The sequence below is a fragment of the Chionomys nivalis genome, chromosome 2, assembly GCF_950005125.1.
Source record: "Chionomys nivalis chromosome 2, mChiNiv1.1, whole genome shotgun sequence".
NCBI lineage: Eukaryota > Metazoa > Chordata > Mammalia > Rodentia > Cricetidae > Chionomys > Chionomys nivalis.
Genome location: NC_080087.1, coordinates 54,612,176 through 54,727,652, shown reverse-complemented (window position 1 = coordinate 54,727,652; position 115,477 = coordinate 54,612,176). Strand labels below are relative to the sequence as shown.

General features: G+C 44.0%; 1 protein-coding gene across 2 annotated transcripts; it reads right to left on the bottom strand.

Moving 5' to 3' along the window:
* Positions 1–51,031: 51,031 nt before the first annotated feature.
* On the bottom strand, positions 51,032–93,613 carry Traf3ip2 (TRAF3 interacting protein 2). 2 transcript variants are annotated; one of them, XM_057762657.1, is made up of 9 exons: positions 93,434–93,613; positions 79,985–80,821; positions 69,830–70,016; positions 65,357–65,535; positions 63,321–63,409; positions 59,497–59,565; positions 58,317–58,433; positions 54,073–54,147; positions 51,032–51,524 (listed from the first exon to the last, which is right to left on the bottom strand). In XM_057762657.1, exons 2-9 carry the CDS (start codon positions 80,811–80,813, stop codon positions 51,378–51,380), a joined length of 1,692 nt encoding a protein of 563 aa, XP_057618640.1. In that variant the 5' UTR covers positions 80,814–80,821; positions 93,434–93,613; the 3' UTR covers positions 51,032–51,377. The 2 variants fall into 2 exon arrangements, with proteins under 2 accessions (XP_057618640.1, XP_057618641.1); XM_057762658.1 differs by lacking the exon at positions 79,985–80,821.
* Between the last annotated feature and the right edge of the window lie 21,864 nt (positions 93,614–115,477).

Sequence of the window (115,477 nt, the reverse complement as noted above, 5' to 3'; positions counted from 1 at the left end):
TATATTCAATCAAAATCTAAAATTGATTTCACCTGCTTTTTTTGCAATTTTAATATAACTAATAAGAATTTTTAAGTTACATTTGTGGTTTTTATTTTAACTTGCTATTATATTGATAAGGGAATATCAGTATTGGTCTAGAATAACTTGATAGAATTTTACTTATTTTAATGTCAGTCTGGATTTTGTTTATATAAATATAATTTGGAAAAGGATTAATAACCTACTAATAACAAGATCAGCAACTTTTTGTCTCATTTTAAATATCCTTAAGATGTCTCAAAATGTATAGGCAATGGTTAAAACAAATAGAAAGCATAGAATTTGATTTGGAAAAAAAAAAAAAACCTCTGAGGTCATTAAATTAAAATTTATTACCTGAGAGAATTATTTATCAGAAGGGTATGTTTGAAATAGAATATATAAATGGTGCTTGCATGAGAGTAAGTGAGCTGCCCTTCTCTGAGAACAGCGTGTTAGACTATGGTAATATCCATGAAGCATGGTACAGTGGTGCTCTCACACTCAGAGTCCAAGACAGACTTCTCTGAGGAAGAATCAGAGATCAGCTCAAGGATTTATCAGACTTGCTTTATCTCAGCTTTTATAGCTCCTCTTTCATATTAATGGTGCAAATAAGGCTTTAGGATTAATTGTAGCACAAATAATAAAAACCCAGAGACAGCTATTAGGGTTCAAGCTGAAGATCAGAAAAAGAAAAGCAGTCAAGCCACTAGAGAATTGTTACCTCTACCAAGGCTCAGAGGAACAAAGGGGTGACCCTGTCCTCAGTGTGACTGTAGACTGCAATGCTCTCCACCAAGCCTCAGGCTGCACTGCTTGTCTCCTACTGCCTTATACACTACACTTCTCACCGCCCAATTATACCACTCCCGTCTCCACCTCCCTAGTGCTGGGATTAAAGGCGTGTGAGTCCCTTATTTAAAGGCTTAAAGGCTGGGAGCACTTTTGTGAGTTGTTCCTCTTTTTAGATGTAGTCAATCTCACCCAGGGTGGCCTTGAGTCCTGGGATCAAGGGTGTGTGCCACCACTCCCTGTCCTCTAATGGCTTAGCTCTGCACTCTGATCTTTCTTTCTCTTTCTTTCTTTCTTTCTTTCTTTCTTTCTTTCTTTCTTTCTTTCTTTACTTCTTTCCTTCTTTCTTTCTTTCTTTCTTTGGATTTTTTCGAGACAGGGTTTCTCCGTAGCTTTTGGTTCCTGTCCTGGAACTAGTTCTTGTAGACCAGGCTGGCCTCGAACTCACAGAGATCCGCCTGTCTCTGCCTCCCAAGTGCTGGGATTAAAGGCGTGTGCCACCACCACCCGGCCAGACTTTCTTTATTAAAACACAAATGAAATATCACTATAATTAAGTGTTCATTTAAATACCCAATGGAAGATATATTTGTCTTTCAGATATAAAATAAGTACACTCTATATTATTTCAAAGCGAAGAAATTATGATCTGAAATCCTGCAAGTTTGAAGGTGGTTGATGGCAGCAGAGCAAAATGTGGCATTACAGTCTTCAGTTATATGTGCAGATGAGGGGCAAGGATTGCTGGGGTAACTAAAAGCTACGAAAAAACAAAAGGCTTATTTTTCCTGTTGTTTCTTAAAATATATTCATCTGGAGTGTCTTAACCCAGTGACGGTTTGACTGGAATATGTTCTTGAGCTTTAATTCCCTTCTATGAGAGAATGAAAAGACAAATTTAGGAAAATAATGAAACATGTGAATTATGAAAAGTCTTAATTCAAGAGAAGAATGGGCTGAATATATTTTTAGTGAAAATCTGAATTCCCCCTGTGAGAAACAATAATATTTAAATTGTAATAAGAATACTAGAAAAATCCAAGTAGGGAAAGCAAAACTGATTTATTTTTGGTTCTGCAGAAGCTCAGTGTCAGCCTGGAAAAAGGCAACAATGGCTGGCATGATAAAGAAGTGGTTTTTATATTCCTGACCTGATTTCTCTGTCCCCCAAATCCTTCATTGGCTGAGTTCTTTGGGGAGTAGAATCTTCCAGGTGTTCTAGATTGCTCCTTCCCGAATTCCCAATTCTACTGGTATGGGACACAAAGTCATATCTAATGTATAGCCCAGGCTTGAGACTCCCTTCTCTGGTATGTGGACCTGTCATATAGCAAGCTGCCTGCACCACTCTAGGATGGACTGAGAGCACTGAGACAAGCAGGCTCTAACTGCCAGCGAGGGAAGACCTAGTGCCTCCTGCTTCTCCGCGCTCTCTGATGCTGCTGGGTGCATCTCATACTGAAACAGAACAAATGTTTATCTTGCCCCCCACAATGTTATATTTGTTTATAATAATTCATTTTCTCTGGAACATTCTTAACCCATAGGGAAATTTCAAGAGGAAAAATGTCTCCATTATTAAATGTGCAGTTTTCTAGCCCTTATGATCATAAATTGTGCTTAATTAGAATATTTCTATCATTCATGTTCATTCACTATTTGTCAAACTATGTGGACATAGATAAGTCAAACCTTTCTGGAAATGGCTAAATGGACATTGTCTGGTAGTGGAAACTTGTAGAGAGCCATTAAAAAAACAAACTCAAAACTGAAATTTGAGTCGAGAAAATAAGCAGTTCTGCCTAAGAATTACAATTGCTTTTCTCTGTCCTTAAAAATAAGAAAAATAGCTTTTTTAGACCTTTTATTTTAGAACCAGTGAGTTTGTTTAATTGTGTTTCAGGTATAGTCCCCTAAAGTATACAATGAGTCTTTTGAATCTTTGTCAGTATTTATGGTGATTATTCTTTAACATATTTTCTCTACATAAACAGCAGTTGCTTATTGGAATTGGCCTAATTTCAATTAAATAACCTTTTACAGAGGAGAGAGAGAATATGAATTAATGTGTCTTCCAATAATGGTAAAATTTAGATGTGAATTACTTTTTTCAAATAGAGGTTAAGATTTAGGTCATGCTGTCTGTGTCTTATAAAACACCAAGACTACCTTCCTATTCTCCTGAGTTGTATCAGTACAAGGGCATTAACTGATAATTAGTGTGTCTATATTAGTGTGTCTGTAACTTCTATATAAAACCATAAGGCTTTATGTATTTATGATGTTGATAAATTACAGCATGTATATGACAGTTTCCCCTTATTTATTGGAGAGCACTTTTATTAGAAATACTTGCATGCTATGAAAATGCACACCACTTCAAATTTTCTATGTGAGTTGCCTATTTGAAAGCTTCATGGTTCCAGGCCAGCCTGGTCTACAAAGCAAGTTCCAGGACAGCCAGAGCTGTTACCCAGAGAAACCTTGTCTCGAAAAACCACAAAATAAAAAAAAAGAAAAAGAAAGGAAGGAAGGAAGGAAGGAAGGAAGGAAGGAAGGAAGGAAGAAAGCCTCCTCATGGTATTTATGAAAACATTTTTAGCCGGGCGGTGGTGGTGCACGCCTTTAATCCCAGCAATAAGCTCATCTAGATTTTGGGAGGCAGAGGCAGGTGAATCTCTGTGAGTTCGAGACCGGCCTGGTCTACAAGAGCTAGTTCCAGGACAGGCTCCAAAGCCACAGAGAAACCCTGTCTTGAAAAACCAAAACAAACAAACAAACAAACAAAAACAAAAAAGAAAAAAAAGAAAACATTTTTAATCTTCTAGCCTCTTACAGTAAGCATTTTCCTCCCTCTGACATTAATTCCTCCTTGAGGCTTTCACTTCTGTAGTGGTCTTAGGGTAAATGGAAGTACACACAATAATAAGCTCATCTAGATTTTACTTAGGTAGTGTTGTAATAAGGAAGTAATTCAAAGCAGAAAACATCAGTTCTGCACATGACACTGAGCTACAAAACGGAAAATATTCCATTCACTTAGCTCTGTGTATCTGAGCACATTCACCCACACTATAGGAGAGATGAGATTTGCACTCTCTCTCTGTCTCTTTCTCTCTCTAGTAACATATGAGTAATAAAAAGTGAATAAATGTTGATAATTACTTCTATGTGTAGAAATTTAGAAACAAACTGTGAGAGGACTGTTTCAGTTGTATCTAGGGTTTAAAGGCCAAGCGTGGCAAATCGAATTCATTCATGCTCCTGGTTTTGTAATTCGCCACATCATTCCTTCCTCAAGCACCAATTCTTGCCTCTCTCCTTTCTCATCCCTTACTTCCTATGTCCCTGAGAAAAAGAAATAATCAGAAAAAACTTAGAGACGCCACCTCCCTGCAACACTGCATGAGTGCCCTACCGGTACCGGAAGTGTCTGCCCTTTCCCCTCTAAACTGAAGTGTTTCTAGCCCTGTCACTCTGCAATTCGTGCTTTAGGTCTCATCCCTTCCCTACTTGCTGATTGTGATTTAGCAACTATCTCCTCTCTGCATCATCACTCATTTGAGTGAACTAGAACCCACCTTGTTAGACACAACTATGAGTTCTCTAGGATTCTGTTTTTAAGATTTATTTGTACTTTTGTTTATATGCCTGTGTGTGCACATAACATGCACAGCTTTGGGATTGACCTCACGGGAGCAACAGAGAATGAAGAAACAATTGACTCACTGTGGTAGCTTGAATGTATTTGGGCCCCTAAGCTCATAAGGAGTGGCATTAGGAGGTGTGGCTTTGTTGGAGTAGGTATGGTCTCGTTGAAGGAAGTGTTTCACTGTGGGGGTGGGCTTTGAGGTTTTATACATGCTCAAGCCAAGTCTCAGACCACTTCCTGTTGCTTGCAGGTCAAGACATAAGAACTGTCATCTCCTTCCCTAGTACCATGTTTGCCTGCATGCTGCCTTGCTTCCCACCATGACAATAATGAACTAAATCTCTGAACTGTAAGTGAGCCACCCCAATTAAATGTTTTCCTTTACAAGAGTTGCCATGATCTTAGTGTCTCTTCACAGCAATAGAAACCCCCACTAAGATACTGATAAACAACTGAGTCTCATGGATCATATATGCCCAGAAACTTGATGTGTTTATATGAACAAGGAGCATGTTTCTTGTATACAGCCGACTGAGAAGTCAGGTTAGCTAATTTTGTTGCGGGGGGTGGCCTCTGTAAAGGAGTAGTCTCAAGTTGTATTCATCCTTGAGGAAGAAGTTGTGGTTGATACTTTCTGCACACACTGTCACCATCCATACTTGGACTAGGGGAAGGCCTAGAGCCTGAACCAGGGAAAGAGTTCTGATGCAGTGGGCCTTGAAATGGCCATGCTCATGTCAACAATACACATTCACTCCAGACTTTGTCTGCTCACTACCCTGGCCCCTGTGTATGTTCTTGTCTGGGTGTGTACCCAAAGAGGCCAGAAGAGGACATCAGATGCTCTGGAACTGGAGTTACAAGCATTTGTGAGCCACTTTACATGGGTGCTGGAAACCAAACTCAGGTTCTCTGGAGGATCAGTAAGTTCTCTGTACTGCTAAGTTAGCTATTTAGAGTCAATTTTTGTTTTTAACTGTGTGACTGTAGTGGGGGGGGCAGGGTACTTATGTGCACATGGTTGAAATTTTCTTTGGGCCGCCAACCAGCTCCCACATAAAGACACAGAAACTTATTATTAATTATGAATGGTTTGGCCTTACCCTAAGCTTTGTTTCTAGCTAGGTTTTTTTTTTAACTTAAATTAACCCATTTCTATTCATCTATGTGCTGCCCTGAGACTCGCTTACCTCATCTACATACTATCCACACTGCTTTCCTGCTTCCTTCATGTCTGCCTGGCTGGCTCGCTGGCTCCCCTTTTCTCTCTGCTAGCCAGCCCCCCCCCCACCCCAATCTCTCCTCTGCTTAATTTTTGGCCATTGAGCTTTTTATTAGACCAATCAGATGCCTTAGGCAGGCAAAGTGAAACAACAACAATATCTTTATATAGTTAAACAGATGCAGCATAAACAAAAGCAACACATCCTTACATAATTAAGCAAATACAGCACATCTTTACATAGTTAAACAGTTATTCTGCAACACAGACAAATGTAACACACCTTTACTTCCTTAAACAAATTTTCTGTTCCACAGCAAGTGCAGGTGCCTGAGGAAGACATGCTGGATATTGTGATTGTGAACTGCCCGTTGTGGGTACTAGGAACCAAACTCAGATCTTCTGCAAAGAGTAGTGTGCACTCAACCACTAAGCCATCTCTCCAGCTCCAGTTATCTGGGATTCTTACAGTAGCCGATCTGGTTTCCTTCCAGTGCCCTTCACCTTTGACATATTTTCATCATAACAGTCAGAATGATATTGTTAGTATTTAAGACTGTCATTTCACCTTTCTGCTCAGAACCCTCCAAAGGCCTCACACTTACTGAGTATAAAAGTTCAAGGCCTAACAAAACCTTGCTTGGTCTTCCCTGACCTCTTTCCCTAACATTATATGCTGTGTTCCTTGGTTCTTCCTGCACCAGTCAAACCAGCTTCTTTATTTTTTCTTGAATGCCCAGGTATACTCCTAATATTTGACCAAATTTTCATGTCTTCTTCCTTATGTTCAGTATCCCTCAAATATCACCTAATTAATGAAGTCCTTGCTGCCTGCCACCTTTAATTCCTGAAAGTATAGTTCACTGTAAATGCACTTGCCCAGCATACAGGAAGGAACTGGATTCTATCCCTTGTGGGACTTGGGGGAGAAATTATTTTCCTCTTCTCCCTCCTCTGTTTTCTCTTATTATCATAATCTACATCCTATAAAATACAACACATTTTTACTTATGAATTGTTTGTAGTCTGTCTCATCTGCTCTAAGATCCATGAGCAGTTTGGGATATTCACCCCTTTGTACCTCACTCACAGGTTACTAGTACATTCCTGGAAGGTAGCAAGTAGTCTATAAACACTGTTGAAGAAGAACTCTTTATGAGGGTATGACTAGGAAATGACTTGGGAAAAGAAATGCAAATTGAATTTGTTTTTATCTTTTCTCACCAATTCTGTTTCATAGAATTCATGTGTTCAGCTTCAAATGACCTAACCTAAGCATTCCCTTGTCTAGGAACTATGGATGTCTTCTCCTATATAATTAAAACGAAATGCACAATGAAAGAATTATGTACCTCAGGCCTGGCTAGATGCTTCAGTTGGTAAAGAAAGGCACTGCCACCAAACCCAAGCCTTGGAACTTACATGAAGAAAGAAAAGAACCATCATGTGCACACGTGTTTCTCTGATCACCACATGCTCACGGAATGTGTAGGCCCACACATAAATAAATGGTTTTGTCTGTTTCTTCTTGTTGAGATTATAGTTATAACATTTCTCCCTGCCCTTTCGTACCTGCAAACCTCATATACCCCTCCTTGTTTACTTTCAAATTCATAATCTGTTATTACATGCATATATGTGTGTATATACACACTTCTACTTCTAACTCTAATCTTCTCAGTCCACATAGTGTTACATGTATGTTGTCAGGGATGATCGTTTGGTATTGTGTGCTCTTCCAGTGTTCTCACTCTCAGCATTCCTTATTTGCCTTAGTGTAGGGTTGAGGCCTCAGGAACTTCTCCCCATCTGCTTTGGCATGTCTATTGGTGTTGTCCTTCTTCAACTCATATTTAGGCCGTCATGTTGGTGGAACTTTATGAGTGATGTATGTCTTTAGTACTAGCGCTCAGGAGGCACAAGCAGCAGGTCTTTGTGACAAGACCAGCCTAGTCTACATATTGATTTCCAGGTCAGCCAGGGCTGCTAGTCAAACTGACCCTGTCTAAAAACAAAATGTTGCTTAATTTCTAAATATTTTGATTTTTACAGAGGACTTTTATTGATATATAATTTCTATTTTTCATTTCAATTGTAATTACATTTTATAATAAGAGCTATATTTTTATAATTTCAAACCTTTTAAATATTTTGAGACTTGTGTACCAATGGAGTAGACAGTCAGTATGAATATGTTGAATGTTTGAAAAGAAAAATGTATAATATATATAGCAGTTGTGGGATGGCGTGTTCTGTAACATAAAATTGGCTGAGTTGTTTGATAATGTTACTGAAGTCTTCCATGTCTTCATTGACTTTTTTGTACGTTTGTTCTGTCACTTTATCAATCAAAGAAATTGGAGTTTCTATGACTATAAATTATTATATCTCCTTTCAATTATATTAACTTTTATTCGTATTTTGATGCTTTGTTGGGTATAAAAATATTTAGAATGACTATATTTTCCCTTTTCCCATTGTGAAATATTTCTCTTTATTTCTGCCAGTGCCTATCCTCTGACCTAAAGTATAATTTGCTAATAGCCACTAGTTCATCATTATTATGACCAGTGTTAAAATGTGTATCTTTACCTAGCCTTTTGCTATTAATTTATGCCTTTATGTTTAAGGCATATTTCTTAATGATAGCATACAGCTAAACTGTGCTTCATTGTCTAGTCTGAAATTTCTGCCTAATTAGTATGCTTAGTTCGTTTGCAGCTAATATAATTATTGACATAACTGGGTTTATCTGCCATCTTGCTGTTTTGTTTCTGTTTGTCTATGTTTATAGTCTCTCTCCCTCTTTTCTTTCCCACCGTGTGTGTGTGTGGAGGGTGGCCGTGTACACATGTATATAAAGGCCCAAGGACAGTCTCAGCTATGTGGTTCCTTAGGTGCTGTCCACCTTGTCTTTGAATTGGCCTGGAGTTCACCAAGTAGGGTAGACTAGCTGGCCAATAAGCCCCAGAGAACCTCCTTTCTCTTCCTCTTTGGTGCTTGGACTACAGGTGTGAGCTACCATACCCGAGTTTGTTTTTAATTTGGGTTCTGGAGCTGGAACTCAAATCCTCATGCTTGCAAGGCAAGTGCTTTATCAACTGAGCTATCTATCACTCCAGCCCTTTCCTGTCTTCTTTTTGGGAGAGTTTTCAATCATTTTATCTTCTTTATTGCTTATAAGCTGTGCCTTTGTTTTATATTTTTAATTGTTTTCGATTTTGTGTGTGTGTGTGTGTATAAGTTTTTTGCCTATATGTATGCATGTTACTACATGCATGACCGGTGCCCTCAGTTGTCAGAAGCAGAGGCCAGATACCCTGGAGCTGGAGATATAAATGATTGTGAGCCACCATGTGGGTGCCTGGAACCAAACCTAGGTCCTCCACAGCCAGTTGTTTTTGGGTTTGTGCCAAGATGCCTCCTGGCTCAGGAGATTCTCCCATGGGGAACACATGGAGTCAGTCTGCCCTATTTCCTTTCCCTATCCCTGTTGTTTACTGAACCCCGGTGTGTTTTCCTGCCTGAAAAGAAAGGGTCAAATTAATGTCCTTTGGACTTGGTTTGGAATCTGTTGCCAAACACCAAGTTTTTCAAGACGGCCCTTCTATTTTTAAAATGCTTCTGTGGGCACTTGCGCTTTTTGTGGTTACACATGGTGCAGGGTGGCCCTCTGTCAGTCTTCTTGCTGAGAGTCCTACTTTGTTCCTGAGTCGCGATCTGCTAGATGAGGCCCCTGGCAAGGAGATGAAGCCATGGCTCCAAAGGTATCGCTTGTAGTACATGCTGAAGTTATACCAGTATTTGGTTTACCTAGATGGGCACTCCAGGGAGACTCACACAATCAGGGTTATGATGGTAAGGCTGCTAAAGCTCTCAGCCAAGAGATCTCTGGTGTATATGGATCCTGAACTTTCTTCTGGTACCAAACTAAGCAGCATTCCTACTAATCAGAGCACTGTGGTTTATTACATTCAACTTCCCGAGTCAGCAACTGAAAGATAATGAGGTTCCAGAGCTTTGGTAGCACAGCATTTTATCCTTGGACATTGCCTTTTTCCTAATTCGCTTCTGTGACACTTGAAGAGTCTTCTACCCAAGTGCCAAGAGGAGTTACTCCAAAGAGAATCTTCTTCCTTCTTTCTTTCTTCCCTCCCTCCCTTCTTCCCTCCTTTCCTTCTTCCCTCCCTCCTTCCCTCCATCTTCTCCTTCCTCCATTCTTCCCTGCTTCTCTCCCTCCTCACTTCTCCTTCTCTTCCTTCTTCTTTCTTCATTTTAGGCAGGCTCTCAATACATATTATATCCCAACTTGCCTCAAGCTCAAAGACCCCTCCTGCCTGCCTCCCAATGCTGCTATTAAAGGTGTTGCACCACAAAACTCTTCTTTTACAGAGTGCCTAGCAAGTGTGCAACACTGCAATCTGAGGCTCATTGTCCCTCCCAGGAACATGACTGGTCTCCCCTCACCCTTACAAAATCAGTTCCCACTAGATGCTCTGGGATCACTGGATCATCGCTGCCTGGTTTTATACCCCAGACTACTATAAAGCAATCTGTATTGTGGTGCCAACCTATAGTCTCAATATCATGCCATTTTCCAGACTTATCAATGAATTGGTGAATAACAGTCCTCCTGTGTCCCTTATAAATTTATTTTTGACAGGTTTTGTGGTGCACGCTTTTAATACTAGCACTTGGAAGGCAAAGGCAGCAGATCTTTTGCATTTGAGGCCAGTCTGATCTTCATAGGATGTTCCAGGCCAACTAGACCTACATAGTAAGAACAAGTCTCCAAAAATACTTTTTTAAAAAAGGTATGTTTAGTACTATGAGCATCCTTCTGACTGAGACAAATGGATGAATCTTAAACAATATGTATGCTGTTATGATATCTGAGTCCTGCACATGTAGGTAATAGTAAGTTATAGCTAGCTCTTTTAACAAGACATTGGAAAAGGGTTTAAAACATTAATTTTAAAATTGCCAGTGAGCTTCTATCCAGTAAATTACATTCACACACACTTAGCATAGTCTTACCTGCCTGGTGGTTGATCTTTTACTAGTGTGTATTATTTAAATGTGCAAATACTGTGTTTGTGTTTAAAATGTTAAGAACACTTTAAGTCTTCAGTGCAATGCTAGATTATATATTAATACTTCAGCAATAATTTAAAACACCATAAAATCGTGGTCTTGTGCATTGTTTAAGTCTGTTCCCTACTTGTGAGCTCCCCAGTTTAAAATATGCTTTTGATTACAAACTCTCAACATGGATCAGTTTAGTTAAAAGTTTTTTAAGATACTCATTTAGAGATGTACTCTCTGTTCTATAGATAGGTAGATGGATGGATGGATGGATGGATGGATGGATGGATGCATAGATGGATAGATAAAGTGATAGGTAGGTAGACAGATAGGCAGGCAGGCAGATAGACAAACATATAAATAGAAAGAAATCTCAAAGATACAATCTTTAAGTCAGAATTTCACTGTGTAGCCCTGACTGGCCAGAAACTCTCAGAGACCAGCCTGCCTCTGCCTCCCAAGTGCTGGGATTAAAAGTATGAATAAGAAGCTTGACTATGTGGGCTAAATAATCCTTGTAATATTAATTCTTTTAGATTTTTTATTATTATAATTATCATATTTGGTATTGAGGATGGTAAGCAAGTGCTCTATCTCTGGGCTATATTCCCAGCCTTGTGTGACTCTTATAATCCTATACTGTGTTAAGGTTTTGAGATGATGTGGCAAACAGTGATAGGCTTTTCCAGTATTCATTCTTTTGTGCATATTTGCCTTTTCATCTTATATTTTCTTTTTTTTAATATTTATTTATTTATTATGTATACAATATTCTGTCTGTATGCCTGCAGGCCAGAAGAGGGCACCAGACCTCATTACAGATGGTTGTGAGCTACCATGTGGTTGCTGGGAATTGAACTCAGGACCTTTGGAAGAGCAGGCAGTGCTCTTAACCTCTGAGCCATCTCTCCAGCCCCCTTCATCTTATATTTTCTTTAACCTGAAAATTTTGTAATGTCTTATAGTTCAGGTCTGCTTATTAGCAAATCTTTAGCTTGTTTATCTGAAAGACTCTTATTTTATTATTTTATTTTTGCAAAATAAAATATTTGTGCATGCTAGGCAAATGTTCTACCAATGAGGTATATCTCAAAACTTGATGTGTTTGTTTTGGTTTTGATTTTTCAAGACAGGGTTTCTCTGTCTTGGAATTTACTGGGAAGGGCAGGCTGGCCTCAAACTCACAAGTACTGGGATTAAAGGCATGCACCACCTGGCTTAGATGTGATTTGATGAAATAGGACATGGAAGTGCAGAAATGACTGACCATGAGCTCGATCCTCCTGTTTCAGTCTTCCAAACAGGAATTACAGACAAGAGTCACCATGCCCAAACATCATTTTAACTTTAAAAGGACCTTTGTGGGAGGAGGTGGCAGAGAGACCTGGGGTATTTTGGGAAACCCAGGATGGTTAGTGAAGTTAGCTATACTTCAGTTTCTGCTTCTGGTAACAAAGTTGGCTTTGTTCTGCATCTTGGGTAGAAAGTTGCAGTTCCATAAAAACTAAAAATTCAGTTTCAAGACCACACCTTGGTAGTGTGCAGCTTAATCGAGTTCACTAATTACTAGTCTACAAAATGACTTTTCATTTTATGAGAAGGAATCTTGGGCTTTCTTTTTCTTTCTGTTTTATCTGTAATTATCATGTGTTTAGAGCATATAGGATGTGGTAGATTGAATGTAAATGGCTCCCATAATCTCTCAGGGAGGGGCACTATGGGGGGTGTGGCTTTGTGGAGTGGGTATGGTCTTGTTGAAGGAAGTGTGTTACTGTTGGGGTGGACTTTGAGGGTTTTTATGCTGAGGACTGAGACACCACCCAGTGTCCATTTCCTGTTGCCTCCAAGATCTAGGACTCTCAGCTACTACTCTAACATATTAGCATGCTCAATTAAATGTTTTCCTTATAAGACATAGGATCACTTGAAGCATGAATTCACTGTTGCCACCTTGATGAAGAATTCTGATTTTTTTTAATTTATATTGATTAGAGAAATAGTGTAATTCAGTAACTTTATTTACTTTAAAACCAAACAAAGAGGCCTCCATGGTAATAGAAATGTAGGTGAAATGTATTTTCATATAGTGTTTCCATTTTCTCTTTAAGGTCACTATAGCTGGGTATTTGAATAGAACACAGAGAGGAAAATCTTAGCACCTATCCTATCTCTACTTCTGACTGATCTCCTTTCCTCAGTCCTTAATGGAGAGAGGAGCTAAGTCGATGGGAAGTTAGGGTTTCCAGCCTCTGTGGTGGGAAGCCCATAGTCTGCTTGGGAAGAATATTTGAATTGTTGGTAAATTTGTGATAGAGTGGGAGACTTCCCAGAAAGTAACTGTGCCTGAACTTGGAAAAAAGAAGATAAGTCTTTCTTTTTTGTTGTTTGTCTCAAACTATGTTCTACCCATATTTCATTTAAATATGAAAAAATTAAAACAACTTTCAGATTTTTTATTCCATTGATTTCAGACTTTTTATTCTGTTAACTGTTTGCAGAATTGTATTGTGATTTACAGAAGTTGACTGTAGAACTTTCTAAATTTAAAAATCCATCTAAATTTTATGCAAAATAAGTTCCTGTTGGCAGTACAAAACTAATGAAGTAGTAAAAACGCCTGCTAGAGCAAAATGATTCTCACCAACCGCCTTAACTCTCCTTAGAAAACACACCCAGCACTTAGGTATGGACTTCTGTTTTTAGTTGAAGTCTAGAAATGTACATGTGGTCGTTCCTACTGAGTCATTTCAAAACTGGAATTATTCTCTTAAGACTAGTCTCTTCTTAATGAAACTAAAATAAATATGCAAGTTAATATCTTACATAAAAATTTAAGTATCTTCTCGGAGGAAGTTTAATACAGAGCAGATGACTGGAGAAATGATTGCTTCATTGTTTTACTGAGGAAAACAGTGAAAACAAATGCCCCATCTTTAAATAACTTCATGACTGTGGTGTGCCTGAGTTAGGGTGTGGGAGACCCACAGCATGAGATGAGAGTTACCGTGCAGCGCTGAGAACAGGCTCTGCTTACTGAACTGGGCTGACATACTGCAGAGGCGAGCTATGTGCTAAAATTAGATGTTAGAGTTCATCCAATAGCTGTACAAGTTATAATCCTTTTGCAACTGGAACTTTGGGTTCAGATCAGGACACTGCAATATGAGAATGTAAATCACTTGTGCCACATCCTTAGGAGGCCATTATACCATGGCTGCCTGCATTGCAGAGCCATAGAGTTATTAAAGATAAAATTTCCTCAGCTTATTGTTTGACCTTTATTTTTTCCTTATTGTTTTTCTTTCATATGTGGGAAGATGCTTTGAAAATGATATTTAATTCTCTAATATCTTGGTCCCTGTGATCCCTCAGACGTAAAATATATGTATTGGAAAGCAAGAATTGAGCAAGTACTGTGCCAACACATTAGATTCTGTGGGTTTTGTGGGTAAGGTAATGTAGAGACAGGATGACTTGGAATCAGATAGAACAGTGGTTCTCAACCTTCCTAATGCTGTGACCCTTTAATACAGTTCCTCGTGTAGTGATGATCCCCAGCCATAAAGTTTTTTCATTGCCACTTCATAACTGTAATTTTGCTACTGTTATGAATCATAGTATAAATATCTGTGTTTTCCAATGGTCTTAATGATCTTGGGTCACCCCTGTGAAAGGGTTGTTCCACCCCCAAAGGGGTCATAACCTCTGAGATAGATTTACCAGCCCCAGTGTTCAACCTAATCTTCACTTCCTGTAAGTAAAAGTTCACTTAATTCCTTGTCAGCACCTGTCTTAGGTAGGGCTTCTGTTGCTGTAAGGAAACACCATGACAAAAGCAAGTTGGGAAAGAAAGGGTTTATTTGGCTTAGACTTCATATCCCTGTTCATCATCAAAGGAGTCAGGGCAGGAACTCTGACAGGACAGGAGCCTGAAGGCAGGAGCTGTTGCAGAGGCAATGAAGAGGTGCTGCTTATTGGCTTGCTTCCTTTGGCTTACTCAGATTGCTTTCTTATAGAACCTAGGACCACTAGCCCAGGGATGGTCCCACTCCCAGGGGGCTGGTCCGCCCCCATTGATCACTATTTGAGAAAATGGAGGCATTTCCTCAGCTGAGGCTCCTTCCTCTGATGACTAGTTTGTGTCAGGTTGACACACAACCAGCCAGCACACCACCTTCCCTTGGTTTGGACAGATATAGAAAATACTAGATGCTGAGAAAGTGTCACATAATATCTCAGGAAACATTTAGGCTTTTGGCTAGACAGACACATTAACTGAATGTTATGTTGCACAACATTGTCCTATGCATTTTCTCACTTAGTCCTAAGAGGCACATTCAGTACTAGGTCCAGTATGTTTGTTGTGTATAGATTTAGGCTTTACTTGCCTTCAGTTTACTAAGTAAGAAGTGGCTGAACCAGACTCAACACAGAGTTCTTAACCACTGTGATTTTAAGCCTTATAAAATATCATCCAGATATTCTACCAAATTTAATGGCAAACCATTAATTTCTTAATTATATTCACTGTTTGCCATATCTAATATTGTAAATTAAATGAGTATTATAAATTAAGTGAGGCTTTGGAAACAGAAAGATATTTTTTTCTTTCTTTCTTTCTTTCTTTCTTTCTTTCTTTCTTTCTTTCTTTCTTTCTTTCTTTCTTTCTTTCTTTCTTTCTTTCTTTTTGTTTGTTTAAACAGGGTCTCCTATAGGCCAGCTCGGCCTAGAGTCACTCTATAGCTGACCTGGAGTTCCTGATATTCCTTCCTCCGCCTGCTAATGCTGGGATGAGATGTGCACATCACACCCATTTGTGTATGGTTTATCCATCCATCCTTTCCCCTCCCCTCCCCATATGCAGGTTCTCTACCACCTGAGCTATATTCCCGGCTCTAGATTAAATTCTAACAGTTCTGGGGGCTAGAAATTTAAGATGAGAGTCTTGGTGGGTAAATTTGGTTTCTTACAACTCTCTGCTTACAGACAACCACTGCTGTGCTCAGAATGTTTGTGTCCCAGGACTTAGATGGTGACATACTAACCCCACAGTGAAGGTAGGAAGAATGGGCAAGACGTGCTCATAGAGGAAACTGTCCCCTTACGAAAACTGCAGAGGGACGCCTCTGCATGAGCTACTGTGTCCAGTTTACACTATTTTGCTCCAGCAGCTTGAAGAACTAATGCAGTGGCTTGTTGTTTGTGTTTGATTATTTATTTTTTATTTTTTATTTTTTTGAAAGGTTCCTTTTGTAGCCTGGATGGCCTATAACTTTTGCATCCCATGAGGACACAGTAAGATGGTGTCACCTGTAAGGAAACAGTTCTCAGCAGATACCAAATCTGCCAGCACCATAGTCTTAGACTTACCAGAAACATAAGAAATATATGGTGGTTATTTATAAGTCATGAAGATTTCTGATTGGTTGTTTTAGTTTGCTTTGCTTTGTTTTAGTTTTTTTAAAGATCTCACTTTTCAACCTGGGCTGTCCTTGAACTCATAGCAATCTTCCTTCCTCCGTCCCTGAAGCACTGGGATGATAGGCATGAGCTACTGTGTCCAGTTTACACTATTTTGCTCCAGCAGCTTGAAGAACTAATGCAGTGGCTTGTTGTTTGTGTTTGATTATTTATTTTTTATTTTTTATTTTTTTGAAAGGTTCCTTTTGTAGCCTGGATGGCCTATAACTTATAGTTTCTGCCCCTTCCTTCCAGGTGTTTTGATTCTAGGGCAGTGCCACCATTTCCAGCCTGACAGCTGCTCTCTTGCTGTATCCTCATGTCTGCCCTGTGTCTATATGTTATCAATGTTTTGGGGAGACCCCATTTAAACCTCTTTAAAGGTAAATAAAGGTATATTCTGAAGTAGTTAGGGCTTCAGCATGGATTGAGGCAGAGCATAATTCAGCCTGTAATGATGCATATGTAGCACAAAACATGTGACACCATATAGAAAAGAGGAACTAAGAGTGTTTACTATGTATGAGACACCCTCCCAAACACTCCATGTCTATTTCGTCTGGAAGTAGATAGCACTCTCTGTAGTAGGAGCTGCGGGCTGTGTTTCTGCCGCCCCAGCTCCTGGTCGCCTGGCTAGCTTATGCCCCGAAATAACAACACACAAACTGTATTCTTTTAAACACTGCTTGGCCCATTATATCTATCCTTTTCTCGGCTAACTCTCGCACCTGGACTAGCCCATTTCTAATAATGTGTGTAGCACCCCAAGTTGCGCTTACTGGGAAGATTCTAGCCTACGTCCTTCCTGGGTTGGAGCTTCATCGCATCTGCTCCAGAGAGCAGAGCTAAGGCGTATGAGCTCACTTCCATTTCCTCCCAGCCTTCTGTTCTGTTTACTCCACCCACCTAAAGGCTGGCCAATCAAATGGGCCAAGGCAGTTTATTTATTTTTTAACCAATGACCTTCCTCCATCAACTCTCTATACTATTCTCTTTTTAAAAAATTAATTCTTCAGCTGGAGAGTTGGCTCTGCTTTTAAGAGCAATTATTGCTCTTGCAAATAATTCACATTTGACTCCCAGCACCTATATAGAGGTTTACAGCCATCCATATCATAACTCCAGTTCCAGGAGATTTGACACTCTCTTCTGACCTCTGTAAGTGCCAGGCATGTAGGCAAGATACTCAATACATATAAAATAAAACGAATACATATTTTAAAAATTGATTTTCTTAGCAAGGTATGGTGGTGCACTCAGGAGGCACAGGCAGTGAATCTTTGTGAATTCAAAGTCAACTTGCTCTCCATATATAACTAGTACCAGATTAACCAGTGCTGCATATGCATAGTGAGACTCTGTCTCAAAAACAAAAAGTATTATTTTTCAATTTTTCTAGTTCTTTGATAGTTTTATTCATGCGTATATACATATTAATCATTTTCACCACCTCATTACCCTCTCATTCCTGCTGCTCTAAGATCTTCCTTCTTTCCAAATCTCCTTCCTGCTTTGATGTCTTTTTGCATCAGAGAGAGACCCACTGAATTTAATTAGGATAGTCCGTGTGCATGGGTGGGAAGTTATTTGCTGTAGTTATGCAGTTTATCAGGAACTATACCACTAAAGAAAGTGGCCAGCTCCCAGTCCCACCTCTCAGCAGCCATAAACTGCCAGCAGTCCCTCAGGGAGGCATGGGACCAGATGAATCTCACCCCTATCTGTGATAAAATGTTGACTATCCCAATCTTGTGCATGTTTTTAAATTTTATTTTTTCTTTGATGATTTTATACGTTTATAATGAATTATAGTTGTGATAGATACTATTCTTATCCACATTTATTTTGACCTTGATGGGTGGAGAAGAGGAAGGTATTTTAGAAAGAAGTCAGTCATAACTGAGGCAGGAAACAGAAATGAAGGAAGCATGTGGGGACAATGAGGAGATACCATTTCTGGGTGACATAGGAGGGTCATTTGTCTATGTGTTACTTTCATTGGTTAAGAAAGAAACTGCCTTGGCTTTTTGATAGGACAGCAGCTTAGATAGGTGGAGAAGACCAAACAGAATGCTGGGAAGAAGGCAATGAGGCAGACGCCATGATTTCCCTTCCTGAGATGGACGCTAGCTAGACTCATGCCGGTAAGCCACGACCTCATGGTGGCATACAGATTATTAGATATGGGTTAGTCAAGATGTGAGAGTTAGCCAATAAGAGGCTAGAACTAATGGGCCAGGAAGTGTTTAAATGAATACAGTTTGTGTGTTCTTATTTCCAGGGCTAAGCTAGATGTGCAGGAGCTGGGCGGGACGAAAAGCAGGCCTGCTCGCCTCCTCACTACATCTGGGAAAGAACACATCTGAGGAACTAACAGGATGCACTTCTGAAGGCTAGCATTATGATTCTTAGCTTAATTGCTCAGTGCAGTTATCCCAGTTCTGTAGATTAATGTTCTGTAGATTAATGCAAACGGAGGAAGGATCATTCGTATTCCAGCCACCCAACCCAAATAATCACACAGAAACTATATTAATTACAACACTGTTTGGCCAATGGCTTAGGCACATTACTAGTTAGCTCTTACATCTTAAATTAACCCATCTCTATTAATCTGTGTATTGTCATGAGGCTGTGGCTTACTGGCAAGGTTCTGGGCATCATTCTCCTTCAGCAGCTACCTGGTGTCTCCTTGACTCTGTCTATTCTCTCTGTCTCTATTCAGATTTCCTGCCTGGCTTTACTCTGCTAAGCCATTGGCCAAAACAGCTTTATTGATTAACCAATAAAAGCAACACATGTACAGCAGGACATCCCACATCAGATTAATGTTTCAGTGGTAGAATGCTTGCTTTTTTTCAATTTTTATTTTATAAGCATTGGTATTTTGCCTGCATGTATGTTTTTGTGAGGGTGTTGGGTCTTCTGACAATCTGCCATGTGGGTGCTGAGAATTGAACCCAGGTCCTTTGAAACACACACACTACTACTACTACTACTACTAATAATAATAATAATAAAGTTGTTTAAAATAAAAGACTATTATATTGTTTTATAGCATACATATTTTTAGACTTTAGGTAATATCCAAATACTAATTTAAAGCCAAGTACTACTTAATATATTTGATTTGATTTATAACATATTATATGAACCAAACATATAAAGCAGGTTAAAAAATTATAAGTTTTATTTTATTCTGTTGACAGTAGAGTATTCTGCCTTACAAAAAAAATATAAATCAATTCTTACTATTGTTCCCCAAAAACAATTTGGTATTTGCAAGTCCAGATTACACCTGCCAAAATGTCAATAATATTTTTCACTTTCATTGGCTGTGTTCTCCCTTTACTTCCCCTGTGTCTTTAGACAAATGGAACCAGTATTTCAGCAACAGTTTCACCAGAAATAAAGGAAAGAAAGACTTTATTCATTTCTTGAGGGTGTGTAAAAAGATAAATGTTAACATCCACAGTATAGAAGAAGACAAAGTATATCTAATAAGGCAGTGTAGGAGTTGGTGTGCCTAACTGTACATTTTCTCACATAACTACTAAGTTTCACTGCCTAGCAGTAAACATATTAATATATCATGTGGGAATTCATTAAATTGCTTTCTTAAATATCACAGTATATAATCTTTTCATAGATTGTAGAAGTAAAGTGCTTGGAATGCTAATTAAGTGGAATCCAAAGCACATGCTTCATGAGGAATAAGTAAGAAAACAGAACAATTGTACCTCAGTTGGACTGGGCCAACTGTGAGGATAGATGTATTAGTTAGGATTCTCTAGAGGGACAGAATCGATAACATAAAGTTATATAACAGTTGCTTAGTCTTTGAGGCTGGATGACTCAGTGGTAGAACTTTCCCACAGTGACTTTCCACCTGGGATGCTGACAACCCAGGAGGTGGTTCAACATTCCCAGACTGGAAGTGAAAGCCTGGAAGGTACCTGGAGTCAGTGGTTCTCAGTCAACGAGCGAAGCCTAGGAACTGGTTCTGATACAAGCAAAGGAATTAGCAGCAACAGTAAGGTAAATTACTTTGGCATCAAGAAGGGAAAGGCCAAGTGAGCAAAAATGGAGGGATAAGCATCCTTCCGCCATGCCCTTTTTCATCTTTGCTGTCGCTGGAAGGTGCTGCTCACACTTGGTTTTCCCACATCAGTTAAGGCAATTGGGACAGTTCTTAAAATGAGGTTCCCTACTCAGATGATTCTAATTTGTGGCAAGATGACATTAAAATGAACCGTCACAATGGAGAATGACAGAAGCCGTATAATCCAAATTATATTAAAGCTATGAGTCCCCTTTGTAATATCCCAAGGAAGCTGGCATTCTGTCTGGTTTAGCCCTATACTCTCTGTATAGAGATACTCATTATTTACCAGCACAACTCAAGATTTTCTTATTTAGAAAAATAACTATATATCCTTCTATTCTTATTTCCCCATCCAAACTCCACAGAATAATCTCTCCAACAGTCCTTCACCTGTTTGAACTCAACCACCCTATCTTATACTGTCCTACTGTGGCATCACTAACAAAGATGCTTCCTAAGCCAGAGCCAGGATCTTTATCCATTTATATTCAACAGCTGAGCTGTTGTCATCCCTAGAGCAGGCTGGAGGGAGTGTTTCTCATTTGATGGGTCACTAGAGCAGAGAAGGAGGAAGTCCTACATGTGAACCCAGGTAAGAGTCTTAAGACTTAATTTAAACGTGGTTGCAGCAAAGGTAAGGGCCGTGACATTTTATTTGCTCTAATAAACCAGGACAGAAGTTTTGATTCATGTCATTAACATTCAGCAGAGCCTGTGATTTTGAGTTTGAGCCTTGAGTTCCATTCTCCTTCCAATTTTACCATTGTCCAGTTCTGTATCCCTGGGCAATCCTCCCACTGACTCAGAGGTTCCTATACAAAGACACATGCTATTTTTGTACCCATAAAGATACATTTCTCTTCCTGATCTCTCTTCCAGCACTCTCACATGTGGATTAGCCTCCTATTCCTTTGCATCTTTTGCTCTACTGAAACACTTGATTGTGGTTTTGATCACCTGAGGCTTTTGTTACTGGTCTCTGAAATAGTAGTTCTTGAAGGTGAAGACTCAGTCTTGGTTTGTAACTTGGTACATATGCTTCCTAGGAACAGTTTTTAAAAAAATAAAAATAAGAGGTAAGAAATTAGAATGAGGAGGTTAGACTAAATTATCTAAAATTAACTAAAACTTCATATTTCTCTATCCTTCAGTGCTTAGATTCCTAAGCAACTTCAGAGTTTTAGAAAGTCTGTGTGAAGAGAATGAGTTTTAAAGTGGTTACATCAGAACAAGAAAACTATTAAAAATGTATTCATATATGTTATTAAATTTTAGGACTGAGGTTTAGAATTCATTTAATGACCCATTTTATTTTGTAAATGAGGAGATTGGGGCAAACTGAGATTAAGTTGTCTGCCCGAACTCCTTCACATAGCTCAACTTTCAAGCCCAGAAGTCTCTGGGCCTCAACCTGAATCTTGTCTTTCGAAAAAGTATCTACAAATAAAAGTGAGGTTCGTTGCCCTTTTATAGCAACTTACAGATTTCTGGCCCTAAGTCAAACCTCAAGAAACAAATTTCTCCCAGACAAACTAATAAAAATGTGTCCTGTCTTCCTTCCAGAACTGTCAGAGGATGTCATGGTACTATGTAGATTGCTCCTTCAGAATGTTTGCTAGCTAGGACTGTAGTCATGTGATTTGCTGTTCCCTGGATGGGAGTCCAGGCTCCATGTTCTGGTGGGAAGCCATGGGTAGTGCTACTCTAAGACCAACTTCTTGGCAAGTAGCCTTAAGGTACAGCTGTAAGGTGACCTAGTACATGGCCAGGGCCAGGGCCCGGGTTCGGGACCAATTCCAAGAAAACTTGAGCCAAACCCATTGGAACTAATTCCCAGTGTACTAAAATTACTCTCAATTAAAATTTTAGATCAGAAAATTTTCTTATTTAGCATAAGAACTACTTTAGTTTAGAAGGTCATAGAAAAAGTATTTTGATATTTATGTTCCTTTTAGGGACCAAAATATATAGAAAAAGACATTAGATTATTCAAGAAGCTATGAAAATATTTTTAAAGCAACAATTTTCTTTCTTTTTTTTTTTTTTTTTTTGGTTTTTCGAGACAGGGTTTCTCTGTGGTTTTGGAGCCTGTCCTGGAACTAGCTCTTGTAGACCAGGCTGGTCTCGAACTCACAGAGATCCGCCTGCCTCTGCCTCCCAAGTGCTAGGATTAAAGGCATGCACCACCACCGCCCGGCTAAAGCAACAATTTTCATACGCTATGATGAGTATTTTTTATCTTTGAACATTGCATATTAAATTGCAAAACTCCTTCAAATGTAAGGTGGCTTTTTTGACTAGTTATGTCAACTTGACAGAAGCTAGAGCCATCTGAGAGAAGGGAACATCAACTGAGAAAGAAACCTCCAGAAGATCTAGCTACTGGAAGGCAAGCCTGTAATTAGTTATTTTCTTAATTAGCAACTGATAAGGGTGGGCTAGCCCATTGTAAATGGGGACACACTTGGGCTGGTGGTGCTGTGTCCTAAAAGAAAGGAGGCCTAGCAAGTTATGAGGAACAAACCAGTAAGCAGCACCCCTCCATGGTCTCTCCATCAGCTCCTGTCTCCAGAGTCCTGATCTGTTTGACTCCTGCCCTGGCGGCCCCCATTTTTTGAACACTGTCTTAGCTAGTCTAATGTTAAAGACTGTTCTAGTTTGCTTTTGGCTACTGTGATAAGACACTAATATAAATCAATTTGGGAGGAAAGAGTTTATTTCATTCCTTACAATTCCCAGGTCACAGTCTGTCACTGGGGGAAGTCAGGGTAGGAATTCAATGCAAGAACCTGAAAGCTGAACTGAAACAGAGACCATGGAGGAGCATTGGTTACTGGCTCATTTTCCATGACTTGCTTAGCTCACTTTCTTATGTAACCCAGGACCACCTTCCTAGGGCTGGCAAAAGGAGTTATGTCCTCTTACATCAATCATTAATCAAGAAAATGCTCCGCAGGCTTGCCTACAAGCCAGTTTGATTGTGGCAGTTCCTCGGATGAGGTTTGCTCTTCCCAAACTGTCGCGATAGCGCAGAAAGACTAGCTCTTGGTGTCATTTACTCGAGTGGGTCTGATTAAGTCAGTGGAGTTTTGATCTCCTGTTCTACTCTAAGAGAGTCTAATTTAAGAAGCAGTAGTCCTAAACAAAGGACATAATCTGAAAATCACAGCAAACACGGTCACAGAAAGGAATGAGGAACTTTTGTCCTAGTCAGTCTTTTAGAGGAAACTCACAGGGGAGAAAATTGTTTTTCTGGCCTTACTGACACAGAACAGTGCACAAAACACAGTCAGATCTTGTCACTCTGTATTCACATGTTATTTCCACATATTTGTGGAAGGGGCCATGGCTTTCAGTGCCCCCACGCCTTCAGTGCCTCCACGCCTTCAGTGCCTCTACGTGTTCAGTGCCTCTACGTGTTCAGTGCCTCTACGCCTTCAATGCCTCCACGCCTTCAGTGCCTCTACGTGTTCAATGCCTCCACGTGTTCAATGTCCCCACGCCTTCAGTGCCTTCACGCCTTCAGTGCCTCTACGTGTTCAGTGCCTCCACGCCTTCAGTGCCTCCACGCCTTCAGTACCTCCACGCTTTCAGCACATGCCTTAGACCTGCGGTTGTTTAAATGAAAATGGCCCCCATAGGCACATATATTTAAATGCCTGGTCCCCAGTTGGTAGAGCTATATGGAAAGGCTCCTCCATGGTCTCTGTTCAGCTTCCAGATTCCTGCAAACAAGCCACCAGTTACATGTTTTCTTTTATAAGAGCTGTTTTGGTCATGGTGTCTCTTCACAGCAATAGAACAGTAACTAAGACAAATTTGGCCACCAGATCTCACACACATATGTGGTTATGAGTTATGAAATAGTCACAAAGGAAAAATGGGAAATATGATACAGTAGGGTGTCTAAAACATAGTAAGATTGATTACAATGTTTCTTAAAGGTGATTCATTCTGAACAGGTTAAATATGCATATAAGTATGGAAGTTGAATGAAGAAGTAGTTGTCAATGACCTTGAGGTACATTATTAACTTGGTTCCAAGTGGAGTAAAATTTTGATTTGTAAAGGCAAGCTTTAAACACCATTTCTCAAAAACTATTCCCAGACCAGGTGACTAGCTTGTGTCAGGTTGACAAAATTAATCAGCATAAGGACCACTGGCAAAGTAGTTAAAACTGTGGCCATAAAGTCACATTGGCTGAACCCAGACTGCAGGTGTGCCATCTCAGGGGTTGGATCTTAGCCTGCTTGAGCCTCGATGTTTTCATCTGTAAGTGGATAAGAGTTTAGCATTAGGTTTGTTAGAAGGTTCACTAAGTCATATAAAATGTAGCACACTGCCTGTAGCATAGTTTCTAATTTTAGTTGCTGTTATTTTTTTACCCATACTTCTTTAATAGGTTTGAATCCCAATTCTGTAATATTCACAATCTAGCACAGAATTCTGAAAAGCCAGAAATACCTTACATCAAAATATGTAGAAAGTCCTATGTGGATATGTTTGTGTTTAATCCTCTTGTCAGAACTTGAATGAAAGACTTAATCTGAGGGTTTTCACTGACTTAAGTCCCTGAAGACCTTCCCAAGTATCATTTCTTCACCTCCCAGAGCCTTGTTAAAGGAAAAACAAATAACCAAGAGGGATAATGTTCGCTTGTAATCTTAGCACTGGTAAGGCTGAGGCAGAAGGATTACAAGGTTGAGGGCACCCTGAAATTACATAATGATTTCTTAATAGGCCTAAGCAACAGAAGACTTTGCAGGATGTGGGGAGCGGGAGAACCAATAATAGAACAAGCTGAAAAATGTATATAAATTGTGCCTGCCTGCCTCATGGGAGATACTGGGAGGAAGTCAACAAAGGCTGGAGACTTCTAGAAAGAAGGTATTTCCTAGTTCAATAGTCTACCTCAGTAATTTGCTAATGTTAGCAAAAGAGCCCCTGGATGAAGATTGTCCCCACCCTTAGAGATTTTGTGAGTAGGTTTTGTTTGGAGTCTGAGAATTCATTCGTAGTCTCTCTCTCTCTCTCTCTCTCTCTCTCTCTCTCTCTCCCTCTCCCTCTCCCTCTCCCTCTCCCTCTCTCCCTCCCTCCCTCCCTCCCTCCCTTCCTCCCTCCTTCCCTTCCACCTTTCTTCCTCAAGTTCTTTGGTATTCATGATGCTGGTTTAGGGACCACACTTTGAGAACCTTAATAAGGCAATGTGGTTTCTTCTCTTTCCATTCAGATGGCCTCTATATTGCCAGAATTCTGGTCTGTTCAATAATCTCTTCCCACCTTCATATTGAGCTGCACTTTCTGCCGTCACTTGAAGATTGGATCACATCTGCTTGAAACTTGGGGTGATAACAGGCTGATAATGTGATACACTCACATTGGATCTTGTCCCAGCTCTGTATTATAGTGCTAACTCCTAGCACCTAACACCACTTTCAATCCTGCTGACCCAGACTCTGAATGTGGGCATAATGACTCTCAGATTTGTTGATTACTTAGTCTTCGCAGCAACTCTTTGAATGGATATTGTTACCCATTTTATGTATGGAGAAATGGAAGGTTAAAACGTGGCTAGAAAGTATCTACCAGAGAAACAGGGATCTTTGTCTGTTTTATTCTCTGTTATTGTCAAAGTGTCTAGAGCAGTGGCCGACCATGCTGATGTTCAACAAATGTTTACTGGTTGACTGTAAGGTCATGAGCAAGAGGGGTCCAGGGTATGAAAGCAATTGTGCCTTAAGCGCTATTCCATATTTGCCTTATTTTAGCCACTTTTCCTTTATCACTACCTGAATCAAAGTCATCTTTCACATAAATTATGAGTCATTTTGAATTCATTATTATTGTTTTGTGTTGATTCCTCATTCCCCATTTCTGCTGTTTTCTCTCCTCATTAAATAGTTGCTATTTTTTATTGAAATATTTCTTGTTCTTATGTTGTCTACACAACTTTTATCAAATGCCTCTTTTCCCCCTCAAGGTAAATTCAGTGCATATATATCTGTTCTAAGACAGGAAGGTTGTGTGGAATAGGAATAACAAAGAAATTAAAATCAGGGCTCTGTGGGTAAGTCATATCTTCCCTGGTTCAGTCTCCCCAGCTATAACCTTAGGAGTTGGAAAGATGATTTCTTCCTGCTCAAACACAGTAATTTGTTTTGTTTTGTTTGTTTTGTTTTTTACTCTTTGCTCTTTGGAGGCCTGCCACCCAGCTCCCAAATAAATACATGGAGACTTATTCTTGCTCATGAATGCCCTGCCTTAGCTTGACTTTTTTATAGCCAGTTTTTCTTAACCTTAATCTATCTTTCACCTCTGGACTTTTACCTTTCTCTATTCTATTTTCCTTTCTTTCCTTCTTACTCTTGGCTGGCTGTGTAGCTGGGTGACTTGCCCCTGGTGTCTCTCTCCTTCTTTTATCACCCTTCCCTTTGCTTCTCTTCTTCTATATATTCTCTCTGCCTGGCAGCCTAACTATCCCTCTCTCCTGCCTAGCTATTGGTCATTTAGCTCCTTAGTATACCAATCAGGTGTTTTAGACAGGCATAGTAACACAACTTTACAGAGTTAAACAAATGCAACATAAAAGAATGCAACACATCTTTGCATCATTAAACAGATATTCCATAGAATAAATGAATGTAACTAATATTCCACAAAAAACACTGTGTAGTGGTTAGATGCAGGGCTTATGGCACTGTGGTCAAAATCAGGTAGGGGAAGAGTTGAGAGTACAAAGGGGTGTAGGATAAAATAAATGCATGCATTTTAGTATGATGAGAGCAGTGTAAGCACCAAAATCAAATAGTGAAATGAATAAATAGCTGTAAAGAAACTAGATATGGTATTGCACACCTCTAGTCCTAGAACTTGGGAGGCAGAGATAGAAGGATGTTGACGTCCAGGTCAACCTGGGCTTCAAAGCAAGTTCAAGACCAACCATAGATGTATAGTAGTAAGATCTTGTCTCAAAAAAGAAACAAAGGCTGGAGGTATAGTCCAAAGACAGAGTACTTGCCTAGCCTGTGCAAAGCCTGGGTTTGATATCCAGAACTAAAAAACAAGTGACGTTTAAAGGCCTGTGCTCATGAGGGAGGAAGAAATCATATCTGCATGTCATGTGGCAGCGGGACCCTCTGATATCAGCCCATATCTAATGTCCTAACCCTCTCACTATTTGAGGTAGAAAGGCTGCTGAGGTTCCGGTAGCTAGAAGCCAGGTTGATGGTTACACAAACACTAACTTTATAATCCAGAAACTGTCTGCTCAAGACACACAAATTGTTTAAATGTTTGAGAAATTGCTCACAGTGGCGAAGAGAAAAGAGAAATGTCATGTCCTTCATAAATACCCCATGACTTACTCTACCATTATCAGTCAGGTGGCCTTGAGCAGAAAATATCTTCTCAGAGTTTTGGCTTCACTTCTGTTCCTCATGTAGATACCGGTGATAATAATAGCACCCAGCGAGATCACTGTGAAGAATAAGTTATATGGGCTGTCTAAGGCTGCTGTGTGATACCTGGAACACAGTAGATACCTATATCTAAACATGTCCATGTGCAGGATGCCTTAAAACCATCAAAGGGGAAAGAGTTTACAACAGTGTTTGCGTAGACTCTGTCCTTGGGTATATTCAGATTCTGGAAAGTGTGTGCCACATTTATCTGGGACATTTCCCTATCTGTTTTATAACTTTAAGATCAGGATAGGAAGGAAAAGCAGAACACATGCCTGACGGGAGAACCAAGGAACCCAACAAGCATTATTATTTCTCCATCCAAGTGACGTGATGAAGGTTGAAAGGAGCAGTTGTTACATCATGGCCAGTGTGGACTAACCGTGTCTTTTCACTTTGAATGTATAATCATCAGGCTTTTAAATATGAATGTGGACTAAGAGTGTAGTTCAGCAGTAGAGAATTTGCTTGGCATGTGCAAGGCCCTGAGTTTGAGTCTCAGCGACACTTAAGAACAAAAACAGGATGGTTGTTGCTGTAGCTTATACTAACAGTCATCATTCTGATGGCTACCAAGGGAAGTCTTTGTGGCAGAAAAATAAATCAGTTTTGCTAAGTTTTGGAATTAGGAAATATGCGTTTAGGGTATGAAGTTTTAATTTAGAAGTAAAGTAAAATCTTACCATCCTGTTAGTCACTAAATATTTGACAGTTGCTGTAATGGTAAACATAGTTCTAAACACAGGGGTATACCATAATGATCAGAACAAAAATTCTCAACTTTTTGGAATAGGAGGTGAAGAAAATAACCAATGTAAATCAGTTAATCAGTAAAATAAATACCATATTAGTAAGTAGTTAAGATGAAGCAAGAATAGACAGGAAAGGAAATGAAAATATCAGTAGAATTAGATCCTTATATGTTAGATGAGATGTCCATGGACATTTTATTGACAAGATATTTCCAAGGTAAAACTGAATGCCAGAAAATGTGTATCAGAAATGTGAGGGGGACCTTACTTTACAAGTCCTGAAGTGGGAGGTGCCTATTGCTTCTACAGAGCAGCCAGGTAGGAGGTCAGGGCTGATAGAGAAGGTGAAAGTGGCCAAAAATCAGGTTAGAGAGAAAGCAAAGGCCAACATAGAGTGCTTTATGGACATGTCAAAGACTGAAATGAGAAGAAAACTACCAGAGAGTTTTGCATAGGAAAAATGTTAAGACACTCTAGACCGTATTTTCACTGACTGCTTACTTGGTTTACTCTGCTAGTTTAATTCAAAGATTTTGATTGTGTTTTCAGTGCTGGAAATTGAACTCAGGACTTTATATTCTACTACTGAGCTATATGCCCAACCCTCAAGTGTTTATTTGTTCTCACAATAACTTTTTGAGGTAGGAAAAGCTATATTCCTTATTTTACAGCTTAGGAAACAGAGGACCAAAGGGTTAAATAAGTTGTTAAATATCCCACAGCTAGGAAGGACAAAATCAGACTCAGGCCCAGGTAAATGTGAGTACCTTTGTGTTACTCTTCCAAATGCTTAAAAGATTGAGAGCAAGTGTTACTATAGTTGTTTTCCTCTCTTTTTTTAGTTATCAGTATTACCAGATCACATTTAGAATAAAATTAGTTCATTCTCTTTCATGAATATTGAACTTCTTAAGCTGATAAAAATATTCTCAGCATTTTGCTTTATAATTTCAAAGTTTAAAAAACACTGAATTTTTCATGTTGATGAGCATGTTGGGGAGCCAGTCGGTGGTGCACGCCTTTTAATCCCAACACTCAGGAGGCAGAGGCAGGTGGATCTCTATGAATTTGAGGCCAGAGTGAGTTTCAGGACAGCCAAGGCTACCCAGAGAAACCCCTTCTCGAAAAAACAAAAACATGTTGGTGCACCTCTCTTTAGTTATGTAGACAGCTGTTGGTTGTTTGCTAATGATGTATTGGCTGGTTGGGAAATTTTGTTGTATTGCTTACACTCTTACCTTAGTCCCATCTAAATCACCACTGTGGGATTTTCTATTTATAATTTATCATGTTCTCGTTTGTTAGATGAAACATCCCTTAAAGCATGCCACAGCAAGGTGAGCAAAAGTCAGACTTGCAAAATTTTGGAAAAATAATTGCAAAGCTTCATTAAAGAATAATGAGAGTTGATTCATATAGTATCAGCACTGCCCAGTTTAGCAAACATCATTATTCCAAGTCATTTTTCGAGACACCCAAACTTCAGCATTTATATTTCTCAAGCAATCTTTTAGGGAATAATAATAACAACAACAACAAAAACTCCTTTAGTAAAGGCTCTAAAAGTAAAATCACTGATTCCCATTTTTTAATTTCATGAGTGCTAAGATGGAAACAATGGACATTTTAAAACAGGGAACACAGATTCCTTTCACTCTGCTGTAGCTTTAACATTCCACCTTGGTAGCTAGCCAGACGTTTTGGCTTCTGGGGCCAGTTGCCTTTTGCATGCTGATTTTCCTGAGAAAGTCCCCCAAGAGTTTCTCCTTTGGATCAGAGTCTATGGACTTCAGCCTGTAGCGAGTGGAATAGCAGAGTGTGGGATGAAAACATTGAGGGAACAGTCTCTCACAGACGAATCAGTAACATAGTCCCATTTTAGGTTTCTGGCTGCCAGCAAACATACCTGTTAAGCCCTTATCACTGAAGGACCACAACCAAGACTTCAACAAAAATACTGAGTGTTCTGGCACAGCACTTTGCAGCAAATAAGTGAAGCGCAGGAATGCATATTTATGCACACGTGCAAACCATGTGTCTGTGTTCCCACATTCAAGTATTTATAGAACTTGCAATAGGAAGAATGGTCAAAAAGGTTTTGTGGTCTTTTTTTCATAAACACTGTTCAATATTGTTTATTCCAATCACTCACAACGAAAGGGATTAATAAGGCCAGACTCAAGTCCCCAGAAATGGTATTATTGAGTATGTGTAGTAAAACTGGGAGATATTTATTGTTGGTAATAGACTTTAGGTGAGAGTTGTGTTGGTATTGAAACTGCATCAAACCTAAAATGGTCTTTTGAGAGGAAGTGGTTATTTTGGTGTGTCTTGTGGCCAGTTTCAATTAGGCATAAATTAGAGAGTACCACACTTCTGAAAGGATCAAAAGCCAACACTTGGCCTTAACCTCCCTCACCTTTGCCCTTGCTGATCCTCTTTGTGAACTCAGCAGTTGCTGTCAGGTCTTGCCATTCCACTGCAGAAAAGAGCCGGAGCTGTCAGCCTGTCAGGAGGAGATTGAGGAGCCAGGGGCTTTCTGGAGAGTGCCAGCCTTCTGCCCATAAAGAATTCTCTAAACTCGCCGGGCGGTGGTGGTGCATGCCTTTAATCCCAGCACTTGGGAGGCAGAGGCAGGCGGATCTCTATGAGTTCGAGACCAGCCTGGTCTATAAGAGCTAGTTCCAGGACAGGCTCCAAAACCACAGAGAAACCGTGTCTCAAAAAAACAAAACAAAACAAAAAAACAAACAAACAAAAAAAGAATTCTCTAAACTCATCAATGCAAAATTGACATGTTTTAAAGTGTCCAGCGAAAGGCTCAGAAGCCGGTTTGCTGCTGTTTGAAGACTGTGCTCTCATTGCTCAGATTCTATTTTCCATTTCCCTTCAGTTCTTCAGCACTTATCTGTATACTTGATAGTATACTAGACAAACAACTCTCCTGTTCTCAGTCAGCACAGAGCTCACAGCTGTAGTGTCATGGTACTTGATGCTGTGATTAATTGCCAATTACAAACATCTGATGAATATTTTAAACCCTTCCCTACATGACTTGTTTTATAGCTGACATATATGGTTAGTTGAAAAGACCGAGGCTATGAAGTTCGTTGCCACAAAAAGCAGAATTCAGTCCAAGTGGCATGCTTTCCTGATCTCTAATAGAGTATTTTGCTCTTTTGACACCTAAACCATACCTATGCCTTATGGTCCAACTCAGTTCCGGCCTCATACCCAGTCCTTCGCTGGCAGTCCTCGCTGAGACCCACCTCATGGCCTAGGACCAACGCCACTGGGGTGCCATCAGATGCAGCATTTATACCCTGACTTCACATCAGAGCTTATATGCATTGCTTCTTCAGCCTCCCCTGCAGCACCTAGAGCAGTGCTGAGCGCATGTGGAAGCTCAAGTGGTAGCAAGGAATAGCACCAACCTAAGGCATCTATCTCATCAGTACCCCAGAAGCATGCAGCGTTAACTTCCAGGCAGGCCATTCCAGGAATACATTGGTCAGCTGGTGGCTTGGCGATTGAAATCACTGTTGACTACCACCCACAGAAAAATGTGAAGCAAATTATATGCCTTATCATTTCCATTAGGGAATTACTAGTAAGTATAAAAAGGGGGAAATTAATGGACTAGATAAAGAAAAGAAATACAGGACAGAGGAAAAGAAATGGTTTGGAAAAGGCAAAACCCAAATCCTAGCATTCCCATTCTTGGATGTAATATGTTTCTTTTTTTCATGACAAAACATCAAAGAGTCCTTGCAAGTCATTTAATTGATGATTGCTGGCTCATCTTATTGCTGTGTGCAGAAATAACTGTCTGTTCCAGTTTGAACTAGACAAACTAGAAGGGCAGTTGCTTTGGGGAAAATCAGTAAATGCAGAAGCCTAGTAACACTGGTATATTGTGGCAGTGAGAAATGACAGCTCAAAAAGAGGCTATCTTCTCACTTATTGGTCATGCTCTCCGCTTACATGGGATTTCTCACTTTATATGCTGGGCTTCCCACTGGCAGCAGCTGAAGCAGGTTATTATGTATGTCTGTCACGTGGTCCACTTCATCACCCAAATGGAACTGGGAGAGTAAGTCCCCCTAACAAGCCCCTTCAGTACAGTCTTAAAAACTACTTACAGATGTACTCTTCCTCTGTAGGGACACAAGGAGTTTCCTTGTGCTGTGCCCCATGGTACAGGAAATGCATTATCTCCATCCAAATTCAGGCATATGAGGAGGAAGCATGTGAAAAGAAAGCAGCTCACAAAAGCTCACACAGCGTTTGCAAAAGTCCTCAGAGGGGCTCACACCCCCGTTTATGATAACGGCAGATAAAATCCTGTCTCTGAAGCTCAGTTCATTTCAAATGCTAATGTCCACACAGGGAAAGGAAACCACATCAGCATTCAGCTTTGACACAAACACTGCTAATCCTTTTTATTTATGATTGTCACTGAGCCCCTCTGCAGCATGCCAGGACTCCATTTGTCTTCCAGTGTTGGCTACTTTGTGTGCTTCACTAGGAGGTTAGTTGTACTTTTTAAGTACTGTTTTGGATCTTGAATTGGGAGCCAATATGTTCATATTCAGATCAGCTTGAATTGGATATTTCTGTAGAATTATCCTGTTCAGTGTTAGATTTGTCTGCCATTGTTAAATCTCCTGCTTCACATGATGTGGTCAATTCATGATTCATGCAGTCAACGAACAAATACTAAAATTTAACCCGTGTCCCACTATCCCAGGCACTGACGAATAGGGAATAGAGTCCTATGTTTATACAGATAATAATTTAGAGAGGGGAGTCAGGAAACAGAGAAATATGTCAGACAGTCTGTCAGTCAGGCTAGATTATATTGTTTTGTGGCAATAAACACCTTCGTATCTCAGAGGCTTGAAACAGCAATGTCTATTCCAGGGGGGCTGCAGAAATAACTCAGCGGTTAAGAGCACTATCCTCCCAGAGGACCCAGGTTTAGTTCTCAGCAACCACGTGTCAGTTTGAAAAACAAAAACAACAACAAAGTTTATTCTTTATCACAGCATGTCCACTGAAGGGTCACTTCCATCCAGCACCCAGGCTATCCAGAGAACCACCATGGAGTAAGGCTAGTCTTGGGTAGAAGATCAAATGGTGAGCTGTGCACTGACTCTCACAGCTTACAGTGTGACATGTGGCACTTCTCTTAGTTTCTGGGCCCAAAAAAGCCCCGGTTACAAAGGGCCAGAAAGAGCAGTCAGACCATGTGCTCGGAAAGTGAGAGGCTCTTGGCAGCCGAACTCCCCCAGATGCTGATGAGGAAAAGTAGGGTACAGGAGATATACCTGAGGAGGCTGTTTCTATTTGGCATAGAAAGTCCAAAAGAGTCTCCCTACAGTGGCATCTGAGGAGCTTTCTCAGGCTGTGGGCAGAGGACAAGTTCCTGGAAAGGAAGCTGCAAGAGCAAATTCAGCCTGGCTTGTTCCAGGAAGACGAGGACATCTGGGGGGCTGGAGCAAACAAACAAGGAGGCAGACGTCTAAAATTAGGTCACAGGGGTTACAGGTCACAGGACACAAGGTAGACTGTTGTAGGAGCTGTGGGCCTCTTCCCACAGCCCGGCTCCCGGCTGCCTGGCTAGCTTATGCCCCGAAATAACAACACACAAATTGTATTCATTTAAACACTGCCTGGCCCATTAGCACTAGCTTCTTAATGGCTAATTCTTACATCTTGATTACCCATTTCTATTAATGTGTGTAGCACCCCAAGGTGCGCTTACCAGGAAGATTCTAGCCTACGTCCATCCTGGGTCAGAGCTTCATCGCATCTGCCCTGGAAAGGAGCAGGCATGCCGTCTGTCTGAGGCATCTTACCTCACTTCCTCCTCCTCCCAGCATTCTGTTCCGTTTACTCCACCCACCTATGTTCTAACCTATCAGGGCCAAGCAGTTTCTTTATTAATTAACCAATGACCTTCCTCCATCAGTAGACCCTTCTCATAAAGGGATCTGGCTCATGTAGATTTTTGTATAAAGACAAGGTCCAAGTCTTTTAAAATATTTTCCTTATAAAAATATTACATCATAGTTGATGCTCACTGATGCTCACTGTTGACTGCATGGAGGCATTAATCTTACAGTCTTAGCAGATTACAAAGAAGCAAGAATGTTTATGAGAAAATCAACAATGTCACTGCTAAGAGACAGTGACACTACTAGTAGTTTGTTATTTAGTATGGTTTTGAACAATGGGCATATTTTACATATTCTTTTACAATAAATTATTTTAAAACAATAGCATTTTTTTCCTAATTATATATAAAAAAATCCTATTGTGAATGTTTGGGCAAACCCTGAAAACCCAAAAGGAGAATCCAAGAGTCCTTCATAGGCCCATTGTGCAAGGCTGCTATTAGTGTTTGGGTATATTCCCAGTCTTTTTTCTGAGCACCGGCAGGCTGTGTAAGTCACTAGCCGCCCTGTGCTTCAGGTTCCTCATCAGTACAGTGAAAGTAGGAACACCTGCTTTGTAAGGTTAACGTAGAGTGTAAACAAGGTAAATAACAAATTTCTTACACAGTCTAATACCTGGCACAAAATAACTGCATGGAATTGCATACTGTTTTGTGTATTTCTAAATAGTTATCATACTTTATACATTATTTTTTTAACACGGTGTCACCAGTATTTCCCCAAATCTTTATTTCTTTTTATACATAGTGAGACAAGGTAAGGTCTCACTGTCTTACCCTGGCTGTCCTCAAAGTCACTGCTATCTTCCTACCCTTCCAAAACGTTTTTTAATGACTGTATTACATCAACAAATAAATTTCTCGCCGGGCGGTGGTGGCGCACGCCTTTAATCCCAGCACTCGGGAGGCGGAGGCAGGCGGATCTCTGTGAGTTCGAGACCAGCCTGGTCTACAAGAGCTAGTTCCAAGACGGGCTCCAAAACCACAGAGAAACCCTGTCTCGAAAAACCAAAAAAAAAAAAAAAAAAAAATTTCTCTTAATTATGCCCCTTTTGTCAGACTTTCTTCTTTAATATGTAAATGTTGAGACAGTTTCAATTTCTCAGAAAAATACAAAACCCTTCTTTGCCTCTGAACAACTTGAAAGAAGTCGCCAACTTGATTTCCTCATCATTTACAAATACCATAGTGAAAGATTTCCAACAAGACATTCCCCTACATAACTCAAGTTCAAACAGCAAAATAGCAAATTAACATGGATATATATATATATTTGAGACAAGGTTTCTCTGTGTAACTGCCTTGACTGTCCTGAAACTCACTTTATAGACCAACCTGGCCTTAAACTCACAGAAATCTGCCTGCCTCTGTCTCTTGAATGCTGGGATTAAAAGTATGCACCCCTATTTCCCAGCTCTCTTTTTTAAACTTAAAAAAAAATTGTTTGTGTGTTTGCCACATGTGTGCAGGTGTCTGAGGAGTCAGAAAGGGACGTCAACCCCCCCCGAAATTGGAGGTGCAAGCAACTGTGAGCCACTGAGTGTGGATGCGGGATGAAAACCAAACACAAGCCCTTTGGAAGAGCAGCAGATGCTCTTAGTCACTGAGATACTTCTGAACAGATTCTAACTTACGGAAAAGTGTTCCAGCCCAAAACTACGTATTTAAATTATCAGTCATGTCTTAATCCCTCTTTTGTCTGGTATACTAGAGTTATTAGGAGTGCTGTGGAGACAGTACATGTTCTTACTATGTGCCATGCTCTATATAGCCTGTCTACTTTGACTTTAACGATCTCTGATGGAGAATTTTTCTGGATACATTTTTTGCCCCACCTAGGCTCTGATATCTTACTTCAAGTCATTTCTCTTTGGGGATGTCCCCTTCAGCTTGCCTGAACTCCAACTCACACACTACATTACTTTTTTTTTTTTTTTTTTTTTTTTGCAAAAAGATTCCCTTATTTTATTTGGGATCTAAAATCATGTTCCAGGTTGCACCTATATTGTCAACCCACCTGGGCTGCCAGTCCCCTGTGTAGGGGAATGTGCTATAGTAGTGTTGCAGGGATATCCTGACTTATTGGGAAGCCAGGATATACTGAGACCCGCAATAGGACAGCTCTGGAGGGATAGAGCCGCAATAGGACAGCTCAGCCCTGGAGGAAAGGTGTCCTGGCTATCGGGAAGCCAGGTTACCTGAAGCTGGGGTGCAGTGGGGGATGGTCTCCACGCAAGATATAGGGATCCTGCTCTTCTGGAGAGCCTCTACAGCTGAGTTCTGCTCTGTTTCCTTAAGGGAATGTTCTAGCAGAGCTATCTGTTTCTTCTCCGGCCCACTTTTTGCTAGCACTCTGCTAAAGGATTCGGCTCCAGGGAAAAGTTGTTACTTTTTCCTCCTGGCTTTGCTCAGCCCTCTTAAGGAGCAAGGTTCCTCTGTTCTGCACTGCCTTGCTGAGGTCTCCTAGGGAGCATCTCAGCAAGGTTTTTCAGCTCAGTCCCCTAAGGGACGTCCCAGCCAGGTTCTTCTGGTCTGCCCACAGGCAATGAAGGTTGTCACCCAATACTCTTTTGAGAAAGAGATTTATTTGGAAATTTCTGGAAAGAGGAATCCAGAAGAGTGGCTGCCTCTGCCTGGGAGGGATTAATAGCTGCTCTTAACTGAAGGGGTGGAGAGGCTTATAGGGCTTCTAAGGGGTGGAGTTTTCCCAGGGAGAAGGGGGATTGGGCAGATTTTCCCTGTTCAGGGATTGGTCAGTTTAGGTGGTCAGAGGCAGAGATGGCTCTGACTTCATGGACAAAATGTGTTTCTTTCACCAGTCCTTTTTAGCTTTTTGACTCTAATCTTAGGACCAGGGCACATATCATTCACTGGCTCCGAGTCTAGAGACAAAGTGTGTTTCTTTGACACTAGTTTCAGAGCCAGGGCACATGTCTTTAGTCCTGGGTTCAGGGATAAAGATGTTTTTCTCCCTGGCCCAGGTCTCAAATACAGGGTGTGTTTCTTTCTCTGACTCTGGGTTCAGAGTCAGGGTGGTCACTGATTGGTTGGTTTCCTGCTCCAGTTGTCCCTTTTATCCTACACCCTGCACTACACCATCCTCTCAATCCTCTTTGGCTTTGACATTGTGTCAGACGGACCCAAGCAGGGATGCCTTTCTTATCCTTCTTTGGTCCCCTTCCTTCCCCATTCTTCTGGTGCTACACTTCTTTAATGTTCACATCGTTTATGGGAGTCCTGCTAGTTTCCCCCAAACGAAGCAAGTTTTCATTGGCTAGAGTGTTGATGCCCTTTTGCTAATAATGGTTTCCTTTCAAAATTAAAAAACAACTTGGGTAATAAAATATACACATATGATTCACCTGAGATGTTCATTATATTACCACATACTTTAGAATCACACTTCGTGTTAAAATTGAGCTGACACTGTAGGATCGCTTATGTGACAATATTTAACTTTACTATGTTGGTAGCTATTTTGTTGGCAAATTTTAGCATAAAAATAACCAAAACTACCTTATGCATTGACTAGTGAGAATCATATTGAATTATCTTACCAGTTTTAAAACTAAAACTTTTTCAGTGATGAGATATTTTTGAGTTTGATCTCTTTAAGTTGTTTTGTTGAGACAGTGTCTTGCTGTCTGACTCTGGCTGGCCTGAAACTCACTTTGTAGCCCAGGATGTTCTCCCATTTGCAACATTCTCTTACTTCAACCTCAGGGTGTTGAGATTACCAGCATAAAAGATCGCACCAGCCTTTTATCCCCCTTTAACTTCTTTGTGTGAGGGTTTAGTATCTTAATTTATGTTAAAAATTGATTTTAAAAAATAAAAATAAAAATTTAAAAAAATTGATTTTAATTTTCCAACATGAAAATAATTATGTCCTTACTTTAATTGTCACAGACTAGTGAAAAAAGAACAAGGTCAATTTAATCACAAACAATGCATTCATGCAAAGAGAAGGCCATATAAATCATGGTGCCCAGCACAAATGAAATTTCACTGTAGTTCAAGTAGAAAAACATGCTGAAGAAATAAAGTCATTAGGGGCTCATAGTATCTTAGGCTAAATTCAGAAGAAACCAAGTAAAGCTGTCCCTGTGTTCAGGATGTGAACATGTGTGTTAGTATGGTTTTGTTTGTGTGTCATTAAAACCTGCAAAGAGTCTCCACAATGAACTTTCTTTTAGATTTATTTTATATTTATGAGTGTTTTACCCTTGTGTATCTGTGCACCACATACATTCCTGGTGCCTTCAGAGGTCAGAAGAGGGCATTGGATTCCCTGAAAGTAGAGTTATGGATGTCTGTGAACCACAATGTAGGCGTTAAGAGCCAAAGCTGGGTCCTCTGCAAGTGCAACAAGTGTTCTTAAGTGATGGGCCATCTCTCCTGCCCTATCAAGAACTTTGTATTAAAAGCTTTTTCTTAAAGTATCAGCATTGTACCCTTCTTTAATCACTCGGGCTGGAGAGATGATTCAGCTGTTAAAGGCCAGGCTCACAACCAAAAATATAGCATCAGCTAGGCAAATCACAACAAGGAACTGGGGGCTGGATGGGTGGTTCAGTTCTTAAAGTGCATCTAGCTCTTTCAGAAGACACAGATTTGGTTCCCAGCATCCATATTAGGTGGTTCAGTTTCCAGGGAAGAGCCAATGCTTCTGGCCTCCATGGGTGTCTATAATTATGTGCGCATACCATTACACAATGCACATAATTAAACATAAAATAAAAGTTAAAACTTACAAAAAAGAAAAAAAAACAACCAAACAAAACCAATCAACAGTGACTTCAAATGAGCAAGCTCATAGGAGTGAAAACTGTTTTGAACCATAATTATAGAGCCAGGAGTAGTGGTGCTTGCCTTTATTCTCAATACTCAGGAGGCTGAGGTAAGGCAGTTATCTCTAAGTTTGAGGAAAGCCAGGTCTACAGGACAGCCAGTTAGGCAAATCCTGTCTTGAAAAAACAGACAAATAATAATGATTGAGTCACATAATTACTCAGTCAACCATTGAAATATAAATGCATAAGAGCATTCTATTATGTTTTTATAATTACATGTCTAAATTACAGCTAACCAACACTGGACATTTAGTTCCAGTAGTAACTTTCACCTAGACCTGATGTTTATTTGAATTTACCTGGTAATCTTGTTTTAACTGATTACAAATATGATTTTTTTTCTTATAACTTTTTAAGTTGTGGTTTTTAAAAACTGTAAAATTGAGTGAGCTGGAGAAATGGTCAGTGGTTAAGTGTAGCAAGCTTTCTTGGACTACCAACCCCAAATCATGATGTGGAGACTTCTTTTTAACTGAGCGCTCAACCTTATCTTATGCTTATCCCACTAGCTCTTATAACTTACTTTAACCGGTTTCTTTTCATCTACATTTTTGCCTTTCTTTCATTCTGTATGTCCTACTCCCTGTCTGGTTGTCTGGCTGCTGCCTAGCTGACTGGCCCTAGGCATCTCCCTCTCTTTCTCCCTTGTTCTCTCTTCTTTCATCCTACTTATTGTCCATCATCTACCTCTGACCTCCATAGACACACATGTATACACACACACACACGAGCCCACATATACACAAACAATTTAAAATATACCATCTTGATCAGTTCACTATTATTAAGAATATCTGCGATGTTGGGAAAATCCAGGATTTTCCTCTTTGTTTTCAGTTTTTAATCAACTATAACTAGAAAGCATTTATATTTAACTATATATTTGTGTATATTTAAGAAATGTTTAGATGAAAGCTGTTTAAGTCACTGTTGGTGGTGGGGTATCCAGGAGAACTTATTTCTTAAGAAAATAAGAGGTTTGAAATACACTAACCAGTGTGGTAACATTCTTTCAGTTTAATGATTGCTCTGCCAGCTCTCCAGGCTTTCCCCTGTGTTTGGCTTACCTAGGAGACTGGGTTGGAGATGACAATGAGACTTCATTTCTTAAGAAAGCAGAGTTTGAGAGCATAGCAGGGTTCCCAACCAGAATCCAGGTTTTCCGATTTTAATAATAGGCATAATGTGAACACAATACAACCTTTGAAATTATTTCTAGCATACTTACACACCTATTATCTATCTTTTAGGTTCTACAGTCGGCTTCTCCTTTAAAGCCGAGCATCATTACCAAGTGTTGCTGTTATCCCTTTAATCATAGCGACTAGCTCTGCCCAGGGCCTTGCTTCTTAGCAAGATTTAGCCCTGGGAAAGAAGGCTGTCTCCAGGTGCTGTGGCTGTTCTCTGAATCCTGTCCGGCTTCTCCCTGACCTGGTTAAGAAAACAAACTAGACTGAGCAGCAACCCCAGGAAGACCCCCTGGAAGTTTAAGGCTTAAAAACTCGCATTATAGACACTTCATAGGCCTTCACTTTCAAACTATAAGATTTTTGTTGTTAGAATTTGCTGTTAGATTTTTTGGGGGGTAGGGTAATTTGTCTGCTGAGATGGCTTAGCAGATGAAAGCCTTTGCTGCCAAGCCTCATGACCTGAGTTTGATCCCCAGAATCCATGATGGACGGAGACCACCAATTCTATAACGTTGTCCTCTGACCTCCACATGTGCATACCTACACCACACACATACACACACACACACACACACACACTAAAATTGAAAGAAATCCAAAGTCCCCATAAATATTTCTTAACCCTGGGATACAAAGCTGGATGAAAGAGCAAGAAAGGAAGAAGCCTTTTTGAGTATTTCCTACACAGGCACAACTGTAGACATTCTCTTTCTTTCATCTGATCTTATTCTGACACTCCCTGGGAATCAGTTCTTTTTCTTGATGTGGGCTGCGACAAAGTAAAGTAATATGCTTAAGGTCATATTACATGTAAGAGAATTGAGATTCAAACCTAGGTGTACCTGATTAATACTGTGCCACACACAAGAAGCTTGTGAAAGTGTGCCACAGGTTTGGCTTGCCAGTGTTTGAGTCCCCATACTGTGTCTAGGGAACTTGGATATTACCAGTATTCACTCATAAAATTTCTTTGCCCATTCTGGCAAGTTACCATTCTCTGCTTTCTTGCCTGTTTGTATATTCAGCCGAGAGGCTCAACCAAAGCATTTCCCAGACCATACTAAGCAGTATGCTGCAATTCCCTTGCTTTGTCCCAGCTGTGCCACCACCAGGCAGGATTCAGCTATCCCTGCTGTGCAGCCTGCTTCTTCACCTTCCTACCTGCAGCAGGCAGGACCATCTTGCCCTTTTCCAGTCATGGAGCTGAGCTGCTCTTTAGAGAGGTGTGATGGATGGCCAGTGGTCTGTGTTGTCATTTATTGGTTGAATATATACATTCTGCAGTGCTGTTACATGCTTTCCCCATTTCTTACATTCTGTCTCTTAGTCTCTTATCTCATTTTCATGGTGATTTATAGGGGCCTTGAATGCAATAATCTAAAAAGTGTGTGGGGGAAGGAATGGATCTTCTGTTTATTAGGGGGGAAATATACATTCACCTACTTCTTTGAAGATTTGAGCCAGAAACTGATCATCAGTCAAAGGTCATGTGAAGGTCAGAGGCAAGAGATCAAATGTCTCACTTCTTGTCCTAATGAGCTTTCCCATCCTGACATCCTATCTCTCCAGCTGCATTGTAAGTCGCTGCAGGACAAGAGTGTGTCACTTCTCTTTATGTGTATACCACTTTGCACATAGTAGGCAATGATTATCAAGTTGGAGATTGGTGTTTGTTTGTTAGTTGCTGTAGTAGCTGCTAAACTCCCTTTTGAATGGCAGTTTCACTAGAAAAGATGGCATGAGGGGACTGGGGCCCCCAACTCTGGTTCATGTGTTTTTTTCAGAGAATAATGAGTGATATACTGGTACCCAAAGACTCCATATCTTGAATGTGGAGATGCTCTGCCCACACACTTTGGGACATACAGCTTAAGCTCACCTCACAGCATCCCCTGAAGCACTCAGATGCCAGTCTTGGTCAGAAGTGGACTAAGTAACCACCCCTAGACACAGCAGGAGATACTCCAGATACTCCTCTCACTGATGGAGATCTTGGGCTTCTCTTTTGTACAAAACTGTTTCAGGCCAGGCTGATAGAGCCTTGGCTTGCGTGCAGGAGTCTCATTCACAGAAGAAATGAGTGACTGGCTTACCATATGGATACCTTGTAAATGAGATGCACAACTGCTTTCTAAAGAAAAAAAAAGGATAGAGAAAACATGATGTAATCTTTCCCAGATGACTAAGGTCATTATTTTTAAAACTAGTCAGGTATTAGGAGAGCTGTGTTATTATCAGGAACCTTGTTTGCTTGCTTACTTGCTTGCTATGTTTTAGAACAGGGTTTTGCTATGTAACCCAGGTTGGCCTCATTCTTACCTTTGTAACCTGCCTGGCTCTGAACTTGCAGAGATAGTTCACCTGCCTTCCAAGTGCTAGAATTACAGATGCATGTCATCACACCTGACTTCTTATCAGGAACTTCTGAGGGGTTGTCCTGGGTTTCAATTGCTGTGGTCAAACACCATGATCAAAAAGCAAGTTGGGAAAAAAAGGTTTAATTGACTTACACTTCCATATTTTAGTCCATCACTGAAGGAAATCAGGATGGGAACTCAGACAAAGCAGGGACCTGGAGGCAGGAGCTGATGCAGAGGCCATAGAGGGGTGCTGCTTACTGGCTCACCACTTATAGTCTGCCCAGCCTGCATTCTTATAGAACCTAGGACCACCAGCCCAGGGATGGTACTACCCACAATTGTCTGCCCCCCCCCCCATAAATCACTAATGAAGAAAATGCCTTACAAACTTGCCTACAGCATGATTTCATGGAGGCATTTTCTTAACTGAGGCTCCTCCTCTCAGATGACTTTAAATTGTGTCAAGTGAACATAAAACTGCCCAGTGCATGGTTATTTTCCTACAGTGTGTGAATCCGAACCACTGAAGCTGTGGCTATTTTGATTTCACTTGGGTAAGGTAAAAATTAAATATAAGGATGCTTTTTTAAAAATTTACTTATTTATGTATTTTTAAATGTGCATTGGTGTTTTGCCTGCATGTATGTCTGTGTGAGGGTGTGGGATCCCCTGGAACTGAAATGACAGTCTTGAGCTGCCATGTGGGTGCTGGGAATTGAACCTGGGCCCCCTAGAAGAGCATCCAGTGCTCCCAACTGCTGAGCCATCTCTCTATCCCCAAGGATGCTTTTATAAATACTACTTGGCAACATTTTAAAAGTTGCATATTTAATGGTTTGGTGGTTTGGTTTGGTTTTAGTTTTGTCTGTTTTGGTGGTTTGAATAAGAATGGCTTCCAAGGCTCATAGATTCAAATGCTTGGTCACCAGGGTCACCATTTGAAAGGATTAGGAGGTGTGGCCTTGTTTGAGAAAGCATGTCCACTGGAAGTGGGCTTTGAGTTTTCCAACCTCAGAATCTCTTTTCTCCTGCTGCCTGCAGATGCAAATGTAGAATTCTCAGCTATTTCTCCCACACCATGTCTGCCTACACGCCACTATGCTCCCTGCCACGATGATAATGAACTAAGCCTCTGAAACTGTAAGCAAACTCCAATTAAGTACTTTCTTTTATAGGAAGAGTTGTCTTGGTCCTGGTGTCTCTTCACAGCAATAGAACACTGACCAAGACATCTGTTCAAAATATTTTCATAACAAAAAAATGTCAGAACGACAGCTGCCACTTCTATCGGGAAGCCAATTCCTAACCCTCCTTTACTGGTGTCTTCCTAAGTGGCAACTGCTGACCTCCTAAGGGTGGAAAAACAGGCACGTGTACTTGTCAGGACTGTGAACAAAAGAAGCAAAAGGTGAACACATCTGTGTTGGGGTCAGGGTCTGTGCTTGTGTTAGGGTAAGAACAGTAAGGCGTAATGCCTGACACCATAGCTTGAATTAGTTCATAAGTCAACCATACTTCTCTTACTGGGATCAAAGGTCAAGTAATATGTAAAATGCCCAGCTGGCTGGCCAAACAAGCTCTCCTCACGCCAACTGTTTGCCATCACCATGTTCACAAACTGTTCTAGGAGCCATTGTGAACAAGCACCTTGTTTTAAAGGGTTATTTGAAACTCTAGTAGAAGAGATTTCTTTCTAGTCACAAAGGAGAACACTGAGGTTGGTTTTTTTACTTTAGTATAACTTGGGCCTTATAACATTAAATGTAAACATCCTTAGTCTTTACCTTGGGGGGATTTTTATAAAACCTCCACATTGGTGTGTATTTCAGACTCGAAAATCCACCGCCCTGGAACCTACTAGAGAAGGATTTCAAACTAGGGAAACATAAGTTCTCTATGGTTTCTGAGTAAGCAAACTGTGGCTAACAACAGATTGGAGAGTAAAATCAGTCAGTCCTTGTACTCAAGGAAACTTGAGGGATGGAATGCAAGATGCGAAATCAGCCAGGTCCTGGGTTTACTTCTCTGGCTACAGAAAAGCCTTTGCCAACACCAATGTCCAGATCATACTGCAGTACCCAGATGAACTCAGAACCAGAAGCTTTCTGCCCTGGTATTGCCTGGGAGGGGGCAAAGGCCAGGCAGGTACCCTACCCGAGGCCCAGCTGCGGCTCCATGGTAAGGCTGGCAGCCAAGCCTCGCGCCAGCCTTTTCCAAAGCAATCCTTTGATAACACTGATTACATCTCCCTCACCAGAGCCTGGGGCTGATTGAGAAACAGCCAACTTCTCCGGGTAACAAGAGGAGGGGAAAGTAATCCAAACACAGGTTGTATTATAAAATCCAGGCAGTGAGAGAAGTATGTTTATTCTGTAAGATAGCACACCTGCTCAGGCCCGGGAGGCTCATTTCCATCAGTTGCCATGGCAAACTCGTTATACTTCAGGGCCATGTGGCTTTGTTTCCTTTTGAAATCTGGTCCTTGTCCTACCTTCTCTAACAACTCCAACACAATGGCATGGGAGCCTGCGACAGCATAATTGATTTTTCCTTCTCTCTATCAGCAGTTCACATTTGTTGGGCACAGGCCTGAGTCTTCCTTCTCCTTTGAACTCCTTGCTAACCATGAAGGCTTGCTTCAGAGCTATCCTCATTAACATTCCAGGTCTCTCCTCCCTGTCAGCAGCAACAAAGCCTGCATCAATGGCCTCCTTCCTCCCTGCTTTACTGAGTGGCTCAGTTCCATGTTTTGCTGCTGATCCAGGTGTCCAGGCAAACAACTCTAGACTAAGAAGCATGCAGGAGAGAGTAAAAATAGAACAGCAGCTTGGATGCATACCAGAGCAGCTACTTCATCGCCACGCGCTCTGCACACTAAGCCTAATGGGATCCATCAGGCAGGAGCCCTCTCACACTCACCTTCTCCCTCCCCCTCCCTCCCCCTCGCTCCCCAGCTGCCTTCTTCCATCAGCTCCTTCCTGGTGAACGGAGCAAAGGGAGGTCAGGCATGGGACAAGAAAGATGTGCCCCGGTGGTTTTAGCTTACAAGACCTGGGAGATCTGGGGGCTGTGATTATGCCTCACAAGAGCTAGAAAAGAGTGAGCAGGCCTAGAACTTGGTCACCTTTGCCCAGCTCCACCAGCCCATGCTTCTCATTGTTTAGCAAAGTCTCAACACTTCCTAAACCGTCTGAATAAATGTGACCTAGGCCCACATCCAAAAGTTCCCTGAGAAGGTAAATACAAAAGTCAGCCACAATGACCATTCCTTTTGCAGGTCCCACCTGCTTGACTTGAGGCAGATACCCAGTCACACATGGTAGTCTACAAAAGCTATCCACCTCTCTCCATGTGTTCTAAAGTTCTAAGTCTAAAAGCATTCTTCAAGAAAAAAATGAAAGAGCTGGTATGACATTAGGGCCATGCTGTCCTGCTTGGTTACAGGTCTCTCAGAGTGACTGTGCTGATTGGATTCTTTTGTGCTGTTTTATGCCTCATCGTGAACTGTATTGTTCCTGCAGCGAGTCCAAACCCCCTCCTAAGCAGCTAAAGTCTTCCAAGCACCACCTTTGTAGCATGAGTAGGACTTACGAGAGAGGAGTTTCACAGTGTTTGAAGAAAAAAAAAAAACCAACAATTTTTTAAGAACTATTGATGTTTTGGAGTTTGAAACACGCACACATACATGCACACACATACGCATGCCCACACCTTTAAAAGACATTGATCTGGTTGCAGATGTTTTCTCTTTAAGCTTCAGGAAGGTATTGAGGATTTTTAAGTTGGCTTAGGGTTCACATTAAACCATTACCAAATAAATATGCCAAACCACTTCAAGAAGAGCTATATCCATATCATCACAGCAATAATTAATTCCCTGAAGAGATTCTCCCGGCACAAGCAGTAGCATGATCATTTACTCTCCCAGCTACCAGAGGATGGGGTAATCTTCCCTCAGGCCTCCTGTGTTCAGGAGGCTGTGTTTACTTCAGGGAGGAACTGGGTCATGAGTCTCCCAGTAAAACCCAGGATGTTCCATAGGCTCACAGCCTTCAAGCTTTATCACTGGGGCTGTAGCCCTGGAGTGACCTTGAGCAAATCAGTTTCTCTGAGTCCTTCTCCCTTCCTACAGAAAACAAAGTCACAGGGTCCCTTTCAGACTGAAAATTCTATGACAGAAATAAATTACTTAAAAATGTCACTGTTTTGCTTTTATTCTTTCTTGCTTTTTGTTTGTTGTTGAGTTATCTCATATAGAGCTATTTGTGCTGAAACAGCACAGGAGTCTCTGTGCTGAGAGGTGTGACTTCTTTGTGGTATCTTCCCACAACGTAACTACCTTCTCATTTCATTTGCTGCTAGGAGAGGGTCTCACAGACTCTTCTTAGCACGTTAAAGAGAAGCAGAAAGATCCTCTGACTTGAAAGACTCTTTCTAGGTCATTTCAATGGTCATAGATCTTTGCAATCCATTTGGCAAAGGTGACAAAGTGGATTTGGCAAAGTGGCTGTGGTGGTTGATGAAGTGACTGGGTTAGGAAAAATGTTTTCAGCCAAACATCCGAAAATACGGATGGAAAGTCCAAAGTAGAGAGCTTTCCTGTCTTGTTGAGATGACTCAGAAAAACTCAAGTCTTTAAGGGGTAATTTGTTTACTGGGAAAAAAGGAAGAGAGTACAGCAATGGTTTTTCTGAGTGCTGAGCTGAGGAAAAGCCAGGTTTTTACTTTGATGGTAGCCCCGTGGTGAGACATTTTTGAACTGTATAGAAGTTAAACTAGACAGGCATTTATTTGGAAGTCAGACACTAAGATTAAAATTAGCCACTAAATATCAGAAAATAATCTAACTCTATACCCAGTACATCCCCACGTTAGCTTCTGTATGACTAAAGTCATGAGGCTACAAAGTTATTTTTACCAAGGCAGACCTATCCTATTTCTACCCTCAAATTATCGACAAATAGATACAAGGACCAGGATAATGTTTAAGTAAACCAGGTGTTGAGTATCAGTGTTCTAAAGTAATTGAAAAAATTCCTTTGCTGCTGGTGGTCATATTTTATAGACACTTCAGAACCAAGTTGTCTCTCTTGGTGAGTACAGCATGAGCGCTCTCTCTGTCTCTGTCTCTCTCTCTCTCTCTCTGTCTCTCTCTCTCTCTCTCACACACACACACACACACACACACACACACACACATTTGGGTATTTGTTTGGCTGGTGGCTGGCTTGCATTTTGCTTGTTTTGCTACCAATTGTAACACTTAAAGGACTGCTTGCTGCACATCAGGGACCTTAACCACTTGAGACAGGAAGAATAGAGGGAACTCGTGGCTGAATGCTCAGGGAGTCTCTGAAGGGGGAGGAGGGGCTAATAACATTACTAAATCTTTGCAAGCTGGAAACATTTCAAAGAAATAATTGCTGGGCTGTTTCTGCAGATGTTGAATCCTCAATAATGGGCTCACCTCAAACCAAAACAATGAAAGGAGAAAAAAGACTTGAAGTTGGTATTTAGAATGTTTTCCAGGAATTCAGAGTTGGCCAAACAAGAAAATTCTATTAGATCTAAAATGTCATTGAAGTAATTATTATTCCCATACAGTCATACAGATGAGCACTTAATTTATGCTATTTTTTTTCTTTTTTTAAAGCATTTACTCTGTGCACATGTAGACATAAAGTAGGTCGGATTGTAGTCTTTGTAATTCATTAGCAAGTTTTCTTTTTTGTAGTTAAAGAGTATTTGTCTTTCTCTATAGTGACATTTGGAGGATAACTATCTCAGAGCAAAATTGAAACTTGTTTACCCAAATAGGCAGAGAAAGGAAGCAATAGCTCTCACCACCCAAGCATCTTTTTATTAATCTATTTTTTCCTTGTGCAACAGTTTATTTAGATCACACACATCTGCGTGCACACACACACACATACATTTTATAAATGGCTGTATGTCATTTCCTTGGAGATCAAATAAGCCAAATTATTGATTTAATTTAAAAATAAAGATTTTTTTTAAAAAAAGAAGAAAATATCTCTTCAAACAATGTACCCAACAGCTGGGGTTTGGCTTATGTTAAAGCATACCCAGGGTCAGCCCTGGGATCTGGGAGGAGCAGTTTTGTCAGATACATTGATGCATGCCTATAATCCCAACACTCAGGGAGTAGAGGTAAGCAGGACTACAAATTACAGGCCAATCTGGCCTAAGCAGTTGTAGGGCAACTTGAACTACACAGTAAGACTCTTTTTAAAAAATCAGCAAAACTCATTAAGGTATGTTTTTTTTGTTAATATAAGTCAATTAATTTTTCTGTTTTTTAAAAAATGGTTAAATTTCAATTTAAAAAAGAAAATCTAGCCTAGTGTAGTGGTTTGAATTAGAATGGCTCTAAATTTGAATGTCTGGTTCAGTTGGTGAACTGTTTAGAAAGGATTAGGAGGTGTGGTCTGGTGTGCAAAGTCCTGTATATGTGTTGCTTTTGTTGGTTAGTGAATAAAGCTGTTTTGGCCAGTGGCTTATCAGATTAGAACAAGGCAGGAATTCCAAACATATAGAGGAGGAAAAAAGGAAGAGTCAAAGAGAAACCACGTAGCTCCGAAGGAGAAAGATGCCCCTGCTGGAGCCCGTCGGAACTTTACCTGTAGGCCACGACCTTGTCGTGATGCACAGATTAATGGAGATGGGTTAGTTTAGGATATAAGAGCTAGCTAGAAATATGCTTAAGCTATTGGCCAAACGGTATTGCAAATAATAAAATAAAATGTGATTATTTTGGGTCTAGGTGGCTGGGAAGCGAACAAGCAGCCTCCATCTACAGTGGCCTTGTTGGAGGAGGTGTGTCACTGCAGGTGGGCTTTGAGGTTTCAAAAGACTATGCCAGGCCCAGTCTCCCTCCCACTCAGTCTCCATCTTGTGGATAAGATGTGAGCTCCTAGCTACTACATCAGCACCATTTCTGCCTGCCTGCTGCCACACTCCCTGCCATGATAATCATGGACTCATCCTCTGAAACTGTAAGCAAGCCCCCAATTAAATACTTCCTTTTCAACACAGTCTTGGTCATGACATCTCCTCACAGCAATAGAATAGTAACTACTACGCCAGGCATGTTGATGCATACCTGTAATCCTAGCATTTAGAGGGCCAAGAAAGGAGGACCGATGTTAAGTTCAAGACTCCTACTCTACAGAGTGAGTTCTGGCCCAGTCAGAACTACATAGTGAGACCCTTTCTCCAAAAAATGAAACACAAATAAAAAGTAAAATTAAATTTATTCCCTGGGAGATGTAATTGTAAAAAATAAATACCTGATTACTTCTCCAAAGAACATTTAGAGTTTAGGTCCCAGATCGCATACTTTCTAGGTTCATTAGAAATCCCTTTGTCCATATAATTTTATGAGTATCCCAGGTCTCAGAAAAGTGAAAAAACTTGATTAATTACAGGTGCTTAGGCTCAGGACAAAGATTAGAATTTTTAGACCACAACTCTGGCCTGTGTGACACATCCCTCTTACATCATGTGTAGACTCAAGATATTTATTTTAACTAAATGGTCAGACCCCCCCCATTTCTGTCTCTGTCTCTCTCTTCCTCCCTCCCTCCCTTCCCCCCTCTTTCTTGTTTATTTGGTTTTTAGAGACAGGGTTTCTCTCTGTATCCCTGGCTGTCCTGGAACTCCCTCTGTAGACCAGACTGTCCTTGAACTCACCTGCCTCTGCCTCCCGAGTACTGGGATTAAAGGTGTGTGTCACCGACCCTTTTTTCTCTTCTTGCAGTGCTGGCAGTTGAATCCTGGACATCTCCTACATGTTAAGCAAGTGTTCTACCACTGAGCAACACTCCCTGCAATCATACTGTTTACAATCAGGGTTGTTCTGTTAAAAACCAACTGTAAGAGTAAAGCTTTCATAGCTACATAGAAAGGGGTTTTTTTAACTGTCTTTAAATTTATTAATCCTTTAATACAGAGAACTCTATCACATTTATCTAATACTATATCTAAGCGGTTTTGTTGCTGTCCCACACCTGCCCATTTCAATGTAAATTAATATGCCCGATTCCATTCAGATAAATGAAACACATTCTTCCAAAGAGTAATCATTTTATTATTTGGACATGAATCAGATTGGTCTTTGGTCTAAGGACACAGCATCTGGCCAACTCATAAAAGTAGCTGAAGTGATGGGGGAGTTCTTGTGGTCGTAGGTGTTTGCTGCCGTCACCTATAGTATCCACTCACCAAAAGTACTCAGCTCAGGAGGACATGGGCACCTTGTGTGTTTTTTAAAAGACGGGAAATACAGAGCAGTCAAAGTATTGGGAGAGAATTCTGCAGAAGAAGTGTTCTGGGGCCTGAATCCCCCTAGAAGACACTGAAACAGGCCTGACTGCCACCAGCCAGCCTCAGCTAGAAGAATGCTGTGAGAACAGGGCCACACTGAGCTGGAGGCGGCTGGGTCACAGGGGTACCACCTGAAGGGTGGGCAGAGGACCACGGGGAGGAGCCACATACTCTTCCTCTCGGAGCAGCCGCAGCAGGATGTTTTTCTTATTCTTGGGCCAGCTGTAAACATGAGTGTTCTGGAGCCAGGTGGGCACGTGCTCCTGTGGAAGAGAGGACAGGAGCAAAGGTCACAGGAGAGAAGCCTGGAATCCAGATCCAGGGCTCAGTTCTGAACAGTCTGGCTTGCCCTTCATAGGCGTTCCCACCAGGCTGTCTTGGGAGCTGCTGTTTTGCTTTTGGAGGGTTTAAAACGCAGAGCACTTTTGGCTTCGGGTGCAAGCTGTGTATCTCATTATGGAAACCACATGTGCACAGCTTTTTCTGTCAGTCTCCCAGGCTACCTGCCCTTTGCATGTCAACGTGCTTTTCACCACCTTCACATGAAAGGGGTAGGACAGAGGTCATACCGAATGATGTGAATTCCCTCTTGGCTTTGGGGGAAGGATGCCAGGGTTGTGGGCTTAATACAATTCATGAATCTTTCACTCCAGCCTGAGGTCTGGCCTGAAGTGAAAGAAGCAGGACAGATCTCAGAACATGAGGCTGGGGTTCCACAGGTCAGTGTCGGGTCCCTCAGGACCACCCTCAGGACCACCCTCGTGAGCCAGATATTCTGGTGGGGAGAAGCAACCATAAGCTCAACAGCACCGCAGAAAGGCCAGGGGATGCTGGTGTAGAAGGGAAAAGGCTGCAGCTTTTAAGAGGGTGCTTAGGGAAAGTCTCACAGCGATGGAAAGTGTGAGGCATCTTCAAAAGCAACAAGAGCACAGTGGCAAAATCAGAACAAGTGACACTGAGTGGGTGAGGAGGGCCAGAATTCAAGGGAGCTGTATCAGAGAAGGCCTGAAGACCACTGTCAGGCCTCTGGTTTTCATTTTGTGGTGTGCTGCTTTGAGGATTGTAGCATGAGTTTAGAACCAGGACTCAATGTTAAGAGCAGAAGGTATCCAATGAAAAGGCACAGTAACTATCTTGAGGACCAAAAATCCCACATGGAGGCAAAAATCAGCATAAACTCTTTTCTAGATGAAGTACGTTAATGTCCCAATCTCTAACAATAAAGAGACTGTCAGGTGGAATTTAAAAGCAATAGTAACCCCAACTAGAAATTATATATAAACATCAGCATGTGCCAGTCATTCTAAGTAATTATTACCAGTGCCCATTGGTTAAAGTACTGTGATTAAGTGCTCTCAGAAATGGGACAGTGCCTTCCACAGGCACGAAGGAAAGAACCTCACATGCTAGAGTGGTCGCAAGGATAAAAGGATAGGCAAGAGTTCACTAGGCCAACAAGCTGGGAAAGGGCATTATAAGGAGAAGGAAGAGAGGGCGAAGACACCTAGATAGAGAGAAGATGAGTGAGGTTTGCTGACATGACCCATTATGACCAGAGCAGAGGCACCAGGTAAGAAGAAAAGAAAATGAGTAAGTGGACAAAGTCCAATTTCAAAGAGCCTCAAGGGTCATGCTAAGGAAGGTAGCCAATGTTTTGAAGTCAGTAGGAAACATCACAGAATTTTGAAACTAGAGCTATAGATTGAAGTTCTTTGCTGGCAAAGTGGAAGGTGACTTAGTATAGGGTCCCAGAGGAAATGGGGGGACCAGTAAAGAGATTTGCCAGTCAGTGACTGAATTTATTCTCCAGACAAGTTAGGGCCAGGGAAGATGAGGGGTCCTTTCTTATGCATTGTGCACTGCCCAATCCTGTGTGTCCCATTCACATAGATTGGTTCCCTACTGTGAAGCAGAGGTTTCAATGCAGTCCTGACATCTAGGAATCTTCCAGAATGAGACTGCCTCTAAGCTCAGAGGGCTCTGGTCTGAGTCTCAAACTGTTTACTTAGTTGCTGTCTTCTGTTTGCCAGGCCTGGAAAATGTTCTCTAGTAGCTTGACTTACATTCTCTAAAGCTGTCAGCATAGCCTTAGGAATATGATCAAAACCCTCATGAGAATCCCAGCAAGGTCCACTTAGAGTGCTGGTACTCTACTGAACTGTGTGCAGCGGATACTGATGTGGAGCAGAAAGCAGAGTCTCCATACTTTGGTTCTAGGATGTGAGAGGGAAGAAGCATCAGATGATAATACCCTCTTATTCCTGGGCCTTTGAATACCTGATCCCCAGTTGATGATGCTGTTTGGAGGTGTGGCCTGGCTAGACAAATTATATCACTTGAAATGGGCTTTTGGGGTTTCAAAAGCCACGCTCTCTTTGTTTCCTGTTTGTCACTAGGGATGTGAATCGTCAGCTCTCAGCTTCCCACTCTAAATGTCATGCTTGCCTGCTGCCACACTAACCTGTCAGGATGGTGACAGATCTTAGCCCTCTAGAACCATGAGTCCAAAATCAACCCTTCTATATGTTGCTTTGCACATGGTATTTTATCACAGAAATAGAAAAATAATTAAGCATAAACCATCCTTTGTGTACAGAGAACAACAAGAACAGCCTTGATCCTGCCAGACTTGCAGGCCTTTCCTATCCCTACTGTGAGCCCAGTGCACAACTTGCTGATCTTTCTGGTAATACTGTTCTCTCTGAGGGCTGTCAAAGAGCTGACAAGATTTTCAGTCTAAAATCCCAGGTAGTCATCAAACCAGATTTGGAAAAAAAAAAAAAATATTTGATAATCTTGTTGTTTGTTTACCTTCTTGGCATTTGGAAAGAGCACAGGGATGAATCTGAAATTCATGCTTCCTTGATTTATGAACTCGATCTGCATCTAAAACCAAACAAATGTGAAGATTAAGTAATCTGGGAACAAAGATGAGAAGGTGAGTTTCAGCAATAGTGCCAGCCCACATGGCGGCCTTATTCTTCTGGCTTGTTTGTCTGAGGAACTCTCCCCATTACACATTATGCCACTTTTCTTGTATGGAACACTATGCTGCCTATTCTTGGTTGTCAACTTGACTACATCTGGAATTAAATCAAAACTGGCTGGGCACAGCTGTGAGGGAGTTTTGCTTAATTAAATCATTTGAAGTGGGAAGATCCACTTAATCTGGATCTTTGAGGTGGGCAGACACACTTTTAATCTAGATCTCTTTAGAGGGGAAGACCATCTCTAATCGGGGCCACATCTTCTGCTGGAAGCCTATATCAATGGAAGAAGAAAGCGTCTCTCGCTGCCTGTTTGCTTTCATCTCCCTAGCACCTCCATTCCTGCACTGGATTAGAGTCTACTTCCAGATTCGCTGTACACTGGAGATCAGCTGAGACATCCAGCAATAACTACTGGATTACTGTCTACCATTGGTAGACAGCCAGACTAGAGCCTTTAAACCATTCTAATAAATACCCCCTTTCTCCATATAGTATATGTGTGTGCACACACACAAACATATATTCTGTAATTGCTGTTCCTCAAGAGAACCCTGAGTAATATCACCACCTCTTGAAGGCCTGTTAAAAATCACATTCTAGGGACCAGAAAGCTGGCTTAGCAGGTGCAGGTACAGGTACTTGCTGCCATGCCTGACAACCTAAGTTCTACCCCTGGAGCTCACATGGCAGAAGAGAGAACTGATTCCTGCAAGTTCCACTCTGTTTAGTGACATACACATACAGTAAGTAAATAAATAAAAATTTTAAGTTCTATTTTGGCCAGGACTTTGAATTTTTTTTAAAGATTTATTTATTTATTTATTTATTTATTATGTATTATGTATGCAGTATCTGCCTGCATGTACACCTGCATGTCAGAAGAGGGCACTATATCTAATAATAGACAGTTGTGAGCCACCATGTGGTGCTGGGAGTTGAACACGGGATCCTTTGGAAAAGCAGTCAGTGCTGTTAACCTCTGAGCCATCTCTCCAGCCCCGGGACCTTGAATTTTTTTGTTGATTTGTTGGTTGGATTTCTTTGGGTTAGGGTCTCCAGTGTAGTATAGACTAGCCTGGAACTCACTGTGTACCTCTGATTGGCTTTGAACTCAGAGAAGTCAAGTGCTGACTTTGGGTTTTAAGGATTAGGAGTGTGCGGGGGCTGGGTCACCTCAGTTCATGAGAGCAGACTATGTGTCTCTCCAATTCTGTAATCAATAACTTTATATTATTAGCTTTCAGTGGCCAAGTATGAGGGTATTTATAAATTCATAATATGGAAATGGGTAAAGTGCTAGGATTATTATTATTATTTGTTGTTGTTGTTTTTGAGAGCCTGTTTAGCAGAGTACCTCTGATACAATTCAGGTAATCCTCCCAGAGCTAGCAACCTAGTGAGCAAGCAGGAATGAAAATTGACAACCAGAGGGCAATGTGCAGAGTGTGAACAATTGCTGGGGAAGCCCAGGATGGGGCTTCCTGTTCTGCCTCAGGGAGTGTGGAGACAGTAACAAGAGAGGGGCCACTGCTCAGGTAAAGGAAAGTGGGGAGAAGGCCAGGAGAGAGAGCATGAGCACCTGGATGACGAGGTATGTTAGTATGACTGGAACCATCTGGAAACCCACCTCTTCTGGAGCACAGATGGGCTTGGCAGAGGGGGCTAGGAAATCAGCCAAGAAGAGCCCACTCCGTCAGGTCTGAGGTTCCCTCCCCAGATCAATCAGGTTTCACACTCTGGTCACCTAAGAGGATTTAGCTACAAGAACTCTATCAAAATCAGAATTTTCAATATCAGGGGAGTTAACATCTTCCAAATCCCAAGACTGGCACAGAGCGTTCAGCCATCTGATGACAAGGAGAACAAGGAATTATGTATCCTGAACAATTTCATCTTCCCATTGATTTTTATAACTGTGAAGCTCTTGTTGTGTGGGAATAAAAGAAGAAAGTGAATGTGGAAACGGAGACAGCCCTGTCCCCCACACCCACCCTCACAGACACACAACACAGGCCTGCACAGGGGCTTTTCTCAGAGCCATCTCCCTTCAAAACACAGACGACAACACGGAAAGCATAAGCTACACTGACCAGAGCACTGTGCAGCTTAAATACTGCTAATCACGCCATCGCAAAGGAAGCACCTGTGGGGGAGGGTGTGGTGTCTGTTAAGTTCCAAGTAGAGCTGGGTTTCATTTCTGACTTCAAGGGCACCGTGTACTATTTGGTTTGTTCCCTGGGCTCCCCAGGGTATCAAGGACTAGCCCTCAGTAGTGTGTTTTTATTTTCTCTCAGATGCTGGCTTTGTAATGAAGTCATCTGGTCTGTGATGTAATTACTCATTAGTGTCTGGAGGAGGCCAGGAAGTCAGCTCAGGGATAGGAAAATCCTCCTATATCTGATGGCACATCCAATCCCTCCTGAGATGGGAAGAGCCTAGGACATTTGGCCAAGAAAGCAAATTTGGAGACCACATGGTCATAGCTGGCACAGTCACCCAAGCTCAGGCTGAGCTGTGTGTATGACTGTTCTCCTTGCCATACACAAGGAGGTTTTCCCAGGAACTGGTAGGGACCTGGAGTCCTTCCCAAGTACCAACTGTTGGCTTCTGGGACAGGCAGGTTCTTAGAGATGTGGATGGAGTGTCAGTGTTTTGGGGCTGTGCAGACACGATAAAGACAGGTAAGGGATAGCAGCACCCAGAATCAGTCATGACCTTTATAGATCAGTTTGTTTCTAGGAGTGTTATTTTTCAGAATCCTGACCACAGGCTGGCACGAGGTAAAATTGGACAGGAAGCATATTTAGCTCCAGACCTTTGGCCTGACCCTTGACTCTTGCCACCTTGCCTTAGCTTCTGCTTTGGGTTGTGAACTCAACAAGTGGTTCACATTTGGTGGAGAAGGTGATGGAGACCTTAGAGACCCAGTGATGAGGATGCTGCTTCCACCCTGCCCTCTTGCAATGCCCTGGACTACACGGTGGATGGCATTTAACTTGACTTCCTCTGAGGTAAAGGTGTCCTGAGACTACTGGCTGTTTCCTGCCTTGTGCTGCTCAGCCCTTGCGTCGGGTCACTTCCAGTGATCCATTGCCCATGTCTTCACGCAGGGTAAGAACTGAGTTCACGTCTAGTGATCTCCCTACTCTTTCTCAAATTTCAGGATCCTTGGTAAATAAACAAGCCTGAGAAAGCAGATCTAGGTTGGGAGGCTCAGGGCGAGTCTCCCCTTAGACATACACCCACTAGGGATCTCACAGGACAGTTGGAAGATTACAGATTTAGTCTGTCTTCTAGCTAAACAGAAAGAGTCTCCACAGTCTCTCGAAACCCACAAGGACAAGAAGACAGCTAGGCCATAAATCAGCTAGTTCTAAAGGTGAGCAGTATTTTCTCAGATGCTGAGCAAGTTTGATTCCTCCTAAATTTTCCCGTGGTTTAACCAGGCCCCATAGTCCAGGTTTGGCAGTAGAATGTTTCCCACCTATCACAAAATAAGAACCATTACTTTAGTTAACTATTTTCTATGTGCCATAACGTCAAACATTTCTTCATTTATCTTCACAGAATTGTGCATACTAGTGATTCATGTTATGAATAGGGTTGCAGGAGAGCGGTATTCAAGTACTTGGGCCATGACCATATAGCCTGCACTTAGGAAACTAACGTGACTAGGCTTTTATGATATGACAGAACTGTCCTTCCTACTTTGCTCCTTATGTCTCTGAAAAAGCGACAGACTGCAACAGCTCCAGTAACCTGCCCACTCCACCACTCACTCTTCTGTCCTGAGATTTCACATTTGTTGGTAAACAGCCAAGCAGACAAAGCCCGACATTCTAGCACCTTGATTGATCTCTTAGTAACGGGACCAGCTGAGTACTAGGCAGAGAGTAGTGTTTCTCAGTGGGTCTCACAGTATACAGAGCCATTACCAATAACGTCTCCTGACATGGGAGGCCAGAGAGTCTCCCCCTAACATCCTGCCACCATGGGTGAAAAGCATCCTCCCCGGAGAAGGTGCCTGTTCCAGAGGGTAGCAGGCACCATGGTCTCCCCACTCACCATTCGGTGAATGTACTTAGTATGTAAGCCGTGCTCATCGTCGTCCAGCTGCGACTCAGCGCCTTCCACATCCTGTTTGTATTTGGGGCTGATTGCTACAATTATCATCACTGTCTTCTGTTAATGAGAAGGAGAAAAGCATGTTTATGGAAGTGGGAAGTGTGGTTCATTTGGTGAAGACCAGCTGGAAAGTGGCCAGCAGGACCATAAGCCGTCCCTGACCTGCTGGTGGGTACAGGGCCAGTCCCTCTCTCTCTGAAAGCAAAGGCACCAGCCCCCACCCAGGCATGCACTCATCTGCACTCCTTCCCATTGCCTCCATGCCCAGAACCCTACAAACACACAGAGCAAAGGCTCCGAGAGGGAGTCTCCCGTCTTCCACAGCCCTCACTAATATACGGCTAGTGAAAGCCTAAATCACTGAATCTGCATGGAGGCAGAGAGGCACTGGCACCGCGCAGAAAAGTACCCTTCCTCCCTGCAGCCTGATGTGAGCTGTCAGTCACTCTGCTCCTCCACTGCCCTGCTTTCCCCGTGCACATTAGCACAGTCAGTAGGAGCAGACCCTTCAGCACAAAGCAAACACCAGGCTGCAGACAAAAGGAAAGCAAACCCTGGCCTGCTAAGGCTCCCACCCCCACCCACTCCTGCCCAAAGAAGAGCCCGGCCCTGGACATGCTGGCAGCAATCAATTCCTACTTGTTAAAGCACAAGGTGTCCCAGTGGCTAGTATAGATTCTGTCTGTGGAACACGAATCACAAGGCTGCAAGTGGGTGCCCTGGGGTGCCATGCTGCATAGCTTGCAAGTCTGCCCAGAAACCCTTTAGCCCAGGCCTACAAACACTTGGAAAGGCCCCAAATTCAACTGGATTCGGCCCCCACCACCCGCCCCCGCGCCTTCATTTCCTCCTTTCCTATTCTGGTCTAGAAATTGTTTGCACTGATTGTTATCAACCACCTGTGTCTGGTTTGACCGTTATTTCCTGCCTCTGCGTGTCCAGGAGAGTGACCCCATCCTTCCTTTCCAAGTCTTTGCATAGCTTCCAACAAGAGAGGCTTTGTCAGACTTCCTCAGGCTCAGACTTTAGGAGAGTATCAGGGTTTTCCTTGTGAAATAGCTTCCCATGCTAATTGTTTTTCTCAGCAGCACACATCCTCAGAATTTAGAAATATACTTACATCTCGAAGGTAGCGCTCCATCCATTTAATAATATCAATACCCCGGATTCTATCCTCAAATATGTCAATCTACAAGAAAAAGGATGAGAGAAAGGGTTCTTGATGAGAGCTTTCCCTGGGTGCAGAGCTCAAGAAAACACAAGAAACTACACATGTCTAGAACCTTAACTCGGGCTCTGAATAGGGAGAGGAATACATGAGTCCAAACAATGAGACACAAGTTTCATGACATTCACCCTATTTCACCATCCGCAGACATTTAAGTTTATAATATCCATAATTAGGATATAGTGGTTCATATCAAAATGTGTCTGCAACTATTATAATTATATGGTCAAAAATCTGAAGGACACAGTGTATCGCTAAATTGGATATAAGCCAGGAAGGCAGAAATAGTACAGCTATGTATCTGTAATTTGAAAAATTGTAGGCAGATTCTGAAACTTTAGTGCATCTCTAGTGTGCAAATGCCGAGACACAGCTGTGGTGTATGGCCTGTGTGTGTCGGTCATGATTAGAGTATTATGTCCAGCTTCAGTACACGTTTCAAAAGGACTGTAAAAATCCGAAGAACAGTCACAAAAACAATTGCTGAGCTGGTCAGGAGGGGTTAAGGATGAAAGTCAAGGAGAACTCTGATAAGACTCAGATTATTATTATTAGGTAATACTCCTTTAGGTATTAGAAGTGCAGAAAAATCAAATCATTTGTTTTATAGAAGGCCCAAATCTCAGTCTCTCTCTCCTATCTAATCTATCTCTTATTGGTCTACATCTCTCCCTCCGGGGTGTGTGTGTGTGTATGTATGTGTATATGTGTGTGTCTGTGTCTGTTCCGTGTACATGGCAATCCTGATCGGAGGAGGGAACATATAATATAGGTGCCATCAGGAGGTCTTTGGGGAAGGTTATTTGATTAGCCTCGCTGCCCCCCTAGTGATTATCCTGGTGTTACCCTGCTGTTTAGAACTGACCGAGTCTCACTAGTCATCAAGCATCCCGAGCCAGCTACTGTCTCCCCACATGCCTGTCTACTTCATTGCCACCTTCGTTCCCTCACACCCTGCCTGCACAGCATACGCCCCTCTGCTCTCTAAGTCACAGTGACTTCCCCTTCCCATCACCCAGCTCTCACCCATTTTGACCACTAGTAGCAAACACATTATAATATCTTTCGTTTACTCAGTGTCTCATTTATGACCTCTTCATCTTCCTATCCTGCATCTACGTTCTCCATAGAAAGAGATTATGTGTTTGCTTAACTATCACCCCTATAGAGTACTTCATATAAAATTGGGATGTATTCCTTTACTGATAGAGCATTTTAAAAATGGAATAGCTTTCGTTTGGATGTTTTTGTTTTTTTTTAAAGACAGGGTCTCACTGTTGTTCTAGCTGGCCTGGAACTTGCTAGGTAGACCAGGCTGACCTTGAACTCACAGAAATCCACCTGTGTCTGCCTCGGGACTGCTGGAACCAAAAATGCACCACCAAGCTCAGCTTGATTTATATGTTAGCGTCCATGTGCCTGCTATTCCAGAGTTCAGGGAGCTGAATTAGGAATTTGAGGGTTTGTAGCTAATCAGGTCTACACTGAAAAATGTCTCAAAAAGTGAAAACAAAACCCAAGATGATAATGTCTGTTCTGGCCAAAGCCTGAACCAGTATGCGATGGAGCCAGAGTCCATTTCCATTTCACACTACGAATGGGCAGCCTGGGTTCTACTCCTGGCTCTGTTGGTTATGAGGATTTAATGGCAACATAGAAAAGACACACAGTGTAATGCCAGACATGATGTTAACATGCCATAAATGGCCATTACTATCTGATACAGAAGTTGTTCCCTGCTACAGAGACAGACATTCTGGGCAGTGTCCGCCTCTCTAGATGTCCATCAGAGTCTACTGCAACCGTATGACAAGTTTTACACACTGCTGCTGTTAGGAGCTAATTATGTACCTAAAATGCACATCAACTGGAAGTGGTGGCTTACACTCGTAAGGAGGCTGACATAGGGGGATTGTCAGCATGGACTATAAAGTGAGATCCTATCTCAAAAAATAAAATAAAAATGAATTTAAAAACTTTCTCATAACCTCATGTGACTGGATTTGGAGATAGGGCCTCTGAGAAGATAACTCGGGAAAAATGAGGTGCTGGGTGAGCCCCACTCCCATAGGATGGGAGTTTATGGAAGAAGAAAGAATTAGTACACAGGTCTGTGCATACACAAAAGAGGGACCATGTGAGAACAGAGAGGATGGCCCTCTCAAGTCAAGCGGAATGATCCCGGATGAAACCAACCTGGTTTCAGCCGTGTTCTTGGCCTTCCAGCCTCCAGAACTGCCGAAAATGAGCTTCTGCCTAAGCACCCTATCTAGAGTGTCTTCCGGCTGACTTACACAGCCGCCTTCTTCAGGTCCAGGCTCCATTAGTGCCCTGCTAGTGGCAGGACAGGACACTCTTCCCTAAGATTTCCTAAAACCTACCTGAACCTTTATGCTGGCTTTTTAAAATTAAACTCTCCTTCAATTACTCATTGTTTGATTTCACTGAGAGCATCCCGATGTAGATTGTGACCCATAGCTGTTCACAAGCACAGGCTTTCAGAGGCTAAGGGTCAAGGGCACATTTAAATCCCTGAACTGCCCTGCACAGGGCTCGTCTAAGGTTAATGTCCTGGCTGTTCCCCAGAGGCAGTCAATCTGCATGTTTATATTTGGAAAGAGAAAAGTAGTATGCTCTTATGCGTTGCCTCAGGTCTCACAGTTTGATTTTTATATCACAGTTGCCACAGCACTGTCCTAGTTTGAAAATGAGAAAGCGATATGTTAATCTATAGAGTTGTGAAGTTGAATTACATAAATTGTAGGCATCTTTAAAAAAATAGACACTTCTATTTTTAGGGAGTATTATAGGAAAAAAATTCAAATAAAAACAACTAAACAACGCTAAGCCACTCTTTAGTCTTCAGTTTGTAAGTGTTCCTCTTTAGCCTCCAGTATCTGCAGGTCTCTCATCCTCGCTGCCCTGTGGAATTCACTGCTACTGAATGCCGAGGAGAGGCTTCTGGGAAGGAAGTACTCTTAATGTTTGAGGAAAACCAGTCCTCTTGAGTCGCAACCTGTGGTATTTTGTTTATCCTAAGGAAGAATGTACATGGCTTTAAGCTGTGTTGTTTCAGGGATTGGCAGGGAGACAGAAAGATTATGCGCTTGAGAATTTTGGGCCCCAAATCACAACGGACCTGCAGGGGTGAAGCAGGGTCTTCTCTCCTAGACGGAGACTAGACCATGTCTTCCCTGTCCAGAAACTTCCCTCCAAGGGCAGCTGTGTGCAGTGGGGGCCCAGGGTTCTACTTCAAACCTCAAAATCTAGTACAGAGCAGAGGGTTTGGTGTGGAAAAAAAAACTACCTTGCTGAGCTTGCAGCTTCCTGGACCACAGGAGGCACTTTGGTGGCTATGGCTGGTGAGAAAGGGCAAAGGCAGAGAGTGTAGCAAAAGTCAGGCCTTTCTTCAGCTAGGACCAGCAGGACCAAAGGCTGGAATTAGCACTATTATGGACATTTTGGAGGAAAAGTGCTGGAGACTTTGGGTGGTTTAAAATGTGGTAGAATACTTGTCTAGTTTGAGTGAGGCCCTGGGCTTGACTCCCAGCACCAAATAAATAACTAGGTACCCAGAAAACAATTATACAGTTCCATAAGCATTTAGCTCATGATCACATAAATAAAAAAAATCACCTATTTGTACTTTATCATCATCATCATCACTACTGTGTCCAACCGAACTGTTCAGTTTTCTCTTTGAATAAAATACTTACTGCAGTTTGGAAGCCATTCACCAACAAAAAGTTCACAAATCTCACCACCTCCATGGCTGTGTCCATAGAATAAGTGATAAAGACTTTGCCTAAGAGAGAAATTTCAGAACTGTTGAAGCTAATCAAGTTATTCAGTTGCACACAGAACCTGTAAGTGGTTTGTGCTGACCCTTGTGTTGGAGGGTGATCTGAGGGCTTATGTCTGCAGTGGTGTGGTTTGCTGACCTCTGTGACAAGGGCTGGGGCCTGTCCAAGACAGTGCATGCCATTCAGAGTGAACAGAAGACGTCAGGGACCGAGGAGAGTCCTGGCAGGCTGAGGCCACCGCAGAGGTCCTCTGGAACACCACATGAGATGTTAAAAAGTCTGCCACCCACAGCCTGTGAGTCCTCCCAGCTCAGGCGACTGCCTTGCTTCTTAGAGACACACTTGGCCCCATGCCCAAGGAAAATGCTCTCACAGCAGGCTAAGAAGCTAAGGCTTGCTGAGGGGCCACCCAGCAGCATCTGCTTTTGATCTCATGATGCTCTCTGCTGCCCTGAACTCTTGTCTGACAAGACCAAGTAGGGGGTGACTGAGAAAGCGTTTCCGTGCTCTCCCCCAGTCGATTCCTTTTTGGAGAAAGGTCAGGAAGTAGGAGCAGACCGATGCCCAGATCAGAAACATGAGGGCAACTTCAGCGTTTAAAGGGAGACACTGCCGCGGGGCGGTCCAGCATCACAGGCTTCCTCTCTCCTCCCAAGCCAGCGCTGAGCCATAGACACAGCTGTTCTGACAAGCTCACCCTGCTCAGCCAGAACTGCTGTTTTCTTAGGCCAAAGCGTTGGGAAAATTACTTGGCTAGCAGTTTAATGTGGTAGACAGATAATCTGTACATGTTTCCTTTTAGTCTAGAATGAATCAGTTAAGTCTCAGAAAATTCCAAGGCAGTGGATAAAGAAGGAAGATGCAGAAGATGAGTCTGTATGCATTCACCTGTGCTTAGACTCTTCCAAACAGAAACACGCCTCCCAAATGGAAGTGTGTGCAGGGTATGATGGTGGGGGTGACCATGCAGCTAGGCATACAGGTAGCACGTGATTCTTTGTTACCTCCATATGAGCTAATCTTAGGACCCCTTTCCTAAAGTGTAATACAGGCAGAATATTGAGACCATACACCATGTAAGACCATGTCTCTCCAATCAGGCAGTTTTCTGAATAAAGTGTATAAGATTTTGAAGGTTCAGATTTTTTGCCTGAAAACCGTGGGGCTCACTGTCATAGGAGTCTTTTGGAGCTGAAAGGGACTAGGAGTAGAGACTCAACAGAAGCAATTAGCAAAGCAAAGGCCTCCAGTGGGGTTGTGAATGTCCCGGATCTGAACAGAGTGAGCCTCTCTAGCAAAATAATTTATAAGTAGTGACTGATTTCTTAAGATTTTTGGAACTAAGAATCCTAGCTGGCCTTACTCTCAGAACATTTTGATAATATTTCAACATTTCTGGATCTAGCAGCAGAATGTGGAAAATGAATCATCACCTGACACTGAACAGAATATTTCCTTAGCTAAAAGGCTTGGTTTGCATTGGGATGTGAAGCAGTATAGAATGTAAGATGGTTTTTTTTTTTTCCTTTTTCTTTTTCTAAATAAGACTGCTCACTCCTACAGAAAGTGACCTTATTCTTGATAGCTACTGCTAATTTACGGCCTCATGAGCATCCAATCCATCTACCCGGGGCCACATGAGCACCCAATTCATCTGCACGGGGCACACCCCTGAAAAGCGTCATTTAGAAGAGCAAAGAAATATGGGAAGGGGTGTTTGTTGTTTTCTATGTGTTAAGGAAAATCCCGGGGTAAGCAGTTGGGGAGCATTGCTTGTGAGGTTAGGATCATTAAAAACATTAAAAAATAGCTGGGTTTTTTTTAAAGCAAAAAAGAAAAGGTAAATTTTTCTGTATATGTAAAATATAACTGAGATTATGGATGAGTGACTATGCCAACTCTCAAAGCATAAAACCTGACAAGAAGAATCCATGTTGCAAACAACTTACGTAATTCCTCTGGCAAATTGCTGGTTTTTAGAGTTCCTCGGGCTAGGGGGTTGCTAGGGGGTCTAGGCACAGCAGCTGGGGATGGAGCCTGGGGACCCTGTGGTCTCAGCTCTGCAGGATGTTCCAAGGACGCCTCAGGTTCTCCAGCTCCATTCGGTGGTGGGTGATAGAGCTGGTCCCTGCAAGGGAATACGTTTACACAAATTTTTATTTTCATTACAAAGGCAAAGTTTGGGGAGACAGACGTTACAAACTGGGGACCATACCAACTCATGATCTCTCCCCTCTGCCTCCATTTCATATCTGACACAGAAGGAAGAGGAGTCCCGTGGAGTTTCCTCTATAAACAAGCCAGCTGGCTGCCATATGTGAGGACCTGTGCTAGGGGTCAAAAGAGGGAAGCAGGATTTGATTTCTCCATTCAAGGTCTGTCTAATTGGGAAAATAAATTCCGTGTACGGGTCAGACAAGGTCACCAGCAAAACAAAGTAATGTGATGGGTGGTAGAAGGCTGATATGAAAGGCATTCAGAGTAAAGAGACACAATCTGAGCTCATGATAGATATCAGAAGGCTGATATGAAAGGCATTCAGAGTAAAGAGACACAACCCTGAGCTCATGATAGATATCACTGCTTATGTTTCAAAATTTGTTTTTTTCTTAAAGCCATGCAGGTTTAAAAGTATTTCTTTTAAACTCTGTAAGTGAACGATCCACCTGGTGACGTGGAGTCTATTGTGACTTTGCCCAGCAGCGTCCCTGTGAGCATTGGGCTGAGGGTAAACAATGGCTTTAAAAAACCAAGGGAATGCCAGTGAGCTTTAGAAAACCAAGGAAATGCCAGTCTTGTCTCTGCCACTCTGCTTTCTCCTGGCAAACAGTCACAGGTGTGTGTGTTCTGCAGAAGCATCCAGTGTCCCTGGGTGTCAAGAACAAGGTGCGGCATCTCTCTTTTGCCACTGAAACACTTAGCAGGTACATGTGGCCCTAACTTCTGCATCAGTTGCAGCGTGCTGGAGGGAGGAGGGGCAGCCTCTTGGCGGTTCCACTCTGGGTCCTTCTCTGAGCCTCCTCTGGCCTCCAGTTCTATCAGCACACGGTTCCCTAAGTTAAGTCCCCTCTGCCTAAAATGGCTGAGTGGGCAGGTGAGAGCTCAGCTCTCAAGGCACTTGCTGCCAGGGCTGGTGACCTGGGTTGATCCCAGGGACCTGTGTGGTAGAAGGAGAGAATCATCGCCATGTGTGCTCTGTCCTTGTGGGTGCTATGCATGCAAGTGTGCGTACACACAGGAAAGTAAGTGAAGAGTTAAAACTTAGTACACCGACAGTGTACTTCTGTAACTTCTAACTGGTAGGGGGCAAATATGGCAGTATGATAAAATCAGGGTAATGGGACCATGGGTGTCATTGTTTCATATCATAAAATTTTTGATGTTATAAGTCTGTATATTTGTCTAATTTTAATATTTTTGCTTAAAATTTTGCTTAAATTACCCAAAAGTAATTTCAAAGTTCTTAAAGTCTTATGTAATATGATTTAAGTAAAACATTTTTTTAAAAAAATTATAAAATCTCAACTATATTTCTAAAATTAGAATATTTAGGGAATTCATATTCTATGTTTTTCATAAATAGTGAGCAAATGAGGCCTCTAAAAATATACCTTCAACTGATATTCAGTTCTTTATTATTTATATTAAATCTTTTTAGACATAAAGTAGCTTCATTGTTATAAAAGATGATTACTCATTTGATAAAGAAATACTAAGACCTTGATAATTATACTGGCTAGTTTTAGGTCAACTTGACACAAACTAGAGTTACTGAAAGGAGGGAGCCACAATTGAGAACATGCCCCACAAGTTCTGGCTGTAGGCAAGCTTGCAAGGCATTTTCTTAATTAGTGATTGATGGGGGAAAGCCTAGCTATTGTGGATGGTGCCATCCCTGGGCTGGTGGTCCTGGGTTCTATAAGAAAGCAGCTGAGCAAACCACAAGGAGCAAGCCAATAAGCAGCATCCCTCCATGGCCTCTGCACCAGCTCCTCCAGGTTCCTGCCCTGTTTGAGATCCTATCCTGATTTTCAGTGCTATGGAAGCATAAGCCAAACAACCCCTGTCCTCCCCAAGTTGCTTTGGTCATGGTGTTTCATCACAGCAATAGTGACCATAACTAAGACAATAATGTTTACATAAAAATAGTATCATGAGAGCAAACTTCTGGTATCAACATTCTCCTTCTAATCAGTGGAAGGAGAATTATCTTCTTAGCTGAACATTCTCCACATCCTAAAATGATAACTCAAGGATACTGGGACAGGTTTAATTGATACTATAGAAACATTTGCTATACAATAACTTTCAACTTTCCTATAAATCTAAATGGTTTTCAGGTATTGTGATTCATATCTGTAATCTCTAACACAGAGCATTGCTAGGAAGTAGAGGCTATCCTAGGCTTGTGAGTTCTAGGATAGCTTGGGTTAATAAGTGAGACTCAATAGCTCAGATAACAATAAAAAATTTTTAAAGTGTAAAACCCTAAGTGAAGCTGCAGGCTTGAGAGTGGCCTTTCTAGCAATCTAGAAGATCACTGAGGTACGAAGAGACTAGGCTATGCAAGTGTGTGTTAAAGTGGCCGCTCTAACCCAGCTGTGTCTTTATTTGTGAGTTATTGAAAGAAATGAATTTTTATGAGAAATGAATTTTTGTTTACCTTAAAAATTATGATTGTATCCCTTATTCAACACCAAATATATTTGATAAAAATACTTAACGTTTTGTATGGTTTCTTGAAATGTTATACATTTCTTTGTAAGGGTGTGTCTTGTTATAAAATCACATTTAAGTCCCTTATTTAAATTTTGTGTAATTAGGAGGATGAAGGGTCTATCTAGAAGGAACTCCAGAGACTTGTGGACCTTGCAGTGAAGGGAAGCAGGCTTAGGCCTTGCTTGTCAATCTTAATAAGATTGGCTTTTTTTTCCTTTGAATAAAATTTCTGAACTAATTGCCAATTTCTTTTATCTTCAAAAAATCCACTTTAATAGGATTTTCATATGTGATTCTGTTCTATAAAACAGAACACAGGTTTACTTTTGAGTGTTATATGAAAGTTGCACTTGAAAAGAAGCCAACATTTTATTTACTTTCTTTCCAATTTTGTTCTAAAACGGGAAACTCCACTTGTTCCTCTGTATTCTAGATACACAAATTGATAGAAAAGGTAAACTTGACAAAACATTTTAAGAATAAAAACAGTAAGGAGAAAAACTAGTCAGGGACCACTCAAGTACAGAGTGAGCCTGCACCCCAAGTGTGGGCTGACTGGGGCTTGGCCCTTAGTGTGAGTCTGCGCCCTGAGTGTGGGCTGACTGGGGCTTGGCCCTTAGTGTGGCGGCATACTGGAAAGAACTGAGGAACCTTTCAGGTCGGCTTGACTCCAGGGTATCTCATGTGATCTTGGTCAGATCTAGTGAGAACTGTAATAAAAGAACAAGTACACAGCCGGGCGGTGATGGCACACACCTTTAATCTCAGCACTCGGGAGACAGAGGCAGGGGGATCTCTGTGAGTTTGAAACCAGCCTGGTCTATAAGAGCTAGTTCCAGGACAGGCTCCAAAGTACAGAGAACACCCCCCCCCCCAAAAAAAAAAAATCACAGTAGCCCATACTGTTTGGAAGGCTGACTCAGGGGGATAACAAGTTTGAAACCGGCAAGGGCAACATAGTGAGTCTGAAGCCAGGTTGAACTACATTGTTAGAACCTGTATGAAAAAAAATTGTCAGGCAGTGGTGATGCACCCCAGCACTAAGAAGGCAGAGGCAGGTGGATCTCTGTGAGTTCGAGACCAGTCTGGTCCACAGAGCAAGTTCCAGGACAGGCTCCAATGCTACACAGAAAAACCATGACTCAAAATAATAATAATAATAATAACAATAATAATAATAAATTTTTAAAGGAAGGGGAAAGCCTGGCTTCTTCATTGGTCTCCTTCATCATACCATTCTCTTACCCTCTACCTCATACTCCTGCCATGATGCTATCTGCCGTGAAGGTGACATAGCCAAGAGGGGCCTCTTATCTTGGAACTTTGAGCTAATGAAATATTTTTTGTTTATCAAGTATTCAGTTTCAAACACCTTGTTACAGCAGTGGAAAATGGACCAAAGCAAAGGTTTAGACAGTTTTGAAAAAAACACATTATTTTTCTGGCAGAAGCATAGAAGGGATCAACTCGTATAGATGGTTTTATTGCAAGAGAAAATAACTAGATGCCAGATGTGATGGTGCTGAGAGAGCCTTGTCCACCACTTTCTCTTGTGTTTGGCCCTGAAAAGTTTATACTGGGTATTTCACGGTGCAGCTGCGTGGACCTAGGTGGCAGGCCTGCAGACTCTCCTTGTGTCTCTGTTACATTGACACTCTTCCTCCTGTCAGGATGTGTGGGGATGGATCTTGCCATACTCATACCTTGGGAGCCTCGGGAAAGAGAAGTCTCTCTGGGCAAGCCTCTCTCCTTGGTCCTGGGGGCTGGGGTAATTCAGCATGACTTTCTGCACAGGATGCAGGCCTCTCCCCCTTGCCCCAGCAAGGGCCTGCCCAGGCAGCGCAGGCTGGATGACTTGCTGGTAGGCTGCTGGAGTGTAGCCTTGAGCATCTGTGGGAGAACAGGGGAATAGCAGAGAAGGTTGACTTCGGCTCCTCCAAGTGTAAGGCCCTGCATGTTCATTGAACAGTTTTCTTTTGATAGCAACGGAGGGTCCAAATATCAACCTACCTCCATGTATTTGTCATATTCTGTACAAGTAATTAGTTCACAATATTCATGAAATTGATACGTGTTTTTTTTCAATGTAAAAACATCTGTGAAATTACATTTGACATTCTAATTAGAAAACTCAAAGAATTTTTTAAGTCCTGTTTTAATAAGATACTTAGGATAATCCTTCCCTGAAGAGCCTCAGTCACACCACTATTCCTACCATAATTCCCCAGGGCTAAGAGAAATTATCCTTGTGATAGATTTAAGATTACTGTGCTGGGCCAGGCGATGGTGGCACATGTCTTTAATCCCAGCACTTGGGAGGTAGAGGCAGGTGAATCTCTGTGAGTTCAAAACCAGCTTGGTCTACAAGAGCTAGTTCCAGGACAGACTCCAAAGCTACAGAGAAACCCTGTCTCAAGAAACCAAAAAAAAAAAAAAAATATATATATATATATATATATATATATATATATATATATATATATATTACTGTGCTGGACTGGATGTGGTACTGCATGCCTTTAATCTCAGACTAGAAGGCAGAGGGAGGCAGATCTCATGTGAGTTCAAGACCACCCTAGTCTGTATACTGAGATCCTGCCTCTCCCTGATCCAAAAAAAAAATTACTATTCTTTCCCAATGCTACTAGGTGGACACAGATGGACACACACACTGCTTCCTCTTAGGAAGAAGTAAATGAGTGAAGCCGTGGCTCATTCTCCGGGAAGGAGCCAGCAACACCTTTAACTTCACATTCTCTCTTGTTATAGCCATGGGCACTTGGCCCCAAGACACTGGGGAAAGGGCTCAATCAACAAGGTATTTGCTGCCTAAGTTTGAGGACCTGAGTTCAAGCTTCCAGCACCCACATACATGTAACTGGGCATGGGGCAGCACATGCTCAGTGCCAGGGAGGCAGAGACAGGAGAATCGTTGGGGCTCACTGGCAAGCCAGTCTGAGTTAGTGGGCTCCTGGTTCAGTGACAGCCCTCTCTCCAAAGATAAGGTGGAGAGTGATTAAGGAGGACGTCTGGCATGTACCTCTGGCCTCTACATGTATATGCATAGGCACACACATACATGCTCATTAATTGATTGTTTTTATTATTAATAGTAATCAATCATTTTTTAAAGAGCAGGGACTGATGTCAATGCATAACTTGGGAGGAAGTTGGTCCAAGGAAGCCCCAGGGTAACAGAGCCCCAAGAGAAGGCAGCTCAGCTGACCAGGTAGAAGAAAAACACGGGCCCAGAGATGGCTCAGCAGTTAAGAGGACTTCTTGTTCTTCTAGAGGACTGGAGTTTAGTTCCCAGTGCCCATGTCAGGCAGCTAGCAGTGACCTGTAACTGCAGCTCCAGAAGATCCAGCACCCTCCCATAGCCTTTAGTGTGCTTGTGGGACAGACCCACACACATATTCATCAATAAAACCTTTAAAAAGAGGTGTGGAGGAGGGGTGCAAGGACCCAGTGGGGTGAGAGAGGAGGATGCAGGAGCATTACCCCGACCTAGAGGGCTACCTTTGGGAAACCCAAGAGGTGCATGGGGACAGGAGAGGACCAAGCGTTAAGCTCCAAAAGAGGAGCCACGAGCCGCTTCATGATTCAAGCTGTCACCTCTACTTAGGACAGAAGCATGATGTTTAGTGCAAAAACAATTTTGATTAAAAAAATTATCATTGGTTTTAAATCCTTGCCCAATTTATGGAAGTCATAGTTCTGTTTGTCTGCCAGGGTAGCATATTTGAGGGAGACACAGAGAAATAAAATAGTAAAAAAAGCAAGAAAGTGACCTAACTCTATTGCAGTTAGGATTCACTCTGAATGGTCAGGTTGCTGCTCTTGACCTCATTGCCCGGGTGAAATAGCAGAATAGGGAGGATGGCACTGTCCTGAGTTTTGTCTGCAGTCGGAACAGTTTTAAGGAATCTTTGGGGAATGACAACCTCAAGCACTGAAGAGCAAACAACTAATATGTGTGTTTACTAGTGTGGCTATCTCCAGGTCCCCACGTCTGGACTCAGAACCCTGGGTGGATTGTAGTGATTTCATTTGTATTTTAATAAATAAAGCTTGCCTGAAGATCAGAGAGTAAAAGAGCCCCACTGGTCAGCCTTACAGACCAGGCAGTGGAGGCAGACACCATTAATCCCAGTAGCCACACTAGTTCGCCATAGAAACCGGGCGGTAGTGGTGCATGCCTTTAATCCCAGCCCTGGAGAGGAATATGAGAGGAGATAGGTCTCAGACACAGTCTCATTCTGAGATTCCTAGAGGCAGGGTTGCCATTTCAGACTGAGGTAGAGGTGAGAGCCAGTGGCTGGCTGCTTTGCTTTTCTGACCTTCAGGTTGAACCCCAATATCTGTCTCTGGGTTTTATTACTCATGCTACATTGGATGACCCTGGCAATTAACTCAGGCTAGTCTCTCAGGTCTGGGCAAACTCCCTGGAGCCATTTCATTGTTTGCCTTGACCCTTCTATCAGCTGTATCCTTCCTACCATTCTTCCTCTTGAAAAAGTGACCATGTACCTCCAACATAGGCCATGTACTGGCTTTGACACATGACCCTTGTCCTCTATTGTTAAGCCCTGATCATTGCAAACAGAAGGTTTGAGGAAAAAGAGCAGTCGAGGAGATGAAAAGGATTTGCCTGGGCCCGTCCCTGCTTGGGGCCGACAAAGGAAAGCAGGACTTGGAGGGGAGATCTAAGAATGGGGAGAGAAGGCCACGGAGCCTTTTGTGGTCTAGGACAAGGCCCACCACTAAGGCTTTGCTTCGACAGCCTTCTAGAGTGGGTCACATAAATCCCAAGAGGTCTAGCTTGCCAGTGGGGATTGCAGGGCAGCCTGGCAGGTCACCACTGCTACTCAGGCTAAAACAGGAGAAAAGGTGGTCCTGTCATCACGTCACAGGCAGGAGCCTGGCTCCCTTTAGAGTACCTTTGCATGGCTTTAGAAACAGCTGCGCCTGCAATCCCCCTGCATCTAGTGCACCAAGATTCAGCCTGCATGACCAGGTCCCTGTGCTTGATCTCATCTCCCACAACACCATCACGGGCTTTCTTGGCCTACTTTCATCTTGAATACTCCAAGCTGGTCCCCACCTCTGGGATCTGAGCTTACCATCTCCACACAGAAAGAGTTTGCCTTAGATCTTCACAGATCATCTTCTACATGGCTCTTATCGCCTCAGGGAGTTAGCCTCTAGCTGAGCTACCTTCTCTCTCTCTCTCTCTCTCTCTCTCTCTCTCTCTCTCTCTCTCTGTTTTAGTTTCCTCATCACTAGGAAGGGTTTATAAGAACAGGGTGAATGGGGGTTTGGGCATCATTCACCAAGCATCCCACAGCTCCTTAGGCAACACTCGGTAAATGAGGAATAGTTACAAAGGACCCATTTTGGACTGCACAGCCTGCTTGCTTAAGTCTTGGTTTGCTAGCTGCCTGCTTCTCCTCCTCCTCCTCTTCTTCCTCCTTCTCCTCCCCCTCCCCTTTCTCTGAATCAGTTTTGCCCTCCAGAAATGAGAAAGACAAGGTCAAAGAGGAGAAACTGCCAGGGCCTTGAAAGCTTTTTCAAGGGAGATGCTGAAAGTAAACTCAAGTGAAGTTTTCACTCTTCAGAGCCATTTTTGTTCCCCATATCCATTAGTGAATGGCTAATAACATTTTATTTGCTTTAAAAGGACTAGCAGGCTCTAATCATAGGGTGTGTTCCTTTTCCAGAAGGTGGATGTTAGTGCTGTTAATCAAAAGCCTTTGAATCAAGGTCAGATGATTTCGAGCAGATTATCTCCCTGCACAACATGTTTGTGTCGCCTAGCAACAAATCGTATCATTAAAATCACTAAGCACATGGGCCGAGTGTTTGACTAGCTGTAACTCAGAGTTCTGAAACAGCCACCTGTGGTAACAAGTTACACCAGTGTATATGAAAATGACCCACCTCGTTGGTTTTTACATTAGAGTACCAACAATATAATCCCCGGTATCATCCTCTTGTTCAAAACAAAGCCTAAATACCAAAGGGTCAACCATAATGAAGCCTTTCCTTCTGTGTGTGGAACTTGGGCCATTTTTTCCTGGAAATTTGGCTAGTTGCAGAGGAAAGTTGTTACATTTAAAAGTAGGTTTATTAGGTAAATAATTTCAATTGCCGAAGTTTTTTATTTTTTTTTTTGTTTTTTTGTTTTTTACATTTTAACTTATTTTGTCTTTGTGCACAAGTACATACACACGTATGCCTGGAGGTCAGAGGACAATGTGTGAGAATTGCTCCTCTCCTTCCAGCATGTGGGTCCCAGGGATCAAACAAGTTGTCAGCTTGGTGGCTGGCACCCTTACCCACTGAGCCACATGGCCAGACCTCATTGCTCAAGCTGTAACCTTCTGTTCCACCAGCATGACCAGGCCTTGCTAGCTCCGTGTTGAGTACAGGCCTCGGTGCTGGAGTTTTTGTTTCCCAGAAACAGTAGCCTAACTCAGGATGGACTACAGATTCCTTACCATGGCCTTGCTCCTGCCTTCCCTGGCCTGCTACCCTCTCTGCCCCACCTCCTCTGGCCTGCTGCCTTGTTTTTGGCACCTTAGTAACATCAGTCTCCTTGCCTCTTTGACCTTCTCATTCTTCAGCTTTCAGCTCAACTGTCTGTTCAAGGAGACCCAGTCTGCCCGCCTGCCTAGTAATATTCGTTCCAACCCCTGGCCATTTCCTTCATAGCATGAATGCTTTCGTCATGTTGTGTGCCTATTTCTACTTATTTTCTGTCTGCTCACCTCGTGTCTTGTACTATCTATGCAGTGCCCAGCAAACAACATGGCAAATTTTCCTAAGTAAACTGATGAATGAATGGGCGAGCTCTATTTACAAGTTCATTCTCCTCCCTTCTTTTTCTTCCCATCATACATTTAAAGATGGCCTTTCAAATACTTGATGTCACAGAAAGCTCTACCAATGATTAGAGGCCTCTCTCTTCCTCAGAAGGTAGAATCTTCTTTTTATTCACTCGACAAATATTTAGAGACCCTCTACTCCAGGCACACAGTGAACAAAGATGAATACGATACAGTTCCCTTCTGCAGCTCAAGATAAATAGAGACAGAGAGAGATGTGTGCGTCTGGAGGTGTCTGTTTTTCAACACAAACCCACACTAGTGTGCGTGCGAAGGGGAGGCATACAGATCAGCAGCCACCTACTTGAGAATCGCTGCTCAAAAATAGCTTCCCACAGACTTGTCTCCTGTGCCTAAAATTCCATCAAGAGCGTTTCCTTGGAGATGGAAGGTGGGTGATGTGATAGACAGGTGACTTGCTAGCGCAGTAACTCCTCAGCACTGAGCACAACATGAAAACAGCAAGAATGAAAATCTTGCAGAGTCTTAAATGAGCACCCAGCGCTGCATGCTGTTTGTCAGTCTCGTGAGCTGCTTGGCCTCAGTACAGACGGTCTGCATGTCACAGGGCTCTTACCACTTGGAATTGTAAACCAAGCCCTAAATGAGGTTTTCCATGTATCAGGGAAAACAGTCAACATTTTTCTTCCTTATTAAGAATGGTAGTAAAAGAGCTTATGAGGGAGAAAATAAAATCTGATTTTCAAGTTGTCAAGAAACATCATGATAAAATGCAATCGGTTTAGCCAGGAAACAAAAAGGCCAACATAAATTGTTAGAAGAACTCCCACAGCTGTAAGCAGCTGGGGCTCCTGCAAGGCAACTCCTTCCTTTATCATTGCTTCCATCTGGTTTATTTTTCCTTGCCTTAATTGTACATGCATTCTAGCATACAAACAATCACACGTGCCTGGGAACATTTACCCACATGTCATATTCTGCCTCCTTAATAAGGAAAACAAAAATTGTATAAAGCATAAGGGCTCATTAGATTTAGTCCCTTCTTTTGCCCAAACATTTTGCTTTTATTTACTTATTATTTTATGTGCCTGCAGGTATGTCCATGTAAGGGAGCCAGATCCCATATAATGGAGTTACAGACAGTTGTGAGTTGCTATGTGGTGCTGGGAATTGAACCCGGGTCCTCTGTATGAGCAGTCAGTGCTTTTAACTAACCTCTGAGCCACCGTTCCAGCCCTGCCCAAATAAATTTGTATTGTGGGCTTGATTTGCTTGCTTAATCATAAATTTCATCTGGGGACCTTCAGTGGAAGGGTTCTTAAACAACAGAGGCCAACTTCTGGAGCTGTAGGCTATTTCACTGCTTGTTTTCATCGCCTTTAGATTTTTGTTTTTACACGAAAAGGGTGACCAGTAATGTTACTTTTGCTTTAATTTGCAAACTGCAAAGACACACCATTAGCATGGTGATCATTATTTATTTATATTTTCATTAACAGGCAAGGAAGTAATGCTCTCCTAAAGCCGAGGAGAACCACGTAGCCATGGTTTCCACCCCACAGCCTCCCTCAGGTGACAGCTCTTTGAAGTGGTTTTGTTGGCAATTAAGTGCAGTTATAGCTCTGACATGACACTCTGCATATGCCTGTCCTGAATGGCTAAAATCCACGCCAGCCAGAGGGGTCTGAGGGCAAAGCTTCCTCTACAGGGCTGGGCCGCGTGCAGGATCCATTTCCGATCACAGGAAAACCAAAAGCAGCTAGTGCTGAGGCCTTGCTAGCAGTCAGCCACTTTTCCTGTAGCCTTTAATGCATTATCTCATTTAGTCTGCACAGCAACCTCCCAGGAGTCCTTGCTGCTAGGCACATCATTAATATTCCAGGGCTGCAGTATCCTGCAGAAAACCTTAAGCACTGGGCCACCCTGATACCTTCCCTGGGATTAGGGCTTTCAGGAGCAAGGGTCAAGGAGATGCATCATGAACTAGGCAAGCTCAGGTTTTACGCATTCTTTTTTGTCCCTTTTGACTTTTATTTATCTTTTAATTACAGGAATGGTTTGCTATTTAAAAATTAGCAAAAGTATATAAGATTACAATTAAAACTACACCTGTCCCCTCTTAATCCTTACATTCTCTCATGTTAATGGGTGGTGCAATCTTTTGGGACTTCTAAGGGTGGATATAAACATAGTTTCCTTTTGAGTAAACATGTATGGGATCAACTCTGTATCCTGCTTTCTGCCTTAATCCTTTTTATGTCAGAATATGTACATTGTTTTGTGCTACACAACGGGGACCAAGTAGACCACTGCATAAATAAATCCTGACATGCGGTGCTCTTCAACCTATGTTAAGCTATGTCTCAATACGCTCATTATAAACTGAGGACGTCAGGTCAAAATGTATTTACTGTACCTAAGCCCCTCAGCATGATTACCTTCGCAGCAGAGCGCCCTATAACTGATGTGCTGTTCACTTCGAGCTCTGTGGCTGGCCATGCACTGTGGCTCCCTCTAGTCTCTACCCAATCTATCATTTCATACCCTCCTGAAGTTATACTCTTAAATCAGGCATCGGCTCTGCTGCTCTGGGCCCTTATTAATAGACAGGGGTTTGCTTTTTTATTTTCATACAGTGTTTTATAAATATATTACTTATATGTGTGTGCATGCATGTGTGCACACACAGAGGTCAGAAAAGAATTTCAGATCCTTTGGAGCAGGCGTTTACAGGATGCCCAGTTTGTTATGTGGGTGCTGGGATCCAAACTCTGATACTCCTGATCTCTCCAGCCACCAACAGTGTTTTTGTTTTTGTGTTTTGAGTATTTTTTTTCCTTTTAATAGCTTTTTTAAAAAAAAAATAATAATATGTCAGTGTGTGGGTTTATGCACTTGAGGGTAAGTGCTCACAGAAGCCAGGGGCATCAGATCTCCCTGCAGCAGCAGTTGTAGGCATTTGTGAGCTGCCTGATATGGGTACTGGGAATTGAACTCAGGTCCTCTGCAAGAGCAGCACAAACTCTTAACTTCTGAGCCATCTCCTCAGCGCCCAGTGTTTTAATAAATATGCGGTTTGTGTGTATTTTTGCTTGTTTGATGTTTCTTTGGGACACACAACTAAAAGTTAGACTACTATCCAAAAGGGAGAACTCAAATTTTTGATAATGAAATTGCCTTCCGATTTCCATTCCTATCAAAAGTGTATAAAGTGTTCATTGTCTTTTACCCACTAGCAGTAAGCATGTGCAGGGGTTTTACTTTTGCATCCATAATTACATAAAATGTATTGTTACTTTTAAAATCGTGTGTGTGTGCATGTGTGTGTGTGCTGAATACACATGTATGTGATTGCAGGCACCTTGGAAACTAGAGTATCGGATTTCCCTGGAGCTGGAGTCTGTGAGAACTGAATTCGGGTCCTCTCCAAGAGCAGCAAATGCTTTTAACCACTGAGCCATTTCTCCAGCACCCTTTGTGGCCTATCTTAAGCTAGGTCTCATATGCACTTTGGCGCTTTGTATTTGTATGTGAATTACTCCCATGTCCACCCCAAGTTCTCTCCTGTCTGTTGTCTCTCTTGGTTTCTGTACTTTTGAGATCAAACACTCCCTTCCAACCCCCTTCAATGGAAGACATACAGAGAGCAAGGGGAAGGTGAGCTGCTGAAGGAAAGCCAGTGCTTAGTCATGAGAGACGAAGTGTCCCCATTGGGACATGTCTACCTTAAAAGGAGGCTGCCCAAGGGGGCAATGCTTACCTCCAAAGGCTTCAACAGGAAAAACTTTCCAGTGGGAAGATCTTCCTGGACTCTCATTATCAGAGTCAGTGCTTGTTTTGCTATCATGATGAAGCAATCTCCTGTCTGCTTGGGACTTGCAAGGTCTTTGACTAATTGTTCTCACCTCTGCACCTTTATCTAAGGGGTTAATCAGAAATCCAGATAAAAATAATGCTTGTCATAGAATTGGTTATTAGACCAGAAAAAACTTTAAATGTCTGAGAACAGAGAACAAGTTAATGATAACTCAGCAATATATCTAATGAAATACAGTTTAGCCTTTGAGCACTTTATCTAGATTTTACATTTGCGTGTGCGTGTGTGCGTGCATGTGTGTGTGTGCGCACGTGTGTACATGCTCTTTTTGGTGCCACAGTGCACATGTGCACTGAAGACAGTTTGCAAGACGGCTCTCTATCCATCATGTGGGCCCCAGGGAAGGAACTCAGGTTTCAGGCTTGGTAGCCTTTAATCACCAGCCATCTCACCAGCCCAATGCAACATTCTAAGCGATGGTGGAAGAAGCACACTCAGTGTCATTGGAAAGTATTTTATATTAGGTATATTTGCAAAGGGAAAAAAAAAAATCCCAGTGAAGTAAATGTAGCAAAATCCTAATAAGGGATTCTATTTGGGTAAAGGAAATATCCCTTTTCAACTTTTGGGCATATTTCGTTTGGAGGAAACTCCCCTGATACTGCTGTTAGCAGAAAAAGTATCTTTACGTGCAAGTAAGTAGAATTTCAACAGCTTTTAAAACTAACCTGGAGACTTCTGAGAACTAAACCTGCCTATCGAAGTTCGGTTGTAGTGACTCAGATTTAAGAAATCCACCTGTGCTGTGGTTGGCACCCAGCAGGCACCTGGTCCCACCCATTTTCACAGCCAACTCTGATGGGAAGGGAATAGGGAAAGGAAGAACCCAGAAAAAAGTCCCAAGAACTAGGACAAATGAATTTTCTAGCAATCATCAGCAGCTTCTCTCTGCCTCAAAGCAGATTTTAGCAGATTTTAATTGCTCAACAGGGGGATCCACTTTGTCCTCAAAGCTTCCTAGAGGGAGATTTAAGTGAGATGGGTCTTGGCCAAGAAAATGCATCCTATTAAGGCCCCCTAGCAAGCCAACTGCATGCTGAAATATCGTGCCCCAGAGAACACTCTCCCTTACTGCCAGTCTTCGGACATGGACAGTGTTGTTCAGAAGCCCAGAAGCGATAAAGATCACTTACATGGCGCTTGGTGATAGGGCCCTCCGGGACAATGATACTGATAGTTCCATGGAGCTTGTGGGGACGGATTGAGAGGAGGCCTCTGTGCACGTGCTGGATACCTCTGAAATTCAAACTGAGGGAACTCCTGGGACCTCAGAGGCCCAGGGAGGTCTTGCAGGTAACATGTGGAGGTGAGGGGCAGTGGCCTTTCCAGCTGCCTGATGCCCAGGACGTCTTGGGGCTGGGAATCATACCCGGTGTCTATCGTGGGCACATCTGGAGCTGTTCTGTTCCTGTGGGGTCGGGGCCGAGATACCGTCTCTTGGCCACCACTGGAGGAGTCAGCCAGAGCATTAGGCAAACTTGGGTCCGATGTGTCTGAGTCATGGCCAGTGTCGGGAGAGGCTGCCGAAAGCTGAGCTCCCAGCCGTCTATTGCGTTTTTCCAGAAGTGAAAACCGGTGCTCAGGAGGGAGGGCGCCAAGCACAGACTCTGACTCAGGCTCACTGGCTTCGGATGAGCATGAGCAGAATCCCTTGCCAGGATCAGGGTGCCTTCTAAAGAAACTGGCATCACTCTCCTCCAGGACTTTAGTGCGCAGGTCAGTGACCTGTTGTGACACGGGCTGGTGATGGGCAAGTTTCAGGGGAGGAGGGCGAGCCTGACAACGGTCTCCTGAACCGTGGCGAGAGGCTTGGCGAGTTGACAAGCTGCTGGGTGCCATGTTCCTTGTATTTGGAGCAGGCGGTTCCAATTCCTCTTCCAGGGAATATTCTGGGATTGGTTTCAGCAATTGACTTGGGAATGGTTCTGATTCGTCAACCTCCACAGGAATGCTTCTACTCATTCTAGTTTCTGGAACAAGAGAAAGCAAGCCACAGTCTCAGAAGATAGAGTCCCCATCTTCTGACCTTAAAGGACCTGGTTCAGGATGTGGTTTAAATTAACTGTCGTGTGACACCGCTGTCTGCGGGGCCCCAGTCACAGCGAGTTGTGTACTCAGCCATTCCAGGCAAAGGCACTAATGTGTATTAAGATATTTTATCTGGAAGGCAATTGAAGAAATATGACCAGAAGTCATTGTGTGGTAGGAACTGCTTACCAGCAAGGGGAACCACTGCTGAAAGGCAACTGCCGCTTACTGAGGAGAGAGAGGTTATCAGAAAGTGGGCTGCCTTGTGTGTTTGCAATGCAGGATGAAAATAATCCCAGGAACTGATGGGGAACAATCTCCAGGACGTACTGTTGTTTATTTAAAAAAAAAAAAAGGGGGGGGGGAGAAGCAGAACACTGTGTCTGAAAGGAGGACTAGCTGTGCGTGCCGGGGTGTGCACACGCTTCTTTATGGGTGTAACTGCGTGATGTACACAGGCCCGCACCGAGGGCGGTCAGAAGTGCAATGAGAGTTTTACCTTTTGAACTTACATTTTATTTATTTTTTACTCCAGTTGGCTATTGCTTAATAACACTAAATAAACCTAATAATACTAAATACGTTTCTTAGAAAAAGAAAGCACAAGCTTAAAAACAGGTCACGGTGACATTTTCCACTTAACAACTTGGGTCGTTTGGAGGATGTATTTACCTCCAGGCCCTGGGCCTGTAATGAAGGAAGCCATGACTAAAGGCTTGTTCAACTACCCTTGGCCCCCAGAGCAGAGCCCAGGATGCGAGCAATACTGCTTTTATCTCTAGAAATCGAGTTAACACAATGGGGAGGGAGGAGGCGCTTCCCTTGTCTGTCTAATCGTTAGCTGGTTGCTGTGATGCCCAGCTGTAGGAAACAGAGGAAAGCCTGGGAGATGGGGTGCTGTTGGGACACTAGGGGGTTCACAGGGGGCTGCAGAGCAAGTGTTGTAGGAGCGAGTGAGCAAGCGTGGGAAATCCCGGTGGTTCATACTACAGAGGGCCTCTAGACACAGCACACTTCAAACACTAGAGAGAAAAAGGCTGTGCGTGGAGTTTAAATTCCAACTTTGGATCCATGCAGCCTTTCAGCCACCCCCGTTTACGGAGAGCCTAGTGCGCCTAAAGTCCCAGGGTACATAAATTATTGTTCTAAGACAGCTTTGGAGAATAGGAATTTCCAGTCTTTTACACCCAGTGCCCACACCAATAGAGAGGGCAGCCAGCACGGCAATGTTCCCCTTTCACAAAGCGGGTCAACAGTTTGCTTCTAGATGGAACCCAGGGCTTTCCAGAGTAGGCAAGCATCTACTTACTAAGGTAGAGCTTTGGTCCCTGTCCACTGGGCTTAACTGTCTACAGAAAGCCAGGCATGCTAGCACATGACTATAGTTACAGTTTTCACAGAGACTGAGGCAGGAGAATCACTTAGACTGAGGAACAAAGCATTGCTCTTGCTCCCTTGCTGCTGCAGTCCTGTGCTCTTCCTGGCACATGGGTCGCAGCTTCAGTTTCCAGCTGCCCTCAGCCGTCCCTTCCCAGGTTGTCGTATACATCCCTTGGAAGAATCCTGCCCTCTAACTTGGTTAGAACTTTTGAAAATGACTAAAAAGATAAAAAAGTAGCCCACCATTTTACTATTTTAAAATCATTTCCTGTTATCCTTACAATTTATCTGCAGCTACAAAATGGGATACACTGTGCAGCCTGCTCTTCAGCTCAGCCAGCTGGGAAGCAGAAGTCGCCTCTTGGGGGTGGCTGAGGCTGTGTGAGCTCCTGCACGCCTCCATGAGCCCATGGATAAGTGAGAGGGTGAGGAGGGTGGACAGCGAGCCAGCTAGCAAAAGGATGACATTCTGCCAGCTCTTGTCATGTGATTCACATGATGGAGGAAGGTCATTGGTTAAAAATAAAGAAACTGCTTGGCCCTCATAGGTTAGAACATAGGTGGGTGGAGTAAACAGAACAGAATGCTGGGAGGAAGAGGAAGTGAGCTCAGATGCAGGGCAGCTCCTCTGAGAAACAGACGCCATGCTCTCCTCTCCAGAGCAGATGCAATGAAGCTCCGACCCAGGATGGACGTAGGCTAGAATCTTCCCGGTAAACGCACCTTGGGGTGCTACACACATGAATAGAAATGGGCCAAGCAGTGTTTAAAAGAATACAATTTGTGTGTTTTTATTTCGGGGCATAAGCTAGCCAGGCGACCAGGAACTGGGGTGGCAGGAACACAGCCCGAAGCTCCCACTTCATTCACACCCATTGTTCAAACTGTAAACACTTCGGGTGCAAACGCTCCTAATCTTCGTGGGTTTTCAAATGTGGATTTCTGAGAAGTAACTTCCTACCGGAAGCAAAGTTTCAGATTTGACTTTTCTAGCTCAGAGGTCTGCCAGGAGGTACAGGGAAGCTAATATCACAGGTGACAAGTGTGGCCATCTCACATGCCTTAAAACTGGTCTGTAAAGGGGCACATGGCCCCTCAGGTGTAGGAAACAAACCTGTCATGACAATAACAACCCTCACAGTAACACTGTAGCATCAGTAATCACTACAAAATGAGAATGGACCCCAAGGTTTGAAGTGAGTCACCACCAAATACACACAGACAACAAGTGTTAGTAGCCCACCCCCAAGGCATAAACTCCATTACAATTGTTTTGCTTTTTAAATGTCTATGGGCAGTGCAGCATGAAAGAAAGAACGAGGAGACAGTGAAAGCTCACCAGAAGTATTCCTAAAGACACGGACAGCCTGTGCCTCCTGTGTCTCTCGATCTGACACAAGAGAGAAAACACGCAGGCAGGCAGCAGGACCTACCCCAGGGCCTTTGCACTCATTCTCTGTTAGAATACCCGCATGGCTCCCTTCCTTTCTCCTCAATTGTCGCCTTCTCAGTGAGGGTCCCCTGGACTCGCTTGGTAAAGTGTTTACAGTCTCCCTCTCTGTTTCTCCATTCTCTCCAGCAATCATTACCCTTTCACATATTCCACCGAGATAGATAATGTAAACATTTAATCCTGTTTGCTTCCAAAATATAATTTCACCACACCGTGGCTTGTCAGTCCACTACCCACAGCCCTGACCAACACCTAGAACCACACCTGGTGCTGGTAGACGCTCAGTAAGGGCGTGCTGACTGAATTAATGGTTGCTGTCTACTGTACAGCAGTACTTGCAGCTGGATGGTTTCCTGGCAGGGTTGGCATTTGTAGACCTGGAACCTCCCAGCTCTAGCCCTGGTCAGAACCGGTCAGCCCTCTCCCTGGCAGTCACAGGGAGCATCTGCACATAGGTTAGAGGGGTTAATCGAAGATGCGGTTTTCACTGTAGTAAGAATTGTAAAAATATTATTCCTTAAAAACAGCCCAGTATTTCTCCACTGCTAACCATTCCCACTTTTCTTGTTTTCTTCTAGGCTCACTCCGTGTTCTGTTCATGTGACTCTTACCCTGTGTGGCCTGTACTCCAGTCCCTGACACAAGGCAAGTCCAGGCTGATGTAGAAAGTCCCTGCTCAGCTAGCCATGACTTTAGAGAAAGCCCCTGACCTCTGAGTGGACAGAAGGCCTGGACGTCAGCACGTGGGAACCCTGGAGCCTGCATTGCTGGGACAGCTCCAAAAGACTATGAAGCACAGACTTGTCAGACCTGGAGAATAAGAGCCTGCCTGCCACACTGTGGCCCTCTCTGCGGGAAGGGAGGGGCTAGGAGGAAACCTGGTGGGTGGGGTTATGGCTGGGACTCCTGGAATTCTCAGGGCAGATGCCAGGCTCTGCTTAGAGACTATGATAGGGCGGGGCCTCAGGTGAGCAGATTCTCCCTTGCTGTACCAGGAGGAAAGAAAGAACTATCAGAATTGTGAGTCTGTGCCCTTGACAGAGCAGTTTCACCTCTAAGAATTCCCTCTGCAGAGAAGTGTGCACATGGTGCCAAACGAAGTCTGTAAAGACAAGAGATGCAGCAAAGACTCGAGACAGAATGGCTCTGGGTTCAAAATACATTGTGTATCTCGACAATGAATACGCTGTCTTTTCACAAATAATGGGGAAGTGCCACACGAACTGAAGTGGAAACAGCTCTGAATGTATTAGTTTAAAAAAAATAAAAGAGCCCCATGGCTGTCTGTGATGTAAGACTGTACGTGTGTGTCATCTCCTAGAAACTAGAATAGTGGTCATCTCTGGGCAGGGAGTAGGGGGATTCACTTTCCAGAACGGCCTGAGCCTTTCCTAATGTGTACCGAGTGTGTATCTGTCTACCAGACTCTGTTAGAACACCATTGACCTGGTGTTCACAACGATTAAGAACCAATGCCAACTGTGACTCCCACTCCACCTCCAGGAGCCTGTGAACTCCCCAGAATACAAAAGACAAAACAGAGTGCCTATTGGCTGGCTGAGCTGCAAATGGAGGCTAGGTTCCGAACAACGGCCAGAGTGAATGGCCGCCACAGTGAACGGCCACAGTCAGGAACCATTAGCCCCTCTGTTCCAGCTCCAGAGACAGCAGCCTTCCTCATGGAAGTCTCACTCACCCATTCGGGCTGAGAACTGCAATTGCTGTGTTTCCAGCTCTTGTGTTTGGATTCCCTCTTCTTTTTTCTTTTTGTGAGAGAGGGTATCACTGTGCCAGTCATATCCATGACTGCCCTGGAACTACACATAGACCAGGCTGGCCTTGATGTAGCCTCTGCTTCCTGAGTGTGTGTGTGTGTGTGTGTGTAGGGGCCGTTTTCTTTTTTATGTGTATGAGTGTTTTGCCTGCCTATATGTTTGGCACCACATCTGTGCCTGGTGCCCTGAAAGGTCAGAAGAGGACATTGGATCCCCTAGAACTCGAGTTACAGGCGATAGAGAGCTACCATGTAGGTACTGAGAACTGACTGGGTCCTCTATAAGGGCAGCAGCCTCTGATCACTGAGCCATCTCTCCAGCCCTCTTCATTCTCCTCTGTCAGTTTCTCCATCTCTCCCCAAACCTCTGGCTTTCCTCTTCTCCTGCCAGGTCCGAGGCTGTTGTCATCTACTCTCCCCCAAGCCCCAGCAGGACCAGCTTTGCAGACAAGACACTCCCCCCCACATACCAGGACGTGTGCCCCTGGTTCTCTTTCCAGAATTGCTCACACTCCTTCCTCCCGCCTTTCTCTACACCCAGCCCAGCCAGAATCCTTGAGCTGGCACCCACTCTGCTCAGATCTTCTCCCAGCATCCATTCCCTACCGTATCATCGCGCACCTTCACTCACCAGAGTCCTAGAAAGGAGCCTGTTGGTCTCCACAGACCTCTGTGATCTCACCAGGACCTTGGTCCCTCTGGTCACCCTGGCCTCCCCTCTTGCATTCCATCAGACGGCTTCCTTCCCCTTCCTGTTTGAAACCCAAGGCTCTCCCAGGACACAAGTTAACAGACCTAAGGGCATGGTCATGCTCACAGTTCGCCGTGGCTCTGACTTAAGGTGGCCTTGCCCTGAATCACCATGTATTTCTCAGGTGTGAGCTATGCTTAGAACTTAACTCCTTTTGGATGCAGACATCTGTATTGTGATTGCTTCCCTACCAGCTGTGTAATTAAATGTTATGACCATGACAAAGTTACTTAACTTCTTCAGGTGTCATTTTTCTAATCTACAAAAAGAAAGGACTAGCAATTCTATCCCATAGGGGTGTTACAAGGCTAAAAAGTATAGCATCCCCAATGCCGAGCCTGGTCCACATCCAATTCTTAAGTTATTTTTATCCCAGCGAGAGACTTGGCTTTGGAATAGTTTTTCTAGATGCCGTCCCGCACAGGTATACCAGCTACAAAGAGTGTCATCCGATCCTAGTGTATGGGGACCATAGCTGTGTAACCAGCGAGTGTACACGAGAGGACTCCACCTTTGATTCACGGCAGCTCACCTGGTCCTGGGCCACAGGCAGGGTGAGAGTCCCATTCTGTTGTTCCTCCATGATACACATTAAAGAGCTTTGCGAAAGCCACACAGGAGATTGGTGAAGGCAAACCTGCCTAAGGCTCTATCTCCCCACAGATAGAATGGTGGAAACAAACCATTGAGATCCGCGCTTGGCACATTTTCTCTACAAAGGACCAAATAGCACATCCTTTCTGGTTTATGGTTCAGGTGGTGTCTCTTTCTTGTATTCCAGTGTGTGTGTGTGTGTGTGTGTGTGTGTGTGAGAGAGAGAGAGAGAGAGAGAGAGAGAGAGAGAGAGAGAGAGAGAGAGAGTTTTTATCTTATTCCCCTGAGGCAGGATCTCTCACTGAACCTAGGTTGACTGGCAGGTGAGGTCCTAGGATCCACCCGTCTCTGATCCCCAGCACTGGGTTAAAGGCCTGCACAGCCATGTACATCTTTTCCACGGGTCCTGGGGATTTGAACTGAGGCCCTCATGCTTGCCCAGCAAGACTCTTACCCGCTGAGCCATCCCCTCATGCCTCACTGCTTACTGTTGTGGGTTTTGTTTAACAACCTGTTAAACACAAAGCTAGGGACTGGGGAGATGGCTCCATGTTTGAGCATGTATAGTGCTGCTGCAGAGGGCCTGTGCTCTGTACCCAGCATCCACTGGGAACACAGCATCCACGGATGACTTAGAACCTATAACGAGTTCCAGAGGGATCTGGTGCCTTTACTCACCACAGACAGCCTTACTCACATGCACATACCGTGCCCCCCCAACACAACTAAAAATCAAAAAAAAATTAATATAAAATACTTCTTAGCACTAGGCTAGTATAGAAAGACCTCATGGGCTACCTTTGGCCTAAGAGCTGATAAAGACTATGCTGATGTAGCAAAATGCAAACCTAATAAAATGGCTCTAGTTAAGAAACAGTGCCCTCTCTTACCTGTTCCTGTTAATATTTACTGAATGTTGTGCGTGAAGTCGTTACAAGGATCTTTACACACAGTATAAAAATACTCATTTAGTTCTCACCGTGACCTGAGTTGATAGGGGCTGTTGTTGGCTCTGTTTTATAATGGGGAAACTGAGGTACAGGAAGGTTAAAGAACTTCCTCAAGGTCCTATGGCCAGTAGCAGTTCAGCCCAGAGCCCGCGGGCTGAGCCGTCTGCATTGCCGCTCTATTTATTTGAGAGGGCGGGCAGCCTGAGTGGGAACTGCTAGCAACTTTGTTCTAAGTCGGTTTCAGAGCAGTCACCTTGACCTGGAGAGGCGTGGGCGCGCATCTCCAGAGAAGGAGGAAGCCTGGGCATCTTTCTCTGGTGCCACTGCAATGGAGGGCGCTCTGAGACCGCAGCGGCATCTTGACCTGGAGGGGCGTGGGTGCGCACACCTCCGGTGTTCACCCGGGCCCCACAGGAGGAAGCCTGGGCGACTTTCCCCCGTGCCATTACAATGGAGGGTGCCGACTGCAGAGGCATCTTGATTTGAAAAAAAAAAAAAAAAAAAGCCCTTGATTGGATCTCATTAAATTTTAATCATAAACTGAATTCAAAATAAATTGAAACCTGGATGACAGAGCACAAACAAAGGGCAGTGATAAATGGCAGTGCCGCTGGGACGGGGACAGCGTCCAGGGGACATCTCCGAGGCAGGGACGGACGGGATGATGTAATGAAGGTGCTGGGTCCCTGGAAGAAGACAAATAGCAGACAAGGAACGGAGGAAGGGCAGGAGTGAGCAGCCTGAGTAATTAATAAACGCCGCCACAGCTCCTGAGTAATCAAGACTAGCTAGTCACCAACTGATTGGATTTGGGCTTGGTTTTTCGAGACATGGTCTCATGGAGCCCAGCCTGGCCATGGAATCCTGATTCTCCTACCGCCACCTTCTAGATGTTGAGATTATAGGCAAGCCCCACTACACCAGGCTGGATTTTAATTTTTTGTTTGTTTGTTTTGTTTTGTTTTTTCAAGACAGGATTTCTCTGGAGCTTTGGAGCCTGTCCTGGAACTCACTGTTGTAGACCAGGCTGGCCTTGAACTCACAGAGATCTGCTGGCCTCTGCCTCCCAAGTACTGGGATTAAAGGCGCGCACCACCACCGCCCGGCTGGATTTTTTTTAAATATGTATGTGTGTATATGGACTTGTGTGTGCAGTACACGTGTGTGTGTGTGCTTGTGAAGGCCCAAGGTGAACACCAAGTATGTCGCCCAGTTGGAGGGGCATGTGTGTGGAAGACCGGGCCCAAAACCACGTACCTTCTTAGGTCACTCTCCACCTTCTGTATTGAGGCAGCGTTTCTCCCACCTGGACTTTGTGGGTAGTGTGGCTAGCCAACTTGCTCCAGGAGTTCCCTGTCTCTGTCGCTAAGCACTGGGGTTCTAGGGGTTCTGCCACACCCACTTTACTCGTAGGTGGGTTCTGGGGATCTGAACTCCAGTCCTGAATTTCTTTCGTTCTTTAAAAAAAAAATACAATTTGGGTTACTGATAAGGTTGAAAAGTTCTAGAGACATATAGCATGAATATTTCAGGGGCCATAATAAATAGATACATTTATAGTTGGGAGGATCCTGAAATCCAGTTTGGATCAGATACTTTTAATTACAGATCCTTGGGATATTTCTTTTACTCTCTAGGGAATAATTTAAAGTTTCTTTTCACGTTTGTTTTTTTATGTGGTGTGTTGCCGTGGCTCCCATGCACAGGTCAGCAGACAACCAGGCAGGAGTCTGTTCTCCATTTTCTACCATGTAGATCCCTGGCATCAAGTTCAGGCCGTCAGCCGGGTGGCAGGCACCTTTAGGAACTGAGCCATCTTCTTGCTGGCCCCCAAAGAGTAGTTATGTGTGTGTCTAAAAATCACAGATCTTTAGAAATATCTGTAAACTCAAGAATTTCTTCGTCTACTGCCCAAATGTATGCAAATTACCATAAGGCTGTTTTGCTTAGTAGATCCTTGGTTTGGGGTGAACCAGTCAACTTGGGTTCAAACTCCACTGAGCAAGCACTTCTAAGCTTACTTGCAGAATTTCCCTGAGAGAGAAGCTGTTCCATCAGGGTTTGCCAGAGGCTCTGAGGCGGGGTGAGCCTTGGAGACAAGGGAACATTTGTTGGACTTTGCACAGGAGAACTCACAGCAGGCTGGGGACAGTCAGTATACTCTCCCCTGACTAGCAGAAGTGACCTTGGGACTGGAGGGCCGAGACTTCTGGGAACAGACTGCCTACCACACTGAAAGCTGCTAATAAAAACATTTAGAGAAACAACCTCAAGCCAGCTCGGGCGCTTTTGTTGCCCTTGTTTTGTTTGTCTGCTTGGTTTTTTTGTTTGTTTTTGTTTTTGCTTACTTTACATGAGGTTGTCTTTCTAAAGCCCCCTTTTGTGATTCCTCATTCAGGTCACAGAGTGAAGAAGGCACAGGAAGGATGAGAAGGGTTTGGAAGAGAGAAGGAAGACGGAACCTCTCTTGCTGTGGCAGGAAGATCTTACAATCTGTCTGTAGTACAGGTGCAGAAGGGTCGATGGGACAGTCCCAGGAGAAACGCAGGAATGTGCACGGCGGGCCAGTGGCCAGGCTGTCTAGGCAGACGACTCAGGATAGGAAAAGTTCAAAGATGGGCGTGAGAACTGTTTACCCTTGGAGAGGAAAGGAAGCACATGGAAGGCTGGGCACAGGAGCCAAGTTTCCTTCACCACGTGGCATTGCCCAGACCGCATGTAGACTAGGTCTGCAGTGGGTGAGAGGACAGGCTGTGTGAGCGTCTCCCACCCATCAAATTGCTTGGTTTCAGCAGCGCCATCTGGGAACCAAGCCATAATGGTAGCGTGCTAAGGATGCCACATGGATGAAAGGCCACCCTTCCTCAGTGAGTTTATAGCCTGTGGTCCCCAAGAAGGTCTAGGTGCACACCTGTGCACGCACACATACACCAGCACGCACACCTGTGCACACACACGCACACCTGCACACACACAAACACACCTGCACACACACATGCACCAGCAGAACACTGAGGTTGGAGCACACACGGGCTCTAGGAGCCACACTGGGTAGGAGACAAAGAAGGTTGGCGTGGGAGAAGAAACCCTATGTTTCACGAACTAAAAATATCTGGGTGACAACGTGTTGAGAAGAAACAGGAGAGGCCTAGGGGACAGCTTCTCGATTCCAAACATCGGCTGCTTCTCGTGGAAAGCCAGCCGGACTATTCTGATAAGGAAATGGGATCAGACATTATGGGTCATTTGGTTGGATGTGAGAGGAACGGGAAGTGGCCTGTGCCTCCATCTGCGCTTTTCCGGCAGCAATTGCCTGCAGGCCGTACGTGTACGTTTTTTAAAGGTTAATCTAAAATTGCCTGCAGACGAAAACGATTTGAATTCAGGATCTAGCTGAGATTTCTATTCTGCGACGTGTAAAACATTGATTTAATTTAGACAAACCACTCCGCCATCGTCTATCTTGCTGAATGCCTGCTAAACGACGCCTGGAAATATGACTTTCTCCTCTTCTTTTAATTTTCAGTCTATTTGAAAGTCACTGGCGCCTTTGTCTTGGGAGGTGCTGGCTTGAACGTGTTGTGTCTCTGTACCCTCTGAGAATCCCTGAGTGGAGGATGCTTTCCCTCCAGCAGCCTGTCACCCTGCCCACCCCTTCCTCCTGCTTAGCCAGACCCATGCAGTGAAGACATCAGAACGGCCTCATCGCCCATCTCCTCAGACCTGTGGAAGGGCTGGGAAGAGCAACATCCGATTAAGCATGGCTGTGGGGAAGCTTTCACCCATCCAAGCGAGGCTGGGTGGCAGCTGGCAGCCACACAGACCTGCTACCCTGGTTTAGATGATCATGTTTCAGATTTAAACCGAGAATCAGAAACTCGTCACAAGCAAGATGCGATGGAGGCCTGGTGCCCTTATTCCAGAACACACAGAGCCACCTACAAATACCATGAGGCCTACACTAGAGCCTTATACCCAACAGAGAGTTTCACAATACCCAAGTCCGCCAGTTCCCCCCCCAGCAAGAACCTACTGGGACTGTACTGATAGTAACTGATCAAAAGAAACAATAATTTTGTTTTTTTCAAGCCGTGGTTTGGAAAAGGTTAAGGACCCAGTGGACCTGCCATCTAATAATGAGTCTAACCGTAGTCACCAGCCTTACATGGTGCTCGCATGTGTTCCACTGCTCCCTTGCCCTCCTATTAAAGGCCCACACACTGCCTGCTGGGGCCAGGAGTGCCTTCTTGCTCCAGCTCCTGGCCTCTGAAGCAGGATCCACTGCCAACCCTGGAGCCTGCCTTGACTCTCCGCGAACACATGGGACATGAGCTAAATTCAAGAAATCCCATTTTCCCCTATGTGGTTAAAGCCAAAAATGACGGCTGGATGCTAAGCAGCCCTCCTGCAGAGCTGCAGCTGACTCTCCCGCCCCCATCTCTCCACAAGCTCCTGCCCTGACAGCAGCTTTACCTTCGGCCTGGAAAGCAGATGAGGGGACCTGAAAAACTTCTTAAAAGTTTATGTTCAAGGAACCTGAATACCTCTACGGTGTTTGATGGCATGCCAGGTTCTGCGGGAAGGTGGGCCTGGAAAAAACGTAAGAAGCAAAGGCCTTTCTAATGAACTGGTAGCAGAGGTGAAATTTATATGTGTAATAATCAGTAAACAAAACATGTCTTCTAAGACCACCCATTATGGTACCCTTCAGGGACTATGCTGGCCTTGTTTTGTTAGAGAGGAATTTAGTCATAATCATGTTAGTACACACACACACACACACACACATACACACACACACATTGCAGATGAAGAAATCCAGGCTTATGGGAGCCAAAGAGGATTGCCACACAAAGTGGAAGGAGAGTTAGGAACCAAGTTTTCTGACCTCTTTTTAAATTATTAATTTGGTCTCCTCTCACTTACTCCTTTAAAATACAGTCTCGGTAGTCTAAGAGGCCACGGAGAACTAGGAAGTCACAAGAAGGCGGCTCTTAAAAAAAGCGTTTCCCTCCCTACCCCCCACTCCTGTGTCCCCCCCCCAGCACAGTCCAGACCAAGCAAAAGCCTGGCTAAAGGGAATGGAGGAGGGTGGGGGCGAGGGTGTCGAGCACTTCCTGACCCAAGAATGTGATGTTGATTTTCTTTCTTTTTTTTTTCCCCCAGCATAAAAGCAGGATAGGGAAAAACTGGGAGTTGGCCTTCCCGCTTTGTCACTGACGCGTCTGGGGCTGGAAGCCAATTACTTAATCCTTGCTACCATGGCTCCCTCCTCGGAGAAACAGTTTTGATTTGTTTAAAAGACAGGTTCTTGCCACGTAGCCCAGGCTAGCTCTGTGCTCACTCTGTAGCTTGATTTCTTGAAACCCGAGGAGACACTTGGAGTAGCTTGGTAGTGTCCTGTGTTCCTCTCATTAAAGAGTTAACCTCTGCTCGGCCTGCCTGAAACACTAAACCAGAGGCACATTCTTAGTGGAGCTCCGTCGCACTCTCAGCTCAAAGCTGGTCTCCAGATGAACAAGGTAAAGGTGGGGAGACCAGGGCAGGCGGAGGAAAGTGAGGCCGGAACATTCTGGTAAAGGAGAAAGCAGGGGACTGGAAAGCCCGTCAGTGGTTAAAGAGGTCAAAGCAGGCACCAGTGAGATCACTCACCTACGATGGCCACAGACAGACAGGCCCGGGGGGTGGTCGCTGACTCTGCTCTGGGGCTCCACCTCGGGCCGGCGGCTCACACCTCCCTCGCCCTCTCCAGGTCCAGGTAAGTGGTAGGGCAGGCAGTGAAGCAGGAAGTGGATGCTGTATGCAAATCTCTACGGGGAGGAAGCCTCTGCTCCGCCGGCTCCCCATGGGCAGTGAATCAACCGCTGAGAAGTCTCTTTATTTCTTAAAACAGAAACCTCCTTCATTTACCAGAGAGAGTCAGCAACCAATTAGGCGGCGTCCTGATTTTACCACCCAGATAAGAAACTGTGAGGAATGCCCCGGCCTCGGGGGTTACTGCGGTGCCTGAGAAGGTGTCTCGGGGAGACTGAATCATTAGCAGCTTCACACGAGGAGACTAGGACCTTATAATGGGAAGGGATACGGAGCAAGAGTTTTTTTACGGTGTCCTTTAGCTCTCTAAAACAGATCTGCTGCCCATAACTAAGGAGCTATTATTCTGTGCCTACAGCCTTGTGCAGAAGTACACGCACACACACACACACACACACACACACACACACACACTCCGCTTCTCATTCCACGATCTTAAGTTTATTTTTCATTTCCCCTTGTTTACTCAGTGGCGTACAGAATTTATTCCACAAAGGGGGATACTAGAGGCAGGATGATACCGCAGCCTGTGAGCCGGTAATATAAATCCAAGTGATTGCCGGTGATGTAAATCCAAGTGATTTGCAATGCATTGGAGGGTGATGGGAGCCAGTCTAGGTGTGAACCCAGCCTTGTCACCAGCCAGCAGGGCTCTCCGCTGCCTCCCAGATGCTGGACTTGCTCACCTGTAGGTGTCTCAGACTGAACCAGTCCTTGAAACGGACTCTCTTCCCCACCATCTCGGAGGAGACAAAGTCCTAGAAGGTCCTGAGCCAGGTTATAGCAGGTCTACCCAGGTAGTACCTTTGAAGCAGGTTACTCCACACTTTATAAGCAAAGAGAATGTGGCTTGTTTTTAAAACATTATGATCAAGGTGGTATACATTGTGGTGTGTTTCTACAATGGAGTGCTATGGAGATGTTAAAACAATAAATGGCTGGATTTGTTATTTCTACGAATTAACATGGAAAAGAACCTCTGAGAAATTAGTTAATGAAACATTATTTTTGACAATATATATGATGACACGCACACGTATAGATGTTGACATATCTAGGGCTTTGCCCATGACCTTGTAGACGATCACTCCATACACGCTGAATGATCAAGTCAGAAATGCCTGGAGCCAGATCTGGTAGGCAGCGCAGACCTGTTATTCTCATATTTATTACCTCGACCTTGAATTTTCTTTTCTTTTTTACTTTTTTCTTTTGTCTTTTCCTTTTCTTTCAAGATAGCTGTTCCTCTGTGTAGCAGCTCTGGCTGTTGTGGAACTCGCTCTGTAGGCCAGGCTGGCCTTGAACTCACAGAGATCCGCCTGCCTCTGCCTCCCAAGTGCTGGGATTAAAGGCGTGTGCCGCCACCGCCTGGCTTCAGTCTTGAATTTTCTGCTTCGAAAATGATTATCAGATCTTTTGAGAGGACTGGGGAAAACAACTTCTTTGTGGAATGACTGAAACCAGGATAATTGTGGGGGAGGGGCAGCTACCAATGCTAGGGGAACTGAAAAGGAGAGAAGAATGCCATGGGAGGAGAGAATAACGGGGAGTCCTTAAATGGGCTGGGTAGAGTCTCCGAGGTGCTTCCGGAAAGTTCTGCCTTTGGAACCCTTTCCATGAGGAGAGTCAAGACAGCCTTTTCTTCCAGTTCTCCACGAAATGAGAGCTGTGTGGCGTGAGAGCCTGTGGGACACACACCGGATGCTGACGCTCTGCCTGCAGTTACTCAGCTCGCTCCTCTCTATACTCATGAGCTTGGGGAATGGGATAATAGCTCCTCACTCAGAGCTCTGCGGGGGCCCTTCTGGAAAGCAGCCCGTGGATGTAAACTGTTTATACAGCATCTCTCTGACTAAGAAACTCTGTCTGAGCATGGCTGCTGAGGTTTGACTGAAATACGGATGACCAAGGGCATGCCTGAGGTCTGGGACATAGACACCTCCCGTTCCCCGATGCTTCCCACTACCATCCAGATACTCTTATGTAGCCCCACAGAGAGCAGTTCTTCCCTGAGGACCTTTGTCCACTTTTAATCATGAGAACAGTCCTGTGAGGTGCAGTGACTGTCATTCCCCCTGTACCTTCGAGGAACACAAGGCTCAGAGACATCTAGCAGCTTCTTGAAGGACACATAGCTAATTTGTGGAACAGTCAAACTCAGAGCTGTCTCTTTCCTTCCTCAGCTGCTCAGCTCTGGCCTCCGTTTCCGACATGTTTGAGTGAAGCATAAGCAGTTTACTTTACACAACTCTTGACAATGCTCAAGAGAAGGAAGGAAGCCATAAGTTGGTGGGGCCATGACTGTGTCAGTCATGTTGGGTCCAAGTTTACACATGAATTGTTTCTGTCAAAGAAGAAAATATCAAATCATGGAGTCAAGATATAGGCCAACTATTCTTTCCTAGAAAAAGTCCTAAGGGAAGGATTTATATTGGCCAGGTTTTAGGGGTTTCTGTGTCTTTGTCAATTAGGGTGTGTCTTGGTTGCATCTCTATTGTTGTGAGAAGATACCATTACCATGGCAATGGAGAAAAGAAAGTTCTTAACTTGGGCTTACTGTTTCAGAGGGTTAGAATCCATGATGGTGGAGCAAAGTCATGTTGGCAGGAACATCTGAGAGCTTACCTCCTCATGAGTAGGTAGAAAGCAGAGAAACAGTGAAGGGGGGGTGGGGTACAAGTCTTTTGAAACTTCAAAGCCCACCCCCCAAGGGACAAACCTCCTCCAACAAGGCCATACTTCTTAAGCATTCCCAAATAGTTCCATGACTGTAGTCAGATTTTTCTGTTCCTTCCATCAGCTCCCAAATAATGACACAGAGACTTATTAATTATGAAAGTTTGGCCGATAGCTTAGGCTTATTCTTAGCTCAGTCTTATAACTTAAATTAACCCATCTCAGCACTATGGGACAATGGTCTGTACCCTGTTAATTGTATTTTAATAAAATACTGATTGGCCAATAGACAGGCAAAAAGTATAGGTGGGGCGATGAGAACAGGAGAATTCTGGGAAGAGGAAAGAGTCAGTCTGCAGTCATCACTGAACTGCAGGAAGCAAGATGAAAGGGCCTCACTGATACAAGATATTGAGCTACATGGCTAACAGAGACAAGAATTATGGGTTAATATAAGTTACAAGAATTAATAAGAAACCTGAACTAATAGGCCAATCAGTTTGTAATTAATGTAGACCTCTGTGTGATCCATTGGGACTTAATGGCTGCAGGACTGGGAGGGACAGAAACTCCTGGCAACAAATGGCTCCCAATGTGGGGACAATGGTCTATATCCTGTCAACTGTATTTAATAAATGCTGATTGGCCAGTGGCCAGGCAGGAAGTATAGGCAGGACGATGAGAACAAGAGAATTCTGGGAAAAGAAAAGATTCAGTCTGCAGTTGTCATTCAGCCACAGAGGAAACAAGATGAGAGGGCCTCACTGATATAAGGTACCAAGCCACGTGGCTAACATAAACAAGAATTATGGGCTAATGTAAGATGTGAGGATTAGTTAATAAGAAGCCTGAGCTAATAGGTCAACTAGTTTATAATTAAAGTAGACCTCTGTGTGTTTCTTTGGGACTGAACGGCTGCAGGACTGGGCGAGACAGAAACCTCTGTCAACACATCTCTGTTGTAATAGGAGGAGCGGCAGGGCTGCGTCCCCGGCACCCAGCCGCCCACATGGCTAGCTTATGCCCCTAAATAATTACACGGAAACTGTATTCTTTTAAACATTGTCTAGCCCATTAGTTTTAGTCTCTTATTGGCTAGCTCTTACATATTGATCTAACCCATTTTTAATATTTTGTGTAGTACCACGAGCTGGCTTACCAGGAAAGATCTTAACCTGCGTCTGTCTGGAGTGGGAGAATCATGGCGACTCCTGACTCGGCTTTTTTCTCCCAGCATTCTGTCTGTTTACTCCACCCACCTAACTCTGTTGTAATAAGAGTGGCGGGGCTGCGTCCCACCATTCGGCTAGCTTTACACCCGAAATAATTACATGGAAACTGTATTTTTTTAATCACTGTCTGGCCCATTAGCTCCAGTCTCTTATTGGCTAGCTCTTATATATTGATCTAACCCATTTTTAATATTTTGTGTAGTACCATGAGCTGGTTTATTAGGAAAGATCTTAACCTGCGTCTGTCTGGAGTGGGAGAATCATGGCGACTCCTGACTCAGCTTCTTTCTCCCAGCATTCTGTTCTGTCTACTCCGCCTACCTAATTTTCTGTCCTATTAAAGGGGCCAAGACAGTTTCTTTATTACTTAACCAATGAAACAACAGATAGAAAGATGACCCACCTCCATCACATCTCTATTAATCTATGTGCTTTTCTGAGGATCATCTACCTCCTCTATGTACTATCCATCCTGCTTTCCTGGTTCCTCTGTGTATCCACCTTTCTTCTTCCCAGGGTCCTCTCTGTCCCTCAAATCTTGCCTAGCTCTTGGCTGTTCAGCTCTTTATTAAACCAATCTGAATGACACATTTTCACAGTGTACAAAAAAATTATTCCACAGCACATGACTGGGAACTAAGTATTCAAAAATTCAACCATATGAACCTACCAGGAACCATTCTCATTTAAACCACCACAGGGTTGCTGTAACAGAGTACAAGAGAGTGGGTGGCTTATACCATAAACCTTTATTGCTTAAAAGTTCTCAGGCTAGAAGTCCAAATCAAGCCACTAGAAGATTGTGTGTGGGTGGAAAGCCTGCTTCCTGACTCATGTGTAGCCTTCTTGACCCGTCCTCATACGGTAGAGGAGCACTGAAATGCTCTCTGGTCCCTTTACAGGGCTACTAGTCCCATCCGCAAGATCTTGCTGTGACAACGTAGTTGCCTCTCAAAGGCCCTCTTTCCTAGTGCCGTTATATGAAGTATGTGTAAGATTTCAGCACATGAATTTGAGGGATAATGAACATAGAATGTTGTTTATAACACTTGGTAATTTTGCACACAATCAGATAAAGGCAGTTTCCTTTACTCCTACAAAACTAAACCAAATCATGGCACCTAGTGCTCAAGGGGAAAGAAAGGACTAATTTTTGTGACAGAACTGATTTTTCCATTTTTAAATCTCCAACTACAATCATGAGAAGGTTGAGGGAACTATCTGGGTCTACCACATATAAAGGGAGATAGCTGCCATCATGCTGTCCTCTGAGAATGGCCCTTGTTCAAAGAGTCCTGAGCATCAGTCAAGGGCTGAATGACTCCCCACAGAAGAGTGGCCATTCCTCCAGTATCTGTCCTGCTCTGGACGTTCACCCTGTTCTCCTTCAGTCAGCACTGGTCTTAGTCCTGACACACAGTGGGTGCTGGACACATAAGCAGAAACATCTCAACACTTTCTTGGGTCTCCTTCAGATGGACAGGTGTAGCAATGCAGCATTCCAACTGATTAGTCATTAGACAAGGCTGAGAGTCCACTGCATCAGAGTTTCTTCATTGCACAGTGAGTCTCTCCACTGCACGCAAGTCTCTCCACTGCACATGAGTCTCTCCAATGCACGCTGAGTGCCTCCACTGCACACTGAGTCTCTCCAATGCACGCTGAGTGCCTCCACTGCATTCTGAGTGCCTCCACTGCATGATGAGTGCCTCCACTGCACACTGAGTCTCTCCAATACACACAAGACTCTCACTGCATGCGGAGTCTCTCTACTGCACACAGGTCTCTCCACTGCACATGAGTCTCTCGACTGCATGCTGAATCTTTCCCAGTAAGCCACGACCTCGTGGTGACATACAGATTATTAGAAATGGGTTGAATCAAGATGTGAGAGTTAGCCAATAAGAGGCTAGAACTAATGGGACAGACAGTAATTTAATTAATATAATTTTGGTGTGGTCATTTATGGAGCAAGCTAGCCGGGCGGGGTGGAACAAAGGGCCCGCTCTCTTTTACTACACATGAGAGTCCCTCCACTGCACGAGAATCCCTCCACTGCATGCTGAGTCTCTCCACTGCACACTGAGTCTCTCCACTGCATGAGAGTTCCTCCACTGCATGCTGAGTCTCTCCACTGCACACTGAGTTTCTCCACTGCATGAGAGTTCCTCCACTGCATGCTGAGTCTCTCCACTGCACACTGAGTTTCTCCATTGCATGAGAGTTCCTCCACTGCATGCTGAGTCTCTCCACTGCACACTGAGTTTCTCCACTGCACGAGAGTTCCTCCACTGCATGCTGTCTCTCCAATGCATGCTGAGCCTCTCCACTGCACGAGAATCCCTCCACTGCATGCTGAGTCTCTCCACTGCACACTGAGTTTCTCCACTGCACGAGAGTTCCTCCACTGCACACTGAGTTTCTCCACTGCACGAGAGTTCCTCCACTGCATGCTGTCTCTCCAATGCATGCTGAGCCTCTCCACTGCACGAGAATCCCTCCACTGCATGCTGAGTCTCTCCACTGCACACTGAGTTTCTCCACTGCACGAGAGTTCCTCCACTGCACACTGAGTTTCTCCACTGCACGAGAGTTCCTCCACTGCATGCTGTCTCTCCAATGCATGCTGAGCCTCTCCACTGCACGAGAATCCCTCCACTGCATGCTGAGTCTCTCCACTGCACACTGAGTTTCTCCACTGCACGAGAGTTCCTCCACTGCATGCTGAGCCTCTCCACTGCACGAGAATCCCTCCACTGCATGCTGAGTCTCTCCACTGCACACTGAGTCTCTCCACTGCACGAGAGTTCCTCCACTGCACACTGAGTCTCTTCACTGCATGCTGAATCTCTACCTGGCCCTGGTTCTGGTTGCTACCTGTCTAGGTGACTCTTTTCTTTAGATGACATCCTCTTCAGGATTGTTTCCTGCCCTGTTGGCAGACTGGATCAGGGCCTTCAGAACCTAACGGAGGTCTTGGTATCACAAACACAAAGCAGAAGGGGAGTCTCATCCTTTCTCCCTAAGAGGTCTGCATGATTTGAATGTGCCTTTCCTCAAGTCACATCCTGAGACTGGACTGTCAGAGAGTGTTAGGAAATGAGAGATTTGAGGGCAGAGCTCTCGTGAATGAGACTGGTGACCTAAAAGAAGTGTGCCTCTTTAACCCTGTCACTATCTGAAGAAGACAGAGAAGGTGCTACCCACGAGGGAGAGGCCCTTGGCAAGACATGAGATCTACTGGGACCTTATTCTTGAATTTCCTGCCTCCCGAACTCTGATAAAGAAATGTCTGTTGCCGGGCGGTGGTGGCGCACGCCTTTAATCCCAGCACTCGGGAGGCAGAGGCAGGCGGATCTCTGTGAGTTCGAGACCAGCCTGGTCTACAAGAGCTAGTTCCAGGACAGGCTCCAAAACCACAGAGAAACCCTGTCTCGAAAAACCAAAAAAAAAAAAAAAAAAAAAGAAATGTCTGTTGTTTATAAATTTTTCAGTATAGAATAGCCCCCTTTAACCCACAAAAGCTACATACCAAATTCATAAATCCTGAAACCACAGAACACCAAGCCCTGTAAATACTGTTTTTTTCCTATGCATACATATCTATGATTGTTTAATTTATAAACTTGACACGGTAAGTAAGAGATTAACAATGGTGAATAATAAAATAGAAGTTGTAACTCTATATTGTCATAAAATTATCAACATTGCTACTTTCATTCTTTGGTGTCATTGTCACACAAAACGAAGATGGCTCGATTTGACGGCTTGACCGTCCCCATATTCCTCCCCACCACCTCTGCGCTCCCGGATCTGCCACAAGAGAGAAGGTGAGCAGCTGCTGAGAGCTCCCGCTGACATGCTTCTCCTCTGTGACGGGTTCTCCACTGCGATGGGTTCTCCGCTGTGACGGGTTCTCCGCTGTGCCGGGTTCTCCACTGTGATGGGTTCTCCGCTGTAACAGAATCTCCGCTGTGACGGGTTCTCCGCTGTAACAGAATCTCCGCTGTGACGGGTTCTCCGCTGTGACGGGTTCTCCGCTGTGCCGGGTTCTCCACTGTGATGGGTTTTCCCCTAAATAACCCTCCCCTCTCTAAGCTGCTCCTGCCAGTATTTTTTTTTTTTTTTTTTGCACAGTGTCAAGAAAAGTCATCCACATACTTGACCCACTACACCACAAGAATCTGATATCTAGGCTACTACGTGATGAATGGGTGTGTTGAACATTCAGCAAGGGATGCTGGATGAAGGGAGGAGTCACCGGGGTCAGGCCTTTGAGAGTTACAACGGTCTCCGTATTCCTCCCCACCACCTCTGTGCTCCAGGATTTGCCACAAGAGAGAAGGTGAGCAGCTTCTCTCTTGTAGATGGGACAGGCAGACCAGCACCTCACCAGATTATTTAGATGAGGCACAGTTGTAATTTTTAAAATTACATTTATTTGTTTTGTTTATGTGTGAACCTGTGGGAAACACACATGTACCATAGCATGTATGCAGAGATCAAAGGACAACACTTAGGAGCTGGTACTGCCTTTTTTCCATCTGGATCCTGGGGCTCAAACTTGGGTCTTCAGGCTTGGCAGCAAGCTCCTTTCCCACTGAGCCTTCTCACAAGCCCCTGATGCACAATTTAAAATGGGAAAATCGTTCATTTCTGGAAATTTCCATTTTATACTTTCAGTCTATATTCGATGCACATAACTGCGGGTGACTGAATCTCAGGTAAGAGGGATTGCTGTAATTTGTTCCAGATGCAAGTACACATGAAGATGAGCCTCCATCCCCTACAAAGTTCAAATTCTTCATCTCCTTCTCCTACTATGGGGATATTGGGGCCAGCAGGCTTGTCAAGGTACAAAATGGCCTGTTAAAGCACTACCCAAGGTCACGGGTGCCTTTACCAAACATTGAAGGGGAGCATTCTAAAAGCCAAAGATTGCCTGCTCTCGGGTGGCTTCCTGTGGTTTCTTGGAGCTAAAGTTTGGGGCAGTGTCTCTTGAGTAAACTCCACACATAAGGCTTCCACTCAGTGGGACAGTGCTCGCCCAGCTCTGGAGACGGTCCTCGTCCATGCCAGCACCAAGAACAGATGGAGGTTTCGGAAGCTGATTAAGCACTAGCCCATTCTAAGTACTTTGCCTGCCTTTCACATGGGAGTGTAAGACCCTTGCAAGGTGGGCTCTAGAAGCAGGCTCCGGCGGTGGGTTCTCTGTAATGAAGTCAAGAAGGGGATTCTAGAGAGCAGCTCTCCAGAAGAAAATAGCCAAGAGGTCCCAGGTTCTGCTTGCTAAGTAGGCAGAATATAGGTGGGAGGGTCAGACGAGGGAAGCATATTGGAAAAGAGGAAGAAAGAGGGAGAGCAAATGGCATGGAGCCCAGTAGAGGAGGAGGCAGGGCAGCGAGGCAGCAAGGGCTGTGGTGGACTGTAGTGGGAGCTGCCGGCTGTGCTCCTGCCGCCCCAGCTCCTGGTCGCCTGGCTAGCTTATGCCCCAAAATAACAACACACAAACTGTATTCTTTTAAACACTGCTTGGCCCATTAGCTCTAGCCCTTACTGGCTAATTCTCATATCCCAATCAACCCATCTCTAATAATCTGTGTAGCACCAGTCTTACCGGGAAAGATTCAGCATGTCTGACCTGGTGGCTTGCTTCATCGTGTCTGCCTGGGGAGCAGCTGCATGGTATCTGAGCTCATTTCCTCTTCCTCCCAGCATTCTGTTCTGTTTACTCCACCCACCTATGTTCTAACCTATGAGGGCCAAACAGTTTCTTTATTTTTTAACCAATGACCTTCCTCCATCAGTGGACAAGCTTGACATAAGAGAGCAGGGGCAGTGAGGATCTCTGCCACCTTTTGGTGTGTGGTCCATTGTGCAAGTCCTGGCCTCCAGCCCTGTACTTTTCCCCGGCTTCAGTAGTTAGAGTCACACAATTGCTCAGCTTCTGGATATGCCCACAGGTAGCTTTATTTAGTACACATAAATCGTTAAGATGAAGCTTGGCACAGTGACATAGGCCTACAATCCTAGCACCTGGGAGGTGCAGGCAAGAGGATCAGGAGTTCAAGGCTAGCCTTGGCTCCATGGTGAACTCAAGGCCAGCCTGGGCTACATGAGATGTTGGCCCAGAAAACAACAACAACAACTACAATGACAAGACCCCACAATTAAAAATAATAAATAATAGTGTGGTTACTTGTCGAAACTTGGAATTCTTGTACACACCTGTTGGAGAAGTAAAATGGCATAGTGCTATAGGCTATAGCACACTCGTTTCTGAAGTTACCCTATGATCCGCCATTGTGTGTGTGTGTGTGTGTGTGTGTGTCCAGAGAAACTGGGAATTAAAGTTTGGGCAGGCATCCACACCCTTGTATTTATAGCAGTGCCATTACAATTAGTAATGTGGTGCATAGTGTTGAATATTGATGAGACTTCAAATGGAATGAGGATGCAACGCTGGCTATAACATACATGAACCAGAGAACACCTGCTCGGTACTATAAGCCAGTCACACAAGGACACATGTTGTGTGACCTGCTTACATGAGGTGCCTAGAGTAGTCTTTTCAGATAAAAAGAGCTTTGGAGACATATGGCAGTGGTGATGGTCACACAACACGAAAATGACCCTCGTGCTATGAACTACACTCTTGAACATGGCCAGTTAGAGAATTTCCTTAGGTGTACTTCACCACTATGAAAAAAGAAATCCTAAAGCAGCCTTCAAGGCAGGCTCTGCGGCTCTCAGCAGGGAGCTTAGTGGCTTGCTGAGCTATACATCAAAATCCCAGCCCACTCCCTGTGTGCCACCATCTCCTCGGCACCTAGCTGGACAGTTCCCACTCAGGAAGACTCCCAGGACGCCTGACATGCTCCAGAGCCACAGAGATTGGGCTTGGGGAGCCCTGATCTTTCTTTGCTGTGCCCTTCCTCCAATACTTGATTTTTTTCTGGTGTTCATAATTCCTCCTCCACCCTTCCCTCATTGAAATTTGCCATGTGGGGGAGGGGGCCCCTGATCACTCATTTATACAAATCCATGGTGTGAATTTGAATCAATGGACTGCCTCTCCAAGGGGTGCTTGCTTTTTAAGCCTCATCACCTTCTATGAAATGAAAGGTTTTTTTCCTACTGAAGGACTTTCAGACATCAGGGAGCGAGAGGGGAGGGATCAGAGGGGAGCAGTGGCTGGAAGGGCAGCCATAACCAGAGAAATGCCGTTAAATGGCAGAAGCTTTAGGCCGGCGTTAGAGGGAGGTGTGTTTAATGGAAGGCTGATCTGCAGGGCTCCACGGAGATGTGAAGTATAAGGCAGGGTGTGGGGGGGCGGGGCTAAGTGGGCAGGCAGTTTACATTAAACCCTCCCGATTGAACAAACCCTGTCTCCCAGTCCCACACGCCGGACTCTGGTTTGTCATCAGAACTATTCACACCCAGGAGAAAGAATGCAGGGGGCTGATTTCCTTAGGGTATCATTTTCCTGACAGCTCTCCATTCCTGCACTCTGCTTGTTGCATTGTAAAACTCCAAGCAGCTGGACTTGGCAGCTGTACATCTCTGTCCACAGAGCCTGAGCAATGTTTTTTTTTTCAATGCACGGTTGGTAGAGAATGTCATGCAGCATGTAAGGCGGATCATGTGTACATACGTGCGTGCATGTCTTCTAGGTGCTTCTGAGTCAACAGTAGTCCCAGGGGTAGGAGCAACACTGTGTAAATGGCATCTAGGTTCAGAGCTTGGATCTGACACAGGCTTCCTGGTTAAGACCATAGACCATCTCCTGACTGCACACGACCTTGGAAAGTTTAACATTGCCATTCTTGTTTCTTACTCTGTGCAAGGGGTAGGAAATGAGGTGTCTGTGTCATGGGTTACCACAATGCATCAGCCTGACTGTCACCTGACTATGGGATCTGGGGCTTCTTCCTAGCTCAGAGGGGCAAGGTAGCCTGAAGGACCGCCAAATCTCTCATGCCCTCATTGCCAGCACAGACTTTACATGTGTACCCAGAAGCCCTTGAGTCTGGTATGAGAGTAAACGAAATGCCCTGTGTGCTTTGTCTGGTGTTTTGCCCAATAAAGATTAGCTACTGTCACCCTAATAAATATTAAATAAGTGCACAGCTCAGCCAGCATACCTGAATCTGATCTGAGTCAATACCGTAGGAGAAACAACTCAACTCACGAGAGTGGATAATACTAAAATATTCATGCATAGCAATGAGATGAATTTTTATGCTAATCATTGACTAAGGGTTTCTTGAATGTCAGAGAATTTAACACCAACCAGAGACATCCATGCGGATGAGGATACGGCTGAGGAGAAGCCAGTTGTGGGCGTGCTGGGGCGCTTGGTTGAGGCCTCCTAAGAGACAGGAACTTCCTCCTGGTCAAAAGAACTGAATCCCAGAATCCGAGTTCTCTCTGGCCCCAGGTGGAGAACTGGCAGTGTACACTGTCCAAAGCATTACTATTGTCTTCTCACTTAAGACTGAGTCCAGTTGGGCTTGTCAATCCCCTTAGGAAAGCTGATTCACCTGAAAAGATGCTGGAGAGGGGGGAATAATTCTCCCCTCAATGTGATAATGTATGTGTATATCCCCCCCCCCATTTCAGCTGTTTGCAGAACTTCACTGCCAAAACTGCCTGCTCTCTTCAGTTCTAATTCCAAAAATATAACCCCCACCCTACCTCATCTCTTCTTTGGATACCGGCCAAATTCTTATCATATTTTCCTTGTCTCTGAATACTCTCCCTCTTCCTTCAGCCCCTCACACCCAGCTGCTTACCACCCTCCTGTGCTGAACCTGCCTGCTGTCTTGAACCCTGACTCCAAAGGCATGCCATTCTCTCTCTATCTCCCTTCTCCAAGAAGTTGCCAGTCATTTCTTCTCCGCCTCCCTCCTCTCTGTCCTCCATCTCCCTCCTCCATCTCCCTCTTCCATGAAGCTGTCAGCCATTCCCTCCTCCATTTCCCTCCTCCAGGAAGCTGTGATTCCCTCTCCATCTCCTTACCCAAGGCAACTGTCAGTCATTCCTTCTCCATCTCCCTCCTCCATCCCCCTCCTCCATCTCCCTCCTTCAGGAAGCTATCAGTCATTCCCTCTCCATCCCCCTCCTCCATCTCCCTCCTCCATCTCCCTCCTCCACCCCCTCCTCCATCTCCCTCTTCCACCCCCGCCTCCATCCCCCTCCTCCATCTCCCTCCTCCACCCCCCTCCTCCATCTCCCTCTTCCACCCCCGCCTCCATCCCCCTCCTCCATCTCCCTCCTTCAGGAAGCTATCAGTCATTCCCTCCTCCATCTCCCTCCTCCACCCCCTCCTCCATCTCCCTCCTCCACCCCCGCCTCCATCCCCCTCCTCCATCTCCCTCCTTCAGGAAGCTATCAGTCATTCCTTCTCTATCTCCCTCCTCCAAGCAGCTGTAAAGGTTTATAGCTTGCTGGCCCTGTGGTTTACTCTCGAGCTCCAATAAAATAGTCCTTAAGCTTCCCACTGAGTCTATTTGAAATTATTTTATTAATGAGACCAAGAATCCACAAAGGGAAACCCGAGTTCCCCTTTGGCCTCTCCTTGGCTCTGCTCTGCCTTGCCTAGGGGTCCCTCTGGGGACAAACTGATCTTGGAGATCACAACACTTGAAACCTTGAGTTTCAGCAGAGTCGTCCTCACTCTCTAAGCTTGGTGCCTGGAGACGGATGCCTTCCTAGAAGAAGAAAAATTGTGTATTCCATTAATTTAAGAGATTTTCCTCTCTCAGCTCTGCTTTCTTGGCAGGCTGCATGGAGAAGTAAGAGTAAACACAGCTCGTGGAGCTGTCTAAAAAGAGACGTTCTTAGAATTGCAGCTTACGTAGAGAGGCCAGAAAGATTATACTGAGACAGAGACAGACAGAGACAGAGAGAACAACAGAGTCAGAGACAAAAAGAGAGACACACAAAGAGGGAGAGAGACAGAGACAGAAAGAGACAGAGACAAGGAGAGACACAGAGGGGGAAGAGAGACAGAGACAGAAAGAGACAGAGACAAGGAGAGACACAGAGGGGGGAGAGAGACAGAGACAGAAAGAGACAGAGACAAGGAGAGACACAGAGGGGGGAGAGAGACAGAAAGACAGAGACACATAAAAACAAAAAGAAAGACAGAGACAAAGAAAAAGAAACAGAGTCAAAGAGAGACACACACACACACACACACACAGAGAGACACAGAGAGAGAGACAGAGAGAGACAGAGAGAGACAGAGAGAGGGTGCGCGAGACACAGAGACAAAGAGAGAAACAGAGACAGACATAGAGACCGGCAGACAAAGATGAAGAGGGACAGCGGCAGAGACAGAGATACAGTAACAGACAGAGATGGAGAGAAACTGCACTTCTACATTGTGTGTGCCCCCCACCCCAAGCTCCTCCTATAGCTGCCCCACCCCAGGGAAACTGGCCCGTGGGCAAAGGCCCCTGCTCCTTGTGAGAGTTAACCCAGAGACTAAGGAAATAACTCAGAGGCTGCCTTGTGGGCCTGAGGATCAGACTTTGATCTCCAGGACCCATGTTTTTTTTTGTTTTGTTTGTTTGTTTTTTTAAAATTCAGGCTTTGTGGTTCATGGTTGCAATTCCAGCACTGGAGAAATGGAGACAGAAGTTCCCTGAGGCATTCTAGCTGGTTAGCCTGGCTTACTTGGCAATTTCAGGTCAGTGAGACTGTCTCAGAAACAGTGGTGGACAGTACTCAAGCAATGACAGTTGAGATTGTCCTCTGACCACTAAGTGACACACACACACACACACACACACACACACACACACTCAAGCTCTTTTTGTTCAGTCCAGTTCGGTCCTTCCAGAAACACTTCAGAACCCTTCTGCATTTGTCGCTCATTTTCTTTTGGTTTGGACTCAAGAGAAGCCTGTGTAATGTGCTTCCCCATTTAGTGAGAATAGGCCCAGGGGTTCACACCATGCTCTTCTGATCTCTGGGAAAAGCCTTCACGGGCCCCCTTGTTACTTGAAGATGTGCCAACCAATCCCCCACCCTATGCTCACCTGGGCCCTCTTAGAAGGCAGGGTGACTGGCCTTCACCAGGAGGCCAACAGCTGGACCCCAATACCCAGTCTTGACTCCTGCCGCAGTCATAGAACAGTTAGTAGGGTTAACCACTACCTGGAAGAAAGACTGTTCTTTCAGCCTCGGGAAGGCATGATCACGTGTCCTGAGACTTGAGAAGTGGCGTGTGGGGCTCTGGGGTCCTTCCTAAACCACAGGCTAGAACCCGAATGGAATGGTGGTGGGACCGCAACATCCCAGGAAGGATGGACCGAGATGGAAGGCAACTAGGTCCCTGAAAATACCAGAACTTACAATCCTTCCGTCACATTATCCAACCTCCTGCTTGACTGTGACTTAGTTGTCTGACTGGGGTTTTCCCAGGAGGATGAATCTCTGCTGTTCTCTCCCTTCCTTCGCCCCGCTCAAGGGTGTATATAGCCCTTCTCTCATCCTTCAGTCGCTTCAGCCAAGGCCAGTGCGGGCTAAGGCAATCCTGTGAACTAAGAATCTGATGTTTGGTGCGAACAGAGTCACCATCCAGAACTGGGCTCAAGGAAAGAGCTGGACATCCAAAATGGGATATCACTTACCTCAGGCTCAAGTCTGTATGTGCAGGATGGGATGAGGTTCAGATGAAGACTCCGTCTGCTGCTGTCTCCTTCCCCCCTCCTTCATATGAGCGCCACCCGACACACGAGGATTTTATGTGTGAACACCCTGGCTCAGCTCATGCTATTCTATCTATCTATCTATCTATCTATCTATCTATCTATCTATCTATCTATCATCTATCTATCTATCTATCTATCTATCTATCTATCTATCTATCTATACAGGCTCTCACTATGTAGTCCTGAATGGCTAATCCTCACTCTGTAGATTAGGCTGATTCACACACATAGAGCTCCACCTGCCTCTGCCTCCATAGTAATGGAATTAGTTTTTGATTTCTCCGTAGAGCCACCCTTCCCAGCCTTGGTTAATGTTTAGGGTCTGCCCTGCCTGCCTTGGAAGAGTCTTGCACATTCTGGACTCCCCATGATCTTACCAGGGGATGGAAAAGTCCAGTGTGAATGAGTGTCAGAGGCCCCAGGAGATGGAAAAGTCCAGTGTGAATGAGTGTCAGAGGCCCCAGGAAATGGAAAAGTCCAGTGTGAATGGGTGTCAGAGGCCCCAGGAGATGGAAAAGCCCAGTGTGAATGGGTGTCAGAGGCCCCCGGGAGATGAGAAAGTCCAGTGTGAATAGGTGTCAGAGGCCCCAGTGTGAATAGGTGTCAGAGGCCCAAGGGGTTAGAAAAGCCCAGTGTGAACAGGTGTCAGAGGCCCCAACCAGTGCTAATGACTGCTTATAGGTAGGATCTTGAAAGTTCAGTCCATAGGTATTTTGTCTGTTTTTGAGTAGGGTTTTTGCTTCTTTGTTTCTTTGTTATTTTAGGCAGGTTCTCATTATGTAGCTTTGGCTGGTGTAGAACCTGCTATGCAGACTGTGTTGGCCTGAAACTCAGAGATCCTCCTGTTTCTGCCTCCCTAGAGCTGGGATTAAAGGCATGTGCCACCACACCTGAAAGGGGTTTTGTTTTGCCAAGGGTAATCTCGAGCTCGCTAAGTAGCCAAGAACAATCTTGATTTCCTGATCCTACCTCCCAAGTGCAGGGATTATAGGTAAATTTCACCACATTGTTTTGACCTTGCCCATCTTTAACATCATACTGGTTGTCTGACGTGAGCTATGGGAGAAGTATTTACACCATGGAGATTGGCATACACTGAAAATCAGTCATTCCCTCTGAAGAGCCAGACATCCATGGATAGATAGCTCACCCTGTGGCCAAAAAAAAAAAAAAAAAAAAAAAAAAAAAAAAAGCAGAACCCACTGAGGCAACAGTTCTCCCATCGGAATATTGGGGGGTCTCTAATCTTTGCAGGAAGCAGAGTGACAAACCCTGCCCATCACCTACTACATCCAGAATTCAGGAATGTGCATGCAGTGACTTATTTTCTTTATTGATTGTCCTTTCTTGTTATGTTAGCAAAGACTGAGACCCTGGGAAAAGGTCCTGGGCTGAGTGCCCATGTGGGGTGAGAACAAGGCAGGGCAGGCTGAAGGGGACCTGCCAAGCCAGCATCTGCCTCATCCTTTCTTGTCCCAGGCTGAGAGCTCAGACCCTGGGCACGCTGGATCATAGTGGTCAGTGCTGTGCACGTCCATGAGCAGGCTAGTAGAGCACCCGGTTCTACCTGCAAGTCCTCTTCAAGTCTTGAGTTAGGACACTCCTGCTTGGATAGAGGGAGACCTAAGCAGAAGCACCCCAACTGAGGTCACAGAGCCAGGTACATCTTGACATCCTGTGCTGATTCTTGTAGGGAACCTCGGGGTCGGCTCAGGACCCCCAGTACCAAGTTCTCGGCACAACGGAGATTTATTTGCCCCAGAGTGACGAAACTGAGGGAATAAGAGACAAAGACAGGAGATAGAGGGTGAGGGAGAAGGGGAAGGGAACGGGGGAGAAGGGGAAGAGATATTTGTTCTGGGGGGGGTGTCTGCCTCCGGATAGAGAGGAGACAGACGAGGCCCACAGAAAAAATACAGGTAAAAGGGGAAACCCTGTGTTAGGATGAGGTGTTTAATTTTAATTGGGCATGTTAATAAGGTGAGCCAAAGGGGGCTTTTGATTGTTGGACTTTAATACTTCGATAGCTGGACCTTGGTAGTCCGCCTCGAGAGGAAGAAGTGGCCACATAAGGGAATAGACCTTGGTGGCTAGTTTTAGGAATGTAGTCTAACAGTTTTTAGCAAGGCAGAGAGAATGGGGGAAAAGGACAAGATCTACTAGACCCATGCTCGCTGTGCTCAGGCCTGCTGGAGACCCTTCAATTCCAGCCTCACTAAGTCCACATCCTACGGTCAGTCTCTGCCCTGCATCCGAGACAACCCTGCCCTGGGAGAGCCCTGTTTGCCGGATATAGTGCTCCGTGAAGGGAGGCTAGATATAATTTTAGCTGTCTGGGTGACTCCCAGGGCCCTGACAGCCACACAACGCTGTCTGGCTGTCCATCGCCAAACTTGTCTCATAGACCGAGTACTGACTGTGGCCTGCTGGACAATCTGCAAGCAGAGGTTTTCTGCCCAGCGCGTGACTTGGCATTTTCCCTCAGATGCAACAGCCAGCGGTTGCACGTTACTGTGCAAAGGCCTGATGTTCTCTGCACACCTAGAAAGCTCCTAATCTTTCTCCCTCTCTGTAGTGACTCTAAGAGGCCACAGCCCCCACCTCACTCTGGAGAATTCTTGAAGCGTTCCTGTTCTGAATTCCCGTTCATACAAAACAAGGATGCAGCTCACCCGCACCCCCTACTCCCAACCCCTACCCCAGTTTAGATGGCTGCTCCCTGCATCACTGTTCCTGCCAGTCTTCCTAAAGGCCAAAGGCCACCATCGCAATTCTGTCATATATTACAGATTTTAGCTGGATGTTCCTAGGGGCAGTAGAGGGGCATCTCAGGTCCCAGAGGGGGAAGTAAATGATTTGGAATGGACAGTGTGGTGTCAGGAGTCAGTCTGGTGTCCTCGCCTAAGTGAGGATCTCTATGGTCAGCTTTCACTCCCGGTGTTGCCTCTCCAGAGCCCTCTCCTTTCAGGGTCTCCAACCCGCATCTCAGCACCACATAAGGAAGGCAAGATTCTTGCAGATTTATCAGCTAATGTTATCCAATGCCTTTCCTTGGCTTGATGGCAATGCCCTCTCAACTACTTCTGACTCTTTTCACAACCAACCAGGTCCCATAAAGACATAGTGGTTCCATAGGCAGCCACCTACCACCAAGATCAACCCTATCTCCCTGCTTTATTTATATGGAGTGACTGGCAAAATAAATAAATAGAAATCAGGAAACAGTTTGGTAGCTCCATTTCTGAGTTTAGCCCCGAGACTTGGAAGCAGGTATTTGAACAGTGATTTGTGTGCGCGCCCATGTTCAAGGCAGCATCAGTCTCAATAGCCCAGCAGCACCAAGACAGAAATATCTACCAGAAGATGGGCAAGCAGAATTAGGCACATGCATACAATGGACTAGACCTTTAAGAAGAGTTGCATTCTGACTCAGGTAACAGCACAGAAGAGCCTTTAAATGATGATGCAGGGTTGGAGAGACAGCTCAGTGGCTAAAGGTGTTTGTTGTGCAAGCAGATCCCACCACGGAAGGAGAGACCCCCTCAAAGTCACCCTCTGACCTCTACACATACACTGTGGTACATGTGTACATGTGTACCTGCATACGCATGCATGCTTACACAGAGAGGGGGGAGGGGAGAGAATAATAAATACCAGCTTCCCAGATACAGAAAGGTGAAATAGTTGTTCCTAGGAGTTGAGGAGAAAAGGGAGATGGGGAACTTACCGATAATGGACTATTTAAACTCTAGTAACGGATCATGACATAGGCTGCACCACACAGTATGGCCGTTCTCATACCACTGAACAAAGCAAAACCAAACCAATAATGATTGTGCTGTGTATACTTTTTATCACAACCTAGGCACACCTCATGAGGAGTTTGAGGCCCTTTATCCTTTACCTTTGCAGGCAAGCTGCCTCCCCACACCCATCCTCAGGGACCCCAGGAGGAGGGCAGGTGAAGACAGCAGGCCAGCACAGAGGCACTGCTGTGGCACAGCTGTGCAGGGCGGCAGAAGGGGGCCTCTCCTTGGGACTCAGTGTCAATGCTTGCTCACAGGTAAGCACCCCCACCTCGTTAAAGACCCCAAATGTTTTGCTGTCTTCGGCTTTCCCCTGTCTTTTGACGGAGTGCGAGCCGGCGCTCTCCTTGGGATTGTTCTTCACAACAAGCAGCAAGCAATTAATTGCAGCAGTTGAAATTTATTGTGTGCTTGCCTTAACTCAAAGCCAGCCTCGGCTGGGTGTTTATTTTTTACCGTCGATACATTGCACACAGCAGCCCGAGGCATCTGAATTTAGGGCACACACCCCATTGTGCAGTGAGCGTCCCTGCTGCCGCCTTCCCCTGGCCTGACCCCCTGAAATCCACAGAGCTCGGAGATGGGCGAATTCTTGATTGCTGGCCTATAGAAACAGTTGGGAGCAGAGGACGCTTTGGGTTTTCTGCCTGGTGCACGTGGCTGGTGACTCAATTCATTTCAGGAGGCCCAGTCAATAAATCCTTAGTAACCTGCCAGCACAGACCACCCCTTCGGCCTGGCTGTCACAGAAACCACCAGAATCTGAGGCTCTGTTTCAGAACGAGCAGGAAGTACTCTGGCCTGTATCCTCTTCCGGCCCACACAGATGCCAAGGGGCAGCTCCCAGCCCCGCCTCCTGCCTCATCCCACGTGGCCTCACCCTATTTCCCATCCCAGAAAGTGACTGTCTAGAGAGGACTGTGCATGCTGGTGCCGAGCAAGGCAGAACAAAGGCCCGTGTGCTCATCGAGTGCCATTTGGACTGCATGACAATTTCAGAGCGCAAATGGAAAAGGAAAAAAAAAAAGAGGAAAAAAAAAGGCTTGAAATCTATAGCTGGCTTTTATCAAACCAGAACTTGTAGGTCTTGCCTGACAATCAGCCAGCAGCTCCAACCCACGAGGGACACTTCTCACGCGCAGCTTCTGGCTAGCTATTAGCTCCCAGCAGCCTTCTGACCCTTTGTGCAGGGAAGTAACAGCTGGCAGCTGGCAAGGGGGCTGGCAGAGTGGGCAGCTTTTGCGTCTCTGGGAGCGGATGTAAGATTGGCAGGAAAGGAGGCATTTAAAATATGACGATTATAAGCATTTTCCACCCGCCTCTCTTTATTATGCGTTTGGATTCTGGCTCTGATTGCTAAAATGTATTGTATGCGGAGAAGCTTTGATGATGACCCTGCCTTGACAAGCCCCCCCCCCTTTAACCATAGATATCCCAGCTTTTTCTGTGACTAACGCCAGCCTAGATGATGATGGATTCTTTGAGTGTTTCCTGTTCAGCTCTCTTTCAAACTGTTCTTAGGAGCAAAGATGATGGAAGAATGGCCGTGAGACCGAGCTCAGGTGTGGGCTGGTGACTCACTGAAACAGAGTTAGCTCACTTGACCCTGTTGGGCAAGGCCTTGGGTGGTATCATAGCACTAGGGAGAAATGGATTTGGGGATGGAGTGGAGTGTGAATGGATTAACTGCCAGTAGAACGGATAAAGATCAATTTAGCCTGTTCTCTTTCTTGTATGTGCCAACCAGCTCTCCATCTTGGATCAGAAAGGGTGGGGGTGGGAGCATGCAGTGGGAAGGCCTAGTAAATGGCAAGCCGAGCAGAATGAGGGGACAATCCCCCTCAGGAGAGTGGAAGGACTTTTGTGACAGCTTCCATGTGACTCATACTTCCAAGGATCTGTCCAGCGATGGCGAGGGCATTGTTTGTGTAACCTCACATAAGGAGGACTGGCCGTCAGGAATCAGTGGCTGTGAGGGAAGGAAGAGGGGACATTTGACTTCTGCATAAACTATTCTTCACTATGCAGATGCACTGATACAAAGATTTTGAGTTGGAAGTGACAGCTGTCATCTTGATCCTATTCCAGCCCTGCATCAGAAACACACAGGCTTTCCTGTGTTCAAAAGCCCCCAGAGAAAGACAGCATTAGTCGTCCCTTAATGGGGACACTTCCTGGGCTGAAAGCCCACGGACCTGAAGTTTCCTTGCAGCCAGAAGTGGACAGTGCCGTTTCTGGAGGAGCTACTGTATACTGAGGGACTCACTGGCCTTGCTCAGTGGAACTCAGTGTCTTATGTGGCAGCGCGCTTTGATGTGTGGTAAGAAATAAAGCAACAAAGGCAAATGTGCTGAGCTTATCAAAGACAATGGCTGCCACCAAAGAAACCATCTTCCTTCTCTTGTTGGTGCCATTATGCTGACCCCGGGGCACCAAAGATACTTC

Excerpts from the sequence above, each read along its gene's own strand:
- Traf3ip2 (XM_057762657.1), bottom strand. The coding sequence starts at position 80,813 with ATGAGTAGAAGCATTCCTGTGGAGGTTGACGAATCAGAACCATTCCCA. Across the intron at positions 65,536-69,829 it reads TCTTTCCCGAGGCTCCCAAG|GGACCAGCTCTATCACCCAC; the intron begins GTATGAGTATGG and ends ATTCCCTTGCAG. Across the intron at positions 59,566-63,320 it reads TGAATGGCTTCCAAACTGCA|ATTGACATATTTGAGGATAG; the intron begins GTAAGTATTTTA and ends TTTTTCTTGTAG.